General features: G+C 34.8%; 1 protein-coding gene across 6 annotated transcripts; it reads left to right on the forward strand.

Moving 5' to 3' along the window:
- The first annotated feature begins 12,112 nt into the window (after nucleotides 1-12,112).
- LOC149542758 (protein NEOXANTHIN-DEFICIENT 1) lies at nucleotides 12,113-81,400 on the forward strand. Of its 6 annotated transcripts, none has more exons than XM_089797652.1 (11): nucleotides 12,113-12,986; nucleotides 13,089-13,172; nucleotides 13,438-13,501; nucleotides 14,196-14,242; nucleotides 14,488-14,542; nucleotides 14,719-14,757; nucleotides 14,867-14,989; nucleotides 15,173-15,267; nucleotides 77,674-77,730; nucleotides 78,098-78,305; nucleotides 80,933-81,400. In XM_089797652.1, the coding sequence occupies exons 1-11, from the start codon at nucleotides 12,907-12,909 to the stop codon at nucleotides 80,951-80,953; spliced, it is 873 nt and encodes a 290-aa protein (XP_089653778.1). In that variant the 5' UTR covers nucleotides 12,113-12,906; the 3' UTR covers nucleotides 80,954-81,400. The 6 variants fall into 6 exon arrangements, with proteins under 6 accessions (XP_089653778.1, XP_089653775.1, XP_089653779.1 ...); XM_089797649.1 differs by having other exon boundaries at nucleotides 15,176-15,267; nucleotides 80,925-81,400; XM_089797653.1 differs by having other exon boundaries at nucleotides 15,176-15,267.
- Nucleotides 81,401-144,179: the final 62,779 nt, after the last annotated feature.

Here is a 144,179-nt window from a genome sequence, read left to right on the forward strand (position 1 = left end):
CTGTCTCATATATTTAAGTGTTATTTGTATTACTTATATTCTTATTATCATATATTATATCTTATTATGTTATATTCATTACATTGTATTATAATTTTATTTATTCAACATGTTATTATTTATTCAAATTGTGATTATTATTAATTCTAATATCAAATTACAATTTATTATTTTTATGTTCATTTACTAAGTTATTTTATTTTTACTATGATTTAGTATTATTTATTTTGAATAAGATAAGTGATTCAATCTTAGTTTAATGACATTTTATACTTAATTATTTATTGATCAATTGATTAATGTGTTTATTTATTTTATCATTATCATCATTATTATTATTCATTATTAAATCTTTCCTAGAAATGGGAACATTATAGTACGCCCTTCCCAAAATTGCTTGTCTTCAATTTTATGTGATTGGTTTTTGCAATTTTGATATCCATTCCAATTATCTGAAATGAAAATTTTAACTTGAGGTTAGACCAACAATCATTTTGAAAATCATAATATTTTATTTAAAGTAATAAAAATAATTCAAAAGTAGAACTTATCTTCATATCTATTGTAGTACTCCCATGCTCCTTGCTATGCATTACCTCATCCACAATGAGTGCTAAATAGTAAACCTTATAATTTCTCTGAGATACTTTATCTCTTCCAAGACCTTGTGGATACCCTTTTAGGATGTATTTATCTCTATAGTCCATGGAAGAGACTTTATTTCTTCCTTGGCCTCGATGAAGACCCTTTTAGGATGTAACCATCTTATTAAGAGAGACTTTATCTCGTCCAAGGCATCTATTGGTATCCCTTTAGAATATATCCATCTCTACAATCCTTGGGAGAGATTTTATCTTACCCTAAGGCCTCTATGGAAATCCCTCTTTATAATCTTTAGGAGAGACTGTATCTCATCTCAGGCCTCTATGGATATCCCTTTATGATTATCCATCTCTATTAAATCCTTACGTGAGACTTTAACTAATCCTAAGGCCTCTATGGATATCCCTTTAAGATTATCCATCTCTATAAATCTTGGGAGAGACTCCATCTCTTCCCAAATCTCATAGTTACTTAGTGTCATATGATTCTCTCAAATTCTTGTTCCACTTTAATATCATGTTATTGGCATTACCATTCATGCCTTTTGGTGTTTCCTTTTCTAGACTATGATGTTATCTTATATGGCTCATTAATGACTTCAAAAGTGTTACTCTTTATATGACTACTGTTATCCTCTTTAAGCTTCTGATTTGAAACTAACACTACCTTTCCTTATGTTTGCAAATACAATATATTCTTTTGCAGTAATAATTAACTTGACATAATATGCTTATTCTTTTCCATAACTATCTTACATATTTACAACTCTCATTGTGTCTTGTTCTTATAACTATTTGGTTTTTTTATTGAGATTATATTTTCTCCATCATAGATTTGCATTCATTATTTTCCACAGAATGTAAGGATTACACTCTAATACCATTGTAATGTCCCCTCCTTAATTAGTTTGAAATATCAAGACACTTTTCTCAAAATTTCAATTGCAAGATACCTCTTTCTATTTAAACTCTTTCCTCACACTAATTATCTTGATATTATGCAACAATTAGATGGCCCATAATACTTGATTTGTATAGGCCCATCACTAATGTAATGTCCTTGTCCTATCACTGACCCTCATTCCCTTGAAATCATTGTTTGCTACTATTTATTTCCAAATCAATTGATAAGGATGATCTTTATCTCCTCTTCGACTTTGGATTGTTATATGAGTTTAAGTATTCTCTCTATATAATTAGCTTATATTGATTGATCTGTCATTCTTGGTTATATTGAAAATCATATAAATAAATTCCTAGTAAATGAGTTATGACACTTGTGAGGCTTCAAGTGATCGTTATCCCTGAATCTTTGATTATACTCAAATGTAGGGAATAATTCCTCTTAAATGTACACCTTCTTGAATTGACCTACATTTTTAAATCTTAGTTGATATTGTGTATGTTCAGTCACATCAAATGACCCTAGCCAACACAATTTCCAACCTATTTTCTCAAGCTTGTATATTTTCATGAACAAGGTAATTAAGTTTTTGATTAAGTAAAATAGGTTTTAACAGGTGCTTGAAACCCAACAGTAAACAAAAGAAACTAACATTAAGTTTGGAGCATGAAGCTAATCAACAAAGAAACAACATGCCATAGAAGGCTAAGAGAACATGGCAAAATAAAATACAACCTCTAAAAGAGCAAGCAAGGCTAGAAAATGAAAAACCAAAGGAAAATCATAAAAGCCAGGGGAACCAATCATGGTATCATATTTTTTACCAGCTCAAAAGCCTTGAGCTCCAACATTTCCATTGTCTTAGCCACTTCACTAATCAACTATATGTCATCAGGAGAGTCATTTATATCCCTCTTCTTCTTGTTTGATCTTATTCTATTGCTTGAGCTCTCATCTAAAGGGTTGACATCATCTTTTGTTTCCCTTTTGTCCTCATTTTCCATGTCATCTTTGACCCTTGTGCTAACCTCCATCATAGTATGCAGTTGTTTGGTATTATCATTTAAGGCTTTGATAATATTGAAGCTTTGGTTTGTAGTGTTGTGGAGAGAGCTCTCCATTCTTTTCATTCTTTTCCCCACCTCAAAAACCCTACTATCTAGTTTGCTAATTTTGTCAATCCTATCTTCCCCATCCTTCCTTTCTAGACCTTGCAACTTGTTCTTTATCTCCTTAGTTGCCATGGATATATTGTCACTCTTTCCACAAACATATTTAATCACAAATCCTTGATCTTTGGGTTGTATACAAAAAATGACTTTAATGTATATGTATTACTTGGAAGCAACATGACATTAAGCCTCTAAACCTACCAATATTATCCTTGACCTCTAGCCAACAAGTATTGCATTAACTTATTTAACTATGATTGTAATGGTTTTAATATGATTCTTGCATATGGATATTAGTTTATATTATTACAAATAGTTACCTCCAGTAGAGAAAGTTAGTTAGAATGAAAAGTTCGGTCCTATTGTAAGAGACACTAGAACATGCTTATTTACACTTTTTCAAATCTCATGGTAATGATTTTTGGATTCTGAATGAATAAGAAAACAATGATACTCATAGTAGTCTTTGTCATTTTCATCTTCAGGCATTCATGCAATGCTTTTCCAACATACACATCCTACCATATGCATATAATACCCTTTCTTAGTTATCTTCTATTATAGGCAACACTCCTTAGAAGACATGCTCTATACTTCTATCTTTCTTTGCCCCAATTTTCTCATTCCCCATTCTTCCTTCTTATGGATGACTAGAGTCTTCGCCTTATTTGATGCTTTTGTCATGGCTTGTTCATGTTTGTTGTTATACTTATTTTCCTCCTTATTTCTGATTACTTCCAATACCAATGATTCCATCCAAGGTAATTTGTTTGCATATCCTATTAATCTTCATTCAATGTCCATCCTTCAATCTTTGCATATGACTATATACTCCACACAAATAGTCTATGGCTGTGGTCCTTAGTCTATGGTTGTGACCCTTTACTTGTCCCGTAGATTTAAGTATTATTTGTATTATATATTATTTATGTTATTATTATCATGTGTTATATCTTATTATATTATATTCATTAAATTATATTGTAATTTTATTTATTCAATATATTATTTATTCTAATTGTTATTATAATTCTAATATCAAATTACAATTTATTATATTTTGTTCATTCATTAAGTTATTTTATTTTTATTATGATTTATTTTGTATAAGATAAGTGATTCGACCTTATGTTTATATCATTTTATTATTTATTATTTATTGATCAATTAACTAATGTGTTTATTTATTTTATTAGCATTGTTATTATTATTCATTATTAAATCCTTCCTAGACATGGGGACATTACAAATGATAGTGTGAACGTTTTGAGTGGTGTGTACAATTGCTTCTAGGCCTAGTTTAACCTTAGTATGGAATTCAATACATTATATTTTTGTTGACAATGTGAATGGATATTCTATCATTAATTGTGGAGTGATAATATATCCTTTCTTTCATCATGTTGGTGTCAACCGAGGTAGATGTGTAAAGTTTTCTACTTGTGTTATTCTTAGGCCATTGTGGTTAACCTTGCACTTAATTTGTAATGTGTTATTCTATGTCACAATTATACTTACTAAAATATTATTAGTTCCTGCCTTTGGCAGGATACTATTACTTTCATTCAATTCAATTGACGAATCAACTCATAGAATTTAAAAGATTAAAATAAACTTCAAATGTTATATCTTTTTCTAATTTTTCATTATTTTATAAAACACATTTTTTATTTATTCTATTGGATCATACTATTTTTGGGAGGGAGAAAATTCAATTTTCTTCAACAAAAATACAAATATTTTCTAACAAGTCAATCATGCATTAATGAATGCATCAATTACAACTTTATCTTTTCCACATTTGTGACAAGTGGATTAACTTTTCAAAAAAAAAAATCGTTTTTATCTTCCACCTTACAAATGAATGTCTAATCAATATTAATTATTAATATCTATTTTTCTTACCAAGTTCAAATATAAAATTAAATATTTTATATTTCTTATTTTAAATATATTTATTAGTTTTACATTGATGTTTATTTTTGTTATTTGTAAAATATTATTTCTTTAAATTTACACTATATTTTACTAGCTACTATTTTACAGTCTTACTCTAATTTTTTTAATACTATTTCAACTTTTAACTAATTTGTAGAAATGACTAGTTCGTTCATATAACATAATTTCTATTGTTATTTATATTTTTCTTGAAATAATATAATTATTCATATTTTTAAAATTCTCTTCAACTCTCTATATCATTCTATCTTTATGTGTCCTTATAGTATCATTTTCTTTTTTAGCTCTCTTTTCATATCCTTCATTTCTATCTATAAATCTCCATTTTCCTTCTTTTCCAATTATTGGAAGAACTTTGATGCATCATGTCTCTTGTTTTAATTTGTAATTTTATAGGTGTATATGTGTAAATTGCCAACACAATCTAACTACGTTAAAAACTGAGTTAGTGAATGGAAGAGTTGCAATAACATATATACTAGGTTAGGAATCAAGAGTATGTCAACACCAAAATTTAACAAGTGCTACTTGTCTATAGTTAAATATAGTTAATAATAATTTTAATTTTGTATGTAAATATAATTATTAATTAGTTATATTTCTTTAAGTTTAAAATATATTAATATTGTAATTATGATTTGTGCTCAATTGATCAATCAACTCATAAAATTTAAAAGATTAAAAGGAACTCCAAACATTTTTTCCCCCCCCCAATTTTTCATTATTTTATAAAACACATTTTTCATTCATTCTATTTGACCATACTATTTTTGGTAGGGAGAAAATTCAATTTTCTTCAACAAAAATACAAATATTTTCTAACAAGCCTATCATGCATTAATGAATGCATTAATTACAACTTTATCTTTTTCACATTTGTGACAAGTGGATTAACTTTTTAGAAAAAATAATCATTTTTCTCTTCCAACTTACAAATGAATGTCTAAATATCACTATCTATTTTGATTACCAAGTTCAAATAAAGAGTTAAATGTTTTATATTTCTTATTTTACATATATTTATTAGTTTTACATTGATGTTTATTTTTGTTATTTGTAAAATATTATTTCTTTAAGTTTACACTATATTTTACTAGCTACTATTTTACAATCTTACTCTAAACTTTTTTTAATACTATTTCAACTTTTAATTGAATTGGTAGAAATTATCCTTATAATAACATACCATTCTCTTTTTTATCTCTCTCTTCATATCCTCCATTTCTATCTATAAATCTCCATTTTCCTTCTTTTCCAATTATTGGCCATTGCTCTTGTTTTCATATGTATATTGCTTATCTTGGAAAAAATATGATATTGTTCTTAAATATGATAATTAAATACAAATCAATATAATATGTATTAAGTTGGTCTACCATAATTAATAAAAAGTGAGTGGTAAATTTTGAAATTTAAAATTAAAGCATTCATATTCATACCCATAAAAGTGATGTGGTCAATCCAATCTTATGAACTTAATTCAAAATTACAAAGACTTTGGAAAATTAAAAATATCAAATTAAAAAATTAAATTATGAATGTAATAAACTAAACTAATATCATACAAACTTAACTCCACTCGAATCAAACCTGCAAAAACACAGAGACAGAGGATATTGATATGCAATTTCGAAAACTTGATCAAACCTGCTAAAACACAAAGAAAGAGAAGATGGATATGCAATTCTAACTTCATCCCACAATTTAACTGTCTTGCATTTAATTTTTGAGTATTATACGGTGAGAAAAAACAAAAGCAGTCCCATGTAAAAGCAAGCTTTCATTTCCGCGCAGTGGAACCAAGAAAGATAGATAGATAGATAAAATTTTAACGTCCATGAGGCCAAAAATAGCCTATGGGACAGCAAGACAACTCAAGCAGACTTAAGTAGCGCTGTTCGCCTCTTGTGTAGACTAATGATGAGCCCCCCCAATTGCTCAATGTACTCTTCGTTGAACAGGTTATGCCAAGAACTGTCACATATAGTATCCGCAAACTTATCCCTGCTATCCTTGTAGGCCTCACATTCTAGAATAAAGTGTTGTTCAGTTTCCACTTTCCCAGAATTGCAAAATCTGCAAATTCTCTCTTCCCAAGCCTCCTTTGGCCTCTTCCAACGCCCGGTCTCACAACGAAGTTGGTGAGAGTTGGTTCTCAGCTGAGCAATAAGAATTTTAGCTCTCCAAGAAATGTTGGCTCCTATGTACACTTTTTTGAGTTGATCACAAGTGGGGTTGAACTCATTTATATAATATAGTTTCTTCCTCCCAATCTCGCTTCCCCTATTTCTCTTGTAGAATTTCTCCATAACAAAGACCTTTATTTCTTTATTACTTGTGGGGCACATATTGAAATGAATATTCCATTTACTCATCCACTTGATGTTTTGTTGCATCCATGTCCTTTTTCGCTTACATAGTGTGTCACTAAAGACAACTTTCGGCCATCTATCCTCTTCCATTTTTTCGATTCTTTTTAGATAGCTTAAAAGGCGAACCATAGCAAGTGCCTCAATAGGCGCAGCCCCCATTTCACTTAGCATGATGTCATATGGAACAGTGCTTTTAATTTTAAACTTGCTTGTAATCAAGCGCTTTTGGATTCCTTCGATTTGTTTCCATTGTGCTATAGTAGTGCTGCTGGCCCATAATTCACACCCATAAAGAACAACTGGCAGCACAAGAAGACCAAACAAGGTTTGAATAGTTTTCCAATCCCATAACTCCGCTTCACGACACCTATTCTGAAGAGCGTAGAAAGCCTTCCATCCACCTAATGTCCTTTTATACCTGCAGCTAGACCAGCTTAGTTTTTTGTTGAAATCGATGCCAAGGTATTTATATTCCGCAACTTCTTCGAGAACACTTCCATTGTAATAAAATTCATGTTGATGCTGTTTTTTATTATTAGAGAAAATCATAACCTTGGTTTTGCTGATATTGACTTGCATCCCCACCATTCTACAAAAGCGCTCAAGAGAAGATAGATGGTCTTGCAAACCACAAGCAGATTTGGCAATTAAAATGAGGTCGTCCGCATATAGGAGTAGCTTTATAACAAATTCCCCTAGCTGAATGCCTTCACGCTCTTGCGTGTTTAACCACTCTTCCAGTTTGTCAATATATAAACCAAATAAAGTAGGGGATAAAGGGCAGCCCTGTTTGACCCCGATATCGCTCCTAAAACATTCTGAAATGCCATCTGAAGTTCTGATTTTGACTTTCACCTCTTCGTACATTCTATGAGCAGCAGCTCTGAGATGCCTAGGAATCCCCAATTCTTCCATCCTCAACCAAAGCTTGTCTCTCGGAACGGTATCAAAAGCCTTTTTGAAGTCAACAAAGCAACAAAAAACCTCTTCTTTTTTCTCCCACTCTTTTTCAATAATGTGTCTCAGAGTGACACAGTGATCCACTGTCGAGTGCTTTGGCCTAAAACCAGCTTGCCCTTTAGCACGTTTATGATTTTCTTCTGCCCATTTGCTGATCCTAGTTTCTATCATACTGCCAAAAAGTTTAGCAAAGAGGGGATTGATCATTATAGTCCTGTAGTTGGAGGGATTGTTAACATCACCACTCTTAAAAAGTGGTATTGCAAGGCTGATTGTCCAATCTTTCGGAAACCCTTCCTGGCAGATTTTGTTGAAGATTTCAGTGATGTGCGGTGCAAGAGTTTTCATACCCCACTTCAAATATTCAGCTTGAAGCGCAACAAGGTCTTTTGCTTTGCCTCCACCCAACTTCTTAATCCCTGTCTCTATCTCTTGCACAGTAAAAATATTTGTGGTATCATTGACCAAAGGTGGCTGTCCCACTCCACCCTCTTGTTCATAAAGTTTCTTAGCATAATCAAACCATTGGGTGGCAGTAATATTATTTTCAGTTTGCTTCCTCCTTGGTTGGAGTTCTTTCCAAAAACGTTTGGGGTTATTTCTGCCCAAGAAAATTAGCTCCTCTCTCCTTGTGGACATAAAATCGATTTTTTTCTTCTTTAGGATCTGTTTGTAGGTCTTAATGTCAAGGTTAGTTTTATTTGACTCCCTTAGATTTCTCCTAGCCCTCTTGCATTCCTTATCAAACCATGCATTGGCTGGAAAACAATTAGTTTCAGATTTTCTATTTTTTGCTCTCTTGCATTTTGAAAGAGCCTTGTGAATCAGATTTGATAAATCATGACTATTAACACCATGCTTATACATAGGGTGTCCCATACAAAGTTCCTCAAGAGCAGCCCTGAAAGTGTTACTATTTTCTGAAGTTAACAAAATTCTGCCCTGAGAAGGTGGGTGTTGAGGGCCTTGGATTTTTGCCCCAATCCGTCTATCCTTTGCCCAATACAAATTTACGTACAGTGGTCTATGATCTGATTTGAGATCCCAAATGTGCTCTCCAATTTCAACTTCTTCAATATTGTTATACAAATGTTGCGAACAAATTACATAGTCTACCACACTTGCCCCGTTGTATGTGTTGCAAGTGAAATTGCCCGACTTAGCCCATCTAGCCAAACCATTACAGATTATTAGATCAAATGTGCCACACAAAGTGATCAATTCTTCCCCAAAATGATTGCAGCCTTTAGCATCTTCGGATATTCTATCCCATGGATGATTTCTCTCTTCTGTGAGCCAAATAGGGTTATCATTTACTTCGGAGCTGAAAATACTTGCTTGCCAATTTGCTGTCCTAGCATTGAAATCTCCAACGAGAAGGACATCCCCACGTTGTGAAAAAACAGCAACATCTTTCTTTAACGTAGCATAAGGGTCATTGTGATCTAAACCACACTTTTTATAAATTTTAGATACTTGTGGAGCAAAGTAACAAGCTGCAATCCTGAGAAGAGTGTTATTTTCCACGATTTTGAGCCATATAAATTGTTTATTAGAATCAGTCTTTTCCAGCTGAATGACACGACCTTCTTTTTCTTTTACTAGAACCATTATACCTCCATAACCTTTACCATTTCCCGCTGCCTCATTCCACACTGCCATCTTCCAGTAGCCTTCAAACAATGGGGTCTTACATCCCTCATGCTCATGTGTCTCTATGAGACAAATAATGTCTTTGCCTTCCGCAATAGGCCCTAACCCAGGCCCACGTCTCCACGGATAACCTCTGCAATTCCAACAAACTAAACTTAAGGACGCCTGGGTTAAGCTTGATTGCTATTTATTTTGATGCGAAAGACTCAAAGTTGAGTTATTATCGCTAGGTGTGATTATGGATCGTGTTGTATCGCTGCCTGTTAAGGTGTTTGTTGTTGCACCTTTGTTGCCTTCTTGCTGCCCTTCATTGTAGCGGTGGCCAAAATGAGCAATAACTGCTTTTCCCTTGAACATCCAAGCTCTTTTGCCTTCATTTCTAGCTGTTCTGATTTTTTCCATTTCCATCATTCTTTCTACTTGCTGTCTCATAGTTAAATCCTTCTCTAAAACGAAGCGAGAACCCCACAAAAGCTGTTTTTTGTTAAGTAGATTTTGTTTGTCGCTAATGCTGAGCATGACTACCTTGATTGGCCTATTTCTCTCAGCGTGTGGTTTGCCAACCCTCCAAGCTTGGCAGATTTGTCCTTGCCACAACAGCACATCTTGTAGGAAATCCCTCGTTAGGTCAAGGGTATGTTCGCCTTCCCCATAGTCTTTTATCCCCTTGATAATTATATTGGATGCCCTAAGCTGCCTTTCCTTGACCTCTTTGTCTTGCGTGTTCACACGAATCTTTGCCTCTTCTCTTGCCATATCAGGGTGTTTGCTGTTTTTGTCCCAAGTTTTGGTGACTTCTGCAAAACTCCTTCTCTTCACCATCTGCCTTTCCTGGCAAACTAGTGTGAAGAATCGTTTTCTCCTTATTATGAGATGACTCGGTATTTTCTGTGACCTTGTTTGTTTCCAATGTCACATTCAGGTTTTTCCATTCATCCTTCATATTCTGCCATTCAAGCTTCCCGGCTAAAAGTGTTTCTTGCAACGTTGAGATTTGAGCTTTTAGAGTGTTGTTATCATCTGCAAGAGTTTTATTTGTTGCAATTAGCACCTGTATATTGCGGTAACTTTCTTGCTCCTTAGCCTCTAGGAGCTCCAACCTCCTCTTGGCCCTCAAAAGTTCTTGCACATAAAGATCTGGGCACCAAGCGAGAGGTGTGGAGGTAGGGCTGTAACTGACAAACTCATCGAAGTTATTACTACCATACAGATGACTGTCACCACTTAAGTGTGGAGGAGGGCACATTTTGACTTGTTTATGCAATCTCTGCCCGTGTTTTTGCTTGTCCTGTGACCCTTTCATACGAGCAAGTTTACGTTTTAAAATGCCCTTGAACTGTTTAACATTGACCCAGATATATTTTCCTGTCTTGCCAAGTGATGCCATTTTGACTTGCCCTAAATGGTTAGTTTCAAAGTGTACCATAATTTCTTGACCGTTTTTTATCAATGAGATGGTTTGTTTTTCCATGGTTTGCATATCCACCGTTTGTTTTCTCATTTGTGTATCCTCAATTTGTTTTTCCATTGATCAAAAGAAAGAAGGGCGAAACAAAAGCTAACAAGAGCAAATATATAAAACAAAACCAAAAAGTGCACCTTGAAACCCCTGGCTTAAGGCCTGCCACTATCTTGCTGTGGGCTGGGCCCCAGTCTTCGTTTTACCCTTGGAAACGGGCCTACCTAGGATCTGAACCCTGTCTGGTATTGTGTCTGCTGCCCTGGTCCCACTGTTTCTTACAGAAGCACCCATGCTGTTTCTTGTTATTTCCTTGTGTCTGCTGCCCTGGTCCCACTATTATGAGATCTTTCGGTCAAACCCTCAACAAAACTTGGTACACACTATTGTACTCCCCTCCGAGATTCGAAACCGCGACCTCCACATGCCCCAATACCCTTCGACTGTAATTTTTCTGTCTGCCGTCTGCCGTCCATTAAGTGTTTGAGGGATTTTTGAGAGATTTTTGAGTTTCTGCAGCCATTTTTTTAATGAGATCTGCCGGTATTGAGAATCTTTTACAGGATTGTGGGAAGTGGGGGCTACAAATCTGAGCTGTAAAGTCGAAGAAACAGGAAGGCGTAGCTACAAATCGAACAAGTCTATTGTCGGAAAATGTCTATTGCAGTTAGATTCCGTCTGCTGGATTAATGTAGGCGGGCGTACATTTTTAAGCGTGGCGTGAAAGTAAGTCGGTTAAGGAAGGTACGCAGGTGAGGTGGTGCATATAAATATCAATATGCAGAAAAACAAGTGGGTTTCAAATCGGTAACTACGCCCGTGCGTTATTCCCCATACCCACGTAAACTACACTTACAAAAAATAAATAAGTTCTCTTTGCATATCCACATGACGATTAACAACATCACATGTGAAATAATATCTCTGCTGAAAGATAAGAATAGTCAAATGAACTGGCAATAAAACAAAATTGATGGCACCTTAAATTATTTTTTATCGTATTTCTGCGTCATCGTCCCATGGCGTATGCCGGCGGCGATGAACCAATTGAATTGGAGCGTACCGCCTTCTTTTACATTAACCATCACGCGAAACTACTTTTTTATTGGCCAAGTTGGATGCCCTGGACCTTTCCACCCGCATAATTTGCGTGGAAGTTTCCCTGAATGTAATTTTTTTCAATTAAAAAGTCTTTTCCAATTAATAATGCCAATTTCAAAAAGCAGAGAATTTCCCCAATTATTAGCACAAATCTGAAAATGTCTAATTGTGTTTCTGTAAAGTAGCCGATAGTTCATATGAATCAAGGACACCAATCAAGGTGCTCCACCTGTCAACACGCCTTCTCTTGATGATTGCACGCTTTAATAAACGAAAATCCTATCTATTCCCGATTCGCTCTTGAACCCAAAAACAGTGCTGTTACATGTTGCAACAAGTTTATGAAAAAACAGTGCAGTATCTAAGCTAGATTCTGGATTAGATTGTGTTTTTAACAAATAAAGCTGTTGCAAGTTGAAAAATTACTTGGACAATCTTTAGAGTAGTATGACGGCTACTACATTTCAGGGGGTATTGCTGCCTTGGTTCCTGTGTTGCTGGTTTGTCTGCCATTACTTCTTTTAATTGGGACTTAATCTTAGCGGCTGTGCAATCCACGCTCCTATATGTTGAGGCAGGCGACATGCTATTGCACTTCTCTTAGGTGCAAAATGTGCAAAATATACAAAATAAATTTCTTAGCGAACCTCAAGAGTATATAAGAATGTGAGGCATATGCGCCAGGTAGGCACACTGGTCAAATAGAGTTACAAGAATTTTTGCAATGGGCACATGTGAGAAATCCTCACAGACAAAAGCCGCCTCAAGTTATGGCAGTGGAGCTCCTTGGATCTTCAGAGGAAGGTATGTTTTAATGCCCATCTGTTTCCTTTATATGTGCTTTAGTTGACCTTAATTTTTAGAGCAATTAGGTATTAGAAAACCCTGAAATTTTGAGATTTTCAGGGCATTTTACCAGATACACTTAGTGAAGGCAGATGCTGTTCGTCAATGCATTCCCAAGGGACTCAAATTAGTTGAGGCATTTGGGTAATATCTAACCTCTATCTTGATGGTTGGTGGTACAATTATTTGCTTTTGCCATGGAAATGAAAAAATATTGGCGCAATTTTTAACCCGGGAACTTTTAATTACTAATACGATAAGAGGTCCGGGATGTATGAACAAGATGTTGAAGTCTTATAGATGATCCTCTGCACACAAGCAAATTAAACGGATGTCAGGAAAACAGTTGATAGGTTATTCTACGGAACCTATTTTATCTTCACTTTATAATTGTAAATTCCAATTGCAGATATACACTTGGAGGAATATACTTGGCACAGTATGATGATAGTCCAGCAGGAAAATTTGATGAGGTATCTAGAGCTCCATTGGATTTTGAATGAATACGTTGAAACCCAAGCCTAGAATGTTAATATGTATTAGTTTTTGTCTTTTGAATGGAAACAAAATGTCGTTATAGTGCTCTTGCATTATAGTACTGTCGCAGCTCAAATTTGTGCATGTGATCTTCACTTCTCAGATTAGTCCCAAATACGATCTCTGGAATTCTCTTTAATTTCTTACAGAACACTTTCCTTGTCATTGGACCAAAATACTCAAGTGTTTGCACTTTGTAGCAGAAGTTCACATGTTTAAACATCACTGGATTTTTCCTTTTGACGCGTACTAAAAAAATGAGCATGACAATATTACAATCTACATAAAAAGTATGATTTTACATGTTGGACCAGTTCCTTTGGCCTGATTTCGATGCTTTAAAACTAGTTTGGCTTGATGTTGATGCTTTAAAAAATTGCTTAGTCAGTCTTGTTGCATTAGAAGGGGAATTGTTTTAGCAGTCTTCTCGATAATATATATACTTTCAGTTGCTTGATGTCAAGAAGCTAACTTGCGTGCCTTGGAATTCATATAACTAAAGTGACTGCTTCTATGTACCATCATTCATTAGATTACCATTCCAAACTAGTGTTTAGGTAAAGAATCCCGTATTTCTAGATGCCATGAAATGTATTTGGTAACTTGGATTTATGAAATGTTTTGATGCAGCTTGTGGTGATTGCTGGTACAGTCTGGAACTGGCCAACTTCTTGCGCGTATGCTTTATTTTTTACTCTCCTATTTTTCTTATCATGCTTCCAGTCCCTTCTCAGATAGTTAAAACTATTTATTGAAATAAAACTGCACTGGACTAACTTCAATGTAGATTGTCTCTGCTGAGATGATCTAACCTAGTTGCTCCCTCATTGAAATATTAATCTTCTCTCAACATTTCTTCTTTGAGATCTATTGCATGTTTTACCATGGCTAAGTTATTTTGTACCTGCAATTTGAATCACAGATGGGCCACAAGAGTACTTGTCAACAACAAGGAAGCCTGTGATCATGGTCGAAGGGTAAATCTGATGGATGTCCCGTTTATGTTTTCTTATCTGAATTTTTCTCTAATTATTTAAGTGATCTGCCACTAATTTTTACTTTGCTGACCAAAAAGATTTGAAACTCTTATTAAAACTAAAAAATTAAATTACACGCAGAAGATTTTGATCTTATTTCCTCTTTTCTATAACAGGCAATTGGTCTTCCCAGTCACTTTGCTTCTTTTTTTAAGGTAATGTGTATCAATATTCCATACCAGCCTCATTCTCACTATTGAATCTCACATCCATGTTGGAAGTCCGAAGAATCTTCCACATTGCTGATTTTATTTTTACTTGAAGGAAAACATGGCAGAAAAACAAAAACAACAAAAACACCTCTTTCCAGTGCAGTGGTCTAAACAAAAGTCACAATCAGAAAGGAGCAGCAAGTGTAAGGGCAGATTAGAGATAACAGTTTCTGAAGTAAGTTACTCTCCCAAAAGTATTTCTTAAATAAAAAATTGAATTTATTACATCTTAGTTAGTGTACAAGAAGATGCAGAAATCAAAACCAAGATATAAGGCAGTATGAAATTTCTTCATTCAAAATCTTTTGTCCTTGAAATTTTCTATTATTCTGCTGCACTAACACTTCCAATTCTCTAGCAGAGTAATGGGCTTAAGATAAAAGCTTTGATGGAATCAAATGAAGACTTCAAATGGATGAGACCCACCATAGGATTCTCGCTTCCAAGTTTCAGGTAGGTTTGCATCATCCCCACAAGTTTTTCGATTGTGTAATTATATTACAAATCTAGATCCATGCATAAGATAATTAATCTAAATGGAGATGAAAATGGATTACTAAAACCTAAAAAGGCAATGCCTACATCAGTGAAATAATGGATATTTTAGTATGTTATTTTCGCCAAGGTACTTCTTAGAATAATCTTAAAAATTGTTAGGATAACCATTATATTGGTGGTACGGTTGCTGGAGTAGGTAAGATAATTCAAACAGACCCCAAGCGGCATACATCACAGTTACACAACAGAAGCCAAAAAGAAAAAAAGAAAACTCAGACAATGAAAGTGAATGCAGAATTTTGTAAACTCTTCAGGTTTCAAATACAAAGCAAATGATATTCAGCCTCAACACGTAAGTCTCAATCTTGTTACAGACAAATAGGAAATGATAACGAACTACAATGGACTCAAATCGCACTTCTCACCTCTATCTTAGATTGGTGCTATGCCAATTAGCTTGCTTTAATGCTCAATTGTTCAGACCAAAGTGGATCAATATGCACCCGACAAAAATCCCACTTACAAACACACATGAGGTTCTTCAATTGCTATTAGATGTCCACATATGATTACATGATTATCTTCATATCTGCTTGCTTTCACCAACCCTCAACTGCTTGGAAACATCTAGAATTTGAATGAATTAAAGATCTGGTGTACACTGGAAATCATTAACATTGCATCAACCATTCAATTGCTGATCCTCAATCCAAGAAATAAAACCAATCTTGGAATTCATGAACAACATCTCTCTTTGAATTGGTGATCCTTGATTGAAAAAAGACAGCTCATCTTGGAATTGATAAAATATATCAGACACCTGCAAAATATAAACAAGTGAAACAAAAAAATATCGTTTTTATCTTGATTGCATGTTAACCTTAAGGTGTTCCTACATTGGACACCCAAGGTACAAAAACATGACTCCCTACTCATGAAGCTCCTATGAACTGAACTATCCTTTTGCTAAAACAGGCCAATTCCTTTTAAATAACAGATCATCCTCCATATATCTCATTTTTCCCTTCTCTTCCCAAATAGTCTTTATAATTTATGTTTCTGATCTTCTTCACAACTTGCCTATGGTATTTTGTCAATTTATTCCCTGCTTTGATGTGGAATTCAATCAATCCAATTACTCCTCATAGTCTATTTCAGCATAGTCCAATTTTTGTATTTCAAATTATTATATGACCCCTTAAGAAACCTCCTCTTTTGCAGATATAACCTGATTGAATCACTGATTGCAGATTACTGCACTCTCCTTTTGTGATCGGCATGTTCCTTAATTTTTTAAAAGCTTTTTTTTCTTTCTGATTTCTGTTTTCCTCATGCAATTGTCACATTTATTTATTTAAGTCATTGGCTTTTGCATATTCTCTATCAATCACCTCTATCAAAGTATGTTTGTTTTTATTTGTTATATATATAAATGGACCTACGATAATAATGTAAGAGAATCATATCGTCACAAAAAGGGATTCTTAATTGATAAAACAAAATGAAATTATCATAAAAAAGAGTGCCTTGAGTAAAGTTAAAATATAAAATAAGATTTGACAATTGAAGTCAATTATAAATAATTTCTCTCAAATCTCAGTCAAAATTAATAAAGAGAATCTAAGAAGTTATCTCTTTTAGAGGAAAGTTGTATTTAAGAATGGCCAAACAAAGAGTCATATTGATAAGCATTCTATTTTCTGCCTTTTACTCTTTGTTGGACCATTGACTTTGGTTCAATTAATTTGACGATGGATACCCTAGAGGTTTGTAAATGGAGGACAAAAACCCTCTGATTTTCATTACTGAATCAGTGGATGAAAACCCTAATTCAAACTTGGGATTGTTTTACCCAGTGATTGCAAATGAGTTTCGAAGTGACAAGTAAACTGAAATTACAATGAAATATCTGTGTTGAAAACATCTGTTGTTCAGATTAGTATCCATGTCGGAGAACAATTTCCCATTTGAATAGAATAAAATGCACTAATTTTCTAGGAACAATAGTGGTATTTTTAGTTCATTCATTGCAAGATTCATATGTGGCAGTGAAATTCATATTATTATTCCATGAGCAAAAATTAATATTTGTAATACCCCTTTTTCAAAATAGAATTCTGTATTGACTATTAATAATAAATTTTTATAATTAAAAAATAATAATAATAAAGAATAATTATAAGTTAATTAGGTTTAATGAAAAACATGAGTTTTTTCTATTGAGCGTATGCAACTAGGGCACGACCATTGAGGTACCTTTCCTTTGGCAGAAGGTTCCTCGCTAGTAATTCATTAATTACAGAGGCTATTCTAGCCTTTTATGGGCTTTATCAAAACGCATGATGGAAATTAGAAAGACGAGGGAGGGAGGACCGATGACAACGACAAATCATCCAGAGATGTTGTTGAAGGCATTTCTATGGTGTGCGCTCCTTCAAGAAGCACCAGTTAGAATCAGTTCGGCTTCAGGCGGAGGAGGGAGGTAAGGTTCCCAATACCAGCCCATTTGTTATCAAGCTAAATGCACAAATGTCAATAGCAATTGAAACTGAAAAATGTAGACTTAAGAATACGGCTATATTCTTGGTAGCACTGGATCTTAATTGTATTCCCTATAGAAAATATTTGAATGATTGGGTGCATAATGTCTAGAATAAAAGATTTGGGTTTCAAACTTCCTTGTTTCGCCTGGTTCAAAAAGGCCTTTTCATTATCTTTTTAAACAACCGTAACCACCAGCAAGAGGTGGTTAGAAGGCAATATCGAAAAATAGGCTCCGCCATGTTTCAAGCCATTCCTTGGTCTCCAGAGGCTATCCTAAATGAGGTTGTTGCACTTTCGTGCCCTAGATGGATTACTTTGGGTGACATTCCTCCTTTTTTATGGAATCCCATCCCGCAAACCCTAACCCCAATCAGCTTTGTTATTAGAGTTGATCATACAAATAATCATCTTACACAATTTTGTGCTAGGGTTTTAATAGCTATCAACATGGGTATTGAGATCCCTAAAAAAATCCTATTCGAAATAGAAGGTTGTTAGTTTGCATGCCCAGCTGCCGTCCTTGGAGGGCTAAATGTATGCTTCCTGTACAAAAACAAGGGGCGTAGAAGAAAAAATTGCCCAGATATCAAGCCCAAAAACAGTCTTGTGCCTGGCAAGAAAACCCCTAATAATTGAAATCCGGATAACCCTCACAAAATTGCTCTAACTTCTAACCAACAGCTTTAGGTGAAATTGGATGCCTTGCAAGAAAAAATTGTACATAACAGTGCTAATAAGGATGAGAAACCATAGAAACTCTCAATGCACAACAAGTGGCACTTCAAAAAATCAAGAGGATATCAGCAGTTGCAAAGAGCAAACCAAAATTCATTGTCTACGGTAGTATGAATTTGGAAAAGGAGTCACCCTATGCACTGGTTGGCACGTGGGGAGTACAGGAGAGGGAACCCACGTTGATGGGTGCCCCCCAGAAGAGGGGGAGATTGTGGACTCCATTGCTGAAGCATCCACCAATGATAAGCTTAATAGCCTAGAGGCTCTACAAGATACATATCATGGAATTGATAGACTATCAAGTTTTGAACTAATTGTTATACCAGCTAAATCCTCCTTTGATCTGTCAGAAGCACGTCCACTAGTGAATCTCACCTCTCCATCTATTGGTCTTGTACCACCCAGTGCAGAGGAAATTGTGAATCCGTTTGTGTTGACCAGGAAGATGGGAGGAATATGATTATTGATGAGCCTTCTTTAAAAGAAGGTGAGAACTTTACTTTTCAAGCCCAAAAAAGGAAGATAAGAGTTAGGAAAGACAATTGTTACAGAAAATGGAGAAGTATTGAGTGGAAATGAAAACCAAGATAAAACCTCTAAGAAAAAGGGGGGAGACTTCTTGGCTCCACTAACATCCCCAAAGATATTAAAAAGAGAAAAAGAAGTTGCCCAATTACCTTAAGAACTTCCAGTCCCCAAATGAACAAAATAATAAAATTTCATCATGATAGAGTTGAACATAGCTTCTTGGAATGTTAGAGGATTAGAATCCCCAGATAGGAAGTATATTGCTAAGAGGTTCTTAATGTTCAACAAGAATATAGATGTTTTGATGCTTCAAGAAGTTAAGGCCACAGGTTTTGGCTTGGATAAAGCACTCAAGTGCATTTGGAGGGATGCAAAAGCATTCTCTACCTCCCATGCCGAAGGCAAAGGAGGTGTAGTAATCTTAGTGGGACATCCAATTAGTGATGTAGCACTATGGATTGGGGAGTTTCTCCCTGCAATAGGGTTGTATGGGTTAAAATCTACAAGGATAGGAAATAATTCCAGCTATTTAACATTTATGCCCCCAATGATCATAGGGACCACATAGAATTATGGAAATGGATTTGTGAGCTCCCCAATTTTCCTTGGGTGATAGGAGACTTCAATATGGTTACTATTGCATGTGATAAGGTGGGGTGAAACAAATTTGAGTAGAAAGGAAATGAGAGGTTCTACAAGTACATAATGGTAAACGAGATGAGGGTTAGTGATCCTCTAGAAGGAGAAAAGGAGAGCCATGAGGGAATTTGGTTTACTTGGTCAAATTTCCAAACAGGAGGAAGGAAGATTTACTGCAGGCAAGACTAGTTCTATGCCAATAAGGAGTTCTTCAGTATTGCTCTGGGTTCTCAAAAATCACCTATAACAATTACCTCTTACTCCATGTCTAATTATCACTCAATCCTAGCATGTGTACAATGGGGGGAGACCTCAAGAGAGAAAAAGCTAGTCATGATAGACTCTATCTTAGGCTTCCCTTCAAAATAACCCGGGCCATGAGGCATTGAATGAAAGAGTGCTTTTGGCTAAAGATTCCTTGAGAAAATATCATCATCATTGAATACAAGGAGCCAAAACTAGAGCTAGAATCAACTGGGTCAGCCTAGGAGACAAGGGATCTAAATACTTTTTCTAGATTCTTAAGATGAAAGAAGCCAGGGCTAGAATTGATTATATTAGACAAGACAACACGAAGCTGAAGAATCAGGGGAAATATTCTAGGCTTTTGCAGAATTCTTACAAACATTTGTTCATATCAGAAGAATCCAAGACTAACATGGATAACGCAAGGTGTGATATAGAAAAATTGATCCCAAAGAAACTAATTCACAAGGAAATTTTAGAACTAGACAAGGCCATATCAGAAGCAAAGATTTTTAAAGCAATTCAAAACATCAACAACGATAAAGCACCTGGCCCAGATGGCCCACCTACTGAGTTCTACAAACAAAGTAGTAGTAAGTGGATTGGTAAAGACCTGTTGAAAGTATACAATGAAGCCTTTACAAAGGGTTCCCTCGGAGGCAACATTAATGCTGGTGTAATTAAATTACTCCCCAAAGAAGGAGATACAATCTTGATTAAAAATTGGAGGCTAGTTACCCTATTGAATGTATCCTATAAGATACTAGCTAAGATTTTGGCTACTAGGCTGGAAAATGTATGGCCTACAATTATTAACCAAACCTAGACCGGACTTGTGAATGGGAAATATATCTTAGAGAATCTAATAACATGTTGGGGAGCACTTGATTGGGCCAAGGAAACAAATCAACATGCATGTATGGTGCTATTAGACTTTGAGAAAGCTTATGATAGGATAGAGTGGGCATTTAATTACCATGTTAATGAAACATTGGGGCTTTCCAGAATTTTATTTTTGTATGATACAAACCTTGTTCAAGGATGCCAATCCATGTATTGAGATCAATGGATGTAGGTCTAATACCTTCTTACTCACTAGATCTATTAGGCAAGGATGTTCCCTTGCACCTACACTATTTGTAATAGAAGCTGATGCCCTTGGGTACATACTAAGAGACAACAACATTTTCACCTAGAGTGAAAGGTATATCCTTGCCCAGTGGTGAAGAAGAGCCATCGACCTGACTATGGAAGAAACAAATATTCAAAATCTTCTGGCAACAAAGGGTCTCTCCCCAAGTCCATCATGTTAGGATGGCAAGATAATCCTCCCTCTTGGTGTAAGCAACTTGGTCTGGCTTGGGGTGGTTCCAATCACATAGTCAAGTATTTAGGAATTCCCTTCTCTATATTCTCCAACATGGGAGAAATGTGGAATTGGGTAAAGGGTAAATTGGATAAAAAGTTTAATAAATGGAACAATAGGTTCTATCTCTTGCAGGTAGAATACAAGTTTGCCAGAAGATCCTATCATCCTATACTATCTACTATCCATCAGCTTGGATGTTTTACTAGAGCCAGATAAACTACTTTCAAAAGATGGTCAAAGATTTCATGTGGTTAGATAGAAAAGGTAACAAAGAACTATAGACGATGAAGTGGCAATGGTGCACTATGAGAAAAACATTGGGAGGTTTAGAGTTAAAAGATCTTAGAATCCAAGGCTTGTCAGTAGCAGTTAAATGGATTGCAAGAGCCATAGAAGGAAATGAGCCATGGAAAGTTTTGATTAGGAATATTATTTCAAGAGAACATCCAACCAAAGCCTCCTATTGGAAAAGATTAGAAATCGGCGACTTATTGTCAAGCAAATTTGCAATTAAAGTAAAAGGTTCAAATGTGTTTAAGGCAAGATGGAGATGTTGGGAACATGTTATAAGTTTCATCAGTAAAAATGGGGTGATCGTTAATGAGAAGGAAGCTTGTGGAGAAAAGTCCATTTGGTGGAATCTCAATCATAGGGAGCAACCACTAGCACTCACTCAAGGATGCTTTGCCAAAAAGTGGGATTCACTGGGCATTGACACATTTGGTAATATTATCATGGATGGGAAACTTGCTGATTGGGAATATCTAAGCACCAAATTCAGCCTTCCACCCAATTAGAAGAGAACCTAAAATTTTGTAAAGAATGCTTGTGGGCATCTGTTGTTCCCTAAAGCCCCTATGATTAGCCACAACAGACCCTCATCCTGCACATGTACACCCTCATCCTGCACATGTACATGGAGAGATGACACCCCTTTGCCCCTTACCAAAGCCAAAATTATATACAATTTGATTACCTGCCAAGGATGACATCTATTGCCACCTTAATAGCTGCTAGAACCTTACCTTCAATCATAAAGACTGGGAAACTAATCTGATTAACTTGTAGCACAAACCCATTGAGCCTAAGAGAATCTACCTCTTCTGGTGCCTCCGTTTGCATAGGTTACCAGTTCTTAAGCTAGACAAGGATTTTAACATTTGCACTTGTTGTAGAAAACCTGAAACTATTTTACATATATTCTTTGAATGTATCTTTGCTAAGGAAGTTTGGGCTATGTTTAGGTTCCACTTGCATCAGAATCTTAGCCTAATCAATATCATAACAGGGAAAATCTTCAATACCAAGAATAGCTATAATACTTTTTGGTTTGTAATTTCATTTGAAATTTTATGGCTTTTGTGGAAAAAAAAATGATAACATTTTTGCTAGTATTGATAGGAATCTTACTGAGTCTCTCAAGAGATTCATATAATTTAACATATATATGCGGGTTACTCTCATTTTAAAGGTGAACAAAAGGAGATTCAAAGAGCTACTAAACGAAGGAGCTACCATCATGTTGAAAAGGGAAGTGACCTTTAGATATTGATGCAGGAGCATCTTGGGTTTGCTCGATAACTACTTTGGAGTTCATGGGAGGAGGCTTGGTAGTTGCTTTGGAGGATGCTTGGATTGATACTCGGTCAAGGAAGAATTGGTGCTCGGCATGGTCTGTTGCACTTGGCATGCGTTGGAACTCAACAATGCTTGGTTTTACTAGTGCTCGACTTGGTCTTGGTTTCTATTGGTGCCGAGTTGTTTGTGAGCCGACTTGTGGGATTTAATTTATGTATGGGTATTTAATTTGTGTTGTGGCCAACTTGTGGCTTAGTTGGGTATAATTAGGGGGTCTTGTGGGTCTTGTGGAGTCTTTTAGGCATTCATTGGAGGGATGATTCATTCATTTTGGAGGAGTGAGTGTGGAGAATAGCTGAGGAGCGAGTTTTTCCTGAGACTGTGGATAGAGCACCGAATGTGAGGCAGTTTACAGCAGGATTGTGATTAATCATCCAGCTTGGGGAAGAGCATGGAAGATGAAGTAGCTAAGTGAGAGAAGATTTTCAGTGTGTGGATAGAGCGCCCAATGTGAGGCAGTTTACACTTGGATCTTGGATAAAGTTTGAGAACGGCTGGTAGTTGTGGCTTGAAAAACAAGGAGATTGCTTGGTGGGCTTGCGAGCACAAGTTGAGATCTTCCTTGGAGGTTTCTACCAGAGTGTGGATCTAGACTAGCTAGGTTTGGATTGGATCTTGAGGGATCTTGGGGAACTATTACTTGCCTTGTATTTGGCCGTAACTGGGAAGGCCTTACACCTCGACACATTGCATGTAATCAGTTATATTTTATAAATAAATTATTGTGATTTGATATCAGATCTTGCATTGTTATTGTGTTTCTGCTATGTGGTTATTTGGTGGGGGCTAGGACATCTCCTTTGGGGATTCTCCTGCCTTGCACTGCATCAGATATATTACTGAGGATAATCCAGCTGCCCCTCCAACATTCAAACAAACCTTAAGGAGAGCACATAAGATGATTAGAGCAAATAGTGGACCCCCTATTGCAGCTGTTCGAGTTCCTATACGTCCACCAACCATGATTATAGTTGCTAATCCAGGCGCTTAAGGCTGGACAGCCATAGTCTCTAGGGATATGGTCTTAGATTGATAGTATCTTAGAGTCTATACCTTTTGTAAAGTCATGCTTTATATATCTTTGTGTAAAATTGTGTATATGGTCTTAAGTAGAATCTTGATGCTCAAACTCAGCTGATTAAACTAATCCTAGAATTGGTACAATATAGATGATGTAATTTTGTTTATACTTTATGCTCGATAGAAAAGAAATTAGGTTTAATGAAAGGTCAAGCTGCATGCCATGAAGAATTGTGACTTCTTTAAACTTGTGATATAAAAGGGAGAATAGTTTATATGACTCACCATGACTTCCACATGGCTTTCATATTATTGATGAGTCACAATAATATTATTGAAGAGTCATGGAAACTACATCTTCATCAAAAGAAACATCCCTGCTGATTTCAATTTGCTTTGGACCTAGAATGTAGATTCTATATGCTTTTGAAGATTCACTATAACCTAGAAAGATGTGTCTATTTGATGATGGTTCTAACTATGTTCTTTTCTCTTTTGGAACATGAATATAAACAGGGCATCTAAAGATTATGAAATAAGTAATATCTGGTTTGATGTCTATAAAAGCTTCTTCTGGAGTAATGTTATCTAGAATCTGATGAGGACTACAATTCTGGATGTGTACCTGTGTCCTGCAAGTCTCAACCCATAGGAATGTTTGAAGACTATTGATCATGAATCACAACCTTTGCTGCCTGAACAATAGTTCTTTTCTTTCTTTCAGCTACAGCATTTTGTTCAAGGTTATAAGGGACACAAAACTCCCTCTTAATCCTAGCTTCAACACAAAAGTTATGAAAGATACCAGAAACATATTCTCCTCCATTACTAGACTTTAGAATCTTATATCTTCTTTTTAGATACGTTTTTAACAAGTGCTTTCAATTATAAACTTTCAGCCTGTCCTATTCCAGATTTAGCTCATGATGCTTCAAGTGAACTTTAGCACAGAAGAATTGGACATCTAAATTTGAAAAATTTATCTTCAAAAGAGAATGTTGTAGTTGGTTTTCCAAAGATGAACCAAAATCATGAAGACACTGCAAGCTAGGTAAGAACATTAAGAATATTTTTCATAGTAGTAAAAGTAGAGAAAAAAATTCTAGAGTTAATTCATTTGATTTATGTGATCCTATGTTAGTTGTTTCTCTTACTGGCTTTTAGTATTATGTTACTTTCATTGATGATTTTTCTCCCAAGTGTTGGATTTATTTTCTTAAGTCTAAAGACTCTAATGAAGTGCTGCCTCGTTTAGACTGTCATGACGGACTCCAATCTCATCAGCTCATTGAATGTTGGATTTCTTCCATGCAAGAACTTTTTCATCAGCAAAGGCAACATGATAACCTTTGTCTTCTAATGCTAATATAGAAAATTTATGATATTGCTTAAGGACAAGCAAACTTTGAGAGGGCAGGGCCAAAATACAAATTATATAATAAATAAGAATAATATAAATAATGATACAATTGTTATATAATATTTTATTATGACAAATAAATATGACATATTTTATAAATTTTATAACATATCAAATATATTTGAAATATAGAATAGTTATAGTAATTAGGTATTATAAAAAAGTAACTAATATGATTTATGTATCAAAAGTTATATATTAATTGGTGTTGTTTAAATACCAAATAAAATATTAAAGATAGATAATTTTTTTTAATAAACTGTTAATATAATATATTATTAAAATATTAATATATTATAAATTAAATATGATATATCAAGATATAAGAAAACTAATTATAAGTGAATAAATCTATATTTTAATAATGAGGAATATATATGATTAATAAACCAAAGTCACAACCCTTGCCTCTAAATGACAAACCAATTTAAAAGTATCGTCTCTTTGATTTTGAAAATAGATATGGAGAAAATATGAAATAAATCTGCAAGAAGCTTAATAGAGAAATATTTAACTAAAGTCTCAGTGGGGGACATTACAGTGGTATCAAGGCTGGTTTCTGTCAGCCTCTGGAATTTATTCAGAAACAAATTTACAGGAAAGTTTTATCAAAGTTTTTTTCTTGAAGTTGAGAATTATCTAACAGAATGCCTATTTTTATTGCAAGAGGAAAGACTATTATTGTTCTTTGGTGATTATACAAATGGTGGTGCCAATGTTACAGTTTTGAATTTGGGGCAATGTTAATGACGGATTAATATTCTAAGACTTTCTAGAGGAATTTTTATTAAAACACTGATATCTTTATTAATTTGAAATTCCATCTGGATAACATATAGTTTTGTCATAAGTTTGAAAACATTAGCAGGCCTTGCTCGAGAGCAATAAATCATTTAATCCAAAGGCTTCGTAATTAAATTTTATACTCTCGTGGATGAAAGCTTAATATTTCAAAAGGTATAAGGTTTGAGCAATAACTTTAAGAAATTTTGTGTGCCCGATTTATGACTCAGAAATTGTAAGCTGAGCATTTTTTGCGGAAGTCAGTGGGGACTTTGAAGAATTAAAATGTGTTGCAAAGCTTCAATTTAAACATTAGCAGAAGGCTTCGACATAATGTATTTGTCGTATGAACTTCATTAGTAAGACATTTTATTTAGCAGGACCTAGTTTGTATAGAGGGAAAATAATTAAAAATAGAAATTGAATGAGGAGGCTTTGATGTGGCACGTTTTTTCAGTTATTGATCAAGTGGGGAAATAAATAAAAGAATTATCATGGAGAATTATAATGGGCCCGAAATCATTAATATTTGTAGGAATAATAACAAATATGAGGATATAAACTCTTATTTCAATGAGCGCAGCGTGCAAGGATTTGATTCATTGATTCTCATAGTTTGGATGTCTGTTATTATTAGTGTACGAAATATATTAAAAGGGTGTGTGATAAATATTATCGAAAGCTCAAATACATATTTGCGAAATATCTGAAAGTTTCTAATGTCTTGTTGTATATGTGAATGTCGTGAACATCATCAACAATGATTGTATCAACTCAAGAGTTTGTGATGACTGGATTTATCGCAAGTGTTGACATCTAGCGGGCAATTCCAGTTAGCAGCATGGAGGCCAGTAAGATTTCATTGAATATCCAAAAACAAGAGTCATCAAGAAGTTTGGTAATTTGCAAAAGCTTTCTAAGAGCCATGGTTCTTTCTCCTGTGAGCAAGAAGTTGTTGTAAAACTATGTCCCATCAAAGAGGGAGAAAAGGAAAGTAAGGTTTACATTGCTAATGATTTGTAAAGCATACGATTTTCAAAAATTAAATTCCACTTTTTGGAGCGTTTCTAAGGAAAAAATGTTTCATTTCACTTTTGATTTGTACGCTTGAGGACTTGATGTAACAGGGAGAACAAATCAATGGAATATTTGAGGGCATAATTTGTACGTGTAAGACACAAGTTAGAGCCATTTCAAGTATGAAATTGGTTGCCATTACAACAAATTAGTAGACATCTACTTACCCTTTCATAGAGTAGGTGTTCGAATAAGAATTAACAAAGTTTATGACTAGAAGAAAGGAGATGGTGGCTTTCCAAGAAATGATAAGAAAAATGCAAAATTATGTTTTAAAGGTATGACTAATGAGTATTCATACTCTCTATCATTTAGAGGTTGCATTTGGCACTATATTCAATCACCCAAGCATGTAATAATATGGGATACAGAATATAAAGAGTATATATATTGAAGGGAACTATGACGATAAGTTTAACAAAGAATACAATGGGTAATGAAAGGGGAAGCAATCCCATCTGAAAACACAAATATCATTCTCATTAAATCATTTATTCCATTTGTTCTATCGGTGAGGAACAATAAGAATTTGGAACGCCAAATCAATGATTGAGGGATTTCTAACATACTGTCTGTAGCTTGAGATTGACATCATTCTAACTTGAGGAAACATAGCAGCAATTTAGCAACACCACCCAAAGAACTAAGGCTATCCATAAGATCGATCAACACTTGTTCACAAGAACTCTAGAGGTTGGCAGACTGATATTACTTCAGATCTGCCATTTTAGCATCCTTCTTATCTCAACAATGATTTGAGGTGTCAGAGGAGGATTAAGAGATGCACCTTTTGCAACGGTCACTGTGAAAAGGAAATAAATTACAATAGAATTTGCAAACTTCAAATATAAATGATATCACAGGAAGAAAAGAAAGGAATTGCAACTAAGTCTGCACTCAAATGCACAATAGTTATCATCAGGGGTGAACCCGACACCATATTCCACTGAACATCGTGTAAAGATATAAAATAAAATAAAACAATTGCATTAATCTGCAACTAATCATTGTTTCCAAGCCAAAAAGGAATTCGTCATGTTCATAGAACAAAGTTCATACATCTAGGTAACTGGTATGTACAGTATTGTTTATTTTGATTATGCACAATAATAAATTTAGGTAATGATAGTGTTACCATTATTTAAACATATATGCTCCAGATTAGTTGTTAAATTCTAAGTCTAAAAGGAAAAGCATAGATACAATAATGGAATGGCCAGTATAAATCCAGCCAACAGGTTATCTCGAGATAGTTAAGGGTCAGCGTCCCCGAACACATTGAGGGCATGTCTTAAAAAGGCTTAAGGGCTTGGATACACAAAAACCTTGAGGGAGATTGGTCTCGAAGAGACTTGTTGTATCTCATCATTCCTTCTAGGCCAGAGTTACAACCAACATAGTATGACTTTTTTCAATTCAGATATAGTTTATTACAAACTTACCTAAAGGGTAGCCATAGGGGGGAGGGAGAGAGAGAGAGAGAGAGAGGTGTATTCAGGGAGAGGCTAGTGCAAATCTAGCCAATTGGTTTTCTTTGCGTACATGTCCAAGAAAGGCTTAAGGGCTTGGATCTATAAAGCCTTGAGGGAAACCATTGAGTTTGGTCCGTAAGCAATCTATTTACATCATAAATGTTCTTCTCGAATTAGAGCAGTAATAAGAGAAAAACAAAATGTAGGCCACCTCGTGTGGATGTGTAAACACTACCACCGAGGCCAAGGAGGGCCAAATTTTCGCTCTTCGACTCAGTATGGGATTGGCTTGGAGTAATTTATCATGACTAACATTTTATTTGAAACTTACATTTACACTTGTTTACTAATGATCACTTGTGCTTGTAGTATTCTATTGAAGAAGTAAATTTTGTAAATCTTTTATTTGATTTTAGCTCATAGCAAATTGTAAGGCATTAATCAAGAATGCATGCATTATATGTCTACATCATGTCTTTATGCATTCATGTGTATACTTTGTGTCTACTTCATATTTTCATACATTAAGGTTTATACTCCATAAATCTCTTGTCTTCTTGCATCCAATTTTATGCTTTGTATATTCTCAACGAGAAAATTTATGATATTGCTTGTGGACAAGCAAAATTTGAAAGGGGAGGACTATGATATCCTGTCAAAATACAAATTATATTATAAACAAGAATAATATAATATTTTATTGTGACAAATATATATGGCATATTTTATAAATATTATAAAATATATTTGAAATATGGAAAATTATTAATATATCAAAATTTATATATCAATTGGTTGTTTAATACCAAATAAAATATTAAAGACAATAATATTTTTTATGATAAATTGTTAATGTAATATATTATTAGAATATTAATATATTATAAATTAAATATGATATATCAAGATATATGAAAACTAATTATAAATAAATAAATCTATATTTTATAAATCAAGAATATATATATAATTAATAAACCAAAAGTCACAACCCTTGCCTCTAAATGACACCAACTTGAAATAGTGATATCAAAGTATCATCTTCTGATTATGAAAACATATACGGAGAATATATGAAATAAGTCTGCAAGAAGCTTAATAGTGAAATATTAAACTAAGTCTCAAGAGAGGACATTACACACAAGACTCCCTCTAAATCCTAGCTTCAACTCAAAAGTTATGAAAGATACAAAAAACATATTCTTCTCCATTATCGGACCTTAGAATCTTATATCTTCTTGTCTGATAATTTTTTAACAAGTGCTTTGAATTCTTTAAAAGAAAGAAACACTTTATCAGAGTCTTTAGACTTAAGAAAATAAATCCAATACTTACGAGAAAAATAATCAATGAAGGTAACTTAATAATAAAAACCACTAAGAGAAACAACTGACATACGACCACATAAATAAAAATGAATTAACTTTGGGATTTTTTTGCTCTACTTTTACCACTATGAAAAACACTCAATGTTCTTACCTAAAGTGCATCACTTGTTGTGTCTTCATGGTTTTGGTTCATCATTGGAGGAGCAACTACAACATTGTCTATTGAAGATAAATTTCTCAAATTTAGATGTCCAAATCTTTTGTGCTAAAGTTCATTTGAACTTGAAGTAACATGAGCTAAATCTTGAATAGGACGGGCTGAAAGTTTATAAAGGCTGTCATGACAAACTCCAATCTCATGAGCTTATTGAATGTTGGATTTCTTTCATGCAAGAACTTTTCCATCAGAAAAGGCAGCATAATAACCTTTGTCTTCTAATGCTAATATAGAAATCAGATTCCTCCTCATGCCAGGAATAAAAAGAACATCACTCAAGTGAAGAGGGATTCCAAAATCCAATTGGAAAGAAATAGAACCAACACCCTTCATAGAATAATTTGCATCATCTCCAATAATGACTTAAAGATGAGAATCATTTTCTTTCAAATTAGGGAGATGCTCTTGGTAACCAATAATATCACAAGATACTCCACTAACAATCAACCATGTATCATTGTTCATGTTCTCCTGCATTTTGTCACCACAAATGTAGGTAACAGTACGAAACATTTTCAAACTAGTTTCGCATTTCTCTAAGTTGAATTTGTTATTCAATTGGTTAATGTTGACTGATCAATCAACTCCAATTCACGTAGCAAATTCTTTTATTGAAGGTTTTTGTCGAGTCTTTTTCTTTTGTTTGTTTGTCGAGCTTGTGCTTATTTTTAAGGCCTTCATCGTCTTTTCTTTCGTTTTTTAGTGTGTTTCTTGGTTTTTAATCCTTTGGTTTTGCTCAAATCATTGCTTTCGGTTTTCTCTTTGATTTGATCAAACTTGGGGCTTAATCGAAGTTGTCAGTCAAAAGATATAACCATTTTAGTGCCCAAAAAGTGGACCTTTTTTATGCAATTGCACGAATTAAAAATATCATGATATATTTATAATTTAACATTCACTTTTTGAAAAATATAACTTAAATTCACTTTATGTTTTGTTTTTAAGTTACTTTGTCAATTAAATTTTCACTTAAAGTAACTATAGTGCATTTTATGTTATATTTTTAATTTGAGTTGCTTTTTGATTTTTCACTTAAGTGACTATATTAACTATATAGTTCAACTTAATTTTTGACATTTTAATCAAATACTATAGTAAATATTACTAATTAAATTATATTTACACATTATATTGTTAATATGATAATGTAAATATAAATTATGTCTCACTTAAGTAATATTTTATCAAAATTAAATTGACATGTGTTTATTAAAATCACTTAAATGTGTAAAAATCACTTAAAAGTGGACCTTTTTCATGTCATTACATGTAAAAATCACTTAAAAGTGGACCTTTTTCATACCATTACATGTAAAATTTAACTTAAAGAGTAAAATCACTTAGAAATGGACATTTTTTATGCCATTGCATGTAAACTCACTTAAAATGTGCAATGACATCAAAAAAATAAGCTACATGTGTTATATGCATATACACCAAAAAGGCAAGCTTTTGCCTTGAGTTGCATATGCATGTGTCTTACACGTCTTTACACCAAAAAGGTGAGTTTTTGCACCAAAGACATGTATTTGCACTTCCCAAACCTGTTTTTGGGCAAAAAGCATGTTTTTAAAACATGCATATGCACCAAAAAGGTGCATTTTTGCCTTGGGAGAGCCCAAAAACATGTAATGGCCTCTAAAAGGTGCGTTTGAGTCTATGTTGCATATTTAAAACATGCATTCAACTACATGCATTTGCCCTTCCAAAACCTGTTTTTGAAAATTTCACGACTTTGGCCTCCAAGAACCCGTTTTTTGGTGATTTCTTTTAGATTTCTCGATGGAATGACTTGAAATCTTTCCCACAAGAGACTTTTTGCATCCTCATGCATTCCCATGCATTTGGCAACCTCATTCATGTTAAAAACATTTTATTTCAGCCTCATTTGGAGCCACATTTTGGACAAAAACACCCAGATTTAAGCCTTCAAAATTCATGTTTTGGCCAAATAAGAGGTCACTTTGGAGTTTTGATCATTGTATGTGCATTTGAGAAAGTCGTTTTTGCATTCACAAGTAAAAAAATGACTAAAAAAATGCATTTTTTGGCCATGTTTTTCAAAAAACAGCCCAAGTTTTTGCATTAAAAAGTCACATTTATGTTCAAAAAACTCAAAAGAAGGCATTTCCAGCCAATACCTTTCATCAAGAGGGGTCTTTTTTGAGTTTTCATGCATGCTATTGTCTTTGGAGACTACATTTTTGGCATTCTCATGTCAAATTCGACCATTGAATGTCCATTACATACAAGTACGAAAGAAGTCAGAAAGTTGTTTGAAAATCCGGATTTGAAGAAGAATTGGTCTTCAAAATCTATAAATCTTGCTATTTTGGCTCAAAACCTCCAGGTAAGTGGACATTTTCAAACTTGCTCATCAATACATGCTTATCTTGCTATTTTCATGCATATTATGGATTGTTATTTTTCACATTTGTCCAAATATATGCCATGAATAGTGCATTTTTCCTTTAAATATGATGAAATGGTTCATTTTCATGTTTTTGGTTTTTTCCCAAACTCCAAATTCAAATTTGCATGTTGAAGTGACTTGCTTGTTGATATGTTTGAGTCTTTTGCCAAAGGTACGTTCTTCTTTTGAAGTTTGTTTTTGGGTTTTGTGTGTTTGCTTTTCGGTTTTTCTTCATTTTTAGAGAAGTTGCAAGTTCTTTCCCAAGATCTTGGTCATGTTTCACTTCACTCCACCTTTCATTTCATGCAAGAGCATCACCACGTTCCATTTCTATCTTTCCATGCTATAACACTTCACATCTTATTCATCAAATGTGATTACATGTATTTCATCTCATCCGTCATCCGCACATACATGTCATCTCACTTTTTGTTTCTCATTACATGTTGCATATACATGTTATCCACTTTCCGTGCAATGACATATTGAAAGCCCAAAGTCACTTTTTAAAAGTCAAGAGTCTTCATTCACATGCATTCTCATGCATTCCACCTTCATGTTTTAGAGCATATCCATTTCCTTCAACTCTCACTTCACCTACCATTTTTCATCCAAATACATATGCTCTCCCGTCAAGAAGGCATGTTTTGATTCTCAAGAAGCAGTAATCCATTTGATCTTCAACCTGAGTTCGTGTGGGAATGCGCCAGACACTTTGTTTCAAAATTTTTAAAAAAAAAAGTTTAAGGTGCTGATGGAAAGTTACTCTGAGTTTACATCTGGACACCATCAAGAAGGTTTTGAAAGTGTCAGAGATTCTAGAATGTGCCACTCTACAAAAGAGATTTTACAACAACTTGAGCGAGAAAAGTTTGATCACATCAAGTTTTCAAATGATAGCGGAGCAATTCGTCAAAGAGAGTCAGAGGCTATCAAAAGACACAAGGCCATGGTTATCAAGGTGAATGCAATGACACAAAATACAGGAACTCCTGATCTTGTGATCATCCGGGATTGCATCGCCAAGTACAAGGCTCTTTAGAACAATCCCAAGGATTGTTTCAATTCTTTCTTGTCTTTCTTCTTCTTCTTTCATGTGTGTAATTGAAGAGGATGCATTGCATGAAATGATGTAATTACATGTAATGTGAGTTGCATGTGCAGTTGCATGTAACCAAATAATTTCTCTTTTAGTTAAACTAGGTCAAAGTTGGTTGAGTTGCTCCCACTTTTTCCTCCATCTTTTTATGAACTCCTTTGCCTATATAAAAGAGTACCCCTCATCGTAAAAATCATCTTTTGTTGTATGCAAGAAAGCTTTGCCACATTTGTGCAAGCATAACTTTGATTGTATAGTACAAATTTGGGAGAAAAGTGATTAAAAGAAGCAATTAAATTCAAAGCTTTGACTGGAAGTAGTTATAATAGAGAAATTAGAAGCTTTGACTATAATTTGTGCATATTGTCTTTGATTCATGTTATTATTGTGTGTTCAATAATAGAGCATAGTGATTTAAGAAGCAATCGGAGCTGAAGCTTTAACTAGGAGCGGTTGTGGCAATACTAGACTAGGAGCTTTAACTATAGCTTGTATTACCATCTCACATACACGAAAAATAGTTAGAATTCCCTACTCCTAGAAGGCTTCGTGCCCCAATGGTAGAGGTTATTTTTATAGAATAGGTTAAAACAGGACTTAGAGCCAAATTGATACGCTTTCAGCTAGCCTTTGAGTTAGTGTTGGTTTATTGGTATCACCATTTATAACTTTAGATAGAAGTGTAGTTTGAGGTTTCATCTTGCCCATTACTCGCTCCATGAGTAAGTGGATTCTTTCTTGAAAGCTAAGAGGAAAGAATATTGGTAACACCCCTTACAAAATCTCTCAAATTCTTGTTTACTTTGAGTTGATTCAAGGAACGGTGAGAAGGGGGAGCCTTCCCTTTAAGGTGGGAGAGACTCTATCTCACACACTGTCACTATTTTGCGACTAGATTTTACCCAAAACTGTTAGTTGCAAAATATCCACCCAATAGTTCATAGGAACATTACTAGAGAGTGCAAAAATAAATAAAAATCCTTCAGAGTTTTCAATTGACTTCCTTTGAGGAGAAGAAAATTCTATATTTGCAGCAGCTGCTTGAGGCTTTGGTCTAGACATACAGTCTCTAGCAAGGTGTCCAAATCTGTCACATCTGAAACGCTGAATCTTAGAAAAGTCTTTTTTCTTGGAATCAAGGCTGACTCAAAATTCTTATCTCTGAACCTTTTGAAATTGCTTTTCTTTCCTTAAGAAAATAAATCTAACACTCAAGAGAAAAATCATCAATACAGGTAACATAATACCAAAGCCACTAAGAGAAGCAATTGACATAGGACCACATAAATCAGAATGAATTAACCGTAGGATTTTTTTTGCTCTACTTTCACTACTTTGAAAAGTACTATTAATTCTCTTACCTAGAGCACATCCTTTGCAGTGTCTTCATGGTATTAGTTCAGATTTGGAAGACCAACTACAACCATCTTGATTGAAGATAAATTTCTCAAATTTAGTTGTCCATGTCTTTTGTGCTTGAGTTCACTTGAACTTGAAGTATCATGAGCTAAATCTTGAATATGATGGGTTGGAAGTTTATAAAGGCTGTCATGACAAACTCCAATCTCATGAGCTTATTGAATATTGGATTTCTTCCATGCAAGAACTTTTTCATTGGCAAGGCAACATGATAATCTTTGTCTTCCAATGCTGATGTAGAAATCGTATTCAGGGACAAAGAACATCACTCAAGTGAAGAGGGATTCCGAAATCCAATTGGAAAGAAGTAGAATCAACACCCTTCATAAAATAACTTGCATCATCTCCAATAATGACTTAAAGATGAGAATCCTTTTCTTTCTAATGAAAGAGATGCTCTCGGTAACCAGTAATATGACAATATGCTCCACTAACAATCAACCATGCATCATTGTTCCTAGGAATATTACTAGTAAGTGCAGAAATAAATAAGAATCCTTCAAAGTTTTCACTTGACTCTCTTTGAGGAGAAGAATTTTCTACATTTGCGACAACTGCTTGAGGCTTGGATGTAGATGTGCAATCTCTAGAAAAGTGTCCAAATCTTTTACATCTAAAGCATTGAATTTTAGAAAAGTCCTTTTTCTTGGAATCAAAGGCTGATGCAAAAATCTTATCTTTGAACCTTTTGAAATTCTTTTTCTTTCCTTTCCCTTTTGAGGTGTGGGCTGCAAGTACATGATCATCTTCATGATGATTTTTATGTCTATTGCCTCTAGCTTCTAATCTGCATTCTTCTTGAATGCAATCAGCTCTCAACCTTTCAAATTTAGGAAGCTCATCTCTCCTACTAACACCTTAGATGAAGGATTCCCAAGAGTGTCCCTCCATGGCAAGTATAACTAAATCCTTACCTGCAAAACACTCTCCAATTGCATCAAATTGGTTCTTTAACTCTATAATCTTCATAAAATATGAAACAAGTGATTCACTTCTAGCCATTTTCACATGCTGAAGTTGACGTCTTAGGGCTCAAGCTCTACTGATGGTGTTGAATTCATATAGTTCCTTGGGAATCTAAAACATCTCCTTATCTGAATTAAGTTTTGAAATAATGGGAATCATATGATCCTTAACTGAATCAATCAAAATCTTCTTTGCCATGATCTTGTTCTTTTTACATTGAGTTCTTTCAGCTTCTTCAGATGGCTCTATAACATCAGAACTTAGATAGTCCAAAAGATTGTTCTCTTCAAGAGTAACCAGAATCCTAGGCTTCCACGAAGAGAAGTTTGAAGAGCAACCTAATCTATCTTCAACTTTCAAACCATCTGCCATTGTTGATAGTTGCAAACAATCAAATAAAAGTAGTGCAAGTAGAAAAGGTATAACTTAATACTTCTGGTTTTGGATTGTGTCCTTGGACCCGTCTTGGAACCATGTTAAAATAGGAACCAGAAATATATATGAATACATCAACTAAAACCAAATACGCAGAAAAAAAAATAACACTAATGATTTTAATCCTGGGAAAAACCCTTCTCATTGTGGGAAACAACCCAACCTGACAGAAGATAGATCCTTTAATATTTTTACAAAACTGATTACAAAATCTCTATCTCCTTTGAAGTCTTCAAAAGACTCAAATGATTACTCTAGTATTAAAACCCATAAAATTCAACCGAGTATGACATATGAGGTCACAATACTTAACAATAAATTGAATATTCATAAAGATGATGCTCACGAATATGACATATGAGGTCACAATATTTAACAATAAACTGAATATTCATAAAGATGATGCTCACACACTAGAAATCGGCAATATCAGAGAGTACATTGAATATTGTTTTTTCATACAAAAATTATCAATCACTATATTTGATACATGAATAATCATCAGTGAAACACCAATGCGGGGGGTACCTTAGGATGGGGGCATATCAAGACGAGTTTCAGGTGCAAGAAAAAAAGGGCCTCGCTTTCAGGATGATGACAGGACAGCGACAGGGGTAGGAAGTAGGGGGCGGGGGGATGGGCTACATACTATACATATATAACTTAAAATCTTAATTATGAAAAGATGTTTCAGTATAACATGCCAAATATAGTATGCTTGAACATAACAAAATTGCAACACGAACAAGAAACATTCAACATTCAACATAGTAACATAGTGACATTTACACATACCAAGTTACTAACATAAACATACATAGTAACAAATGAATCATGTTCTAAAATTCTATCAAAGATTTGAAATTTATTGTTCAAATATGAAATTCGATAGAACATAAAGATGATTGTGATTACAATGAGTAGAGTAGCATGATATAATGAATTATGATCAATATGGAAATGAGTACAAAATGTTAAAATCTGAAATGTCAAAATGTAAGAATGGGAGGCCTCTAATCATCCCCCAAGACAAAGTTCTCATCACTAGAACAAATGGACTCAAAATCCTCATGGTCAACATTTGCCAAAGGAACACCAACTAGCCCTACATTGGTTTTTGCTGCAGTCTTGTCCTCATCAATTTGAGGTGGATCCAGTGTTGTTGAGCTCTCTTTGTACCTGCATGTCTTGTGATCTACGCTACACAAGACACTATGTACAACAATTAGCTTCTTCGTTCTCTTAGAATAGATGAAGCTATAAGGACATCAGTTCCTCTCTGCAACTAAGGAACTAGAAACTTGAGATAGCAAACAAATGGTCATTTGCAAATCTAAAATCTAAAACTGTAAGATAAATATTAAGATTTAAAATTTAAAAACTTGAATACGTTCTAAAGATGAGGAACTACAAACTAAAAACTTTACCCTCTGCGATCAATGGCATTTCCACCACAATCGCGAATGCTTCTATATCGTAGTTCTAATGTCCATCTTTGCCAAATCTGAGTAGCTTGGAACATAATAAGTTGTAACATAATGTCATGTCTAATAAACATACCCAATAGTAAAACTAAAGTCACTGATCTTTAGATAGTAAATATTAATAATTTAATAACGAATATGAATTAACAATTACATGTAAGTGGCAAATTCCATCCACTAATCTTAGCATTAAACATCTTAGGCATGCACCGAAAGAACCCAACCTTTACCTCAACATATTGAAGTGGTGTAACTCTACTAGGTCTAGGCATGTACTGCTTAGGATTCAATGCCTAGGTAGCCATGTGCAAAGGAGTGTTCAATTTCTACCACGTGGTGAATGATAGGTTGAATGTGCTCATTATAGAATGCTAGAGTGAGGTCCCTTTCATGCACAACCCTCTTTGGCCAAGCATGAAATCAATGCACTCATAAACCTCTTCAAGGGAAGGTGCATCCCCGTCATCATATCTAATGACCTCAAAAACTAGAGTAATAATAGAGTATGTATTTTGCATCAATCCAAAATGGATCACTCTTTACTTGTTGGCAAGTTGGCTAATGTAAATAGTTGAATGTTGTCTTAAATGGCAACACTACATATGGTTAAGGCCGCTTACAATGAAGATATGGTTTGGATATATTAGTATGAAGAAATTGGCTAAGTATGACAAAGGACAGCACGTAATAGTCATTGTTTCATCAGTGAGCTTCAATGGAAATAGATACAAGGCTATAATTTTGGGATATGACAGAATTAGGAGTATATATGATACACCTAAGTTTGCTAATGGTTATATGTTAGTTGGCACATGTTTTGGATGGACAATCAGATGGTAGTTTGTTATCGCAAAGACAAAGTACACGGGATATAATGGTTATTTTGGCTAAGGCATTGATTTGACTTGTCAATTTAAGGACTTGGCAATATGGGGATGACTTCCTAGATGTTAACCCTTAGCAAATTGTAAGAATACATTTTTGTAACGTGTAAGTCAATTATTCAAGCCAATTGAACAGAAAGTTAAGGACAAGGGTATAAAGGAAGAAGTTTTTTATATGCGAAATAACACATGACTATGCAATGCTATGATTATGTTATGTGAGCTTTGTTTATGTTGGTATGCGAATGTTTTGATGGTTATAACCAAGTAGAGGTATACGGACATGATTAGATTCAAGGAACAACAAAGGACTAATCAAATATTTGAAATATCAGTATAGTCAGAGCTTGGTATTTTCTCTATACTTTGTAAAGTTGTATATTGCTGTAGAGCTGTGAGCTTGTTTTGTAATACAATTCCTAATAGAGTTGAGCTCTCTAACAAGGTCAAAGTCCTCTAACAAGGACAGATACACTATATGCATGCAATAGACTCCTAACTAAGTCAAAACCTCTTTGAGGTACTTTTTGATTAGTGGATCATTTTGTGGGTATCATCCCTGTAAGGGTTTTCCCTTGGTCAAGGTTTCCCTAGTTAACAAAACATGGTGTTATGAGTTTATTTGTGGGATGTTTGTTATTGCTATTTAATTTAGATGTTTATGCATGTGTATGATTTATTTGTGATTTCCATACTTGGGAAAAGAGTGTTGGAATACTGATTCACCCCCTACAATATTCCCTATTCCTAACAATTAGTATCAGAGTTTAGTTAGAAGTCTCACAACTTGAGAGAGATCACTGTGGATTTAGAACATTTGCAAAGAAACTATGATGCATCTTTTGAGGAATTGGATCAGGCTAATGGTTAAAGAGACAGATTGAAGATCGAGCTTAAAGATGCTCAAGATCAGATTGAGAATTCAAGATGTAAGAGGAAAGAACTAATAGATCAAGTTAAAGATTCATAATCAGTTTTCAAGATAAAAAAAGAGAATGAAATACTGAAGCATGAACTTGAAATTACATCACTAAAGATGAGTGAAAAACAAAAGCAAATCTGAAGATTGAGGTCACAAATTTGAAGTCATAACTTACTAAGGTAGCATCTAAACTTGACCACACAAAATTGAAGTTCACTGAACTTGAGAAATATAACAGCATTATGAAAGGAGAACTTGTTTAGACCAGCAACATCTTGATGATACATACAAGTTCGGATAAACTTGATGAGCAGTTAATGGCACAAAAACCTAAAAGTGATATGATAGGTATTGGCTACATTAAAGGAGCATCATCTAAAGAGTCAAAGAAAACAATTGAGCATGAACATGAATAGGAACCTAATCAGTCATCATATCAGAACAACCATCCATGAGATCAGATTGAACAACCTAGAGATCAGAGAAAATTATTCAAAGACAGATGCTATGCATGCAACAAGTATCGACACGTGAAGAAAGATTGCAAAGGTAACATGGATACTAAACCCTTCACTAGATATTGTTTCAATTGCTTTGTTTTGTGGACACAAATCACATGAATGCAAGAAGCCTAATCAAAGATCTTATATGAGAACAAATAAAATACCTAACATAGCAACAAGAAGACCTTTGAGAATGAACAAAGTCATCAATAATGGAGTTATGTGCTACAAATGCAACAACTTTGGACACATTGCTACAGATTGCAGATTGCAAGTCAACCAGTTTGGACCAAGGTATGGAAATGTAGTTATTACATGTCATTTTTGCAATAATTTGGGACATACAGCTAGATCTGTAGATTCAATGGATTCATGAACACTATGAGAACACTTAATGTTTGAAGGAACAACTATGGTGGTAAAAGAAATGAAAATGGTAACAAATCACAATATGAAAGCATTGATAAGACATTTGTGAGAGAAGGAAGTGTTGCAAACACAAAAGTATGGAAGGAAAAGGTACAAGTTTGCACAGAGAACAAGGTAGACGCATTTCCTAGCACTGAACCTTCAACTTCAGCCTAAATAGCCATTACAGCTGTAAGGGGAGCACCTCACCTGTAAATTATTATACCCCAAAATTGCAGAGTTAAGGTATGTGAAGTTAGATACCGATATTTCAGACATTCTAGATGCTATATCTCAGTCCATAGATGTTACTATGAAGAATCAAAAGATCGCTATGAAATTTGGAAAATTTTAGTTTCATCAGCCTTTTGTACTTTCATGACGACCATTTATTGCTAAAGTGGTTTTGCAAGGATTCAAGGGTAAAATTAGGGTTATTCTTCATCATTCAAGGAAAGTGATAGAGCAAAGAGCCTAGAGTGAGGTTGCAAGGTGATTTGGAAGTAGCTGCAGTAATTTCTTTGGATGCCCTAGCATGAGCATAAAAGGTATTTAGCTTATTGTGAAGTGATTTTAAGTCTTCAATTGCAGTTGGTTATAAGTTTAGGAAGTCATCGACAAACCTTAGCTATATAATGTTAAAGAAAGACCCCGTTATCAGTTCAAGAAACACCCCTACATATCAATGGATGACGACCTTACTGCTGCATTTTTGAAAACCCAAGAAGGTTTCTTGCACCTAGAGGATATTAGGGCTTATATCCACTGTAAGCTAGAGTAAATTGGTGATGGAGATATAAGATCAGACTTGAACAAAATTTACAATGATGACAAAATTTTGAAACCTGAATTTGCACACTTGCAAAACCTAAACATTCTTCAGTATGTAGACTATGAGAAATTTGAAGAGAAGGAATGGATTAGGATTATCTTGTGTAGGATACATGATCATATGTTCTGGCTAGGTGATCAACCCACAATGATTATTAAATAACTCATTTACCAATTGACTAGCTTAGACAATGCTGGCACAAAACTTGTGGCCACTAAGTTAATTAAGAAGGAAGTGGAGAAGAATATAGACACTAAGTGGAATAAGAGGACCATGACCCTATTTGATATTAGGAAAACAGATGTAAGACTAGTTGCTAAGATACTTGGCCACAAAATGCACTACAACACCAAACACAATTCAGTTTCAGCAGGGGTAATTCAAACTCCATACAAAATGGTTATTGAAAGGGAGCACTTCGACGTATGTGAGATCCTAAGACAACGATTGTTTGAGAACCTAAGAAGAATTAGCATGAAAAACATCAGTCATTCAGACTTGGATCACTGATAATGTACATATTTTTCCATATAATGTAAAAATTTCCAAATATGCATCCTCATGCATAGACAAAGGATAGATGTACAATGGATCTTATCACAGAGCACTATAACATGTAGTATAGATGCAATATTACAACTGACTTGTTTGGGATGTTAAAAGGTTTTCAAATGGAAATGAAACAAAGATACAAACTTCCAAGATCCGTGGTTGAGAAATATGTAGAAACTGTATGCTTTATGGTAGAGAGAGACAACACATGCATGAAAGCAGTAGAACCCGGAGTCTTTATTCATCCTATGGGTTATGAGGTTGATGAAGCAACTCTAAAGTGATGCTTGCATCACCTAAGAACCCAACTTGTGGAAGATGGGGAACATAAGCAAAGAAATTCAATTCAGTTAGAGAACAACTCTACAGAGGCACAAGGAAAAGGAAAGTTGAGAAAATGGTAGAGAGAATCGCTATGGAAAGAGGAATAACTAAAGAAAAGCGGAAAGAAATCAAAAGGGCAAGTGAATTTCACACTAGAACTAAGGTTGAAGGAACAAGTAGTGAACAGGTTAAAGAGCCTATTCCAGAGGATGTAAGCACTCCAAATGTAGAAGAGGTTGAGATCACAAAGGTAGAGGTTATACTTGAACCTTGCAGTACTCCTAGAAGATCTACAAGATCCACACCCACAACGAAGACAAAGGAACAAGTAAAGAGTGAAACTAAGAGGATTCCAAGGCAGAAGGCAAAGGAAGAAGACCCCAACACAAAGAGATTTAAGGTTGTAGACAACAAAAAGCTACAAAAGAGCAAGAAAACAGAGAAAGATGTAGAGACACAGGCTAAACCTAATATCGCAGAGGAACCAAAAGAACTTGAAATTGATATTGAAGTTGAGAGAAAGAAATAAAAGCCAAATGTAAAGAGAATTACAACTAGAGTGGAACATGATGCGAAATTGGATCAAATTTAGAAGTTTTATTGAGATATGATGAGCAACAACAAGGCATGATAAAAAATTTAGCTATAAAGCATTTGTTGAATTTAAAAAAGAGCTTGGCAAAGCTTAAGGGCAGTATCCTTGATCACCTAATTAACAAACTAGAGTAAAAGAGATTGAGAGCTCTAGAAGAAGATAAGAAAATGAGAGAGGATAAGGTAGGTAAGATATGTACTCTTATCAGTTTTGATGACATGCATGAAATTCTTGATCAAGTGGAACCAAAGCTAAGGACAAAGATGAGACTTGTGAAGCTAATGGCAGATATGTATGATGAAGTAGGAGTTAAAACAGAAAAAACATTAATAGAAGTTTTGAACGATCCTAGTCTCAAGAAGTCATCCAAGCATGAGAAAAAGTCAGTTGGCATAACTATTAATGAGCCTACTATTAAGACTACAAATGATGATGACACGAGTCAATTCATCAGCAATGCTAAACAACCTGATCTCTTGATTTGCGGAGCACCTATTACTTTGGATGCACCTATTCATCAACAATGCTAAACAACTTGATCTCTTGATTTGCAGAGCACCTATTACTTTGGATGCAACACTAGAGGAGGAAGAGCAAAACAAGCAAGAAGACAACTTGGATAACATAGGTGACATTGGTGATACAATGAGATAGGCAGTGAGTATGGAAGGTCGGATTAGGTATAATCATAAGGAGGAAGATCAACAAGATAATCAAAAAGAGGATAGAAGATAGAAAGACATGGATATAGATCAAATTTAATTGCAATCCATTGCAAACGAAGATAAATCTTCATTTCCCATAGCCACTATGGTTGAACAGAGGATTGTTGAGGAGGACATTGCTACACCTAGTACATCACTTCAATCATTGTTGGCAAGTAGTAGTGTTGGTGAGGACATTAAAAAGTTTAGAAAAGATGATATGGATGAGGATGGATTCATGCAAACATCATTATTTGCATATGCCAAAGCCAAAGAAAAGTTAGAGAAGAAATTTGAAAAGCATAAGATGATACTCAACAAGGCATTAGACATAGGTTGCAAAAGACCTTGCTCACACCATTACAAATACAAGGTACAAATGTTGCAGATGACTTGGTTCAAGTAATTAAAGACTTTGTTACAATTCCATAAAATGTGTGCAAACATTGCTAATGACATCCTAGTCATAGATGAATGCATTAAAGATATAAGAGGATGTATTGAGCAAGGAAAGAAGATGTACATTGCTTGTACACAATCACACCATTTTGTTGAAGATGTCAGTAAGAGCATAAAAGAAGATGAAGATAAGCTAATAAGACAACTAGCCAATGAATTTGAACAGAGATACTGTGATTGAAATGGACAAAACAGTAACCAAGACCTATGGAAGCATTCACACCTTAAAGCATGAGAAGGACAAAGTTTGGGGAGATTCAGGTTATTAAGAAGTTTAGTGACCCCAAAGTTGGATATGCTACAAAAGGAGCTGGAGACTTTGCTAACATCAAAGAAATCTTATGAGTCTTTTACTCCTATGGACCTAAATGGAGCATAGATAGCAGCATATGCTATTTGTGCTATCATACAAGTAGCAAAGACAGTGCAAAAGTCATGGGATGTTCAATATGAGACCTGAAGGAGGAAGATTTTAAATCTCATGAAGTATGTAAATTAAGGAGTTTTGCACAACAATTTTGACTTGTACATATATGACTCACCTTTGCCATTGGTGTTAAAGAGGGGGTGATGAATATTGAAAAATATAGAAAGGGGGAGCAAGAGTTAGTAATTATGTACAAAGAGGAAGGAAGGATACAGGTAGGGATTAGCTAGTTACATTTGGGGAAGATATTAATTTTGTTGGCCAAAATTTTGCAATTTTTGAGTTTTTTAAACACTTGGCCAATTTTTCACTAAGTGTTGCCATCAAGCCAAAGGGGGAGATTATTGGCAATTTGGCTAAAGTAAGTAGTTGAATGTTATCATTAATAGCAACACTGCATATGGTTAAGGCCGCTTACGATGAAGATATTGTTTGGATATCTTAGTATGAAGAAATTGACTAAGTATGACAAAGGATAACAGGTAATAGTCAGACTATTTTTGTTAGTGAGCTTCATTGGAAGCAAATACAAGGCTATAATTTTGGGATATGATAAAATAAGGAATATATATCATACACATAAGTTTCCTAATGGTTATATGTAGTTGGCACATGTTTTCGATGGATAATGGAATGACAATTTGTTATCATAGAGGCAGAGTATATGAGATAAAATGGTTATTTTGGCTAATGCATTGAATTGACTTATCAATTTAAGGAGTTGGCAATATAGGGACGACATCCTAGATGATAAATCTTACTTAGCAAATTTTGATAATATGTTTTGGTAACATATAAGTCGGTTAGTCAAGCCGATTGAACAAAAAGTTAAGGAAAAGGATATAAAGGAAGAAGTTTTTGATATGCAAAATAACACGACTATGCAATGCTATAATTATGGTACATGAGCTTTGTTTATGTTGATATGTGAATGTTTTGATGGTCAGAGAAAAGCAAAGGTAAATGGGCATGATTAAATGCACGGAACAAGAAAGGACTAATCAAATATTTGAGATATCAGTATAGTTAAACTTTTGGTATTTTCTCTATACTACTTGTAAAGGTGTAGATTGTTGTAGAGTTGTGAGCTTGTTTTGTAATACAACTCCTAACAGGGTTGAGGCCTCTAACAAAGTCAAAGTTCTCCAACAAGAACAAATACACAATATATATGTAATACACTTGTAACAAGGTCAAAACCTTTTACAAGGTACATTTTAATTAGTGGATTATTTTGTGGTATCATCCCCATTAGGGTTTTCTCTTGGTTAGGGTTTTCCTAGTTAACAAAATATGGTGTTATGAGTTTGTTTGTGGGATGTTGTTATTACCATTCAATTTATTTATTTATGCATGTATATGGTTTATTACTAATATTCATATTTAAGAAAAAAGTGATGGAATACTGATTCACCTCCCCTGTCGATATTCTCTATTTCTAACAACCTTGAAAACTAGAGTACTGATGGAGAATGTATTTTGCATCAATCCAAAACTGATCACTCTTTATTGTCTCCTTTACCCTCTTCCCCTACTTTGTTTTGGACTCAACCCATTGATTCTATTCTTGTGTCATAACCAAAGTAACGTGAATCGGAATCGGATCAGAATTGGCAAGGCCGAATCGAATCGTGAATCGGCAATGAATCAGAAAATTTGAAAAAACTCTTTAAATTTAAAGATTTTAACAATTTAGAACTTATTTCATGCACCCTTTATTGAATATAACTTAAAAAAACTATAATATCATCAAATAGAAGTTAAAACTTAACATACATAAACATGGAAGTTTGGAACATAAAATCCATCACATACGTAACTATGTTATCTAAAATGTAAATTGTAGGCTAGCTGAAGTAAATAGAAATCAAATGATCATAATGATTTAAATCATAGAATGTATGTAAGATGATCCATAAGACATCAAATCATAAATTTATGTAAGAATTTAAGATGAAGATCCATGAAAGTTTGAAACATATGTCTATCAATGATTTAGTATCAATATCTGTAAACAAAATATAAAAACAAGGCCCCAACTCAAGCCTCAGGCTCATAGTCATCATCATCCTCAACATCATCCTCAAGCTTGGTTGCAGCCTCAGCCTCAGCCTCTGAGTATCCAGTCTGCCTACTAGCAAGGTGTCTAATGTAGGTCCTAGAGGACTGCTGAGCCATATCTCCCGCATGTACTCCTGCATGTAAGATGGGCTCACGAATGTCGCTAGGGCTTGTGTTTGTGTGTGCGTCTACCAATGCCTGAAGAACATGCTCTAGCTGCCTCAGCCTCTATATCCACCTGGTCAACCCATGCACGATCTTCCTCAATGAAGACTGGATCCACAAACTCTATGAGCCACTCTGATCTGGATCAATCTCCTCCAGAATGATCGGAGAGGAGTCAGTGCCCAAAATCTATCCCATCCTAAGACGGAGGTTGTAATGAACAAAGACAAGATCATTCAACCTCTGCACTGTCAACCTGTTTCTCCTCTTCGAGTGGATGTGCTCGAACATGGACCAATTGCGCTCACATCCAGAAGCGCTGCTTGGCTGACTCAGAATACGAATGGTAACTTTTTGAAGTTTTGGGGTTGTGGCCCCAAACATTTGCCACCATCTATCTGAAATAATGGAAAATAAAAACAATTAGTCTCATTTACAAATTACAAATTACAAGTTAACTATAAACTTACATAATCAACTTTAAGTTTAGAATCTAGATTCATGAACATTGAATATATTATTTAATTTTTACCTAGTTGTATTGTTTCCCGAGCATCTATGGCCATCCTACTAGAGAAAAGTGGCCCTTCTTTATTATTGAACTTCTCAAGCTCAATAATTACAACACTCCTATCCTCAACAGTACTCAACCTCTGGATCACTGTATATAATCCGGTGAGAACCTCCTCATCCGCCTTGAAGTCAGGACGGAAACGAAATGTCGGATTCAAAAAGTAAGCTACTGCATGGATGGGTCTGTGGAGCTGATTCTGCCATCTCCTATCAATGATGTCCCAAATAGGGGCATACTTCTCCTACACTCCTGCATACTGGGCTGTAATGGCCTCCTTGGCTCTATCCATGCCCTCATATATGTAGCCCATAGAGGGCTTCTCCCCATCAGCAGTTCGTAGGAGAGATACAAGGGGCTCAGTGGCATAGAGGGCTTCTCCCCATCAGCAGTTCGTAGGAGAGATACAAGGGGCTCAGTGGCCTACATATAAAGTAAAACAAAAATTTGAGTCAAAACTTAAATATAGAATAATTCAATAATATAACTTAAGGTAAAACTAAATCATTAAACAATTAGCATAATAAACTGTAAAATATTAAATGTTAAATTGCAATAAATTTACCTTAAGGATTTCTCTAGCAGGTTTCCAAAAACCATCATCATCAAATATGCAATCCACCACATCTATCCCTGTAGTGGTTGCAGCATAAGAAGATGAAATCCACTCCCACCCAACAAACATGCTCCTCAAATCATCCCTTGATGTCAACAAGGACTGCAAGGTGATGAAATTCGAGGCAAACCTCGTGATCCCTAGGCGAGCTAACTCTGTCTCCTGTGTACTTCCTCATTGTGCTAAGGACAAATGAATGATTATAAATAAATTTGCATATGTTTTTTGCCCTTTCCACACATGATTTGACCCACTCAAGTTTGCCAATTTCCTCCAACATGAGGTCAATGCAGTGTGCTGCACAAGGGGACCAAAATATGGTGGGGTGCCTCTCCATCAAAAGTTTACCTTCAACAATTTTAAGTTAATTAGAATTAGAAATTCAAATTTCAAACATGTTAGAACTTATTTTCAAAACTTGAAAAGTTAAAAGTTTACCTACAGCAACATAACTTGCTGCATTATCCGTCACCACTTGCACCACATGTTATTCCCCGACGTTTGCTATGACTTCCTCAATAGCCTCACATAAGTATGTGACATTTTTTACATGAGCAGAAGCATCAATGGATTTGAGGAACATGGTATATACTACATGTTACATCCCAATTTTTGACCTAGCTTGAAATATAGACGTTGAGGTTCACATGAAGTCAGTTGGCAGTTTAATTTGACATAATCTGGCAAAAAGGTAAGTTAGTTGGTCGTTATGATTTCAAGTGCAGATGACATGTTAGTTGATCGTTAATCACGAATTCATGGAATTAGGATGAAAGGTTAACTGTTATGATTATTTATGATTATATAATTTATAATTTAATTACGGAGAAATTCCTTGCAGAAAGCATGTCGAAGGGGTGAAAGCATTGTCAGAAAAGAATTAGGCAGGGTATCACCATCACTGGCAAACGGGTAAAGGACCTAGCGATTTGAAATAGGATACATCTGTGGAATTACATGAGTTATTTAAATAAATAATTTAAATAAAAAAATTGAGTTAAAATATAAAATGTATCTTAAAGGATTTTAATATATATTTCATCATATTATTTTAATTAATATTTATAAACGTTCATATGTGTATAATTGATTTGGCACCACTATAATTTTAATAATTAATAAAGCGATGTTACTTATACATATAAATAATGTTCGAATTTTAACAACATTTGAATTATTATTATTTTCGAGTTATAATCTTTCAATTCTTTTCCCATTCATTTATGCTTTCCTTGTTTTTAATCGATTATATAATTGGGAATTAGAATCCATTATAACCTTTTAACTTTATGTTCTTGCTTTACATCGAATTCATGAGTGGAATTCAGATAGTTTCTTTTAACAGATAGAAGCCATAAGGTCGGACTCTAGTCTATATTTTGACCCATTTATGTATCAACAATCATCCATGCTTGCTAACTGACAATCTTCAAGCACGTTGACTAGATATCTTTCAAATTCCTTAATTAGTATTTTTGGTGCTGTCTGAACCCTGTTTTTGTTCTTATTTATTATTGCATCGAATCAGATCAAAAAGCCATCCATTCTTGCTCTCGACATTCATCCTTGTCCTAGATTCTGAGATATAGTTCACAGCTGGTTTGAAAGAAAGATAATGGCAAGACCACGGTGTTGTGAGACGCCTCCACCACGAGATCATCCTTCTATTTGCATTGGAAAGCTTGAAGCCTTTCATGACTGGTTCCCCTGACGCCGCTGCCATAGACATTCTGATTATTGACGTTTTTGGTATTCTTTGCCACACCTTTGATCATTTTGTTTTGCATGTTTAATCAGCTTAGTTGCGGACGCAACCTTCTCACATGATTTGTTGTGAACTTTTGATTGAAGGTTTTTATTTTTATAACTCTCATTTACTCATGGTCTAATGCTGAATCAAGAAGCTGAAAACGATTGCTACCTAGAACTAATTCTAATTCCTTCAACATGATGTTGAGTCGGTCATAGGTTTAAACCTATGTAAGTTGACATACATTTTCCATTGTTATTGAAAGTATAAAGCTAAACGTTTTTCTATTCAGCCTTTTTAATTTATTTGTATTGGATGGAATATATAAGCAGACTGTAGTCAATCTAAATATAAATCAACTGCCATAGCATTGATCCAGTTATAGGATTGTTTTTTCACCATAATATCCGAATATGTATTATTTTGTAGATTCTTTTAATAACTTTCTTTCTTGGTAAAAGATAATATACAGTATGGAATATTGTTTAAAATTTGAATTGAATAACAAAACAAAGTACCAAGGAAAATTACTAGGCTGAGAGCCATAATAAGGTAATTAAGGTACAAGACATAACAGTTAAGGTTAATTGTTCAGGCACCAAGGAGTCACCGGCCTGAAGGCTTGATTATGGTAAGGAGGTGTAGATAAACCTATTAAAAAGAAATACAAGAATGTTGACATTTTGAGATCTCTTAAGAACATAATCATAGTTTTATGAAATGATGGTTGTATGTAATTTTCTTGAATATATGAAGGAGTTGTCTGCTCTGAGAACCTCGAATACTTGAACTCACCTGGCTGTGAAGCCAAGAAGATGGGTGATGTGGTAAGAAAGGAATCCTCAATAAAATGAATCAGTATCAGTTATGACATTCCATATTTACCATTTAAACAAATTAGTAACTCATGCATAATCCTGTTATGGTGATCTCCTGCTACCAAGTTGTATGGCATGTTTATATCTTGAAGTCCAGTGGATGGTAAGATGTTCCTTGTCAATTCCAGGTAGGGAGGGCCTTTCTCATTAGAGATCGTGTGGGGATATATATTGTGGTCTGAGGTTAGGTGGTTAAGCCCCTGACAATGTTTCATCTCTCTCAAGACGTCAGATATCCAACAGATAGAGATAAGTCATGCATTCAATTGTTTATCGGAAACAGGTAATATCATTTTTGTTTATGAGAAGGTAAGATTAAATTGAAGTATCTCATTGTTATCATCATTTTTACTTTCACATAAATGAATATTGAATATAAGAATTTATCTAATCTTGAGAAATTGTCACAGATAAGCAATTGAAAGGAAAAGAAATCCGAAACCCTAATTGATTGTGTGACAGCTGGAACTTTAATTGATACAGTGGTATTGGAAGCCCTAATTGAATCCGTGGTATTGAAAGCACAAGTTGAATTTGTGGTTGTAGAAGCCCTAAATTGAATCCGTTGTCGCGGAAACCCTAGATAAAATCCGTCTTCGCGGAAGCCCTAACTTGAATCCGTGGTCACAAAAGCCCTAAGTGGTAAAGCGGTATTAGAAGCCCTAGAGAAACCGATGGTAATTGATGCCCTAATTGGTAAGATGATATATGATGCCCTAATTTAAGCTATAGTGGTATTTAGTTGTATTCATCAAATGATTTTTGAAATAGTAGTCGATTTGAGAAATTGTTATAGTGTATTTGTGGACTGCCCTGGGTGGTTGTAGAAGCATACTTAGATGATTTTCAGTCTCAGTTTTCCGAGGTATGTGATTTCAATGTCTAAAGTAATTTCATTAAAAGGTATTTCAAGTATTTAGTTATGAAATTTTTGTTGAACTGACTTTAACGGTAAATCTTCTTCACATGAATATGAATGATGTAATTGCCTTCTTATGAAATTGAAGTTATAATTGTATTCTATGCTTATGTTAGATGTTAATTTAGACCCGAGAAAACTGGATGTTACATATGGTATCAGAGCGCTGGATTCAACACTGAAACCTTGGGTCTAGCATTGTTTTTGAAAAACTGAAAATGTATATGTTGAAAAACATTTACTTTTGCATATCCAGATATTGCAATCGAAATTGGAAAAACACAATGGAAACTCATTCAGAATAGCCTGGAAAGCTGAAATGATATAAAGTGAACAAACGTATAAACAATTATACAGATAAAAAGGATTGGCACGCTGAGTGGTGGAGATTGGGTTTGATGACTCAAATTTTGAAATCCCTGGGCAGTGTGGAATTAGGCAGATTTGCTAGAACAATTGATCTTGTTGATTGTCCTGATGCTTCACTTATTTTGTCGAATAACTAGTTGGACTTCAACCCACTTGAATACTTAGTGGCAGGACCATAATGTTACATATGTATTATCCCTGGTGGGAGGGCCATTCTTTGTCGAGAATGAGAAGATTAAAAAGGGTCTTGATGCCTAGACTTGCGCAATCCAAACACAGTTTAAAATCTTGATAAAATGATATTTAAATCCATCATGAGCGGGTTTGTCGACCCAAATTAATGAAAGAATTAAATTGTTACCAATTTGAACCTGAATTGAATGGAAACAAAACTGTGAACTGTGATTCTTTCTAATGTTGGTTAAACGAAAAGATCATTATGTGCTTCAGTAAGGAGTTGGAACTATCAATGCTTGTTGACAAAAGTAAACTTTTGATGAGATGGGCATGGAAGCCTGAATTCCATAAATGCGAAAGATGAATATTTACAAATGAATGATGAGAATCTTATGAATTGTTTCAGATGCCTATGATCTTGATTAGATTTATGATGATCTTGCATAGTATATCATGTTTTTACCCTTTGACACATTGTTATACATATGCGATGTTGACTTTATATTGAGCTGTTGTATATTGTTTGGGAGATATCCTATCATGAAATGATTATTCTACTGAAATATTGGGCTTGAAGGCCAAGGTTGCAATGGAAAAACATGAATTCACTGACCTATTAGAGGTATACTGTAAGTTTGCAATGAAGATCTATCCATTTATGAGGGCCATATGCCAGATGGTACGTATGAGTAATTTAAATTATGATCTAGAATTTGCTGGTTGAAGAATTTCAATTTTGAATACTTATCTTACTTTCAGTCATTGAACCCTGTAAATAAAGATATCAATATGGAATCAAACTAACGATATGGTGAGTGTCTACATAAGTATGACAAGAATATGAAACAGAATCAACTCAACTGATGCTAAGATAACCACCGTTATGGTAAAGTGAACTCAGGTGAGTATGTGATAAATTTTATATTACCATGCAAGTATCTTCTGGAAACTTTAAAGTAAAAATGGGTCTTGAGTTTCAATTATGATTATCATTCTGACCCAATTGAGAAAAGAAATGATATCACAATGTCATAAATATATCTTATATGTGAAATATTCTTTTAGTGTCTAAACTACAGAGGTCATCGAAGACGATGAATCACAAGGGGAATGGTACGTTACATTCCAATTTTAATATACTCCTTTATATTGTTCGTTGCAATTTCCAGTTCATCGAGGACAATGAACCACAAGGGGAATGGTACGTTACATCCCAATTTTTGACCTAGCTTGAAATATAGACGTTGAGGTTTACATGAAGTCAATTGGCAGTTTAATTTAACATAATTTGGCAAAAAGGTAAGTTGGTCGTTATGATTTCAAGTGCAGATGACATGTTAGTTGATTATTAATCGCGAATTCATGGAATTAGGATGAAAGGTTAACTGTTATGATTATTTATGATTATATAATTTATAATTTAATTACGGAGAAATTCCTTGTAGAAAGCATGTCGAAGGGGTGAAAGCATTGTCAGAAAAGAATTAGGCAGGGTATCACCATCATTGGCAAACGGGTAAAGGACCTAGCGATTTGAAATAGGATACATCTGTGGAATTACATGAGTTATTTAAATAAATAATTTAAATAAAAAAATTGAGTTAAAATATAAAATGTATCTTAAAGGATTTTAATATATATTTCATCATATTATTTTAATTAATATTCATAAACGTTCATATATGTATAATTGATTTGGCACCATTATAATTTTAATAATTAATAAAGCGATGTTACTTGTACATATAAATAATGTTCGAATTTTAACAAGATTTGAATTATTATTATTTTCGAGTTATAATCTTTCAATTCTTTTCCCATTCTTTTATGCTTTTCTTGTTTTTAATCGATTATATAATTGGGAATTAGAATCCATTATAACCTTTTAACTTTATGTTCTTGCTTTACATCGAATTCATGAGTGGAATTCAAATAGTTTCTTGTAACGGATAGAAGCCGTAAGGTCGGACTCTAGTCTATATTTTGAACCATTTATGTATCAACAATCATCCATGCTTGCTAACTGACAATCTTCAAGCACTTTGATTGGATATCTTTTGAATTCCTTTATCAGTATTTTTGGTGCTATCTGAACCCTGTTTTTGTTCTTATTTATTATTGCATCGAATCAGATCAAAAAGCCATCCATTCTTGCTCTCGGCATTCATCCTTATCCTAGATTCTGAGATATAGTTCACAGCTGGTTTGAAAGAAAGATAATGGCAAGACTGCGGTGTTGTGAGACGCCTCCACCACGAGATCATCCTTCTATTGGCACTGGAAAGCTTGAAGCCTTTCATGACTGGTTCCCCTGATGCCGCTGCCACAGACATTCTGATTATTGACGTTTTTGGTATTCTTTGCCACACCTTTGATCATTTTGTTTTGCATGTTTAATCAACTTAGTTGCGGACGCAACCTTCTCACATGATTTGTTGTGAACTTTTGATTGAAGGTTTTTATTTTTATAACTCTCGTTTACTCATGGTCTAATGCTGAATCAAGAAGCTGAAAACGATTGCAACCTAGAACTAGTTCTAATTCCTTCAACATGATGTTGAGTCGGTCATAGGTTTAAACCTATGTAAGTTGACATACGTTTTCCATTGTTATTGAAAGTATAAAGCTAAACGTTTTTCTATTCAGCCTTTTTAATTTATCTGTATTGGATGGAATATATAAGTAGACTGCAGTCAATCTAAATTTATATATATTCAAAGATTAAATCAACTGCCATAGCATTGATCCAGTTATAGGATTGTTTTTCACCATAATATCCGAATATGTATTATTCTGTAGATTCTTTTAATAACTTTCTTTCTTGGTAAAAGATAATATACAGTATGGAATATTGTTTAAAAATTGAATTGAATAACAAAACAAAGTACCAAGGAAAATTACCAGGCTGAGAGCCATAATAAGGTAATTAAGGTACAAGACATAACAGTTAAGGTTAATTGTTCAGGCACCAAGGAGTCACCGGCCTAAAGGTTTGATTATGGTAAGGAGGTGTAGATGAACCTATTACAAAGAAATACAAGAATGTTGACATTTTGAGATCTCTTAAGAACATAATCATAGTTTAATGAAATGATGGTTGTATGTAATTTTCTTGAATATACGAAGGAGCTGTCTACTCTGAGAACCTCGAATACTTGGACTCACCCGGCTGTGAAGCCAAGAAGATGGGTGATGTGGTAAGAAAGGAATCCTCAATAAAATGAATCAGTATTAGTTATGACATTCCATATTTACCATTCAATTCTGGGTAGGAAGGGCCTTTCTCGTTAGAGATCGTGTGGGGATATATATTGTGGTCTGAGGTTAGGTGGTTAAGCCCCTGACAATGTTTCATCTCTCTCAAGATATTGGATATGCGACAGACAGAGATAAGTCATGCATTCAATTGTTTATCGGAAACAGGTAATATCATTTTTGTTTATGAGAAGGTAAGATTAAATTGAAGTATCTCATTGTGGAAATTGGAAAATGAAAGCAAAGGGCTGCTGCAATAAAAAAATTCATGTAAAATATCAAAGTTTGCAACTAATAAACAAAAGCTACAAAACAACAAACCCTAGTTTGCAATTTAGTAAAAATAAAAAAATTCAAGATTTGCAAATGAAAACTAAAAAAATAAAACAAAAAATGCATAATACACTAACATGCAAAAAAAAACCCAACACTTACCTCTTGCAAATGAGTTGAGGAGTGTTGATATTGACTCTTTAATGCTCCCAATGCAATTTATGGCCTTCCCAGATGGACTTCTAATCTCTTTGGTGCTCTTCCTTCTTGCCGGTTGGAAACCTATGGATTTTCTTTTCTCTTCTTCTCTCTCACTCTTTCTCTCTTCTACTCATGCTAAGCAAATAGAAGGCTCTTTAGGGTAATAACAAAGAGAAAGGACAAATTAGAAAGAAAATGAAACATGTGTTTTTAAAAAAAAATCCAACTTTTTATGCTTGTTGTCGTGGCCGATTTCTGGTGATACCCGATGGCGATTTGGGCGATTTATGCCATGAATCACTAATATTGGCGATTCAAGTGATTCACATGAAAAAATCACCAACAACGATTTTCGATCCCAAAAAATTGGGAGTCATGAATCTTATTGCCAAATTGTCGATTTCGGCGATTTTTGGAACTATGGTCATAACCATGAGTTGCAGTGGCTCTTGCAACTCAACCATTCTCTCTAAGAGAATGTAATATGATGCATATTTGTTCTCAACTGGTTTGAGGAACTCCTCCTTTGTGAAGCCCCTAAAAAGTGCATGTGAAGTGTGGTGATTGCAAGTAAACATCCACACCTCTCTTGCATCATCAACCACTCGTTTAATCTAGTCAATTTTCCACACATCCTTAAGTGCATTGATCATAACATAGTTCAAATTATCGCAGATATATTTGTGATAAATGAACTTATCACGATATGTAACAACCAATTTTCCTGAGTCTAATTTTAACATCTATCATAAGCATAGAATACAGTTTTAACTTTGACTTCATAAGAAGGCAGTTACGTCATTCATGTTCATGTGAAGAAGATTACCGCTAAAGTCAGTTAAACAAAATTGCTTAACTAAATACTTGAAATACTTTTTAATGAAATTACTTCAGAAATTGAAATCACATACCTCAGAAAAATTGAGAGTGAAATTCATCTAAGTATGCTTTTGCAACCACCCAGGTTAGTCCACAAATATACTACAACAATTTCTCAAATCAACTACTATCTCAAAAATCATTTGATGAATAACTTAAATTAGGGCATCAAATATCATCTTACCAATTAGGGCATCAATTACCATTGGTTTATTTAGGGCTTTTGCTACTGCTTTACCACTTAGGGCTTTCGCGACCACAGATTCAATTTAGGGCTTTCGCGACAACGGATTTATCTAGGGTTTTCGCGACGACGGATTCAATTTAGGGCTTCCACAACCACGAATTCAACTAGAGTTTCCAATACCACAGATTCAGTTAGGGCTTCCAATACCACCATATCAATTAAGGTTCTAGCTGTCGCACAATCAATTAGGGCTTCAAATTTCTTTTCCTTCCAATTGCTTATCTATGACAATTTCTCAAAATTAGATAATTACTTATATTCAATATTCATTTATATGAAGTAAAATGATGATAGCAATGAAATACCTCAATTTAATCTTACCTTCTCATAAACAAAAACGATAATACCTGTTTTCGATAGACAATTGATTTCATGGCTTATCTCTGTTTGATGCATATCTGATATCTTGAGAGAGGTGCAACATTGTCAGGGGCTTTACCACCCAACCTCGGACCACAATATATATCCCCACACGATCTTTTAACGAGAAAGGCCCTCCTTACTCAAAATTGACAGGGAACATCTTACCATTCACTGGGCATCATGATATATAACACGTCATACGACTTGGCAGCAGGAGATCATCATATCAGGAATATGCATGAGCTATTATTAATGATATGTATTTAAAATGTCATAACTGATATTATTGATTCTTATTGTTGATGAATCTTTCCTCACACCCCCTCAACCTCATCAGGCCTCCAAGCCCGTGATTTCCAAGTGCTTGTTTAATAATTATCAAAGTGGAATTGCATGAGTTAAACACATTAGATTAGTTTGTGAATTTTCAATTTACTGATATCTTTCTTAATTTATTTTTTTATCAGGTTCATCTACACCTCTCACCATCAACAGGTAATCAGACCAGTGTATTCTCGGTGCCTGAACCATTACATCATATACCCATTTATTAAGACTCTACATCCTATGAAATTCCTTGGTATTCAGAATCGATTACTTTTTCTGTATATTATCTGAAACAAAGACATTTCAAGATAAAATCTACAGATTTATGGCATGTATGGTTTGATATTGAAATAATCTATATTCAAAAGAATCTCAAGTGATAGTTTTCGGTATTACTGGACAAAGGAAAACAAGATTATATAAGCACTAATACTTTCACAGTTGGCTTTCATTTTTAAACAGTAAACTGCTTCATAAGCTATCGTGCATACAAATTCTAAGGCGTTCTTGAGTAGTCAATAAAGGTAAGCAACAAGACTTAATATTGTATAAAATATTTCTTAAGGTTTGGATCAACCCTACTTAAAAAACAAAACAAATACATGAATGAAAGTTGGAAGATAAAACAAGAAACAAATCACAACCTTACTTGGCTTACGGCTATACAGAGGAGTTACTGTATCTTAGCGTGTTTGCTTCTTTAGTGTTCCGCTAGAACAAAAGACAAGAGATATGCAAAATGTGAAAGTTCAGATGTTAAATGCACAGTGATTGAGTAGGGTAATAGACGTATAGCAGGGTGATGAATGTATCGCAGGGTGGTAAACGTGTTGCAGGAAGAGTCTGAGACGGATACCCAATGTCCCCCATAAGCGACAAAGCCAACATAGTTAATCAATCAAATTTGACCTTACGGCTGAGAGACTTTCATTTATCACCAACTCGGGTTACAGAAAGACAAATATTTGAGACCATGGCGGAAGCATGAACAGGCGGGAATATTGTTACCTCCTCTCGAAAACGACAAGGCAGTATATAAAAGATAATGATTGGTTTTTCATCTTCTGCCGTTACAAGATTGAAATGCAATTGAAATTCCCATCGATTGGAAAATATGAAATGTTGGAACAAGGGGTGAAAAAGTTTTATAAATATAATTATAATTCAAAAATTTATTAAAATCTTATAAGTACTTTTTAAAACATCACTCTATTAATTTATTAACATATAAAGATGCAAAAATATTTTTATATTCAAATACACATGTATAAATTATTATTAAAAAAATAATACAACGAAAGATTCTTAAAATCTTTTAAGAATAAGTTTTATATTTAAACTTAATTAATTAAATTTAATTAATTATTAACAACTCATGTAGTTCCAGAGATGAGTCCTGTTACAAATCGCTTGGTCCTCTACCTATTTGTCTAATGATGGTGATGCCCTGCCTAATTCTTTTCTGACAATGCTTCCACCCCTTCGACAAGCTCCCTACAAGGAATTTCTCTGTAACTAAATTATAAATTATAAATAATCATATTAGTTAACCTTTTGTCTTAATTCCATGAATTCACGATTAACGAATAACTAGCATGTCATCTTCACTTGAAATCATAACGACTAACTATCTTACCATTTCGCCAGATTATATCAAATTAAACTACCAACTGACTTCATGTGAACTTCAACGTCTATATTTCAAGCTAGGTCAAAAATTGGGATGTAACACGATAAGTTATGCTTGGTGATAAAACACATCAACTTATCACAAAGAAATGTGTAATTTGTCGGCTATAAGTCATGGACATATCACGATAAATGAAAAACTTATCATGCGAGCCCAAGTATTTGATTGTTATGGCACAACAAAAGGGCAAAAGTCTTTTTTTATAAAGAGCATTTTTCGAGAGGAGAGAATGGGATTGGAAGAAAAAGCTGGTCAATTGTAGCCTTCTAGAGGGATGATATATGCATGCAATGATTTGAACTATTTTGATATTATAGATTTTTATTTTAGAAAAGAGGTATCATTTGTCCAATTCACATAGAAGGGGAAGACAAAGATATAGACTATTTTGATATTGTACTTGACACTCTTATTTGATTATAGTTTTACAAAGATAATTTGCTAGCTTTAGTTTGCTTTCAAGTTCAAACTATGATACTGTGGCTACGAGCCATCAACATTCCACATGAGGATGCAATTTTTCATCCTATTCGCATTTATATATATCTAGATCAGCATGTTTGGTTTTTACACTCATTAGATGCATCTCCTTATTAAATTTTGCAAAAAAACGCATATCTAGTTAAATTTAAGCAATTTTTTAAGTTCCCAATAGTTTCTCGAGAAGTTCCCAACTTATCTCCACTATTTGTTGATATCGTTCTTTTGTCCTCGGTGATAATTTGTCAATAATGATAATTTGAACTATGGTACATGGCATGCACACAACATGGAGCCCACCAAATATGCCTGTAGGTTGCCTCAATAAGCTTTTCTACAACTTTGCAGACATGTGTTGCATTTGTCACTGCTTGGACCACATTTTGTGGCCCAACCTCCTCAATGGCCTCCCTAAGGATGTGAAATTGAAAATCAGCATCTTTACAATTGAACAATCAACTATCCTTAGAAAGTATGGGCTCTCAATGCATTAGACATGATGTTGATGAGTGGATGATGTCTAATGTCCGTCCACCCATCCATAATAATTTTGCAACCCAATTCTATACAGTGCGCCTTCATCTGCTCCAGCAAAACCCTAACCTTGTTATATTGCCTATCCAAGATCGTGTCCTCATTTTGTGCTCACTTAGTGGCACAAATGATAGCCCTCCCTCTTTTTCCACCATGGACATCATGTTTCTATAGTAAGGAGATCAATCTACATACAATGGGATGCCATTGGCAAAGAAGAATTCACCAATGGCATCATCTAACTAATCCTTCACATGCATGTTAAATAAATCAGCAATGGGTTAGTAGTAGTAGAACTTCCTGCCTTCCATTTCCCCCTACTAAACTCTCATTGGATGAAGGAATGGAAGCTGAATCTGACAAAGTCCCTTCTTTCTGATGCAAGATATGCATAAAAGTATCTTGTTGCCCCTATAATTGCTAAATAGCCTAGACTTGTTGCTTACTAGTCAAAGATTTAGGCATTACAATTGCACTCTCATCAGGAATGCCCCACAGTTTAGTTATTTTGATTCTATGCTTCACATTTTCAATATTTGCAAGGAATTTGCATGAACTCACATCATATCCAATACAAAAGAGGTGTGTAATGCTGCAATACCTTTCTATGCCGCAAAAATTACGTTTCCATTTCTATGTGCCACCACCTATAGCTGTGGGGAGGGAAACTCAGATTGCAAATTGTTTTAGAGGGGACTTTGAATCATTAGGACCCCTAGAAAACTGTGGCAACATCTTAGAGGGGAAATCAATAGAAGGTGCTCCTGGTGAACATAGGTTTAGATTGGGCTTCTGGATCAGCCCCATGCTCACTTTGGTGACTCTTATGCTTAGGCTCATACTTAGATAAACTTGCACTTTGACTTCTCTCGTACAATTCAAAGTCTTCCCCAATTTGAATAGAGGCCATTTAAACACTGCATTTCACAAAATGATAGATTTCTGCCTAATTAGTAATTTAAAAAAATAAAATAAAAATTATAACTAGTTTCAGCCTAGTTTAGAAATTGAAATAAGTTTTTAGCCGAAATAACAAACAATTTAACATTATTCAAAATTTCATTCGAATATTTAGATTTATTGATCATGAATTATCATTTTTAATTTTTTTAAAAATAAGAGTGCAATCAAAGAATAAGAAACAAAGTTCAAACAAGCTACAATTTAAAAAAAAAACTATCAACAAGAGTCTTTATTTTTTATTGGTAATGGGTCGAAGCCTAGATTAATTATTATTATTTGTTTTTAATAAATTATTATGTGTTTAGTTTGAGTAGACTTGAACCTAAGACCTCTCACATGAGAGGCTAACAAGTTATCATTGTGTTGTAGGCTCTTGCCTCTATCAACAAGAATTTTTAACTCAAAAAAATGCATTCAAATTTTCAACAATTAGTTTTAGAAAAAAAATAAAATGAAGATCTGACAATAAAACAAAGAAATGGCAAAATTTCTACCTCGTGCTTGATGAATCACTCGTAAAATAGAATCTTCTTTCTCCTCTTCATCCTCTTGATCTTGCAATCACTTTCAAAATCGCTCTCCAAGCTCTTTTAGACTCTTTTTCTCATCTTGCTCTGAGTTGTTGCGAAAATGCGAATGCCAAATGAAGTATATGGGTCTTATGGAGGCTTAGAGGACCCTATATGGGGCCTACATCCTTTTAGGGTCCCCTAGGAACCAATTAGAAAAGAAATTTTTTTAAAAATTAAAAAGATTGGCTTATCCCAAATTGTTGTTGGCAATACCCTATCGCGTCCTAGGTGCAGGCAAGGCACGCTTGGGAAGTCCCCAAGTATCATCCCATGGTGACCATGTCTCGGAGCACCTAGGCGGTACAAGGACGCGTGCAACAGAGGTGCAATCGCGTTTTGGCTGAGTGCGCATCCCTAGGTTTCATTGATAATCATAGATATCTAAAAAACTCAATATGATAACTTAGAAAATCATTGACCTCAGAGAAACGATACAATTAACTATACATCATGGCATATACAAGATATGAAGAGACACCACAAACATAGATGCGACAATCACATGAAGGATACACATTGTCAAATAAAGAAAATAAACCGACCACGGAGTGAACTGATGGCTTCATCAAGGAGGACAATAATAAGAATGTCGTGGTGCCAAAATGGCTCCTCAAAACAAAAAGGACATGTTTGAAGTTCTTACATAATGCCAAAACATGAAGGCAACACACGTGGCTGCCAAGTCAGCATGACATATAGAAATCTCCAGCCACAAAGAGGTCACATGAGGCCATTAGAAGAAACAGACGACAAACATACAAGTCTCCAAAATAATATGAGGCTTTTCAAAAACTGCGAACACAAGAGGAGAAAAAGAGATATAGAACAAAATAAACATACGAAGTTGGTAGAGAGTAACAAAAGGCATAGCACAATGCCTTTGCAACAATCAATAAGTACTGAAGCAAGCAAAGACGAACAACATAGGTAACAGATCTATCTCAAAGCTACTATATTCAACAAGATTGAGGTCCTATTGATTATGTGATTGAACTTCTCCTGTCACCCTTAAGTATCTCATTCTCTTTTGTGCGATGCATCAAAAGGCCTATGAAAAAGGGTCTGGAACCTTTGCTGGCATGTGACACATTGATTATAAAACAAAGTTTTTATATCACGTCTCTAGAATACATCGAATAGGGCAATTTTTTAATTTTTGATTTTCCTTTCTATCTTCTTCATCTTCTTGATTTGGTACTCTAGAACTGACAATAGCTGGAGAGTGAATTTAAGTATAGTTACACTTTCCTGACTGACATATTGCTACAAAAACATTGCTTCTGCCTCCATCGGGAACACCCGATACATTTCTCTCACACCATGTTCATTTCATCCTCCGGAAAATTGGGGTGGGCAACTATATATAGAATTCATCTCATATCCTTTCGCTTCTATAAACAATTTCTATTGCCGAACTCAACTAATGATAACATATATCATGCTCTATTCTTATCTTGTCGTTATTCACTTCTATGTCATTGTATCTTGCTTCGTAAACTTCCATTTGTTGCTTGCACTCTCTCCACGTTACCAAACTGCTGCTATTCTTAATTGGTTACAGACAAGTATTGATTTGTCAACTTCAATAATTTGACATCATGAAGAAATGAACTTGGCTCTGATACCGTGTTCTTTTCAAGATCATTGCAAGTGTAATGGCACTGCCATTTTTTGGTGTGTGTTTCCCAAATAACAGTGATCTCTTATTAGTCCCTACCTTACAGGCAGGAGACTATAGTTTTGGCCCAGTTTATACTATTAATATTTTTTTGAGAAAATTTTGAAAACATTAGATAATCTTAAATGTTTCTCAATATTATTATTAAAATAGGCATTTTTCATATTCTAATATTATTTTGTGATTAGTTGTCATAGTTTTTCTAGTGGTTTTAAATATATATTTTTTAAAAGAAAAAATGTTAAATTCATTGATAACGAGTAGTTAAAGTGTCCGCCATATATGGATCTTATGGAGGTCTAATGAATTAAATATAAGTTTAATAAATGACTTCCTTATCTGCTTGTATCATGTTTCCACTTATGTTGCTAATAAAAACAAATATATATACATGTTTATATTTTTGTTATGTATTGGTTGAGGATGGTATAAAACTTCATTTCCAGGTGTGCCGATTGGTAAACATTCTTCCATTTCAGCTGTTTCTTTTCTTAAGTTGGATTTGGGGATATTGAAATTATTGTTTGCGGCTGTCCGTATTAGCCATTGTATTCTATGGCTCTCTAATTTGTCCATTTTTTTGTGTTTTGAAGGGTTTCTATTGTTGCAGGTTTCTCATTCCCAAGTTTAGGATTCAGTTACATTATTGCATCTCAGCTTCTTGTTCTCTTATATTGGGTTTCCGGATAATGAAAATCAGTGTTTGTCGCTGTCCATTTTAGCCATTCTATTGTATGGCTATGTAATTTCTCCATTTTATATTTTGTTTTCAAGGGCTTGTATTTGTTGTAGGTTTTTCATTATGTGACGACAAGAAAAGCGGGTTATGTTGCATGTCAAAACGCTTTACAAAAAGAGTGTATATATATAGTTTTTTTTTTAATTGAATGTTATTTGTGTGCATAACTAGTCTTTAGCCATTGTATTTTATGACTTTGTAATTTCTTCATTTTATATTTTGTTTTCAAGGGTTTATTGGCCTCTAGTGCTAAGCACATTGAGGAACTTATTATAAAAAAATGGCGTACATATATAGTTGAAGAAACATAACATTAATGACTTTGCTTTGCTTTACTAGCAACTAACATTTGTCTGGTCCACATTACTTTGCATATCCTATGGTTAAAAATGAAGGTTTTTTCTATATATACCCTAGCCACTCTATTTTTGTAGTAATATATTGGGGTTTAAAGGTTTCAAGCCTCGACTATCTTTTCCATTCCTTTCTCTACTACTTTGTCATGTAGATGGGTATTTGAAAAAATGAGTCTCAATACATTATACATTGCATGCAAGACAATTTTCTTTCATATATTTAGGAACTTTCATTCTAATTTCCTACGGATTGATTCCATAAGGTGTGACTGTTTACTGTAATATTCTCAAATGTTTACATCACCAAATGGGCATAATGATCTTCATACTGATTTGTATTATAATCCCACAGTACTCTCATCTTGTATTCCTCTACCAAACTGTTTGACTTGGATAGCTGACAACTTTAACTCATTGGGAAATAAAACGAGTTTCTCTTTTATATCAAGATTTCACAGTCGTTGAGAAACGTATAGTCTCAAATACAGATGAATCTTGTTTTTATTGTTACCATTATATATATAACCAAGATGGTGTGGTGCAGTTTGATTATAGATACACTCTCAATTTCTCACATTCTTTCTTAATTGTATTTAGTTTGGTACTCGTTTGAAAAATTCCATTGAAACCTTCCAATGATTACTATTAGTTTGTTATAAGTCTTGTGGATATTTTACTGCTAGGCTGTTTTTTAACTGGTTTTGTATAGTTTTCTTGTAAAACTCTGTTAGGTCTTCGTCTTTAATTTTTGTTGAGGGTCGAGTCTTTGGCTCATTATTTATCTCTTGAAAGGTCACCCATCAATTTTATTCACCAGTCAAGTCTTTTTTTAGTTAAACAATTGTAGATTTACAATTGAAAAGACAGTCAATAGGTTGTGATATTGCTATCAGGATTTAACTATGTGATTTTGAATCAAACTCATTGACCCATATTTCATGAGTAGTGATTCAACATGAATCTATCTCTCATGAGAATAAATGGAACACTTAGCACTCATTGGATCTAGGTGATGCTCACAAGGGTGAAGCATCGGGACTTCCCGGGAGGTCACCCATCCCAGTACTACTCCAGCCTGAGCACGCTTAACTTCAGAGTTTCCTCCATGGTTAAACCCAAAGCTTGCAACCTCATTTGCAAAACTTACACCAAGTGTTGTGCCTTATGAACCATTCATTAGAAAGCCCCTTAAGCTCATCAATTGAACCAGTCAATAGGTTGTTTGGAGAGCAACACAGTCTTATATACACTTTTAGTTCTAGCAATACCAACACTCAATTTGTTTCCACCCATAAGTATGAAAACAAACGCAAAAGAAAAAAAGAAAAGCCAATGTTTTTTCTTTTTTAATAGTATTTGAACTGTTTTCAAAAGTTGTACATATATGGTTGTGTATTATTACTATTTTTCTTAAGACAACCACTTTTCCTATAGTTGTAGCTTAATGTTTAGGGGGCTAAGCATGTACATTCAGATTAACTTATCTTGCTTTCTTATTAAATTTATATGAAATTATTTAGACTTAGAATTTGATGGATAAAAAAATAGAAAAGTTACAAAATAGTCTTTTGAAAATAGATTTAAATATAACAAGTCAAAGGCTTGATTACATCTTTCTTTATCTTTTATTACATTGCCTCTATTTTGTATTAGTTACTTTATATTAACAAAATGCCCAATTATGTAATTGAAAGGTATTAAAGACTTAATGATTTTATATATGTAATCTAAAACCATTAAAGACTTAATGACTTATATATGAAAGGGACAAATTTGAAAAAAAAAAAGGTCAATATATATAATTGATCTCTGTTAAAGATTGTTAAAGATTTAATTATTTATCTATGCTTTCATGTTGCCAATGAAGATTCTATGTTATCACATCATCAATATTTTTTTTAACTACTTTATTTGTAATGAAATACTCAAGTTAATGAATGCAAGAGCATAATACAAAAAGGTGAGCACTACGACAATGATGAATTATGATTTCTAAATTTGACTATTATTAAATAATAAAATTATGTTATACTACTTTGATTGTCATGCATGAATTTGATATTCATGCTACCCAATGCACCACAAACAATCTGCAATGATTCATAATATTCTTTATTTATATGGTTTCGAAAAATACTCAACTCTAAACTCCAAATGCTACAAATCTAAATAGGATCAAAGGTAGAAATTTATTTCCCTCTCTTCTTTATTAATGTGAAAGCATTTTTGAACTCATAATTTTTCAGACAATCAATAAAATATTCATTTTTCTTCTCTACCCTGAAATAGATTTATTAAACTAATTACAACTAATTAATAAGTTACTAAAACAATCATCTATTTGTTTACCAAAAGGCAGGGACTCTAGCTCTTGTAGAGCACTTGTTTATATTGAAAATAAACCATGAAGAGACTTGTCCCTTTATGGGACATGTCTATTTGTTAATCAGATAATTAATATAGTAATAAATAAATCATATATATACATATATGTATATATATTATGATATTAATCTCTCATATAACAATATACTTATATCTCATATAATTATATATAGGTTTATCCTACAGAAGCTATCAAACATCAATAAGATCTACCTTAAAGCTATTAGGCTTTATAGAAGGAACTTGCTTTGATACCAATTGAAAACCACACGATTATAGTGAGAGATGGGGGGTTGAATCAATATAACAACTTTTCCAATTTAAAACTTTTATCCAAACAATAACTTCAAATACTAAAAATAAACAATTTTGCACATCAACACAATGACACAATGATTCTATGCGGAAACCAAAGATCGAGACAATGTAATTATTTTTTAAATAAGCTATTCTTTTACAATTGTAGGTTCCTACCTCTATGTTTATGAGCACCACCTCATTAGAAGCTCCGATTCCCACACTTCGTAGCCACCAACTTACTGGAAGTACCAACCCCCACTGCTGTCTTTGTGAGCACCGACCCATAGGACTTAAATTTGATTTTCCACCTCTATCTTTGTTGCTTACACAACTAGTGATGGATACTTTTATTCTATTCTTTTCTCCTCTTATCTAAATGAATGTATGCACTCCTCTCCTTTACTGAAGCCAGTTTTAATAAAAATATATATAATTTTTTATGATTTACACACATACTCATATATTTATAAATCAGATTTCTAATCTGATTATATATATATTTCCTTTCTACTTCATTTATACTTTACTTAAATCTGACTTCTTCATTCATTCCACTCTTCTTTCTTACATTTTCTTTTTATTCCACACACTTATCTGTTTTATTGGTTCATATATATACCTACATATCTTCAAACATAAATTCCTATATATATACAACTTTTACTCTATCCAAAACGACATCTCTTTTGAATGTTCACACCTTTTCATTGAAATAAATTCGTTCTATTGTATAACCTTAATCTTAACTGGCTTGTCTAAAGTTATCAATATTACTGTCTTAACCTTTTAAAATCTCTCTTTCCTTAAATGCCCCTTCAATGGTTTGTATCAAACTCCTTATTCTCATCTCACTGACGCAAGTACAAATATCTGCAATATATATAGATTATATTATATAATCTGGTCCCTGCCTCATCAGCATTGCTTACTTGTCCCTTTGATTGTCGAAGATGCTTGCTTATTTTAAGGTTCCTTTAAATACATCATCACTCCTTAATTTTCTTTACCATAAAAACTCCGACTCTTTTACTCAGTAAAAACTGGCAATCTTATTCAACGTTGTATTCCATTCGAATTGGTAGACTCATACACTGTGCAATTCCATCGTTACTTGTTAGAATTTGTCGCCGTCTCATTCATCTGTTGTTAATCACACATGCACCACTCTTTCTTTCAAAATATAAGTCACTTAAATAATGTCAAACACATTAAAAATCAATTTTACTAATTTGATTCTTCTTCAAGGAAGTGGACGTCGGTTTGTATCTTATGTGGATTGAATATATTCATCATGGCTCCTTCACTTTAATTGCTATGACACTCATATCTCTGTTTAATGCTTGTCACTTATGTTGTAAATCTATTACTATCACTGAAGATAATATTTTGACTGTTTCCTTGACATTTGATATGACTTTTATAAAAGAATTCGTGATTTGTCATGGATGTGTTCAGGGTTTACGAAGTTCATTCAACCTGCGTCGCTTTCCATATAAACTCCACCTTTTATTTTCAAATATGCTCCTTGTCTTATATTATATATGAATAGTTCTTACAAAATCTGTGATAACATCCTCCTTGACAATGCTACTCCAGATTTCTCGTGTAAAGCTATCATTGTTTGGTTGTTGTAATCAAATACACAATGATGTTAATGCTTATACCTCTTTTTCTTATTGGGCCTTCCATATATATTTTTCATTTTGTTCAAATGGCAATAACCTTTAACAATTTAATACGTCTTCATGCAATACAATAACATGTCTCTGCACTGACATAGTTGCTTCTATCATCATGACTACCGTTCCTGTTTATAGTTTCTTTGAAGTCGCTGCATATTGTAGGCTTACTCTGACTGCTACCATCGCTGCCTCGAACTTGCTCATAGGTTGATCTCTTGGATATGTATTCAAATTTCAAACCACTATGCACACTGCGTATTTTAGTTGTTTTCACTGTCGATGTTTTTGATTTCAATTCATGATGATTTGGATATTATTTTTGAACTGTCCAAATATCATTGTCAGAGTCAGTATAGCCTCCATCTTTCATCTAACTTCTATCGGGCTTCCTCAAATAAACTATCGTAGTTTATTAATGATTCATATCCATATTCTCTTCTATCGCTGCCTATACTAGAGACTTCAGTTTCTATAAACATCGCATCTTCATTGGCCACTATATAGTCTTCATGCTGTTGATTAATTCTTCATTACTTGCTCTATGTATTTGTTGTCTTTGTTATTACTGTAATTGCTCTCAAATATTCTTTTGAATCAACAAATAAAGCTGTTTGCTGTAGTTATTACTTGCTCCATCATTATTGCAATTTCATATTTCCATCTTATTATTATTTGATTGTTCTTCTTTATAATACTTTAATCTCCGTAATACCTTTGATGTTGATGATGTTATTGTTGGCCATTTTTGCCCCCCATTCAGCCCATCATTGATAACTGATCAGAGAGATCTTCAATGGGCTGGATTCTCTTGATGTGGGTTAACATGCTTCTCAGTCGGGTTAACATCTTCTAGACATTATAGGCCCAATGCCCATATGCTTTGGGGCTATAGAAATTACCATTGAGCCCTCTATCACATCCTTGTGATCCAAATCCTTGTCCTCTTGATGGTTGAAATTCTCCTTTCTATTAATTAGAAACCACTCCCACCTCCAACCTCCCTTAGATCCAACAGCTTGCTTTCAACAACCCCTATGTTTGCCACGACTTAGTTGTTTATTAGCTATCTTATCTTCAATCTTTAATGCATAGCTATATGCCTCCTCTACTGATTGTAATACCCCTAGTAAGGATATACCTGATTTTTGCCCCAAGTAAAATGACACCATATAATTTGTTGACAATTAGTATTTTATAATTAAATCATCATATAATAGCTACTGAACCTTTTTAAAGTAAATAAGAAATTAGGTTAACTAACATCACATACTTTAATTTATAGCTTCATTTATAATAACCCAAGGCTGCCCAGAGCATTTTTAGCAATAAAGCCCAAGGGTGTAATATGACACCCGTTGGCCAACAAGTGGCAAGAGCCCTTGTCCATTCAACATGGGGTGGCCTACACAAATGGGGAACCTGTCTTTGCACTCCCAACTGTGTCTCATTACTAATCCATACATGATTGCTTCTATTCTTTAGTTTCACTTCCAAAAACCAACCATTATATGGATTGGGGAGGAATGCACAATAGGGAGCCTAGAACATTTGCCGCAGCTAAGCCCAAGCGCGTGATATGCCTCTTGGCCCACAAGTGGCAGAAACTCTCATTTATCCAACATGGGTGGCTACATATACATGGGGAACTCATGTCTACCCTACCAATCATGTTTTATTACTAGCCCTGGCATGATTGTTCAGAGGAGAATGACTAAATAAATAAGTACTAATGTTTTTTAATTAATTGACAATTTAATTCAATAGATAAACTAAAGCTTCCTAACATATTTATAAACAAATAAATAATACCAATCACATTTTTCAAAATATTATAGATGGTCGTACTTTTTCTGAATTAAACTCAGAATCAGACCACTTTTTCCATTTCATTTTCTTGATCCTTTTTTGGATGTCTTCCTTGGATCAAGTATTCCTCCTTCTATATCTTCCATTGGGATGGAGTTGCATCTTTTCGCCCCACCATTTCCTTTTTTAGAGACACCTTTTCAGGATCTCTCCCTTTTGGAGAATAATTTAATGAATTATAAACAAATTCCTTAACTCACTGCCCTAGGCCAACCCTTAATAGCCTTTTTTGTCATTTTTGGCCCTAATTTATGTCTTATTTTTGCCCTAATTTTAGTTATTAATGTGGTGACCTATTCTGTATTTATTCCTTGTCTTTGCCTATAGATAAGCTAGTGATCTGAGACCTTTTTGTGCCGTTTCAAAAATTTATTTTCTTCTGCAACTTATTAGTGATGTTTCTATTCAAGGCATGTGAATGTGATTGATAAAATCAAGCACACCAATCTCATCTTGAACCATTAATCTTGGCCCATTAATATATCTTGAAACATTCCTTCAATTTTTTCAAAATTGCAAGCTTGATTTGTCAATCTATAGAATTAATTTGCATATTTTTTCACACTCAAACAACTTCTGATGGAGATTATATAAATTCTTAAAAAAATAAATAGAACAATTGGAGTGACATATTTTGCACTTTGACTTAACATTCAATCCCATATTCTGGTTCTTTCTCTCCTTCCATCAACTCCTTGCACCCTTGCACATCACAATGATGTACAACCCTTAAATTTAGTAACAACAATTTTATTATTACCTACTCAGATGAAATCTTTAGTTTGCTCCAAATGAAATTCTTTTGCACTTTTGATATCCGATCAATAGCTCTTTTGGATCCAAACTACCATTATAATTGGTTAAAGCTGTTAAAGTCGTCCTTTGCTTGCAACCGATTTTGGAATAATTCCCGATTCAGGTTCATCCCTTTCCTCTTGTTCATCATTCTATTCATTTTATTCTGAATCACTCATACTGAATCTCTTCTTCTTTGGTTAGTTTCCATAGCTTCCATTCAAGCCTATAAACATCTAATGGCTTTCAATGAGTCTATGCTTCTAGCAGTTCTAAGGCCTCTTCCACCCCAAATAGTTACACCTCTTCCTTTAATTGATGGGACATCCTTCAACTCGTAGGTACTTCAACGAGCTCCGATACCATTGGGTGCAGTAGCTGGAGTAAGCCAATCCAACAAACACCAAGCAACATAGCTTTAAAATTAAAAAATCTGAAATATGAGAAGTGAAGATAGATTTTAAACACACAAAATAGATTTAGTGTCAACACAAAAGACAGCCCCAGTCTTGTTACACCCAAATAGAAAATGATGAAAGTCACAATGGACTCTGTTAAAATATGATTGTTTCATCTTTTATGTGACTTGTAATAGCACTTATGTATTTTTTTGTGTGTTTCAAGTTACTTTGTCAATGCATATGTACACATGATATTAAGAGGCATGTCTCCGTAGAGACATGTCTCTTTAATTCTCATTAGTTATCAATAATATTTTCTTATTATCGTGATTAACCATATGATAAGAAATCTTATATATATATATATATATATATATATATATATATATATATATATAAGTGAGTTTTATCCGACTGAAACTACACTAGCATTAATACTCCCTTTTAGTGAATAAGGATAAACACATGGGTAAATATTACACCATTGGTAATATTATGAATGATACATCAAAGAAATATTTGATCAGAAGATTTCCATTATGTGATATCATAAGAGTATTGTCCTATCAGAATATCAACACATGATATTCACCAAATACTATTTTGATATTATATTAGATAACATGAGTTATTGGCCTATCAAAATATCCACAAATGATATCCACCAATTACTCTGAGTAATGGCCTATCAGAACATCAGTTAAATGATATTCACCAAGTACTCAATACGGTAATGGCCTATTAGAATATCAAGGCAAGATATTCATCAAATACCTATCATATATCTATACAAACAACTTATAGACTATCAATTTAATAACATCTAACACTTAGTTGTTGATTAATAAGATAAAGCCTTTCACGAACTATTTCAACATTTACACAAAATGTATATCATGATTTAAGTTATTGTAAGATCGCCACCTTCCAATAACTTCTACAAATACAAGTGATAATCATTTGGAAGTCGTCACTTCCTCATGATGCACACTAGGGGTAGAATCATACACACATGAAATCAAAAGTTCACATGAAGTCACCACAAACACTATAATGTGGTGTTTTCATGACATCGACCATGAATCATATCAAAGAATCAAGTTTTCACCTCAAACTTATCTCTCATAGGGAAGAACATATTATGAGGGATTTCTTTTGGAACGTCTTCTTCATGAAAAAACACTAACCTTTTAACCTCCTTATCGAGGTTATTTCCAATAAGGTGTCAAAACTCCCTTTGATTCTTAAATATATCCTCTATTTTCTCTCGCTCTTTGTCCAAGGTATTAACTATCATGCTTCCTGGTTCAAGAAGTATCCATCTATTTATAGTCTAGATATCCTTGGATCACATGGAACTTCATCCCATGAATCTTAGTCCCTTTAACTATTATAATTCTCTGATTAGTAGAGAAACTATCTCAGCATAGTCTACTCCTTCTGAACCAATATGACCAAGATTTTCAAAAGCAAACTAAAACATCTCATATATTTGCTCATTGTCTGATGGATGTGCCAAACTCCCTCTTGTTTATAAGGGTACTCATAATCTCAATCATCAAATATATTTGCTTCAAGAGCCTCACTTTATCCAACATAATCATCAGATGACTAATGAATTCTAGATCAAAACTTATTTGGAGCTACTGTCATAAGATGAGTCCTACACAATATTTGCTAGCATGCTTTATGTATCATTCTTCTTTTTAGACAAGAACACTCTCGAAGACAAAAGAAAAAAATCAAGCCAAATGACTCTTATAGTACATATAGAAATAAGATTAAGAGAGAGGATAAACCGAGTAGATAGATGTAATACTCAAAGCTAATGAATACTTATCTGTGCATCTTTGATACAAGTCACTTTAATGAAGGTCCATATCCATCGAAATGTCTTCTTAGATTATATGAGAGACATCTCCTCTTTTGAATCATCTCCTCACTAAGGATGGTTCAAATTTGAACTCTAATAGTATGTCTTCTCTCACATATCTCCTCTAAAGATGGTTCGATTTAAGAATCCCCCCCACAATGTGAAATTCCCACTTATTTCATTTTGTAGAAGTTAAGACCCTCATGAAATGATCGGTTCATTTCTCAATGATGCAAAGCCTCTAAGCTCAATTATTATTTCCTTGCTTGTAAGAGTTTGTATAGACTCATATTACCAAGTCAACATTTAGAAATAATAATATGCCATGTATGACGGAGTTCTTTGCTTCCATCTCTCGTCGCTATTATACTGATTTTGAATATTTGCTTGCTTTCTAGAATGTCTACTAGTTGGAGACAAAAAAAAGAAAAGTTATGTAATTGTTCATCCCTGCCAGCCAAGTGAAACATGGTTGTGGCCTAAGACACTTAAGGAGAACATCTATCATTGGTGTATAGATGCAACATTAAAGGCTATCAAGAAACTTTTGTATGTCTATTCTCTCCACAGTCTTCTTTTCCAAGTCATCTTCTCGTATTTATCATCGCCATCTTGTAGATAATCACTAATGCATTTTACATGGTGATATATCCTCTTGGCTGATCTTCATTCAGGTTTTGGTGGCATCTACATGTGATCGGGGCATCTCATCCATTGATACATTGAGATTTGATACTTGTGATTTTGATGACTTCATCAATCGATGCATGCTTTGTATATACTATCATAAGATCGATAAGAGAATCACATCCCATGATCAATATCATAGTGTGTCTTTTACACATCCATGACACCTATACATCGACACAATTTAAGAATATACAGGTAGTGGCACTACTCGCCACTGTCATTTTCTCATATCACAAAATGTATTAATCGATCACATCTCCAATCGTGTGTACACATTTACCGATCCAAATCAGTCTGATGGGTATTGTACTTCAAGAATATATATGCAGTGAACAAACATATCGTGTGTACACATTTACCGATCCAAATCAGTCTGATGGGTATCGTACTTCAAGAATATATACACAGTGCGCAAACATTTATCAGTGTCATCTACACACAGATAAGAGTCATAGCATTTATAATGGAGCTCATCACATATCACAATATCTGTGACAAACATATTTCAATATAAAGCGGGCTGAGCCATGTGATTATATCTGTAATGACTTGATGATATCCAATGGAATATGGAGGATCTCTTCTCATCATGTCGACTGCTGGGTGTATTATTGTTTATATATCCCACACATATATATTTCAGTGATGTTCCCAAAGTTACAACAAATAATATTGGGCCACATATCCATAGTATTGTTGATTGTATAATCGTATCCAAGAAATGCGGCATGAGAGTGTAGAAATATAAATGATGCAGATATCAGGAAAATAGAATATTAATATTTTGGCACTTGGAGATGGTCGACTATTTGTCCATTCATAGCCACTTGTTCAGCAAGACTCCCATGTTCCTGCCGTCTGTAACTTTGTGTGATTAAGCCACAACACGCTGTTTCTGAATTGTTGTTGCCCAAATAACAATACATTCAGTCAAGTATTTCTGATCTATGTGACTAAAACCCACTACACACTACTGTAGGTCTTCACAAAGTTTGATGGGCCAATATAGATCCATTGACAAGAATAAATAATGCAGGTGGCAATATGAAGAGTTGACAAAGTGAACCACGACCATCAATTTGATATTTCTCACCAATATTAATCTCTCAAAATTCGATCATTTTTTTTCTGGTAGTGGTGCAATAATACTAGAGTATTTTGTGTGTCTACAACATTGACTGATTGGAGTTCAATTCAATTTTGTTTTTCAGTACTCTGCATATTATCTGTGCATTACACAAGGGTTCTTCGCCAGAGTTTATATTGATCATGACATCCATTGATAACTTATACAACATTGACTGATTGAAGGTCAATTAAATTTTGCTTTTCAGTACTCTGCATATGATCTGTGCATTACACAAGGGTTCTTTGCCAGACTTTATATTGATCATGACATTCATTGATAACTTATTCTGGGGGAGGATTTGTTTGCAACCAACTCTCGTGTATGCATTCACTCATGCATTCAGATGTGAATGCGAGAGAATAAACTTGGTGACCAATTTGGCATAACCATTGGTAGTCTAAGCGTTGCTAGTGTCCACGTACAGACCTGGCTTATTAATTTATTTATTGGGCCGATAGCCTTAAGTGCTGCTAGTCTTAAGCATTGCTAGTGTCCATGTACCAGTCTGCAAAGTAATATTCTCACTGTGGGAAACTGGCAGCTTGAATAGATGGATGAGTCATCATATGTGAATCACCTAACACTTTTGATACCGTTGAATGCGTATTGAAGCCCATGAACTTGGACAAAGATGCAATGCCAAACATCATGATAATCTGCTATCAAATCTTCCTTAACCTGGCTCTGATGTCATGTTAAAATATGATTGTTTTATCTTTTATGTAACTTGTAATAGCACTTATGTATCTCTCTGTGTGTTTCAAGTTACCTTCTCAATGCATATGTACACATGATATTAGGGGCATGTCTCCGTAGAGACATATCCCTTTAATTCTTATTAATTAGCATTAACATTTGCTTATTATCATGATTAACCAAATGAAAATAAATTATCTATATATGTCTCTTCAGTGAGGTTTATCTGACTGAAACTACACTAACATTAACAGACTCAAAACAAAAGCTGCAAACAAATTCCAGTTAGAGCAATCTAAGGCCCACAACACATATATACATTTGTCACTTCTATCTCACATTGTCAATACCATAAATACTCTATTCTAATGTTTTTTTAGCTCAGACCCAAGCAGATCAATATGGAGACAACTATAGACCCTGTTTGCAAACACATGAAAGTAGCTCTTTGATTACCTCAAGAAGATGTCCTCATATAGGCCTATCTGAATTATATGGTTATTTTTCATATAGGACTACTTTCACCAACTCTCAACCACTTGGAAACTTATAGAACTTGTGTGGATAACGTTTGATGTACATTGGAAAACACTAACACCACATCAGCCACCCAATTGATGAGCCTCAATCCAGCAGAGACAGCCCATCTTGGAATAGGTTAACTGCATCAGTGTTGCAAAAATTGAACAAGTAAAACAAAACCAGACAGTTATTTGTGTTTGATGCTACTTGCCTGTGAATCTTAAGTTGCTTCTGTATCAATTGGTAGATTTAGCAGCTGCAACAAAATACAGTACATATTATAATAAGGCCCTTGTAATCTGAAGTGTCATTCAAATTGTGATATGTTTTAGTCCAACCAACACCCCTCAATAGAAAAGATTATGTCTGCTGATTGCTAAAATATCCAAGCACTTTTTTCATAATATTTATTATTTTCAATAACTGTTCAACTTCAGATTACATTCTGATGTTAGGCTTTCATTTAAGATAATTTTGGTAATAATGATCTTTTTACTTTGGTTTCCAATGTCAACAGTGGCTGCACAAACTTCCAGCCTGACCTTCTCAAGTACTCTTGCTCAATGGACTGCAGGTTGGCTCAAATGCAATGTTCTTTTGACTTCTTATGACAGTCAGGGAAACTTTCAGGCATTTGTTTACTTGATTTGTCTTAAAATGTTGTCAGCAATATGTTTACAGTCTATGGTAGTCTAGGTCATTTGCATGGAAAGAATTTACTTTACTGTTTCCAAGCATTTGTGAACTTAACTGGGTATTGAAGACATATAACTGTAAATTTCAGTATAGATATTTGCAAATAGTTCATCTTCCATATAGTGTGCCTTGTTCTGTCACTTCAACCTATTTTGTTGCATAAACTCCTTTAAAGAAATTGTGTAAAGATAAATGTCTGCCATAAATGAAGTGTCTGACTTCTATTTATTTATTTGTTTCTGTAGAGTGCAATTTGTGAAGACGGCAATAATTTCAGCATGCAATCCAAACCTGGGTAACAATGATTATAGAATATCAGGAATTGGATATGGAACAGCGCTGGAAATAAAACAAAAGGAAGAATCTGCTGAGAGGGATGCCCAAATTTTGACAATCTCTGTGCTTTCATCAAGGCCAATCATTGCTTTAGCCTTTGATGACATGAAAATGCTTGTGAGAGCTCCCATTAATAGCATTAGATAATCATAAATCGTCAAAAACTTACTGATTTTCTGTAAATTAGAATGTAAAGGTCAAGTCACTGTATATACAATACTCATTATTGGCATCTTATTATTCATAGAATGTCAACTTTGTTTTTTCAAAATTAGGAACAGATTAGTTTATGGATTCGGGTCCTATTTTTCACTACTCGCTTGATGCTTCAATTTCTTAGAAGTATACAGAGTAGAGATGTGGAATAAATGTATTTATCTTACAAGCAAAAGATCAGTGAATCTCAGCCCAGGTATTAGCTTACATTAATTTCCTTGGAAGCATAATTTGCAGCATTGACCTTTGTTAAAAGGTTATAAAAGGAAAGTTTTGTCTTTAAGAAGTTGCAGCTCCTTTGAATGCTTTCTTAAATGGAGTGTGATTTTGTGCAATTATGATTATTATTATCCTACTGAAAAGAGTTGCATGTATAACCCTTATGATGTAAGTAAATACTAAATATTAGTGATGGACCTAACTCGCATTAATGATTCTTAATTTCATCTTGTTTGTGTCTTGAAAAGTATAGAAAAATATAGAATTTCAACTTAGTTATAAAAATGTCATAGATTCTCTAGAAACGAACTTTGAAGTTTGAAGATAAAAGTCACAAAAGTTAAAATATCACTTCTTGTAATAAAGAGTGGCAGGCAAACTTAAATGTCTCTCTACAAATTATCTTTTATTTGAAATTTTGTGACATGTATTCACTTAAAAGTTAAAATGTCTCTACATCAAAATTTTAAGCAATGCATCATGTGCATATGCTCTGCAAGTCCAGAAACAAACCAAAACACAACTTCAAAAGAAATTCAGCTCAAGGGCAACTGAGAGTAACAAGTTTTTCAAAATTATAGAAGTTTACAGAGTAGCATACTCCGACACCGAGTCTTGACTGAAATGGGAAAAGTAGAGTACCCAACGAATCACCACATATGGCATCATCAATTTACAAGGACAAGTGCTTCTTTTGTTAATAATGTTGAAGGATACAAGATGACCAAATTCACCAGATATGGACTTCCTCAAGACCCACAAAAGTGAAACTTCAACATTCACTGAATAGAAACAAAGCATCCATAGTAGATGGCAGCGATATCTTTTGTAGGAACAGTAGTATCGATCCAAGTGGCTTATAGTCCGCTTTTCATGTCTATAAGACTATAAATAAATTGAATAATAATACTGCAGATCCAAATGGATGTTATTTTTCACGAGGCATTTGTGGCAGCATGTCAATGTTTCCACTCCATAGAAATACAAGAGAGGTTATTCCAGTGTTGAACATAAAAATCAAAACAAATTAACGATGACAACTAGTGATAAAGATAAGGATTGTTTTGCACAATCATGGACTTTGAATTTCTGGTGAAAAGAATGGTACAGTGAAAGCATAGTTTTCAGGAAAATGCACATTGAGAATCTAATCGACCTACAATCTAGGTATTGCTTCCCATGTGAGAGATATAACAAAGTTAGTTTTAATCAATAACATAAGTGCATTTATACCATCAATCCGGATAACTGGCAACTCAAATTTAACTCTGTGTTGGGTAAGAAGGGAGGTTGAAATCAGACCCTCACAACACTAAACTAAAAAGGCTCTCTACTAAGATGTTTTAGATGCAATTGGTTAAAGCATTCTTGTAAATATCACTAGGAGCAAAATAATAGATCTTACACCCACTTTGAATGTGTCAACCAATGTTTGAATGGCTACCAGATCTCCTTGTTTAAGAAATTACCAATACTAATGTGCTTGGTAATAAATTGATTCCAGGGATGGGGGCTTAGCTCAATTGGCAAGAGCTCATGAGATCTACTCTTCCCCCAGCCCAGGTGGTACTAGAAGACGTACTGTGCCAGCATCACTGATTACGTTAAAAAGTTTACCTGGAACACTACAGTTTATAGGGGAACGCACGCACACACACACACGCACGCACACACAACACACACAACACATTGCACATCGATGGATAAGTAAACTATAGAAGAAAAAACTATAGTTGAACCTGATTGTATCAAAGAAAATGTGTCTTAAAAGTAATCATAATTCCACAAACAAAATATAGTTCTTCCTCACATAGCTACTACTTCAAGGATAGAAAAACCTTAAACAAAAGTGCAAATTGAAAGAAGCTTCTTTGAGCAGCCAATTGGGAAAAGTTATAAAGATTGATCATATAGATCATTATAATAATGTTGAGATGAGAAAGTTCGAAAGAAGTATCTTTCCATGTTAACCCCAAAAAATGGTCAACACATGTCTCCATTTTGTATCTCCTAAACCATAAAGTTAGAGCCGACTTTTAATCCTCATGAAGGATTTTTGACAAGGCTAAGAAAATTCTTAGAAAATAACATATATTGGGGGACAGCCCCCAAGTAAAAGCAGGATATTCAGACAGATTTATATAACCCCATTCTAATTTGTTCACGCTATGCAGATCGATATTGGGCAATAATAATTATATTGTTGTAAAGGTCTTGCTTGATGAACTTTGCTGCTTCTTGGGAGATGTTATACTTTTTTCTTGTTACAGTTATCTTATGACCTTATGTGGCATGTGGTAGTTTTGCAGACGACGAGCTACAAATCTTGAGAAAGAGGAGATAGTGAAAGAAATAAAGATACCAGGGACTGCTGCTGGAGTACTGCAAAAGTCTGGGTAACAGGTGGGACAAGCATGACAACCATGGGAGCCTCCTCCTGAATGTCAGTCAACCTCGCTGCACTTCAATTTTTGGGAGCCAAAGGTTCCGACTGTCACAGAATAGTCTGAAATGAACTAATTGAATATAGCATATGCAAGTAGGAACTAATATTCTGTAAAATATAAGGAGATATGGCCAAGCTACATTTTGGAAAGAACGGTATACAAACACGAAGTACAATGCAGTTAGTGTAACATTCAATTTTTTTACATTGACAATTATTGTGTATACATGTTAACTGATAAAAGCTATGAGAGAGACCTAACTCTAAGACGGCAAACACATTATTGAATTTTTTCACAAAGATGCAAAAATTATTATTTTGTTTTTGTTGATTTTCTGTGTTAAAGGGAGCTATGATTATTCTGTTACATCCCAAGTTTTGTCCTAGTTTTAAAATTGCTCATAGCCGTTGGATTTAACGGATTTTTCTTTCATGATCATGTGAAGTAGGTAGTTATTTGTATCCATTGTATTAACTGTTAATGAACATGGTCATTAACCATTATTTATTATATGATGTTTAGCAATTGCTTGATTTTGGAATTATGGTTAATAACTTAAAAGTCTTTTAAATGTTTATATGAAAATTATTATGGAATTGTTAAACTTCTTTGGTAAAGACCTAACGACTTGAACTCAGGATGCATCTATAGGACCTGCATGAGCTATTAAATAAATACTTCAAGAAATATAAAATAATTTAATTAAAATACAATACGTACTTCAAATGATCTTTCACCTTATTATTATAATATATATTTATGTACGTACACAGATATAAAAATGAAGTGACATCATTATATTATTTTCTTATAATAAAATGATGCCTCCTCACCAATATATTTACATGTACGTATATAAATAAAAACCATAATACTTTTTGAATTATAACCTTCAAACTTCTTCCATCTTTTTAAGTTTTCTTTCTTGTTTGAAACCGATTGAACACTTGGCTTGTTTAATTGGCAAATATTCTTTAAGTTATGGAAGCCAAAGAGTCTTTGTAAGACCTTTTTATATCTTGACTCGGGTGAGACAAAGACGCAAGAACTCCCATTCCCGATTTCTTTTTAATATCGCATTCTTCCTTGCTTAATGTGGCGTCCTTCGCCATCGATACTCTATTGAATATGTACAAGTCCATTGAAATCCTCTTCCATTTCAGTGCCATCTTATTATACAGTTTGTCGTATATGCTCTCTCCTTATTGAAGATTAACTATTTCCACACTGTGGTTATGTCTACAAGCAACCAAAGAAGAGCTGATTACAAATTGATTTGCAAGACTTCAAACAGTTCCAAATTTATATCAAGTCACATGATAATCATTTCCAAATTGATGTTATTCCAATGTTTTTACAAATTGATTTCCATAGCTGTAGCTGTAGATTTTTTTTCATTTATAACTAGATAAGTTAATAACTCTAAGTAGTTGCTTACCAATAAGCATAGTGAATATCTATAACATGGAATCATAAGTTATCTTTGCCAATAGACCTTGGAATTGGATGATAGTTATTTCTGCCATTATTTTCTTAAGAACATAATCATGTAATCACAGATTGTGAAATGTTGGAAGTATATAATCTTCATGAATCATTAAGAGCCGGTTGCTATGAAATTCCAAACACTTAGGACTCACCGGCTATTTAGCCATGGAAAAGGTGAAGATGTGAGATGAAATTTGCAAGGATAAAGAAAGTGAAATCAAACTTGATACATTAATTAAATAACTCTTACTTAATAGCTCATGCTCGTCCCTGATTATGTTTCCTGTTGTCAAGTCAAGCGGTGGTGATCGGATCGTTGAACCCATTAGAAAACCTTAGCCAAGGTAGTTTAAAGGCATGTTTGTTATCTTTTGATCACTTGATGTCAGTGGTGTCAGTTATGTAGACATGTTTGTCCATAACTGTGCGAACATTCTAAACACCGGGATGCTCAGGTGGTTGAACTAAGAATATCCCAAGCCCAATCCTGATGTAGGGAGGGTCTTTTTAATTCAATAAATTGTGTGAGGATAAGTATGGTCTAAGGTTGGGAGGTTAAGCCTAAGTCAATGCTTTTCTTCTTACCGAAAACTGAGGCTTGCACAACCAACTAAAGATCCACCAAATGATACTTGCATGTTTCTTTTTTTTATTTCCGTGATAAGTATTTACTTACTTGTATGTAGAAAAGATAGTTAATTGTTAATCTAGTTATTTTTAGTTGATCATAGATCTAGTTATTTTCAGTTAATCGCTAATCTAGTTATTTTCAATTGATCATAGATACAGTTATTTTCAATTAAATGTTGATCTAGTTATTTCAGTTAAACGTTAATCTGATTATTTCAATTGATCATTGATATGGTTATCTCTGTTGAACATGGTTATTTCAATTAATTATTGATAGTTAAAATAGTTAATGTCATATGAAAAGGAATTCAATTATCTATTCAATGAATCTCTTTATAAGTTGTCTTTATTTTTGTTATGAAAAACCATTTGTTACATATTCTCTTATTGTTGTTTTGTAATTAAATAAAAAACAGGCTCTGAAGGGACCTAAAACCCTTTACAACTCTAGAGCATAAAGATATTCAATGAAAGCCCCAAGATAAAATGCTACCAACAAACACTGAGTGACAGCCCAAGACAACCCAAAGTAATAGTGCAAAGGACAACACTATTCAAGACCAAAAGAAACCAGCAAAATAGAAAAATAAACAAAAAGCCCAAATTACCCAGTGGGTTTAAAAACCAAGAACCCACAAATTGCATGAAACAAGAAAAAACTAGGATTTTCCTTTGCCTCCTTCTTAGAGTGCAATGTTATGTCAAATTGAGGGGATTTCTTATGGTGTTTTCCAATAATTGTGATCCACCCCTCCATCACAGAAGCCTCAACCTGCCAATCTGGAGAAACCAAAGCTTGAAACCATAAGATAGAAACAAGACAAGAACGAACCACAACAGAACCATCAAAAGAGTTTTGGACAGAACTAGAAATGAAGCTCTCTGCTAGAGTAATGACATTGTTATTTTGTTGGATAGAACCAATGACAATAGTTGCAACATCACGCTTTATAGTGCCAGCAATAGCAGTTTTCTTAGCACAACCAACACTTGCCTCCTTCAACAAAGGAAAAACACCAAGCCCAATTTCACAATCTAAAGTAGAGAATCCAACAAGTTTAGTACCCCTAGCTTGCGAAGAAGAACTTGAAGATGCATTGACCAATGCAAATCTAGTTGGAGCAATAGCAGTAGAACTATTAGGAGCTTTACCAATAGACACAAGAACAATTCCAACGAAAGACACACCTGCAAAATCATCTCTGTAAGACACAATATTAACATAAATAGCAGGCATAATACCAACAAAAATGCCCAGAAGCAGTGGGGATCACTTCAATCGGTAACTCCTACACAACAATTTGGGAAAAGATCTTAACAACAGTGTAATGTTCAGAAGAGGCACTCTTCCACCAAGAAGAAAATTTCTCTATCTTAGCCCTCTCTAGTCCACATCGGGCCGCCAAATGACAAGTTTTAAAGCACTTCCTACATTTGAAGTCGAGCCCTTCATAGTCCAAAGTTTGAACCCAAAAACTCTTAGAATGTTATAACTTAATCTTTTTTGGTAACCCCTTGAGATGTCCATCTCTATCAGGATTCGTGCATAATGTTAGATTACTCATCATCCACCATCAAGAAATTTCCAAGAGCTTCCAAAAGAGAGTTAACCCAAAGACGAAAAGGAAGATAGGGGAGCCTCACCCATATCAGAAACTTGTTAAAGGTTTCTGAACAGGGGGGAAGTTAACACAAAATTAACTTTCTATCATCAACATTATCAAACTTCGCAATACAAAATCTCTTGGTTGTAGGGAATATGTGAACAATACCAGATGTAATAGGTTCCCAATGAGAAGAGATCCGCCTATGCAAATAAGGAAGACTCTCTCACAAACCCTTAAAACAATGGATCACACCATAATCAGATAAATCGAAGGAGGCAATCTTAATGTCTTTCACCACAACCTCATCCAAAGAGATATGAATAGGATTTGAAATAGGGAAAGACCCCTTCACTTTCAAGCCCAATCCGCCACCATTCCTAGTCCCACGAGAAAGAGGGTCATATACTCAATCAAAACCTTACTAGCAAACAAAAAGGTCCCTGCAGATAGAGATGCACCAACAAACGGGACCCAATTAACAATGAAGCTTTAGCAAGCAAAACCCTATTCGAAGCCCAACTAGCTAACAATAAGGATGCAAAAGTCATGAACAACGATCATGATCCAATAGACAACAAAACTCTTGCAAATGGAAAAACCCCACTCAAAGGTCCATTAGACTGAAACACTCCAGCTAAAAGTCATAGCGACCTAGTGGCGACGAAGCACCAACAGATGACAAAACCCTATTTGCAGAAGATAATATCCCAACTGAAGCCAACAATGTCCCAGCAAACAACAAAGCTCCAATGGATGACACAACCCTAGCCTAAGTTCCAGTAGATGACAAAACCCTAGCCTAAGTTCCAAGATCCCAACCAAAGCTCCAATAAACACGATTATTCTCTTAGTGTTATGACTCCATCATAACATAATAAAATTGTACTCTATTACAAGTCCTTGGTTAAAATTGTCAATGAGTTGAGAATATAGATGAATTTCATCCTTTTAGTTAACGAAAGTAATTTCATAATGCCTAAAATTGTACAAATGTTAATGGTGTCTGAGATGACAATATTGCTTGGACTATGGTCTATAGGAGGAAAGATTCTTGTTCTTCTCATCTTTCTCTTTTGTTTAATGTGAAAGAGAATTTTAAGGCCAAGGCCCTTGTTTCTCACTGGTTGCTTGCTTCACTCGAAAACTTTCTAGTTTCTAGTTCATTGTTTTCCCAGATTCACTTCTCGTGAGATTTGCTTCATTTTCCTTAATGCTGATATGTAATGAGTCCAGGGCCTTCTTGTGCTTATTAAAACAAAACAAAAGAGGTTACAACTCCTCTACAAGTTATTCTAAACCTAGGAAGGTGTTCCATAATATTCACACATTATGATTAAATGGAAATATTTTAAATAAAATGTGGACAAAGACAAAATCGATTTAGTGTCTAGGTAATCCTATATTCGTCACTAATTAACTTTGTGTCCATACAAGGAAGAATGACCCAAAACCTATGGGATCCCATTATTAAGATATTTCGTAAAACTCTTATTTGTGATGTTCTTTGTGAGAGCCTTGCAGGCTTGGTAAAGATTAACTTAATGCTTCTATCTAGAAACATGTTTAATAAATTGTTTGGAGAGATTGCACTTGAAGACCGATATCTTCATCCAATTAACAACAAAGTCAAACCTTAAGTAAGGTGCCAATGAAATTAAAAGTCCCTTACCAAATTTGGTCTGATGATAAAGTATATAACAATGAAACAAATTATATTAAAATATGTATTAGTGAACCCCAATTCAAAATGAGAAGGCATGCATAACAAAGATATTTTTAATTGTCTCTATGCGATCTTCAAATATCCCATATATTATGTTTGAAATTTCTTTTCATCCAACTATAATTAATTCAAAGACTAATCAAACTAAATAATAAGCCAATAAAAGTAGCCCTAGAAACATTGTTCCCTTCTAAGATACTACACTACCTATGGAGAATATTCTACTAATAAGAGGTTTTACTTTGACACATTTCACAAAAATTCTTAGACTCTATTGACATTAAGCTTTAAGACAAGACATGCAACTTTTACATCACCCTAAACCCAAAAACATTGAAGGTATAGATGATAAAAGAGTCCTTGCCTAAACAACATGAGCTCACTTCATAACAAGAAGGCATAAATCACATATTTGGAGATGATCAACACTTGTCATTTTTCCATTACATCTCAAGTGTGGTGATTATTTTCTTGTAACAACATCTGCCTCAAAAACTTTAATTTAATAGAAAGGGACTATTCATTAAAAAAAAGTTTAAAAACAAGAGTAAGATACATGGACCATTCCTTTCCACCATATGATGTCAAAGAGGTGGTAGATAGGGTACATCCATCTTTTACATAGTTGCCTAATATACTATGGATACTCTTTGCATAATAGTAAATCTCATTCGTTATGACTACCAAGATTGCACATTCTTCCCAACTTGTTTCTTGCTCCATAAGTCTTCTCTCAAGTTTTAAATAAATGACATTTTCTCTCAAAATAGCACAATCGATAACAGCTCCCCTTTTGATTTCTCCAATGCATTTGAGGATTCAATATCCATGTTTGATATCAATCTTTTTTTCTAAGTTGAGATTGAACAAGTTCCTTGCAAGATCCCTTGGTAATTTATATTCATGCTAAAATTTCTTGACTTCAACTAATTAATTGTTACATGAAACCAATGCAATTGCATCTTTTTCTGTTCAAGATTGCATCTAGAAATCTCCAATTGTTCAATCCACTCATAACATTCATATATGGATTAGGGCCCAAAATTGGACTCACAAAGGATTGTTCTTCTTGATTGAACAATTAGGAAACTCATTGGTACATATGTGATAGGGGATTGTGTTGATTGTTTCAGCCTCTTTGTTTGTGATGATTGTTTTGATTGTATTGATTGGTTGCATTGTTTTGATGAACCTAATCTAATTTAAAAACAATATAATGATGTCGTTGGGTTTTCTTGGCATTTAATCATATAAATAGATAAATTAAATAATAATATTGAAATAACTACTAATCAAATGAAATATGTGATTCTATCTACTTCAATGAGGTTAATTAAACAATTTAGTTTTATTATATTATGTTAAGTAATAACTGAAAGTTTGCCAAAATAAAGTAATCAATGCATGCAAGGCTTTCAATTAAAGAATTAAAGTACACTAAATAGTTTACTTTTTTAAAAGGAAATGAAATGATGAACATATCCATACTATAAATAACCATAGAATTAAGTAATTAAATCAAATATTATTATGGAATCTACTAGGAAGGAAATCTTTCAAGAAAAAGGCAGCATTATGTAAGAACCCATGTTAATTCTTCCTTGTTTTCTCAATTTTGGATGTTTGACATTTTGTTTAACACTTGGAAGTACACTTGAATATGAATGGTTCTAAATATTATTATCTTTTGGATATTTTTAATGCTTTCATAATATTTTCTCCTTCATATAATTCATCTTGACTTTCATATAATCAACAAAACATTGTGACAAATAGTTTCCAAACATACCATATGACCAAATTTCTAAAGTTTAAACATTATGGACTATTCTATAAAACTCAAAAAATCAGAATGATGCACAAATAATGCTCTGACCTTAGTGAACAACATAAATAAAGAACTCAAAAATTGTAACAACTGAAACAATGAATTTCAGTATAAATACCTTCTCGATATATAGGAATTGTGATGTGTTGATTGACCATTCAGATTACAACATCAAATAGACTTCATTAACAATTCTTCATTTAGCATACAACTTCAAATTACAATAACACACCGAAAATGGCATCCCAATATTTGTCTAGTGATTGTAAAATAAATTCAAGCAACAATTTAATCTTGCATATCATATCTCAATCTCTATTGTCCAACTATGTAAATTCATATGCAAAGATACCCAAAACAATATAGGCAATGCCCTAGGAGATTTAAACAAACGTGAGGACTTTGTTTTGCCTGCAGGCTTCATAAATTTGCATTTCAAACCCTCTAGAGAAACTTCTAGTTGAGGTCTCCAACAATTTGATAATGAAGCACACATGTGAATTTTGGATGAATCCACACCTAAGATGAAATTAGGGTTTTGTCCAAACCACCCAAAAGCTCCAAGGGTTTTCGTCCCTGGACTTCATATAAATGAAAACCAGAGCTCTCCAAAAAAGGTTTTATAAAAATCAAATGTCAAGAATGAAATCTATTCTCCTTTCCCTTGTTTTATAACCTTCTTTTCTAATGATGAGAGGAAAACTTTATTTCTTCTATTTCATTTTCCCTCCAAAAGCAACTTTATGTTATTTTATTAATTTAAACTCCCTTGTTACATGAGAAAACCTCTTCATTAATATAATGATATTTTGATACACAAGATTCTTGTTTTATGTGCTCCAGATTTAAAACTTCTCATCCCAATTCAAATGAGCTATAACACTAAAGTTCTCGTTAGACAATGTTCATTAGAATAGCAACCATGGTAAATTTATTTTAATTATACTCAATAGTACTCTCAACTTATGAAAGTGACTAAAAAGTATCAAAATCAAGAGTTGACAACATGAGAGTAGTCCCATGATAAAAGATGATGAGTGATCCTAACAAGGTGACTAACTAAAAATAGACCCTTCCTCGAGGAATCTTGAAGCCCAAGCTAGAAGCTGAAAATAGCATCCTTAAAGAATCATTTAACTCCTCTAAACCATTTGAACTCATTGGAAATCTCAAAACACCCCTTGAATCATGTTGACATAAACTCATAATGTCAGTGACAATTACATGGCTAGACGACCCAAAAATGGGGACATTATAGGTGAATAACTTTCCCTTTCTTTTTCATAATACTTTTATTTAGTGAAAAGCATGAAGAGGCCAATAGGAAAGAAGTTAAAAAGTGAGAACAATTAACTCATCTTTTAATTACAAATAACAAATTGCAAGAAAATGACAATTGCCTCTTTTCTTAATTCCTCCTACTTGCATTTGTGGAAAAAAACATATAAAGGAAAAAAAAAATTGTTATTTTCTATTAACCAGATATTTCAAAAAAATGAAAGTATCCTCCTTCCTTCCTAGTGTATTTACATATTTTGGTGTGGAGATTTTATGCTCTATGTGAATCATTAATACGCTAAAAGAGTTCTTAGTTCTAGATCTTTCTTAACAAATTAGAGGATTCCAAAGAAGCGCTTTTGGGAGTCTTGGAATTTTTAATTTTGTTAGTAATAAAATTATTTTAGGATGAACAATTGCAAGATTCTTTGAAACTCAAAAACACTAATAAGAAACAAGAAACTTTTATCTATCAATTCTAATTGAAATATTTAAGAGTACAAATAAAGAACAAGAAACATGTCCATTCAATTTTGTGCAAAAGCTTTAAAGCTTTGAATTTCAACAAATAAGAATCTTTCCAAAAGAATACTAAAATAAAATCTAAATGCTTCCTACTCAAACTAAACACACTCTACACCTACACCACCTCTTTCATAGGAGAATAATCTAACCAACCGAAATGTATATTAAATTAAACGATATAAATAATCTAAAACATCCACACCTAAGATCTAATTTATCCATGATATGGAATAGTTTTAGTGGATGGCAAAAATGCCCTCAACTACCTAGTTGAGACTTTGCTTCCTCATCTAGCAACGTATATAGCTCTCTACTTCTCCAAAAAATGAAGTAGAACTAGTGGTTTGATTATTTTTGGGGTCCTTACCCAAAAAAGTCATACTTCTCCTATGTTAGGACATTTTTCATACTTGGGGAAATGTCCTCCCATAGTACCAACCCCACTGCCATCTTACTAGGGGTGTCACCGAGTCGCTATATGGCACATGCCATTACATATTGATTACAACTATTTAACTCTATGAAAACTAATCACTTGCAATATGACACATGCCATACATATTGATAACCTTTAACTTCGTGAAAACTAGTATGCCTTTCATGAGGCACTCACATACATATTATATTGTAGATTTTTCCTTGGAGATGCAAATCCATCTCATGTTGTATATCAACACCACTACCTTGTTGTCATCACACCCTCATCCCCTCGCAACCTCCAAATTTAGGTCCTTGGTTCCCCCCCCCTCATTTCTCAAAACACATCACTGCACCCCTATTCCCCCTCATCAAGAAACTTTGCAGAATTATGAAAAATAGAGATCATATAGTACATGTATGACAGCACCACACAATGACTAACTATAAGGAAGCCACTTCACACTATATCTCAGTTACACACACACACAATAAGTGTATAACACTCAACTAACTATGGCTACCTTTTAACCACACATGGGAGTTGGGATAAACACTTACTCTAACTACTTAGAGACATAAGTTACAAAGCATATGCAACCCTTTTTTATTTATTACTACCTAATATGTTAGAAATTCACATCTTGCAAAACATTACAATGACTTTTAACCCCATTGTGCTTTTCTTGGTTTCTTCCTTGCCTTCAACAAATGTCTATGCAATTTGGAACATGAGTACTAGATGAATAATCATTTGCATAGGGGCTCATAATTGTTCTTTGAGTTATCATGTACTCCTGTCAAATTGAGTGGCTCGCTCCTCCATGCTCATATTTTCTCCTTCAAATATCTAATTATCCTTTGCCAATTTCTACAATTATTTCCTAGTTAGATTGCATAATATATATTGCCATTTAAGAAACTCTAATTGTTTATACATCCCTCACTCTCTTAACCATGAGTTGTCAAACAAGTCTCTAAGGGATGCATTTATGAATAGTTTGTTGTTAGAATGAGTTATTGCCCATATAACCAAGATTTATATATCTAGGTTAAAGGAAAGCCCAAAAAAGAACTTGACTACTTCCATTAGTCTTTAGATTTGATATTAATGTCATTTTTCGTCATCATTGTGTACAACACCATGGCTTGAACAATATCCCATCCTAGAACCAATAAGTAATGTACCAATGGGCAATTCCACCATACGACACCTATACCCCATGATACTAAATCATTGTATGACCTTCCTAGTAATGTCCTTGACAAAAATATGACACATATAACTAGTTTACTCTTTCTTTGCACATGTACGATGCTCCTTGACACTTGTATTATGCATTTAGCCCACCTATATGGTGTTGCCACTCCACACTGTCCATCTTCTCTACTAAGGTCCCCTTCGCTCCCTCTAAAACCCTTCAACACCCTTTCCCCTTCGGCACTTGGAACCCTTTGGTACTCGACACCCCTTTATTTGATATGAGTCAACTATGTGGTTGTATGCTAAATGTACTATTGATGAATGAATTCTAGCATAGTCACTCACCAAAAACCAAAAAGAATTGCAAAGAATAGAGAATTTGCATTTTCAAATTATGTGTCTTGGATTATATCAAATTTGTGTTCATGCAAAGACTTCACAAATTTGAACAATTACGCACAAGTGAAAATATGGAACAATATCTCTAACAATAAACTAGGATGGTTGCACCATCAAAACTGTAAATATAAACTAGGGAGGATCTTGCGCTCCAAAACAACAATAAGGACTCAATTCCAATTGGAATAAAAAACACATAAGAAAAGATAACTCCACGATGATTTTCTACAATGCCAATGATGGCCTTGTAAAGAGCTCTAGAAAGTTTATAGGAGGGCTACATATTGGCCGACATACTTTATTAGTTTATTACTTGGGCCCAGTTTATTTATTAATTAATTAAATAGATCCTTATGATATTATTTAAATAATATAATCGCCTAACTAATTAATTTAATTAATCCAATCTCCATTAATTAGGGGACTTTACACAATCAGGACCCACTAGTTCTAACCATGTGGTTGTTTCCTCCTGTAAAGTCATATCGTCAACATATTTTTTTGTTGAGAGAGAAGCTATTCCTATTTTTTGGTATGCCTTCTATTTCAATAAAAATCAATATATTTTCCTTAATTGCCAACTATACTTGTGTTTCCTTGCTTTTCTAAACCCAAGCAAAGTTCTTGGACTCATAAGAACTCATGGCATATTGTGTCTCTAATGTCATCATTTTCTTCAATGCTTAAGAGGATTCATCAATGATAATTCCACTTTTGGAGAGATTGTTTCATGTTCATTTGAATGTTTCATAGATTTGATAAAATGGTATTGGTGTCCTTGCTATCCTACATTCTCCCTTGTCATATCATTAATAGGATAATCTAAAGTGGCATTAGGATCCCTTCCCTTGGTATTACTTGAGTTACACTTCTCTAAGGTGTTATTTGGTAATTGATTGTGTGGTAGTTTTAGTTCTTGATTGCCCATTCTCACTTAAGATCTAGATAGACTCACCCGTAGCAAGTTCTTCCTACATACACTCTTATGTTATGTAGGTATGAATATGTATATATGCATATGATCCAAAAGCTTTTGTATTTTATTTTCTAGACATCAAAGAATACCCTTTGAATACTAGACTATATCTTTTGCCTCTTAGTTTATGACAAACTAAAAGGCAACAATTTCTCCTTTCATTAGGCATTTTATTTACATCTTGACAACTCCTAAAATGTCGTTTTGCTTCATCAAAGTTGTGTTGTGGCCTTAGTATACCTTAGGATCTTCTTTTAAAATTAATGAGTCCCTCAAGGTCACGAGCCCTCCAAGTCGCATGCTTCACAATGGAGCTTGAACTATAAAGGGAAAATTTCTAGCCTTGCTAGCATCTCCATAATGTACTTTTTATGTTGATAACACTTTCTTGATTGCCTCCATTAGAGCTACTTTGAGAGGTACTACTTGAAGTAGTATGCATGGGAATCTTTAGATCCATAGTTTCTTATGATAGTGTATCCATCATGTATGAATTAGTTTGCCCAATTGTGACCCCATGAGCCTTGAGATTTCATCAACAAACTTCACCTCTTCAGTATTCTTACTATAACACTTGGAAGATCATTCCACCATTTTTGGGATAAGTAAACAATAGAGCACAACCACATTGCTTAGGCCCAAGGTCCATGAGTTAGGTACTAGCATGCATGCCCCTCCCTTATATCATGATTTAAGAGATCCATCTTAGAGATTGTGATCATTATACAATCTTTGATTTTCCTTTGGATAACGTCAAATAAACTTTAGAGACAACTCTTGCTTGCTATTTTCTATATATATATATATATATATATATTCGATTTCAAAGGGGTGGAACAAATTGTATCAAGGCTCAAGGCTTTCCATGACATACACATTGGTGTTTAGAAACAAAATGGGTTTTCTAGAGTTTATATGAAAAATACTTCAACACCACCCTAATAGTAGAACCAATTGCACGTAGGAAAACAAGACTAAATTCACATTTTTTTCTTACCAATTTGTAATGTGCTGCACCCTTTTTTTGTCAAATATAATCATGTCCCCTTGTTTAATACAATTTCGTAATAAGATATTATATAGAGAAACTAATAATATTAACCAAAAATATATATGCTCAATATGTAGGAAATTGAATTTGGCTACAAAATCTTCCAATCTCCTTACATGTCTATATTTAATAATTTGCAAAGAATAAACTTAGTTTTCCTTTCAATAATTTTCTCTTAGGGATTCACAAGAACCTCCATATTAATTGCATTCTTTCAACAATGTATAGCTACCTATTGTTTTCGGATTTAAAAATACAAACATTGATCTCACCACTTAATGATTTTGAAAGTTATCCATCATCAACAAGTAAGGTCTCTTATTTGAAAAGATCAACACCTTTGAGATATTTATAAACCATTAAGTGCTTTGCATTTGAATCTATAGATTCATAGAATCTCATCAATGAGTGCCACATAGCGATCTTCACTTACACCAATCACAACTATATATTGCTCTCAATATTAACAATCGAGATCCACTTCGAAGAAAATCAATGACTTCGGCATATCTATGGATCAAAAGATGTGCACTCAAATGATCTATAGCTCCACTAAAATCAATTAAGATATACCCACGACGAGATTTGGTGGAGCTTTATAGATTTCTCAATGGTTGTTAGGTTATCTACAATCCTTCTTCAAAACCCACACCAAGCATATATATATATATATATATATATATATATATATATATATATATATATATATAAAGTTATTTAAATTGTACTATGTGGCCTTTGATTCTTCAACTAACAAGAGCCCACCACATATTGGGAATATCACTTATGTGGGTGTTATTGATTCCACAAATATCCAATGAAAACAAAACATATCATAAAAACGAGTGTTGGAATACTCCACATTGGATGCACTTCCTCAAATGACATGGACAAATTTGGAAGATTAAAATGTGAGAGTTACTAAAGCCAGTCAACAAAAGTATAGAAGCCACTCACTAGTTAATACAAGAAAAAGAAAACCTAAAATTTAAACATTAGGTAACCTCTTCAACCAACAATAAATTTCATGCAAATAATAAGTTAACAAGTTAAAAAGATCCATTCTTTAGATTATGAGGGTCTTTTGTTTAGATGCAAAACTTGCTTCAATACAGCGCATGTTGTGGCAAAGTGTGAGGCTGGCAAATTCAAATCTAAGAAACCCTCCTCGTGGTGGAAGGGTTTTTTGTTGCAGCATTTTTATGGTGGTCAAGCAACCTTCATCTGAAGGGGAAGCTCCCTCAGAGGCTGTTGTTGTTGTTCCACATCAAGAAGGTGACATTGTCCCTTCTCCTGATCATTATTGGTAGTTGATCTCGGTCAAAAGGATGCTATTGTTGTAGTTCCTCCTATGGTTGGCTCTATTCATGTAGACTCTGGTGTTACTTTAGTTGTTGTTGTTGATCAGAATAATGTTGTTGGCTTAGTCCAACATGGTGTTGTTGAGCCTATAGTTGCTAGAAGTGAATAGTGTAATGGTCTTGTGGTTTTTGTGGGAAAGTCTAATGTTGTTCGCCTTGTCCTAAATTGTTGTGTGAAAGGTGGATCTATTGTTGTTGGCTTTGCTACTGATGGTCCTCCCATTAATGGTGTAGGGTCTGTTGATCATGACAATTTTGCTAATTCATTGGTCTAGCACTCTATGGCAACCAAGATTGAGGAAAGATGGATTGCAGTTAAAGGCAAACATTCAAGGAAGTTCCCATCTCATTTTGCTCCTAATGCCCCAAAGTTGGGGGTTAAGGGGAATTCCTAATTATGTAGTCTTTCTCTTTTTGTAGGGTGGTCATTTTATTAAGGGCTTATTCTATCCTTGACCACCAATTCATATTGTAGCGGGTTGCTAGATGTTTGGCACCCCATTCTTTTTCTATGTGATGTTGTGTCTTTGCCCGATTTTTCTTTGAAGAGTGCATTGTATATCTTTCGGTTTGGTTTGCAGGTTGTCTTGCTTTGCATCTGCTTTGTTTTTGGGTTTGAGGGCCCCTTCAAAACCTATTTTACTTAATAAAAAACAAGTTAAAAAGATTACCATCGTAGTACAATAAGACCAATATATAGTTCTACATGAAGAAATATTTTTAAAGTGGAATATTAATTGTAGAATGGAGTATGAGGCATGAAAAAAAAATCTAGACTACATGAATAAGACCCAACAACAAAATCATCATGAACTAAACCAAAAGTTTTCTTAGTCATGTGATATGTGTACAAGATCACATGTTAGTCATGAACAACATGATCCTCAAAAGATGAAGAACCATAAGAGTTATATAATGTCTCAAAGTGGAACCACAATTATCATCTTAAAATATTGTATCATGAGGGATCATAGATAGTTTTATAAGGTATCATAAGGAATGGCCACTAGATATTGGAAGATTAGAATCACCATGAAGAATTTTTTTACAGAAAGAAGTAAAAAAGTCAACAAATGCAAAAGAAAGATCATGGAATCATAAACTCATCTCTTATTGCAAAAAGTGTGAGGAAGAGTTTTGGGGGACTGCAATGCGAACATTAGATGCCTAGATATTTCGCTCAATCACAAAAAGGGACTCTTAATGGGAAGACTATTCTTGTTGTTGAAGCAAAGGAAAGAGATGCAAAAGCTCCAATATGAATATCAACCAAAAACAAAGTACATTCAACCTCTACAAGACAACCAAAACCTAAATATGTAGATAAATGACAACAATGCAATCCTTCTTACACTTGTATACAACCAATGTAAAATATTGCAGATCAAAATACGTAATGAAATGTCAATATTCTTGAAGTGGAGACAAATTATTGATAAATTCTATAACTGAAGAGAAAGTAAGGTCCTCTTGATACACACTAGTAAACAAGTTGGCCCTTCAACTTACACAAAATGAAGTCAAGTGGTATGGTGTCCCCATGCATAGGGTTGTTGACAGAGTAACTAAATTAGTCTCTTGTATCTTTTGGTTATGAAATCAATTGGGTAATATTTTTGCATTCTCCTTAATTTATAAATGAAAAGATTGAGAGAAATTTTTATTGATACATTGTAATGGAAATTATTTGAGTAATGGAAAGTGCAAAGTGGCCACGTATAGCAACATGTTGTCCTTGATGCAAGAGAGGCATAACATGCAACAAGAGAGAAGTAGGTGTCAACAAAATTGACATGGGCCAAGCAAAATGCCTAAAAATCAATGTAAGAGGACTAAAGAAGAGGGAGGACAACAATTGTTGCATCAACAAAAGGAGAAATAAGCAATTTAAGAGGAAAAAATATGATAAGAAAAGCTGCGCACAACAATTGTGGTTCTCATGGTTGGGGATAGACCATGGACTCAAACATTGGACCATGAGGGCCTCACCTTCTAATTTCGGCAATGCTTCTTTATTGTTCATTTGGCACTATAAAGAAACTACCACTTGGTAGAAGGACATTAGTGATAATCATTAGACCATCTTGGCCTTCGATTCTTTGTTTGATGACTCTTCACATGCTGATGATGACTCCCCTCAAGTTGATGCTCTTGTTGATTTGGCCATCTCTATTTTAGTAGACCCATCTTCACCTCTTGATGTTAGTGTTGCTTCCTCTAGCCACATAGACCCTCCTCTGGTTGCTACTCTTGATCTACTCCAACCTTTGGCATATGTTCTGGAGGATTTGCTAAAATCTACTCCTTGTGATGATAGTCACTCAAAGAGGTACCCACCACCTCCCTCTTAAGGTGGGGGGCCTAGTGATAGTATCACCTTGACACTTGAAGAAAAAATTGCTCTAAAGTCACTCATCCCCGTGTTGTGGGTGATCTAACCTACTATTGATGTTAGTAGTTGTGCTCCCCGGGTATTGTTAATGGTTTGTTCTTCACCTTGTTGTAAATGGTCATTTTGTTGTGGATTTTATGCCCTTAGGCTGTAGTTTTCTAAGGGGCAACATGCTTGTTTTGTTGTTGATTAATATAAAAAAACAATTGCAGCTCCATTGAAAAATCCAAAGGCATAATCCAAAAAGAAAAAGCAATCGTCTTTGGTCAACATCACATGATAGAAGTTGGGCACAACAATTGTGGCTCTATTGAAAAATCCAAAGGCATAAACCAAAGAGAAAAAGAAGCCATGTGTTTGGTCAGCATCACATGAGTGTTTGTATGGCATTCTATAGATTTGCATAATCCCAAGTCCGTTATAAAAAACACAAAAGGAAACATAAAACTAGACGAGGAAAGTGATGAAAAGGAAACAAATGATCACAATTAGGTGTTTATATAAACATGCCCCAACATTTGTGCCATCCACATACTAGCTAAGAACATGGAAAAACATTATAAGAATGCAAAGAAGAAGAAAATGAAGCAAAAACATGTAAACAAACAGATATCAATCTGAAAACCAAAAATATCTTGACCATTCACTTTCCCTATAAAATAATCATCTAAATCATCACAACGAATATATTTCTTTAGTAACCATGTGAGATTGGGATGGACCCAATTTCCTATGTAAAGTGGACCCATTTACAAGAAAAGTTTGGGAGATATCGATGATATCCAATTCTGGTCTAGGCTTCCAAACTTGCTTTTGTTAATCATCATCTTGTGTCATCTTATTTGCTTGATGTTTAGTGTCATCTAAAAATATTTTTGTCATATATTATGCATATGTCAATGTTGGTATGTTATATTATAAGCATTTATAAATCCATTCTCTCATTCAACAATCGCTTTACCATTTAGAGAGCATTACATCAGCCTCTGAGATCATAGGGAGAAACATGCAGATTTGCATTTCTTGGGGCTTATCTTCAAACTTGTGGAAAGCAGTTAAATTGATGTAAAGGCTTGACTGAGCCAAAAAATGCAAACTTAGTCACATTCCTCTTCTAGTACAAGTTTCTGCTTGGAAACACCACTATTTTTATACAGGAAAGGTGCACAATATTCTAAGGACCTGAGTACAAAGACTGAGGTTGCATTGTTATTATTAATACTCATCATATATACACACATTTTGCAGCTCCATCATAACAAAAGCATCTAGGAAAAAGAAACCTATGGGGAATCTAAGCATAAAACATGATACACGAGACTGCCTAAACGTAAACAGGGAATAAGTGCAGTGTTTGAGATCCACAGAATTATTGACATTCTTGTTAAAATAATCAGAACTCTTTGGATATGATTTGTTAAAAAAAATTACATTTAATATTTTAAGATCTCTGCATCTGCTTGATCTATTTACACAGTGGCAATATGTATCTATAGTTCAATCTATATTTTCATCCACAAATTCACATACAGTAATTGAAAAAGTATGCTCAGCAGACTAGTTTATGTTATATGACATTGTCAATAGAAAATTTCACAGAAATCAAAGCACAAATTTTAATATAATGTCTAGATATGTTTAAGTGAGCAACTACAACCTTTAATATAATATAATAAGTCACAAGCTAGAAATTTGAATAGAGAAATACGAGAGACCTCATATATATTTGGGACAAAGTGAAATCATGGTAATATCTCAGCATGCTCCCATAAACTATTGTTTCGCTTCTTGCTTGACAAAACGTTATAACATTTCTTGATTTATCAAGGATTCAAGATTCACATTGAACAGTAACATTTTCTTTAAGGTTTTGAAACCTTCCTGATTAAACTGTAAGTTCTTTTCTAAAAAAACCTCATTACATTCCTGGGTTTGGCCTGATGATGATTGAGGAAAGTGAAACCAAGCACAGAGCCACGGGTGAAGAAGGGCTTGTTCTGCAGTGGGTCATCATTGAGTACAAAGCCTAAGAGGAGGAGAGGACAAGAATATCTCTAAAATAATTTGTATCTTTTTCACCAAAGCCAGATTTCTCTTAAAGCACATTGATAAATGGCTGAGATGGTAACTTCTAACTTCCTTTAAGATGACTATCTCTGTCAGGAATTTGTGTAAAGCTTGTCACCCATAGGAATGGTCTTGGGAATCATAACAAGAAGCTCTATCATCTAAGATTGCATGATCTTCAGCTATGCCCTAACTGCACCTACTCTGAGGATTGAACAAGAAAGCATCTGTGGCAAGTTCAATGGCAGCAACACACCATATGTCTGCTGGAAAAAAGTATCACTTATGCTCAGTAAGTCTAGTTGATTTGCAGCATGGGAACATGAAATCATATTTTCTAAATTTTCTTTAGTTGTGTTCTGTTTTAGTGCATTTTCTATGTAGATATAGTATAAAAAACAAATCAAACTAATGTGGTTATAGATGTCAAGGATGCACTAGCTGGTTAAGTCTACCATCACAGTCAGAATCAATGCTGGCACCTAAAGAACTTAAACAATGCAGTCAGATGTTATAACATTGAACAAATGAAAAATAATGACGCTTGTCAATAGTGCTCTAAAATTTTCAATGTAAAGTGGGGTGGTCCCTAGGAGTCATGTCAAAAATGGTTTTATAGGCTGGATCATTTCCTTCGCCCTGCCATTGGAATTAGCCTTGTTAGATTAAAAGGAGGATTGCTATATCAGTTTTCATGCTAATGTCTGACCTTTTAGTCTCTTGATGCAGATAACTAACTTGAGTGCACTAGAACTTGCATGGTAAAAGTGGCTATTTCTAAATAGTTCCATTGACTGGATTAATCATCCCCGTCATCTCCACTTTGTAGGCATAGGCCAGCAAAGACCACTTTGCCCATCTTTAATCTCTCTGTAGGCTATTGAGATGCTTTAAAGAGAAAGAATAAATTTAAATCATCTAATATGATAACAGGAGATCTATGTTTGATATTTATCAACTTAAAAATTGTGGGCTGCTATGGCAGCATTGGATGTATGAGCTCAGCCCGAAATAAATATCAATTTAATCTCCTTCAATGATACATATTAAACCCTTTTCTGATAGCAATTCTTCTCCACTGAAGTGCCCTCTAGAAATTGCTTAACTCAGCCAACAATAAGCAACAATGACCTTACACAATTGCATCCATGTTATGAAGAAAAACATTAGCAACTTCCACACTGAACCCTTCTCAAAACTGGAGTGAAACTGGCATTTAGGAACAAAAGAAAATATTCAAACATCAATCTTGAGCTCAAATGTCACCTCTCTTAGAAAGGATTCGGGGGTTTTCATCCTCAATCCAAAGCTTGAGGGGCTTTGTCCTCAAGAGGAAAGATGAACATTGTTCAATACTGGCAGAAGAATTTTGTTTTCAAAATGGATGCCTTTCTCATATCCCAAACTCCTCTTATATCTTATTTGTCGATTTAAGTATTATTTTCCCTTATCACCTTTTCCCTCCCAATGTCCCTTATGACAAGTGGACATGATTTGCCCTAGAATTTTTAAATGAGGTATGGATTAACACCTTAGTTTGGAGCTTTTTTTACGGTTGTTGCCAGAAGGTGGATGCTAAAAAATTTCAAGGGCCTTCTTTGGCTGCTGGCTGTTTTTTATTTTTTGAAGTGTTGGGGTTTCTCAGGCTCTTGGTGGAGTCTTGTGTTCTTTCTGTTGATCTAGAGAACTATAATGATGTTCCTTTCCATGGCTTGCTGGAGGCCTAAGCGCCTCTTGTTTTTGTCTTTTTTGTCCTGTCATGCCCCCTCTTTAGCTCTATCTAGCAGTGACATGAGAGTTAGCCTATTATGGAGTCTTGTAGGTTAGCAGTGGTGATCAAGGACTCAGTCAAGGTTTTCAGCATCCGGATTTGGTACTACAGGTAGTAGTAGATCAGTTGAGAGAAGTTCCTTGATTTAAGGAGGCAGTTCCTTGATTGTAGGAGGAGATTCCTACCTTCTAGGAGGTGGTGATGTTTTCCAAAGTTGAGGTTCTATGAGATCACCCCCTAGTCTCAATTTCAGCAGATTTAAGTGTATTCCCTATTTTTTAGGAGTATCCCTAGATTTGAGGGTGAGATTGCCAATTGGCCCAAGTTGTTCGGCATCAATCACAAGCAAGTGACAAACTCAGTTTCTTGTTTTTTAGGTGTTTGGGTTGTTCCTTGGGTGCTTGGGAAATATTTTAATATATTTAAATATTCTCCTAAGTTAGCATTTTAATAATTTAAATAAGGCTAAGTGTTTAGCCATTCTGGAGTAATAAGGAGTTTTCTAGCTCCATCTGGATCGATTTTCCTATGTGTGATAGCTCATTGGAAAGAGCTTAGTCTCTACTATTTGATTATCACTTACTGGGACCTATTTGATGCTTGGAGCTATTTGTCATTTATAAAGTAATGATTTCTTTCTATTTGGACACCTTTATTGGGGAAAATAATGTTATATTATAAAGTTCAAATGAATTCCACTTTAGGGTTCTTTTAGGGTTCGAATTGCCTTGGAGAGGGGATATAAGGAGAGGGCAAACTAAAGGTGAGCATCTTTATCATTTTGTCAGCCTATTTTGGAAACCATTGCTCTGGAAGAGCATTCCTCACATAGGACACAAACCCTAGTGCTAAGGGCAGATTTGTTGGGACATAGCCCTCAACAAGATCAGATTCAAAGGCTCTTATGCATACGGTTTGATCAAGGGAGATGATCGATTTCTAGTATTACAATCACATTTTACATTCAGTGGATTTTTAGGGAAGGCAGCCACTTTGGTTCAGCTTGGCATTTCCTTGCAATAGCTCACGTGAGGAGCTCTGGGGTGTTTTATTGCAGTGGACTAGAGGGTTTTATTGCAGTAGATTGGAGTTGTTTTATTGCAGCAGCCTGGGCTTTATCATTTGAACTTGTTTGGCTATAGTTGGTTCCCATCTTCAACTGGTGTCAACCTTCTTTGAAGTACATCTGTATTGGGACTATTCTGAAATAAATCAGACTCTGCTAGTACAGTTTAGAATCATTTCCAAATTAGTATGTATTGCTGCATATGATTTCTATCACTTCTATTTTATCAATTACTGTTATTTATTCATTGTAATACCTATATTCTAGAAAATACAAAAAGAAACAACATTCTTCTGCAACTTCTGTCTAGTTCTATAAGATCACAAAAAATCTACAAGGAAATATAATTTATATAATTAAAAATTATAGCAGCAGCAAAGAAAATATCCATTTGGGATATTTCATGCCCTCATTTCCTATTGAAGTGGACATGTCATATATAGAGGTGGTGATGAGCTTGGAGGGTGAAGTTGATTGTGGTATAGGTGCTCTCTTGTTGTTGTCTACTGGAAGGAGGGAGGGTGCCGGATGTGGGTTTTGCAGAGGAAAGCTTTCTCTCTCATTGATCCTATTGATGTGGGATCCCTTTCTATGGAGGTGGAGGGGAGTTCTGTTGGGAGACTAGTTTTTCCCTTGTAGGAAATCTATGATACCTACATTGCAATGGTTTGGGGTTTCATGGTTAAACCATCTCTTATTGTTTTGGGAGTTATCTAAAAGCCCAATTTATAGTTTCAGCTAGCTTTGCAATCTACATTTTTTTGAGGCTGTTTGATTCTATAGTTTTGGGAGCCATTCGAAAACCCAAAGATATGGTTTGGGTTGTTATTCAAAACCCCAAGGATCTCCTCGATTGGGAGACTGTCTCTATGATTTAAGGTGTAGGCCTTTTGTTAGGAATGGGGCAGCTTTTAAACTGAATGTTCAAAATTGTAATGTCGTCGTCAATCTACTGGCATAGGGCTGTTGTCATGTAATGTGCTATATATTGCAGCTAATCATCTTGTTGGAGTTCCAAATCCCAATCAAAATCTAATTTGTACTGGGTTTCGAGGCCCCATCAAAACCTACTTTTCTCCTAATCAAAAACAGCTTATGTTTGAGCCATGATATTTGATTAATATATAATTGTTGTTTATTTATATCTTCTCAGTCTGCAACTCTTATTCGATTGAATTCTTATCCTTGACTTTGATGCTTTTTCACTTGATTGGATTTATTTATCCTTCTTGGATAAATAACCTAATTTCTTGATTTAGAACAACATTATACAAAGATACCAAAGCTGCTTGTTAATATATTTATGTTTGAAATTGATGGCTCTTCTGAATGCTTATACCTCTCCTTTAATATGATCATTTATCTTCATATCCTTGTGTCTCTTTAAGAGAGATGACTCTTGGTGGTTGATATCCCAACAAGAGGATCACACCCTTTCTCAATAATGTCTCTTCATAATTCGGGCAAATCAACGCTTAACATGCCTTCATCATTATCATCGATTGCTATGGTGGTCTCCTTAAACATTAGTCAATTCTCCTCCCAAAGAGGGGAATCACTACCATTCTACCATTCCTCTTATTGGTCACCGATCTAAGAAGTTTCTTTTGTTCACTGTGGTGGAGATATCAATCATTTGCTACCTAAATTTCTTTCTTATTCACAAACAAATCACTGCCTCTCTCTCTCTCTCTCTCTCTCTCTCTCTCTCTCTATCTATCTATCTATCTATCTATCTATATATATATATATATAATTCTAATATGCTCTTGAATAGCTTAGTAGGTTACTCGTAAAAACTCCTTGTTATGGATGGAGGGTCTTGTCTTTTCCCCAACAGGTATCTTTTTACCAAGAGTGACAACTCTTCAAAGAGCCATGACCCTTTTCAAATCAGCTGTCTTATAACTGCTGCATTTGGTTAATAATTGTCTGTTATTGCTGTCCCTTGTTTGGTCATCCCTACTCATTAGAGCCTTGTAATGTCCTTTTCGTCCCCAAATTATTCACCCATACTTAATATGTATACGAAATCATTGCCTTTAACCAAGTTGGCCATGCTACTCATTATGTCAGCTGTATTGGACATAAGGATATATGGTGAAGTTGACCCTTAAATAACATTATTGAACATTAATTTTACTCATACAAAATATAAAGGGTGCAATGCAAATTCAGCACTGCATTCACATCACAATGTAGTTGTTATGCTAAAATTCAATTTATTTTGATCTTTACCGTTTATCATTTAAACCCTCAGATGGTTTTGTATTAATTCCCACGTGGGGCGTTTAAATAATTCAAGTGTATTCTTTAAAAAATGAAAATACTTAATACCTTAATAATTACTATTTATGTCATCCCTATTTTTAATAAACATAAAGCTACCTTTTGGACGATTTTACTTTGAATCAGTGTTCCAAGGAGACTCGTTTCCTCCCCTAGGAAGCACGTCTTAGAGACATTTTGCATCTCTAGAGAGCTCAAAAAAGGTTGGAGACTTCACGATGAAGTTTTCTGGAATCCCCGAGTCTCTGAATACAAATGGTGAAATCTTCTGATTTTTAAAAAAAAATGTAGAATATAATATTAAATTATTATATGTGTATTTTGGCCGTCATTTTTATGTTTTTAATGCAAAAATTAAAACCAATGACCCTACATTTAGAAAGGGTAGTTCAACAAAATAAGATCAAATTTCACATAGAGTTGTTGCAACCATGGTGGAAGAAGTAGTTGAACCAAATGGCCTTAATGAATTGCCCCTAGTTGTACTACCATCAGAGGAGCCTGAGTTGGAGAATGATGATTTCTTGGAGAGCATGACGGTTGAAGACCTTGAGATGGTTGTGTAGGTTCCCAAAACCACAGACTGGAAATCCAAGAGCTTTCCGAGTTCTCCAATAGAATTGCCCAATCAATCTTGGCCAACAAACGGGAATGATCTCTTGATTCATTTCCCCTGCACTTCAGGCTTCACTAAACCTAGGCTGGTGAACCTTCCTTGAACCTTCATTGCTTAGTTCAAAAGCTTTTCTATAGAGAGTTTAAACTTTATAAATTCTTTAGGTTGGCAAAATCTTAGAACTTGATCATAGTAAAATTAAATGAATGCTTTGATATGATTGAATGTTTATATAATAATTGAGTTGATGCTTGTAAGGATATACAGAAAAGAATCATTAACTTCAACTACAAATCCAATAATTGTTTCAATGATTTGAAAAATCAGTGCCTTGTTTATTCAGGCAATAGAGTCAACCACAATGAAGATTATTAAGTACAACTTTATGAGACAATATATATTAAAATATCATCAATTACTCATGTACTCCAATTCTAGAAGATAAATCACCTATGCAATTCAATGCTAGTCCAAAGCAATTCTAGCTTCTTCGGTGGGAAGCCCAATCAAACAGAGATGAGGAAACAAAGTATATTTCACACTATCCTGATTATCAAACAAAGAATGCCAGGAAAAATGTAAGCATTTGCTGGGGAATAATCCAATAGTCGCCTTATTGATCACTAAGGACAAATCCAAATTGTATTTTATTATCTTTGCCTTAAATAAATATAAATGAAGATCTTTTATTTATCATTAAAATATAATATCTCAATTCATAATATACGTCATACTTTATAACTCATATTCCTCCTTACGAGCTTTTTAATATATCTTAGTAATTTTATTTCACCTCCAAAAATGACTTCTTGTGTTATGTATTTTCAAATAACTTCTCCCCCAATTTATATATGAATAAAAAGACATGAGACCATTTCCAACTAACATATCGGTTTGAAAACAATTAACCAATTGATAAGGTAAAACTAAGACTTATTGTGTTTGACTAATGTTAATTTTCCCTGGGTTTGCTCCAATCGTAGAACTTGTCCTCTTGGAAAAACTAAATGGAACCATTTCCGAAGGCATGGATGTTCCTCTCATTCCGCTAAAGGTTCCTTGTTATATTTGACTTTGGTGATTGGCTCTTCATCATATCAACATTCTTCATCTTTGTGTTCACACTGTCTGTTATATTTTTGCGGGGAAGATTTCTTAAATATAATATAAGCATCTTTATTGCCGGGTTGTCATTCTGTATAAAATTCATCCTCCTACGCAAGCTTCAAGAGATTGATTCATGATTTACGTCCTATGAAAAATCTTTCCTACTCATTCTTGTTTGTTTCTTGGTTTATTTGTCTGAGAATCTCTATATTCTGGAATGTTCATATCAGGCTGTAAAAACTTTTCACCATATACATCCATTCCAAAATTACTGTACCAGAAAATTTTGTACTTGCTCTTCCCGTTGCCATGAACAAATACAACATTATCTATTCGATCATGTGGTCTTTTGAAAATCCATTCATCATAGTTGACTAATGTATGGAACTGTGTGAGGGTATACAAGTAGACGACGATGAGAACACATCCTCCTAATATGACTCAATAATTATGGACATGATATATGAGCTTTGTGAGGGTTCAAAGAAGGCATTATACACATCAACAATGGAGGACTTTGAAAATATTTCCAATCTGCGTGAAATAACCAGCACAAAGTTTTCAGCTTCAGCGTGTAGCATAGTCATGATCAGGTCATAAACCTCTGATTTGTTGTTGGTAGCATGTACATGATATGCTTCATTTTAATTAAAAATTGATCCCTCCAATCTAACAGCTCCACAGGCATATGAAAGACACACTATTTGTTGTGTATGTAAATTCAATATTCTTTGTATAATGTCTCTATAATTGTATGTCTAAAATGAGAGTCTATCTCATCGCTGCTGTCACAATTTCTTTGCCACCTAAGACTCATAGTGACTAAGCATACCAAATGGCATTCTAACATGCTTTTGGTGCCCTTTATCTCTATTTAATACTTGGTATCACTATCAACTGATGACATCCCAGCATATTTTTAAATATCTATTTCAAGTCTTTGTATTATTTCCAGCCAATGGTTTTATCATTATCTTTTCTTGAATTTTCTTTTATTGACTTTGATATGAAAGCAATATTATCATGCTAATGCTTATTTCCTCGCTATTGAAACTATCAATTTTCATTGGTTTGCCCATTAAATGCTGATTGTTGGAAATCATCTACTGCTCCTCCATCAATGATCCCTTGTTATAAAATCCTTTGCAATTTATATTGATTGTTTTTGTGTCTCCAAAATTTGTTATTGATGTCTCATATTTTAGGACATATTGCTCATGTGACCTTTTTCTGAGCATAGTATAATTACTTAATTACTGCTTTCAAGCTTCATTTCATGTTTTGAAAAATAGGTCTTTGATAGCAGTGATCACCTGTTGATCTCTAAGCCTATGTTGTCTATTAGTGTCCAAACACTTAGTCACTTACTAGGCAAGGATGAATGGTCATCACTACGACCGAGCCATCTAGTGAAGGCTGAGCATATATATGGACTTGTTTATTTTGCATTACATGTTGAACAAGTCTATGATTGCCGAGCACCCCAATTGAGACCGAGCGCATATGTAAGCTGAGCTATTATAATAGAGACCGAGTAAATAGAAGAGAGAGTTTTGTCAAGCAAACAAAGACGAATATGTATATAGAAGCCGAGTGCTAGTATGAAAGTTAGCGATGACCAAGTGTCTGCACATTCAGATGTCGAGCGGTTCAGTTGTGGCATATGAGTTTGAAATTGCACAAAAAACTATGTAAATCATTTTGGCCGAGTTCCATATAATATTTAATGTTTCTAGAGGCAGTGAAGATGGAGATTATGTGTCATTACAGAAGGTAATGATCTCGAGGAATGCGGACCAACCAATCAGAACATCAAAAAGAAACGACAAAAGGAGATGAATTGTAAACCATTGATTATGATCTAGAACTTTTGAAGAACATCTATTTAAGGAGGATTCTAAACCTAGAATCAATGTGTGATAAGAAGATAAGGATGAAAACAAGGAGATGATATGCATGCGTGAACAAATGTGCAAGTGAAGAAAGCAATCAACGATAGAACAGAGAGAGAAAGGCTAAGTCTGAAAGGAGATCAGACAAAGCAATCAAAGCAATGAAGGACTGAAAGGAGATATCAGATTGAGAGATCAGATCAGACATTGTATAGAGGAGATCCAAAATTAGCTTACAGAACAAACCGAGGGTCAGGTACTGAATTAGTTTTTAGCAAGATTGAATCAGGGAAAATCTCTTAACCAAGTGATCCTGACAAGGCTATGTAAACCTCCTAATAGAGTCTTTAATTGTAAGTGTGAAATCCTTTAACAGGGTAGGGCTTAACAGTCTTGAAGTTTTTAACAGGGTAGATCATATATTATGATAAAACATTGTAACCCTAACAGGTTAACTTTATTGTTACAACAAGGAAGATTTGTGGGTTTCATTCCCACCCCAGTTTTACCTTCGTATTGAAGTGTCTCTGGATTACCAAATCATTTGTGTTATTTGTTGAATCTTTCATAGATGTGATGTAGTCATTTACTATTCAGCATTACAGTTTTAATGTTAGATCTAAGATATGAGATGAATTAGGTGTGAATTCAGTAATTTGGTTCTGTAAGTAAAAGTTTAAGCTTCTAATTCACCCCCCTCCCCCTCTTAGTATCTTGTTTCCCAATTAATCCTTCCAACATCACCATCATTAGTGATGTGTTCTATGCAAACAAGTAAAATGCACTATTAATCAATAAGTTAAAACTTTAGAGGCTACACAAATGGAGGCCCTGAATTTGTGAAAATTAGGACTCCATCAATGGCTCTTGTTGGGGACATATGCTCCTTGTGGGCATGATGAGATTCTAGCCATCTCTGGGGAAGCAAATCAAGTATCTATGCTTAACCTGATGCAAAGTGAAATAGTGTGGCCCTAGGCACGTCAAAAGTGAACATTGACTCTTTCCTCTATTAAACACCCGATTTTGATCTTGCAATAGCTTATTCCTTCTTATCTTAGTATGACTTCCCTTCATCATTTCAGTATGCTGCCCATATTTCAAACTTGTATGAGGTGCACCATCCTCATGGAGAATATTTATTGGTTTGATTTGATAGATGTGGTCTTTGTTGTCTAACCTTTGTCTTGCCTTTGAGAAATCATCAGGTTCACTGTGGTCCTTGCTGAATGGAAGACTTTTATGGTTATGCATTTGATCAGTCATACAAACAACTAGATCAAGGTTTTGAATATCTCCTTGCACACAATCTGCTCCATTTTTATACTCCTGATGTTGCTTCTCACAAAAAGGCTCTTCGTCACATAAGAGACCATCAAAACAAATACCTTCACTAAATGCAATCTCATGATATTCGTCAGCTATTTTATTAATGGTCAAATAACAATGCTATCCCCCAAAATTTCCTTCTGTCCATATATTGTATGCAATTCCATTATGTCTTCGCGTTTTGAACTATCAATATTTGTCTCATAGAATGGATTGAAAAATACTTCAGATTTAGAAAGCATATACTCACATTGTACACATTCTTATGATGTATCATCCTCTTGGAGATTATCATCATACTCAAAAAACATATTCACATATTTCGGTGGAGCTTCATTGTTCAAAAAGTTCTCAAAATCATTACAAAGTGGTTTATCCTCCTGAGATTCCTGAATGTATATTGATCCATTAATCTATTTACCTTGATGGATTGAGAAAATTTTTGGACCATCTTTCTCAACATGTTTTTGATATTCCATATCTAAAAAGGCTGAAATTTCCTCCATGCTAAGAATCATCTTCCTCATTTTTACATTCAGTGATATTTGTTGTCGTACAAGTATCATCGTGGGCGGATTCTTCTTCAACCTGTCCAAACATTTTTTCTCCATTCAAATCTGAAACATCATTATGTTCTTGTACTTAGGTATGTTTTCTTCGTCTCCATCATCTTCTTCTAATATCTGAAAAAAAAGTTTCAAATCAAGGTCATCTAGCGAGATTCCCAACTCAAAGAATTTTTTAGAAATTCCACGTATGGAGGCATAAGATCTAATGGTATCTCATGGTAAATGTTTGTCATCCTTATGAACAAATGTGTTGAATACTCCCCTTTAGATCTCTCCATGTTGAAAAAGGCATCAAGTAGAGACATGTTAGGATCTTCTTCCATGTTGTAGCTTTGATCTTCATATTGTTCATAACACATGTTATCTTCCTCACTTGCATCATGAAATTCATATAGGAACCATTGTTCAATTTTTTTCCAAGATGAGATACTATGAGTAGGTAGAGATTCATAAGCTTGCCTCACTTTGTCCTTTAATGTCCTATCAAATAGCTTCATCACCTAATCTTCTACACAAATCTCATAATCTTCCACGAATGTATAAACGCATCCAAGTGTTGAAGTGCCAATTCATCCCATTATCCATGGAACTTTGGTACTAGTTGTGAAAGCTTTGGGAACAACTTGGTAGGTTTATGTTGGTAAACAGTTTGTCCCTCACCTTGAATTGGCTTTACCTTGACTCCTTATGCCCAAGATTGTGAGAAAAAAGCTATCTACAACAGATTGGATTAGTGCACTCCTATGTCACTAATCCCTGAATTGAAGAGTATAGCTCCCCTATATGAATATGATATTCAATGAATGATGTTTTTACTTAATCAAAGGTTGACTATGGGGTATGCCCTTAACCTAAGAGCAGAAGAGGCTAACCAGATTGCTCATAGACATAAGCAACCTAGGCAAGGTTTTAGGTCTAATACTAACTCTACTTGTAAATGTATCCAAGACTATGGGATGCAAGGAGATGTAATGGAAGAAGAACATCCATAGCCCGAGGTGGCTCTCTAACTAGTCAAGGTTACCCAATGGTAAACTCCCAGCACACTTCAATCCTAACTTCACATCACAAATGCAGGATGTTATGCAACTCTGGAAAAGAGTAGAAATACCTATGAAAGATAGCACTCTGACTACCCATACTACTAGCACTGCACTAACACTAATTAGTCCAAATGCTAGTAGCTTCACAAGTACTTGTCCTACCATTCTAGAAAGACTAATCTACATGCATGTTAGCTCAATTAAAGGAGACAATGAAAGAAACCTAGACATACTAGTTCTAAGTGGAATTAAAACATCACATTACCTAGTTGCAGACATCAATCTAATCCTTCATTCCATCCACCTCGATTCTCACTTAATAGTCTTTGCTACAAGGGGAGAAAATGCATTAAACTTGTCAATCCCTTCTATTAACTTAGAAAATTACATGTATAGGCCCCCTCTTAGGATTCTTGGTCAGTTACAGATTCATCAGTTACATTAACAGAGCACTTGAATCGCTCAGAAATCCAACAGTCATCAGTAACAATTCACTACATCAGAGAAAGAAAAATAAAGAAGATTAGAAAACCTCAAAATGGTTCATATTCCTCTATGATCTGTAACAGTCACCTTGGGGCCAAAACTTGTATTTCATATCTCAACGGTCACTGCAAGTTTGAATTCTCGTTGTTGATCTCAAATCAAAGATCATGATTAAAACCTAGCAACCTTTTCATCTTAATCCTTATTGCTTCTTCACAACTATCATTCATACAATACCTTTACCTGATGTGATGATGCAATTCACTAATTATTATTTCATTTCGCAACTTCACGACCTAACATCTTCATTCATGGCTTAATAGTGTGACAGTGCGAAAACTTATTTCTTTAATTGTCAAACGCTTTTCGCCTTTTCGCAGCTTGGAATGTCTTGAATGTTTTTTAGCTTGCACCTTGTGATTCCTATTATTCGCCACTTCGCAATTGCTCACTGCCTCCTTTTACTAACCGCAGCGAAGTAGCAATGACTATATACTTGTTGTCCTGCATTTTGTCGCCACAAAATGTTGGTAACAGCACAAAACTTTTTCAAGCTAGTTTCGTGTTTCTCTAAGCTTGAATTTGATATTCAATTGCTTAATGTTGATCAATCAATCCATTTCAATTTGTATATCAAATCATTTTATTGAAGGCCTTCGTCAAGCCTTTTTCGTTTTGCTTTCTTTCGAGCCTTTGCTTGATTTTTGAAGCCTTCATCGTCCTTTCTTTGCTTTTGAGTTTGTGTTTGTTAGTTTTTAGTACTTTGATTTTTCTCATGCCATGCCTTTCACTTTTCCCTTCGATTCAGTGTAACCTAGAGCTCAATTGGTGTTGTCAGTCAAAAGATATGCCTGTTTTAGTGCCTCAAAAGTGGACCTTTTTGGTGCAACAACACGAATTAAAAATATGATATATTTTTAATTTGACTTTCACTTTTTCATAGATATAACTTAAATTCACTTTTTGTTATGTTTTTAAGTTACTTTAACTTTAAATTTTTAACTTAAAGTGACTATAGTGCACTTTACATTATAATTTTAAGTTGAGTTACTTTTTAATTTTTCACTTAAAGTAACTATATAACTATATAGTTCCAGTTTAATTTTTTATTTTAAAATCAAATGCTTATTTAAATGTTACTTTTTAAATGATGTTTATATGTTATATTTTTAAATATGACATATAAATATTGTTTATGACCCATCTAGTAACATTTCTATAAATTTAAGTGAATTAAATGACTTTAAGTTATCAAAAGTAGACATTTTATATGCAATTACATGTAAAATCCATCAAAAGTGGACATTTTACATGTCACTGCATATAAAGTTCAACTTTGGGACCTTTTTGGTGTCATTACATCAAAAGGTTATCAAAAGTGGACCTTTTTGATGTCACTGCATCAAAAGTTAAATTTTTATGTCTTTGCATCTAAAATGTGAGATGTAACTTAAAATGTGCAATTGACCTCAAAAGGTCTGATTTTGATTGCTTACGCATTTTAAAATATGTTATTGACCCAAAAAGGTCTGATTTGCCTTGTTTGCACATTTTAAAATATGCTATTGACCTCAAAAAGTCCGATTTTGGCTTGAGACATGTTTTAATATGTGTATTGGCCTCTAAAAGTCCGATTTTGAAGAAATACATGTCTTTGCCCTCCAAGAACCCGATATTGATCATAAATGGAGATTTCTTTGATGGATTTGCATGAAATCTTTTCCATTTGAGGCATTTTTGATGGGCAATGAGTTTTCTTGCATTCAAAATGGATCTAACAAGCTCAAAAACATTTTTGGAACCTCCAATCTAGGGCATGTTTTTGAAGAAATCAGCTAATAACTCTATTTTTATCCATATTTTTGCTCCAATACAAATCGATTTGGCTTTATTTGGGGATTGCATTGCATGTTGATGCATATTTGGGTGTTTAAATACCAAATCGATTTGGTCTTGCATGTTGTAATGTTCCGAACAGTTTCGGTAATATTCCCGAAAGTTTCAGAGATGCTCCTGAACGGTTTCGGTAATGTTCCTGAAAATTTCGAAGATGCTCCCAAACGGTTTCGATAATGTTCCTGAAAGTTACGTAGATGTTCTCGAAAGGTTTTTGCTCTGATACCACTGTAATGTTCTGTTCTAGAATTTCCTTATGAAGTCCCGTAGTATGATCTAGGTAGTCTTGTCGTGTGCTTCAAGTAGTCTAGTTGTGTGCTCCAAGTAGTATACCTCAGTGCTTCGGGTGATCAGTGCTTCAGGTCAGTCCTTTAGGTAGTTCTCCCTTAGTGCTTCGATTGGCCAATGCTTTCAGTCAGTGCTTCAGGTCAGTGCTTCGGGCCAATGCTTCGGGTCAGTGCTTTGGGTAGCCAGTGCTTCAGGTCAGTGCTTTGGGTCAGTGCTTTGGTTAGTGCTTCGGGTCAGTGCTTCGAATGGCCAGTGCTTCAGGTAGTTCTCCTTCAGTACTTTGGGTGGCCAGTGCTTCGGGTTAGTGCTTACCAGTGTAGTCATATGGTAGGAACTATGAGGTCCGTACGATGAGCAGGTGGAGGCCATACGGTTGGGTATATGGGGGTTGTACGGTTGGTTGGGAGGAGGTACAACTTAGCTTGGAGGCCGTACAGTAATTGCACAAAGTGTTGTGAGAGACGGAGGAGGTGCGGAAAATAATGATTTCAAATATACACTTTAAACTATTAATTCTGAATTCATTAGACAATGCCAAACAAGACTAGAGATTCAAACACAAACAACCTTCAATTAGTAATTGCCAAAAGAGGGTGCTCCGACTTGCCAGATCCAAGCGAAGTATTACATGCAACGGAATAAGGTGAGGGTTGAATCCCACCAAAACCGAATAAGCCAAGTAGGGAAGATCTTTCACTTCCAAAATGGCGAACAATAGAGAATCCCAATGGGAACTTGCAGTACAAAATAAATAATCAGAATGCTTATCTACGACTACCTACAAGCCGTGCTTAAATATCCGTCGGGAAAAACCTTTCCACGGGTATACAAAGATAGCCGACGGCAACACTTACCAAGGGAAAGTAAAATAAAAATAGTTCCAAGATATATTAAATCAATCGGAACCACAAATACAAATATTAACTTGGGCCACATATTAATTAATTAAAGTAACTAATTAAAGGTCCTTATATTATTTAAATTTTGGGACCAATTAATTAATTAATTAAATTAAAAAATTACATTAAAATTTCAGGACATGACAAATCCTCGCTGCCCAAAGATTGCTTGCCCTCAAGCAATCCGTCATTTGACGAAACACCAATAGCTCCAGGGTCCCAAATCAAACGCACAAGCAAGACAAGTGAAATGACATCAATCCTCTATAGCACCACATTGCTATCAAACTTTCTTTGTGCCACTCTGATATAAATATTATCGTATCTCGAGTCATTAGGATCCCAAACCAAACACACAAGCGAAATGAATGAATTATCATCAAACCTCCCTTGCACCCCACTGTAATTAAGCATCTGTTGTGCCACTCTGATATAAACATTGTCGTCGCCTTCACCAAGATCCCAATGACACAAATTGATGAAATCTTTCATGTCATTATGTTCAAAAATCTCTTTGGGTATGGTCATGCACACAGATGCTGATGCTGGCACAAACTTACCCACTGACACAATCACAACGATCACTATTATATTCTTGACGGATGAAACCTTGACGAAGAGAGCTTCAGTAGTGAGAATGTCGACGAAGGGGAGGTCGACTATGAGAACCTCAGCGACATGAGCTTTAGTGAAGGGTGTCACGATGATGGGAGCCTCAGCAAAGAGTACCTCAGTAAAGGAAACCTTGGCAAAAAAAACCTCAATGGAAAGTACCTCGGCGGCAAACAAAATTTTAGCTGCAAATAAAACCTCAATGGCACGCAGAACCTCTGTTGAAGCCTTGATGATGGATAGAGCCTCAATAGCGAGCAATGTCTCAATGGCAACAAACATAGCTATTGTGACCAATGCATCCACAATGACAGACACAATGATGACGGAGATAACCATGATGTCGTCAATGGATACAACTACAGTGGCGGATACACCCTTGACGATGGATACAAACTTGACGTCAATGACAGACACAACGATGTTGACAGACGCAACGACGGTGACGAACATGATGATGGACTTGGCAATAGACACAGCTGCAATGATGACAATGGACACAATGAAGATGACATATGTGGTGACGACGACGGTGTCAGACATGGCAATGGACAAGGTGCTGGTGATGACAACGGACACAATGAAGATGACATACGTGATGACGACGATGGTGTCAGACATGGCAATGGACAAGGCGATGGTGATGACAATGAACTCAATGACGATGACAGGTATGGCGACAGTGACAACAACAAACACAACGACGGTGACGGACACGAACTTGACGATGGACACGGACTTGGTGTCGGTGACGGACACAACAATAATGGATATGAACTCGACGAGGTATACAAACTCAGCATCAATGATGGACATGACGGTAAAGGACACAAACTCGATGACGAACACGAACTCGACATCGGTGATGGACACGATGGTGATAGACACAACGGTGACTGACATGAACTCGACGATGGACTTGGCATCAGTGACAGACACAATGACAATGACGGACATGAACTCGATGATGGACACAGACTTGGTGTCGGTGGACATGACAGTGACAAACACAACGGTGACAGATACGACGACGATTACGGACACAACCTCGACAACGGACAAAGACTTGGCATCAGTGACGAACATGACGATGATGGACACAACAGTGACGGACACGAACTCGACTACGGATACAGACTTGATGTCGATGACGGACACGATAGTGACAGATACGATGATGGTGACAGACACGAACTCAATGACACACATGGAGTCAGTGTCAGTGACGGACATGACAGTGACAGACATACAACCTCAATGATGGACAAGACCACAATGATGGACATAGCTTCGACGACAACCACAGAGCCTCCGCAACAGACACAACTTCTATGATGGACACAACTTTGGCAATTGATGGAACTTCCTCAACGGATAGTACCTTGGTGACAGGCACAACTTTGGTGATGGGCACAACTTGATCCTTCCATGTCTTCACAAGATCCGTGCAAGCAACCTCTTCATTTTTTTCGTGTTCTCCCCATGTTGGTGTAGTAGAAAGATTTAGCAAATTCTCTTGGAGGGGCCCTGTAATCATGCCTTCATTCTCCTCAAGTAAAGCATCACCCTCATCGTTTTCATTCTTTCCCATTTGTGAAAATGAGATATTAGTTTTTCTTCACAATGCTTGAAAACATTACTAACCAATCTATATGCTGCTATAGAGGGAATACATTCTAGATTACGAACAACCCATAACATAGATGTGATGGGTTGGAATATTTCATCCATCTCTTCAATGCACGAAATCATAAGACTCTCCATAGCAACTGAAATCTTAATATCATGATCTTCCTTGATGGTGACCAAGAAGTGATAAAACATATCATGGACCAAATTTTGCAATTTGAGATCTAAGAGAAGGTTACTTACTTTGACATTTGCACAATTCTCCAATATTGTAAATCTCCCACCAAAAGGGTCACTACTGAAGTCATTGACTCTAAAAGTTGTCAACTATCAATTGCAATATCTCTATCATGGTGTTATCATCATATGGTGCTTTAAGAGCCGAAATTCTCAAGACCTCACTGAGACATGCTACAACTGCAAATCTTTTATCGTTGTCATGGTGTCTCAAAAGCCTGGGTTGACTTAAGGCCTCCTTAATCGGTGAGAGGATTCTCTCTTTCAATCTTGAAGGTAATTTGTTCACCTGACACAAACAAACTTCCAATATATCTAATGGAAGATCAACACCCTCACTGAGCTCGTTGCCAATCCTTTGTAGTGTCTTCAACCACCACTCTCCATTGCTGTTCAAGGCCATCGTGTGATCCAATTACCAAAATCTCTAAATCATCCCAGCAGATTGGCAAGATCACCAACTCTGATACCACTGTAATGTTCCGAACGGTTTCAGTAATGTTCCTGAGAGTTTCGAAGATGCTCCCGAATGGTTTCAGTAATGTTCCTGAAAGTTTCAGAGATATTCCGAAAAGGTTTCTGCTCTGATACCACTGTAATGTTCTGTTCTAGATTTTCTTTATGAAGTCTCGTAGTATACTCTAGGTAGTCTTGTCGTGTGCTTCAGGTAGTCTAGTTGTGTGCTCCAAGTAGTATCCCTCAGTGCTTCGGGTGGCCAGTGCTTCAGGTAGTTCTCCCTTAGTGCTTCAGGTCAGTGCTTCGGGCCAATACTTCGGGTGGCCAGTGCTTCAGGCCAGTGCTTCAAGTCAGTGCTTTGGGTGGCCAATGCTTCAGGTAATTCTCCTTCAGTGCTTCGGGTGGCCAGTGCTTAGCAGTGTAGACGTATGGTAGGGACTATGGGGTCCATACGGTGAGCAGGTGGAGGCTATATGGTTGGGTATATGGGGGTCGTATGATTGGTTGGGAGAAGGTACGACTTGGCTTGGAGGCCGTACGGTAATTGCACAGAGTGTTGTGAGAGATGGAGGAGGTACGGAAAAGAATGATTTCAAATCTGCACTTTAAACTATTAATTTTGAATTCATCAGACAATGCCAAACAAGAATAGAGATTCGAACACAAACAACCTTCAATTAATAATTGCCAAAAGAGGGTGCTCTCACTTGCTAGATCCAAGCGAAGTATTACATGCAACGGAATAGAGTGAGGGTTGAATCCCACTAGAACCGAATAAGCCAAGTGGGGAAGATCTTTCACTTCTGAAATGGCGAACAACAAAGAATCCGAACAGGAATTCGCAATACAAAATAAATAATCAGAATGCTTCTCTACGACTACCTACAAGTCGTGCTTAAATACTCGTCTGGGAAAACCTTTCCAAGGGTATACAAAGATAGCCGACGGCAACACTTACCAAGGGAAAGTAAAATAAAAATAGGTTCGAGATATATTAAATCAAGTGGAACCACAGATACATATATTAACTTGGGCCGCATATTAATTAATTAAAGTAACTAATTAAAGGTCCTTATATTATTTAAATTTTGGGACCAGTTAATTAATTAATTAAATTTAAAAATTACATTAAAATTTTAGGACATGACACATCTTGGTGAAAAACATTTTTCACCAAAAACGTCCCAAGCATGAACATTTCAAAAAATGTTGGATATTGGAGCAATTTTAGGGCACGTTTTGGCATCTTTTAACAACTATTCCTTATTTTCTGCCCTCTCCCGTTCAAACGTTTTTGGATAATTTCTCAACATTGGAGCATCTTTCTCCTTCATTTTTGACACTTAATCTTCATGTAAGTGGACTTCTTCTTTCTTGCTATTTAATTTGTGCTTATCTTACTAATTTTATGCACATAATTGCTTGATGATTACAACTTGTTGAAATCTATGCCATGGAAAGTGCATTTTGCTTTTTAAAATGAAGATTTTGTTCATTTTCATGTTTTTGGTTCTTTCCCCAGTTCCAATTTCAAATTTGAGTGTTTAAGTGTTATGCATCTTGGCATGTTTGAGTCACTTTCCAAAGGTACGTTTTTCTTTGTATTTTTTGTGTTTTGTGTTTGCTTGCTAGTTTTCTCCACTTTGGAGAAGTCGCAAGTTCTTTCCCAGGGAAAGAACTTGTTGTTGCTTCATTTCATGCAAAAGCATCATTACGTTCCACATTTCGTTTCCATGTCACAACACCTCACCTCTCATTCAACGAATGTGATTACATGTTTTCCATCTCATTCACCATCCATACATGCATGTAATCTCATCTTCCTCTCCCATTTTCACTCATCTCACTTTTTGCATCCATTCGCATGACACGGTTACACAAAATGCCTTACGTGTAATTGCATCCAAAAGGTCTGATTTTGATTTAAAGTTACTTTTCGAAAAGTGAAAAAGCTGTCATTTTCATCTCCTATGTACTTTAACTTCCTCTTTTTACCAAAAGTGACTATAAAACTCATTATCCCTCTTCCATTTTCCATTTCCATCCCTCCATATGCATTTGCACCTCCATGAGAAAATACATGTTTTCACTTCTTTCCATGCTTTCCATCTCATCCTCCATCCACGCTAACATGTGAAGTGCATCCTCCACTCACATTCGCATCTCATCTCACCTTTTATCTCCCGTTACATGTTGCATTTACATGTACTCATTTTTCATGCAATAATACTTTGAAAACCCTATTTCACGTTTGGAATCAGCAATCTCCATTTGCACGCATTCCCATGCATTCCACCTTCACACATTCTCATTTCATTCCGTTTCATTCCATCTTCCATATTTTCACTTTCATAACACTTCATTCCATGTTCCGTTCATTTCATTTTCATCCATTACATATGCATATGATTTCTTTGAGATCATTTCATTGGATCTACCAAGTCTCCAATTTGTTGATCACATATCAACTTGTATGGCTGATTTTTTGCAAAGAGTTGAAGCTCTAGCTGAAGTGTATCAAGAGAAGTAACATTCACCTGGTGTCTACATTTCCTATGGTGGTCATAGAACCTGATTTCATTCTCGGATGTGCACGGTGGTTTACTCCAAAGACGAAGACTATCAAAGACGTTGATGGCAAGGTTATCATTAGCCTTGATCCTGAGGTCATTGAACAAATCTTCAAGGTTCCACATAAAGAAAAATGTGCAGATTTGACCAAAGAATCATCTTTGGCATATTGGAATGGGCAAAAGAGTGATTATTAGAAGTATGTCAATCTTTACTAATTAGAGAATAAAAGAAGCAACTTCTCCAAATGGCCAAAGACTGTTCATCGGTCTAACTTTAAACAAGAATATAAGGATCTCATCATCCTTTTCAGCAGAATTTGTGGCCTTAAAGATTCTATTGATTTCGAGCCATGGATGTATAAGTTCATGTTTCAAATCATGGAGAATATAGAACACATCGTTTGGGGAGAGCTCATCAACGTTGCACTTTGCCAGCAAATGGCAACGTAGGAACATCAGCACCCTTCTATATGAATTCTTATCTTGTTTACATTTTTGCTGCCATGGGATCTTTCTCTGGTCTTTCAACCAAGGGAGATCGTCTTCAGGTTCCTATTTGGGATTACTATGACCAAATCACTTTGGCAAATAGTAAATTTCATTATAGAAGAGTCCAAGATGCCTTCTTTGGGCATTTTTGATGCTTGTTAAATAAACAGTTATCTGTCAAAAGAGTATATAATGCGGCATGGGAGAAGGTGAACCAATACGACTGTATTTTCATTCAATTTCTCACTTTCACATATTTGAGAGTTGGATATTTCAAAGGTGAGTCGTATACCTTACCTAGGTGTGCTAAAGATCGAATTATCTTGATGGAGCTAGCTAGACAGCTCATGGATGTGCAGAGTGATCAGCATGGTATGTATAGGCCTGGTTTCAACATTACCTTAGCTAAACCTTTGGCTATTGGCAGTTATTCGACCATTTTGGTACCTAAAGTAAAGAACATGGAAGCAGAGCTGCTGTTGATCACCTTGAAGAAGTTCAAGGCCAGATTTGACTTTGATTACCAAAAGACGAATTCTCAAATGAAAAGATTTTACACTCATGTTCATCGCATCCAGGACATCTGGATTGATATGAGGACAGAGCTTGACATCATGAAGATGGACTACTCCAGATTAACCCTGCAATAGATAATTAATCTTAGCATGTTGGAGATCCCTTTAGATTTCCAAGTTGAAGATGATGGCAACATCCTTGATCCGGAGTTTCATCAAGCTGACATTGATAAGAAGTGCCCTTTTCCTATCCAGTGGCAACAAATGGAAGGTACGTTTATCATGGACAGATTTCAATCCATCTTGGTAAACACCAATAAATGGTTGAAAAATAAAGGCCTTAAAAAAGTAAATCTTAAGATGGGCTTGGATTGTGGAAGTTTTGGTCCTCTTGGCAAGAAGTCACAACTGGAAATCACAAGGAAAGATGGTGCCTCACCTTCTGATGCTAAGGGTTCCCTCAAATTCAAATTGAAAGGCGGAAAAGGAGCTAAATCATCTCAAATCTCTGAACCAATTCAAGAATCAGAGGAAGAATCGAAAAAAGAATTGGAAACAGAATCTGATAAAGAATATTCAGATGAAGAAGGGGGAATCATGATCATATCTCCTCCAAAGCCTGCACAAGCTTGTGCACCGTCTATACATCAAGATCCTTTTCTGCATGAACTAGATGATGATGTGGATTCATTCTCCACTATTTTTACTCCTTACATTCCAGTCTCGGAAGTTAATACAATGGCTCTTCCAAATTCCTATGTTGCTCCTCGCATCCCTGCAATGAACAATATGAGCATTTAGCAAATGCGTTTGAGGATTTTCCAACTCTTACAAGTGGTCAAGTTTCCCAAAATGATACATCTTTGACAAGGTTTGAGCTTTTCATGACGGAGTCTTCTCAGCATGTTCCTATGCTTTCAGCTGTGCAGGTTGAATCTTGTTCTGTTACAGTGGAAATATAATCAGGATCAATGCCAATGGTGTCCACTGTATCTATTTCTACAGATGAAGGTTTCAGCCTGCTTGCATAGTTGAGCAAAATAACAATGAAGAGGAGAAAAGTGGTTGTTCCTCCAAACAATCTCCCTGTTAAGAAGACCAAATCCAAATCTTTGAGAGACAAGATTGTTTCAAGGATTTTGGTTTATTCAGATAAAACCAAATTTGTTGAAGTTGTTGAGCCCTCGATGGACAAACCCGTTGAGGAACTTACTCGTTCTGATTACAAGTTTACTAAAATTGAAATCGGAAAGCAATCACATTTGAGTTGTTTGCAAGATGCTCAAAATGCATTGGCTAATGTATCAAAGGGCAATCATGAGATGTGGGAAAAGAAAAATCAACTAAAATAGGAGGTCTTGTGTCTAGACGAGGTCATTCAGAAACATTCTTCTCAGACTGTTGTTATGTCTCAAACATCTAAGGAGAGAAAGTTGATCGAAGCTGCCAACTCTTGGATACAAGAAATCATTTCTGAAGGAGTTCGAGCCTTCATGGAGACATTTGCAATTCTTAGGCACGTCAAAGAGATGAATGAAATGGAGCAAAACTAATTTCTTCTTTGACTCAAGAAGTGGATAACTTGAAGGAAATCCTCGATGATTGGGATGAAATGGTAAGATTTGATCTGGATGCCTTGGTCTCATGTGACATTCTTTCGTCGTGTGAAATGTTCTTCAAATATCAAGGACTCATTGGTTACAAAGAGGAAACATCGAGGAAGCTAATTACAAAGTTGCAAGCGGCCTTTGGAGATTGTCAAGCAGTTGAAGCAAGTGTTTCTTGTGATTTGACATAGATGGGATGCCATGTTATTGATGAATCTAGTAATCTCATTGTAGTAGAAAGAGTAAACTCAGAATATACAATCAGGATCAATGCTGATGTAAATTTTGAGGACTTTGGTTCGCATACAATGAACAAATTTGTCTTATATAAATCCTTGACGAAACACTTGTTGGATACTATGGCAGCAAATTCCAAAGTTGTACAAACAACATGTGCAAATGCAGTGAGAGTAGAAGCCATATCAAAGACCATGGAAATTGCTGATCTTCCCACAATGTGTGACATCATTGTCAAATTCAAGGAACTGAGAAACAATCTTAGGCAATGAGAAACAATCTTTAGAATTGTTGTTTGTGTTTATATTTTATGTTAGTAGTTGTAAAGGATGCATTACATGAAAAAGTGTAATTACATGTAATGCGAGTTACATGTATGTAAAAAGATGTAATGAAAGTTGCATGTAACCCTTTATTTTCTCCCGTAGTTAAACTAAGTCAAAGTGGGTTGAATTGCTCCCACTTTTTCCTCCACCTTTTTCTCAACTCCTGTGCCTATATAAAGGAGTGCCCCCTCATTGTAAAATCATCATTATCTTTATGCAAGAGAGCTCTAGAGAAATTGTGCCAGCAGAACTTTGTTTGTGTAAGCACTATTTTGAGAGAAAGTGAATACAAAGGAGCATTTGAGACTTAACTTTGATTAAGTGAGCTTGTTGCTTGCATTCATTTAAGTTATCTTTGATTCGTGTTATTTTGTGTTTTTGATAATTGTATCTCGTGAATTAAATAGAAAAGAGTTAAGAAGCAATTGGAGCCAGAGCTTTGACTAGGAGCAATTGTGGAAGTGTATTGCTAGAAGCTTTGTCTGTAGCTTATATTTTCTTTCTTAATTTGTAAAATAGTTAAATTACTTTTACTTTTAGGAGTCTTTGTGCCCTAATTGTAAAGCTTTTCCATATAGAAGTACGACCAGACTTAGAACCAAACTAGTATATTTTCAACTAGCCTTTGAGTTAGTGAAGGTTTATCGATATCACTGTTTCCAGCTCTTGATAGAAATATAGTTAGAGATTCACCCTACTCATTACTCGCTCCACGAGTAAATAGATTCTTTCTTGAAAGATAAGATGAAAGGATATTGATAACACCCATTTTATAAAATCTCTCGACTTCTTACTTACTTTGAGTTGATCCAAGGAACGGTGAGAAGGGGGAGCCTTCCCTTTAAGGTAAGAGAGACTCTATCTCACACGCTGTGGCTGGTTATCTCATTTTGTGACTGGATTTTTACCCAAAACTGTCGTTTGCAAAATATCCACCCAACAATACTAACCATGTTCACACCTTCGCAACGTTAAAACTAATTGTTATTTCAAACCTGCAAAGTAGCGAAATCTCTTGAATCTGACCGCATCGCTTCTTCACAATTGTTAATCACTTAACATCTTTATCTCTTGCGATGTTGCGATCATTGTTTTGATTGACAATTTCTTCACTTTGCACCTTCTCAACTTGAAGTCCCTTAACTGCATTACCATCTGCAATGATGCAATCTTCAACTTTCGTTGCTTCGCAGCCTTAACTCATGATTATCTTACACTGTTGACGATGGTGTGATTGTTCAAACTTCACTGTTTTGTCTCTTTATCGCCACTTCGCAACTTGAAATCTTAACTCATCAACTAACCTTGTGAATCTTCGAACACAAGATTTTCGCTATTTCGCTAATTTAATCATAGGTTATTCTTAACTCTTTGCGAAGATGCGAACACATGCTTTCGTTGCTTCACCATTTGAACTCTACGTTACCTTTAATCACCAGAAAACATGCGATAAACGTTGATATGCTAAGATCTGACGGCTGGGAAGATGCATCTCTAAGGGCCATTATAATTCCATTTTAAAACACCATCCGTCAATCCGGTCTTCATCTGACGATGTGGTCTTCATCTGACGATCTGGACTTAATCTCTAAGCCACTTGACTTGTCAACTTTGCAATGTAGACACACAAATTAAATATGATCCATTGATTGGATTTCAAAGAGAGTCATACCACCTTTGACCAGGTTCTTTCACCATTTATGAGAATTTATCTACTTCTCCTGCATGCAATTTGACTTCTCTAATTTCCATGATGTTCCTGTGATCTACATCTTGGTCCTAAGCTTTGATCCAAATGCTTTTAGTCGCCATCTTCTATGAATATAGTGTGATCTCTCTTTTGAATGCATCCTATCTTCACCATGAACACTTGATGAGATTATTAGGGTTTCACAACAACTTCCCTCTCATCTAAGAAATGCATAGACTTACCCTCCCTTTCCTAATCACCTAATATGAATGAATGCATTAGATTGCTTTTGAATGCCCACCTAGGTGCACACAAAGGGATAGATGAGAAGAGAAGTTCCTTAAGGGCAATCTAGACACAGACATGACATCACATTGACTCAAACCTAATTTTAGAAGTTTGAAAAATATAGGGGACTTGAAATCATGGCAACAATTTACAATCAAATCTTCTAAGATCCAATAGCCCAATGCCATTTGGAACAAAAGGTTTTCTTTGAAATGATTGATACATTTGAAATAAAACTATCTACCATTTCCTTCTAAGTCTTCTCTGTTAGTAGAGTTACCAACTGAAATCTTGTTGAATAGAGTTTCCACCTCTTTCGATGAATATATTGATTTGTTGATCTTCTGTGTTCTTGCTTCTAGAAGTGTATGCTTTCAAACAAATCGATACAACTATTTTTTGATTCTGATATGCGAAGTTTGAAATTCTACGTAATTTCACAACATATATTGTGAGCAACACTCCCCACCAGAGTCGTCAATTTGTTGATTTCCAAAACCACAAATTGGAAATCCAAGAGCTTTGTCAGTTCTCCAATAGGATTGCCCAATCAGTCTTCGCCAACAAACCGGAATGATCTCTTGATTACTTCCCTTGCACTTTAGGCTTCGCTAAAGCTAGGCGCATGAACCTTGAACCCTAATTGCTTGGTTTAAAAGCTTTTCTATAGCGAATTTAGACTTTATCAATTCTTTAGGTCGGCAAAATCTTAGGACTTGATCAACATAAAATTAAATGAATGCTTTGATATGACTGAATGCTTATATAATAATTGAGTAGATGCTTGTAAGGAGATATGGAAAAGAATCATTGACTTCAACTATGAATCCAATAATCATTTCAATGATTTGAAAGACCAATACCTTGTTTATTTGGGCAACAGAGTCAACCACAATGAAGATTATTATGTACAACTTTATGAGACAATATATATTAAAATATCATCAATGACTCATGTACTCCAAATGCAAAAGATAAATCACCTATGCAATTTGATGCTAGTCCAAAATGATTCTAACTTCTTCGGAGGCAAGCCCAATTAGACAGAGATGAGGAAACACATGTATGTTTCATACTAATCCAATAGTCGCCTTATTGATCACAAAGGACAAATCCAAATTGTATTTTATTATCTTTGCCTTGAATAAACATAAATGAAGATCTTTTATTTATCATTAAAATATAATAGCTCAATTCATAATATAAGTCATACTTTATAACTTATATTCCTCCTTATGAGCTTTTTAATATATTTTAGTAATTTTTATTTCTCCTCCAAAAATATCTTGTTGTGTTCTATATTTTCAAATAACTTCTCCCGCTATTTTATATATGAATAAAAAGACACAAGACCATTTCCAAATAACATATCGATTGAAAAGAATTAACCAATTGATATGGTAAAACTAAGACTTATTGTGTTTGGCCAATTTTTATTTTTCCTAGGTTCGCTCAAACCGTAGAACTTGTCCTCTTGCTAAAACCGAATAGAACCATTTTCAAAAGGCGTGGGTGTTCCTCCCATATCACTAAGGTTCCTTTCTATTTTTAACTTTGGTGATTGGCTCTTCATTGTATAAAGAATTTTCATCTATGTGTTCACATCGTTTGTTATATCTTTGTGGGAGAGATTACTTAAATATAATATATGCATCTTAATTGCCAGGTGGTCGTTCTATATAATATTAATCCTCCTACGTGGGCTTCAAGAGATTGATTCATGATTTGCGTCCTATGAAAAACCCTTGCTACTCGTTCCTATTTGTTTCTTGGTTTATTTGTTTGAAACTATATATTTTGGAATGTTCATATCAAGCTATAGAAACTCTTCACCATATACATCCCTTCCAGAATTGTTGTGCCAGAAAATCTTGTCCTTGCTCTCCCCGTTGCCATGAACAAATACAACGTTATCGATTCGATCATGTGGTCTTTCGCAAATCCATTCATCATAGTTGATTGAAGTATGCAACTATCTGAGGGGATACAAGAAGACGACGATGAGGATGCATTCTCCTTATATGACTCAATAATTCTAGACATGATATATGAGCTTTGTGAGGATTCGGAGAAGACACTATACACATCGACAATGGAGGACTTTGAGAATATTTCCGATCTGCATGAAATGACCGGCACAAATTTTTCAGCTTCAGAGCATAGTATAGTCATGATCGGGTTATCCGAAAACAATGATCGATTTGTATTTGTTCAATCCATTTCTCTCCCATCATATATCTCATAAATCTCTGATTTGTCGCTGGTAGCATGTACATGATATACCTCATTTTTATTAAAATTTGATCCCTTCAATCTGACAGCTCCATAGGCATATCAAAGATGCATGTTTGTTGTATATGTAAATTCAATATTCTTTGTATAATGTCTCTGTAATTGTATGTCTAAAATGGGAGTCAATCTCATCATTGTTGTCACAATTTCTTTGTCGCGTAAGACTCATAGTGACTAAGCATACCAAATGGCATTATGCCCTGCTTTTGGTGCCCTTTATCTCTATTTAATACTTGGTATCAATATCAACTGATGACATCTCAATGTATTTTTAAATATCTATTTCACATCTCTGTATTATTTCCAACCAATGGTTCTATCGTTGTCTTTGCTTGAATTTTCTTTTATTGATATGAAAGCAATATTATCGTTTTGATGCTTATTTCCTTGTATTAGAAACTATCAGTCTTCATTGGTTTGCCTGTTAAATGCTGATTGCTGGAAATCATCTACTGCTCCTCCATCTATGGTCCCTTAATTGTAATAAAATCCTTTGAAATTTATAGAGATTGTTTTTGTGTCTCCAAAATTTGTTATTGATGTCTCAAATTTCAGGACATTTTGCTCATGTGACCCTCTTCTGAGCATTACTAATTACTTAATTACTGCCTTCAAGCTTCATTTCATGCTGAAGAAAACAGGTCTTTGATAACAGTGATCACCATCATTAGTGCTGTGTTATATGCAAACAAGTAAAATGCATTATTAATCAATAGGGTAAAACTTTAGAGGCTGTTCAAATGGAGGCCCTGAATTTGTGAAAATTAGGACTCCACCAAGATGATCACGACCTTGTGGAGTTGATGATAGTATCATCATCATACTAGATACTAGACACACTAATTTTTTAAATTTTTGTTTGCATATCAGCGATTTGGCATCAAAGTATATATTTTTAAATTTAAAATTTGAATATGTAATGATAATCTCAGCAATTAATAATATGATATGATGATGATCATATGTGATATTTAGAAATCAGATATGACTGAGACATAGTAATGTGATTATGTGAGTTTTGAACTATTTGAATCTATATTAATGTGACATTACTATTAGTATTTACTGTAGTCCTTTAGTTTTACAGTTCTACTATTTTGTATTAGTATTAGACTCTTTATACTATTTATAAAAAAATTGCTGTCTCCAAGTGCCCCCTATCTCTTATTTTTGAAAAATAGCCATACCAGTACCAGTATCAGAGACCTCCAAGTCTCCTCATCTCTTGGTAACCTTGCTTGAAATTATTAAATACTCTCTCTTTACAACATCTCAACAGCCTATAGAAAAATTAAAGATTGGCTAAGGGTCTTTGGGTGTATCAATTGGTAATTAGCAGTTATGGAGATTAAGGAACCCATGTTTGTATATGATTATACACATCTTGTATTTGATATTTATTAACTTGGAATTATGAACTGTTTTGGTACAGCTTGTGATCATTGCCAGTACTACATGGAATTGGCCAACACCTACATTATTGAATCCTTCCCTTGAAGACTAGGTGTGAGTGTGGGTGCATCCCTATGTTCGTCCAGGACACCACTTGAATGCCTAGCTAACCTATGGGTTCATTGAAGCTGAGCACACAAGGCACCCAAGCACTCAAGCAATACCCTAGGCAAACTTGAGATATACATGCGAAAACCCGGGGGTACCCACAACAGCAATGAGCCCAAAAATAAAATTTTCAACAAAATAAAGTTATTCTTTCACACCCTACAATGATGGATTTCATCCTAAATTACCTCTATTGGTGTTTGCAACTCATTTCATAAACACAAAACACCAAACATGTTTTTTCCTCCAAACTGCCTGTAATATCCCACTTGGATATTTTCCCTAATTTTCTCACAAACAAATATTTTCAGAAAACTACCAACAGCCAAATCATGCAATAACTTTCAGTTAAGCTAACAAAGTACCATAATTTTCCAGATTTTAATGGACCCAAATATGTTATTGCATTTCAATTTTTTCAGCAGGACAATTAATTAACCAGAAGCAATAAGATTATCATCAAATTCTTCAGTAGAATAACAGTTCCAATCGTACATACAGAAAACAAAAGTCAAATTGGAGAATAAGAAATAGAGTTTAAGCACAAGTGAGACACCCGGTATGACATCTCCAAAGTCAATGGGTTCTCGTCCACCATCTTCTGGCTAGAGGGTTTTTGTCCTCAAAGCTGGTTGAAGCTGAACTTCCAATTCTTCAAGAGAAAAAATATGAAAATCCAATCCAATATGCAAGCATAGCTGCAAATGAGCTCATCTCCCACCTTTAAGCTCAACCTAGTGACTCTTCACATTCCCCCTTTTGTCCATCATTTTAATATCCCTAATTGGATATTTTCCCCATTTTTTTCTCAAAAACACTATAAAAATTTAACAACAGATTTGCATGCAAAAAATTCCAATTCATTCAGAAAATACCAATATCCAGTTGAAAAAAAATGTATTCTGAAAATAATATTGCTTTACAATCCCTCAGCAAAACAATGCAATAACCAATTTTAAGCACAACAATATAGTCAGATTGGTAATAAGAAAAGAAGTATTAAAGCATAAGTGAGATAACTGTGTGACTATAGCAAGACAATGGGTTTTTGTCTATTGTCTTCGAGATCGAGGGTTTCCATCCTCAAACTGGCCGAAAGTTGAAGCTTTCCAAAACTCTCCAACAGAGAAGAAATCCAAAATCATAAAACCAAGTGTAGAGAGAATGAGCCTCTAAAGGTCCTTTTCTAGCCATCCCTTTGTCTCTTTGTTTTTCCTTTGCTTGACTCATCATATTTCTTTCATGTCTTATTCCACTTTCAATTAATGTCTCCTCTTAGTAATAAAGTGGCATAATAAATAAAATATTAAATCTTTTGGCATTAAAATAGATATCATATCGAACTCAAAAAGCCATGTGTAATAGCTTACTGGAAACCAGAAATATCGACCCCCTGCTTACTTATTATAAATGGTAAGTACATAGAAACCCCTATTGTATCAACTCCAATTGCCTTGAATATGAAAAAGCTTAGGCCAAACCTTGGACTGATCCCAGTAAAATCTTAGTTAGCCCACGAGACCATGGTGTGAAAGGCTAATAGCACATCAGAAAATAGTGGCTAAAAAAGGGGACATTAAAATCCTCCCTTCCTAAAGATTGTTTTCCCTCAAGCAATTTGTATCTGCGTGCTATGACCAAAATGCCTAGATCCCATATCAACCTCAAGGGAGATGCACCACCATGTCATTGTGCTATTCTGATACAAACAACATATCTAAAATTGTGAAATTTATCATCAATTCCCCACAACAACAATGCACCAATCATACTAATATCAAGCCCCCTAGTCACTCCATGTGCATAATCTATCAAATCAACTTGCCATGTGCTTCTATCACACAAGGGAAGATTCTTAATCCAACTAAGAACCTCATTCCAACTGATATCACAAGCACTACTAAGGTCAAATAAAAGAGGGAGCTCAATTTTATGGCAACCAGCTTCCTGAAACATTACTAACCATGTGATTGATCCTCTAGGGTCCCACACACAAAAAGGCACCATCCACCTTCCTAGTTGTCTTTAATATCCTGTCGGTCTGTACTCATAATAGGTAGAATATTCAAAATGTCCAACTGACACAGCCCTACCCCTCTAACATGTATCCCAAATGGTAATTGTCCCGAAGAAGCAAACTAGCAACATTAATGGACATGGCTTCCTCCTTTATGAAGGAAAATGTATCAAACCGACCATCCATCCCACACCTATGCAATTATCGGAAAATAAAGTCCTCTACGACTAGGGTAAATGGAGAACCAAATGCATCCCATACAATGTGGTTGTAATGTGATGCACTAACCGACTCCTCTGGGAATCTACAATCAACACTCAAATTATGTAACTATCTTTCTATACTAGGAGTCATACAATGTACATCCTTGTGCAAAAAATTCACACCATCAAGTATACCAAGCTCAACTATCCCATATCGAGTAGACTCTACCCAAGTGCTATCATCATGCTCAACATTTGTGATGCTAGAGCAACCATAGGCATTGGATAAATGTGGTTGAGTCCTAGTTGTAGGATAGGAAACTCCAATCAATGGATACTCATCTACACTATCCTTCCTCCTTACATGCTCCTTGGCCATATTGTTAGCTAAGTCTCGATCCAAGGCTGATTTATAACCAGCATTATGTCCCTTTGTCAAATGTAACAAAGCAATCACCTCCTAGCTACAATCAATATCAATTTGGGCCTCTTGATCAATTCCAAGAAGTGTTCCAACTTCCGTCATCCAACTCAAATAATGGATTTTCAAATACCCTATCAACATCCATCTCAAAAAGTAAGTTACTATAATTCATCCAATCAACATTATGCTGGCTCAAAGCATTACCATCATAAAGATAAATATCCTCATGTCTACTCTCAATTGTTGCTACACAATTAGCTGATCCAAAAGATGTCTTATCAATCCTGAAGTTCAACCAATGGACATGATGCCATAATGCTAGGAGACTCCTTCAAATTCCTAGGTAGTTGATCCATAATTGTGTCTATTTCAGCCTTGTCATCCCTCATAATACCATTAGCTTCATCCCTACTAAGCTGTCCATATGACTGATTTTTGTCTTTCTTTCCATTCCCCTCTATAGGTCGAAACAAATCTTCTTCCATTCCTCAATCTTGCCCCTTGTTAAGAATGGTTTCAATTTCCGCTTGCATTGTTTGATAACATTGCTAACCAAACTTCAAGCATCGGGAGAAGTAACATGTGTTTGTTTTGAATCAGCCAATATGGTAGATAAGAAGTGTTGTAAATCACCGTCTCTCCTTAATGAGCAAGGACATAATAGACTGCATAAAATATAAACCATTTTTCTTGTGGTCCCTTTTAATAGCAATCAAAAACTAATGGAACATATCAAGAATTAGACCTTTAGAACCAAGATCTATGATAACCACACAAGCTCTAAATTTTGCAACTATTTGCAAATTTTGACTGTCTTACCAGAGGATGGATTATGGATATTGCTCGATCCTTTAAAACTTTCCATGATCAATTGGAATACCTCCTTCATAACTTCCTTGTTTTAGGGATCATGTGGTGTTGTTATCCTCATAACATGAACAATATAATGAGTAATTGCAAGTCTCGCCTCTCTATCAAGATGTCTCAACAATACTGGTTTAACCAAGAGAATCACAACAAGAATGATGTTCACTTATTTTTAGAACCTAGTTGTTGTATTGTAGATAAACAATTCTTGATTGCATCCAAATTGTAGGCCAATCCATACATTGATTAAGACAAACATGCAAGTTTTCTTTCTATATCGCAGAGCTTTTCTTCAAAAATTTGTTCCTTGCCCTTAGCAATAAATTTTGGTAGCTTCCTAAACATGTTTGTGGAATTTTGATGCACACTTAAGAAAACTCATACTACTGAAATGACCACCCCTGTTCTAACGGTTATGATGTTTATATTCTGCAATTGCTTGTTTCAAAGAATATCATATTCTCTTTTTTTTCCTCTCTTGCCAAGCACTGGTGTTACCTAACAATTCCCAACTGTAGCTGTATGCATACAACAACTTCTAGAATTTCACCAACACGCAATGGTCTTGCAACACGCTAAAATTCAGCCTTTGACCTCTAAGACTGGTAAAGTCTGAAGTAATAACTCTGAAATGCAATATAACTGCTTTGCATTATCTATAGGCTTAATAAAAACCCTCTTTTTCAGACTCTTTGTAGCAAAATGCTTAATCAAAATACAGATGGCACTCACATCCAGAAGCACTACATGGATGACTCAAAATATGGATGGCAATTTTTTGAAGGTTTGGGTTTGTAGGCCCACACATTTGCCACCATCTATCTAAAATAAGGAAAAGATAAAAATCAGTCACATTTCCAGCTTTAAGGATAGATAGATTGTAAAATCAAAATGCATAAGCCATAAACATAAGAATCCTAAGTTTAACATATATTTCTACCTAGCTACAATTATGCCTGAGTGTCTTTGCACATCTCGCTTGCGAAAACCACCCCTTGTTCATTATTATATACATCTACTGAAGCAATGTAGATGTGTCATTTGGTAACATCTTTTACATCATTGTATATCGGCAACTAAGAACCTCCTCATCCGCCTTGAAGTTATTGAGGAAACAAAACGTTGGATTGAGGAAATAAATTGTTGCGTGAATGGGCTTGTAAAGCTAGTTTTGCCATCTCCCATCAATTATCTCCCAACTAGGGCCATACTTATCCTCAAATCCTGCATACGTGGCCTTAATGGCCTCCCTCATATATGTATCCCATAGAGGGATTCTCCCCATTAACAACTCATAGGAGAACTACTACGGGCTCGGTAACCTGTGAATAAGTTTTAAAAAAAAGGAAGTCATTAAGTGTGCAGCGAAATAAGAAAAATTGCAAACAAAACAAAAATATATTTACATGCATGATCTCTACACAAAGGGTCCAAAAACCTAGCTCATAAAAAATACAATCAACCACATCTATCCTTGTTGTGGTCACAACACAGGATAAGACAAACCACTTATCATCGAGAAACATGTGTCTCAAAGTTGTCTTTTGATTTCATTGAGGATTTTAGTGCAAGGAAATTTGAGGCAAATCATGTAAGACCAGGACAAGCCAACTCTTCTTGCCCTGTGTATTGCTTCATAATGCTAAGGACTAATGCATGATTGTATATAACTTTGTTGATATTTTTTTGCCCTTTCAATGCATGATTTCAGCCGTTCAAGCTTACCAATATCCTCCAACCTAAGGTTAAGGCAATGGGCCATACATGGAGACCAAAAACTTTTCGAGTGCATTTCCATCAAAGTTTGCCTATAGTAATTTAAAATTAATTAGAAATTTAGACGTGTTAAGAAAATTTTAAATAAATTCATAGATGTCTCCACATTAAAAGTTAAAAAGTTAAAAATTTGCCTACAACGACATAACTTATTGCATTATCTCTCACCATCTGCACCATATTTTCTTACTTCACCTCATGTATGACTTCCTCAATAGCCTCACATGTGAGGAAGCATCAATAGACTTCAAGAACATGGTGGATCCTAAAAAATAAAGAAAAATAATTATTAATTATCATGGATCAATCAACACATCAAAATATAAATTATTCAATGCATTTAGGTAAGTAAAATGATGAATCACCTCCACAAGAAACAAGAAAATTTAGGAGTAACCTATTCCTCCTATCTGTCCAACCATTTGTCATGATGGTGCAACCCTTTTGGCTCAAAGAATCTCTATGGTCTTCTAGCACAAGGTTCATATCATTAACCATTTCTTACAAGAGGGGGCAACTTAACTCAGCATCAGTAGGGGCTTTAAATCTCGCCCCACAAATGGCTACAACACCTATCATGCCTTGCCAAGAAGGAGACCTATCATAAACGGATTATGATTAACCATTGGACAAACCAGCATTTAACTTCAAACTATAAATTTTAAAATATTTTTAAGCTCAAAGCAGTCAAATAAAAAAGAATTACCTAGCAGCAACAAATGGAAAGTTGCAAAGGTACCAAAACTTGGAAATTTGTTTTCGTGCAGCATCATCCACCTCCTTGTTCTAACCTGTGCTCTCAAATGAGGGTTGTGCACCAGAAGTAGTGCATAACACAAAATACCTGTCCAGCTTCAATTTTTGGACTCTAGGGCCAAGGGTAATAGTGCCACTAGGAGAAAAATTAGAAGCACTAGCACTACGACAAAAGGGAGGCACAAAAGAACCTTCTCCAACACAGTTTGCAGATGTGGATACGGTTGTAGTTGAGGTTGTGGATGAATGGGAGCCAATAGCATTTGAATCTTCTTGTTGCCTCTTCTTAGTTTTCTTTTCTTGTCCATATGTTTCTAACTGGACATTTAAAAAATGAATTGCCTCAGGAGTCACTTTATCACATGGGGTCAACATCATTGCCAGGAATGTCGATAATATGGTATTTAAATATATTGATGCCACCATTATTAATTACTTTACAAAACAAAAGCTTAAGTAAATTTCCAAAGTTCATCCTTTGGAGGCATTGGGAAAAATTAATGTTTTCAAACCTTGAAGGTTGCTACCATAAGACAATATCATGAACAAATTACCACTTGTGCATTGTATTTTAGAAAAATCAGCAAACCCTACATTTTGGGGGGGAAATTGTAAACAATTTACATTGTTTTCCTTAAAAAAATCTAGGGTTTTTTTATTGTTCTACTTCTCTGATTGAAGCATTCAATTTAGATTTTAATAGAAAACATTCAAGATTTGGAAACTTTTTTTTGAAAGGAGATGCCCAATGACACAGGCCCATGGGAGTGCAAGAGCACCCCTACTGTGGGTCGTGATGCAGCCGAAGAGAGATATGCACCGCATCTAGAGTTGATTTTGAATTAGAGGCGTTCAGTCATAATCTGAAGATTTGGAAACTTTAAAAAATTAACAAAAAAAATAGAAAATCAATAAACATTTAAAAAAATCTAATTTACCATATTCGCTGGTCGAGCATGGAATTCAGAAGTCAATTCGCTAGACATGCGAATTCGATTTGAATTCGTATCAAATTCTGTATTTACCTAGAAAATTTGTTGAAAAATGCCATGCGGAACCCTAGTCGAATGAGAGGCGAATTTTGACTGACTTTTAAACTTACGCGTCGAGTTGGAACGAATTTGTCTGAACTTTGGATGAAAGTTGGTTTTGTTTTTTATTTTATTTTTTTAATATTGTTTTTCTTTTGTCTTACACGGCATCCCAAGTTAAAACAATGGCCATCTACAACAAAACACAGGCTCATCCACAGAAAAATGCAGGCTCACATAGCTAACATACACTCACACCACACAATCCAAGTATTGAAGCCCACTTTGACTGGTTAGAATAAATCTATGCAAAGCTTGGGAGAGATTAGTAAAGTTTAATGAAACCCAAATAAATTCAAAGAAGAAGAGTTGGCATTGTTTTTATCTGCCTAGAAGCTCCACTACCATACACAGCAATACGAATACTGCTCGCAATTTCTGATATAAAATATAAGTTCAACTACTATTTTTAGTTTTGTTTACAAAGATTATGTTTAATAAATTTCTCTATTAATAAAATTTACAAAGAAATTTGGGATTGAATTCTACTACTATTTTATTTTTGCTAATATATATTATGTTTTTTAATTAAAAATAATAATATTTAGACATATTTAAAATAAAATCAGCCTAAAAATTATACATAAAATATAAATTATAGTTAACAAAAATGCCATTAAAGGCATGGTGTGATGGTTAAAATATAGAGTTGTTGTCACCACCAACATTCAAATGCACTCTCGAGCATTTTCCTCAATGCATTATGCCTCTACTAGACCATTAAACTCACAGAGAGCCTAAGTTTTTCAATTGAATTATTGATATGGTGGTGTATTTTGACATTTTGTTGTCACTTGAGCTAAATCATTAATATATATATGGGAGGGTATTTGCTAAGTTGCTTTAATATTAACATAGTGGTGTATGAACTTATTTGCCACAGCATACTTTTACACACATATATTTATATATTTTTAAAAAGAAATCCTGTATAGACGAACCCAAAATGAACCTGAACCTAGCACAAAAAAATTTGAGCAAACGTCGAACCCGAATGTCAAACCTGCATCAGAATCAAAATCCGAACCGGCAACTTAGAAAAAAATCAACAAAATCTACAAAATTTAACACTTACCTCTTTCAAATGAGTTGAGAAGACTCGAAACAACTCTGGACTCCTTAATGCTCTCAATACAAACCTATGGCCTCCCTAATGTGATTTGTGGACTCCTTAATGTTTGACTTCCTCGTTGGTTGCAAACCTATGGTCTCTTGTTTTCTTCCTCTCACTTTTCCTCTATTCTTCTCACAACAAGCAAATAGAATGTCTTTTAGGGCAAAATGGAAAACATGTATTTTTTTAAAATGGCAATCGCTTTTTTTTTTGGAAAGTCCAAATCGGACTATAGCAGTGTTGCTCATTGGTCATGGACCCAATCGGCCATGGCATGACGCATTGGGTTGACAAGCCATGTGAGTCATGGCATCAGGTCGTGTGGACTCGGTAAGCACTTCATGACCCACAACTCACCACTACTCATACAACCCATTGCAAGTTATGAATCACTGAGATAAACACAAGATATACCCCCCAAAAACTCACAAGTGGGAAAAATCCAACATATAAAAGCTTCCATACTCTATTGTATTAAGCAACCCTAAAGCAATATAGGCACTTACAAATTTACAATGAATATTTCAAAAACATCAAGCCCTTTAATGCATCCTTCATGCGTTCAAGCATGAATCTACACATCCCATGCCATGCTTCTCATACGCACTCATCAAAGAGACTCAACAAACTGATAGTCCACTCAATCAAACAACCTTAACCACTAAACCAAATGGGAATGAGATTGATCATCTTGCTCCTTACCAATTCTCGCTGGATGCTCTTGCTCACCTTCTTCCATCATGTCAGGAGTTGAATGAGCATGTCAAACAGGATATCTATAGACAGTGCATTATCACTACCTAGCGTAATCCTCCTGGTGGATTACTTCTGAAGATGGCCTTTAATGCTGAGCATTTTCTTGAGATTCAAAATGGTATTATTGTCTGCCCTGCTTATCTTTATCGACACTGGAGTCATGCTTTGAGATTCTCTTTGGGCTCCTTCAGAGTTGGCTCTCACCATCTTCAGGTCCAGACTGATCACCATATGGTTAGAGAGGACCGTATCTGTCGACTGTGTACTTTAGCAGAGGTGGAGACTGAGACTCATTTTATATTTCGCTGTCCTATCTACTATGAGATCAAAGGGAGATTTTACTACCTATTCAGAGATTGCTTTTGTCTTGTTTTGTTTCTTCTCAGACAATGTTTGGTGCACCTGCTTTGGTCGGCTCTTTTATTTGTATGCTTAGTCTCATAAACCCTTGTGGTTTTTTGTCGGACATTAATATTATTATCTTATCTTATCTTATCTTATCTTATCTTATCTTATAGACATAAATTTCCAAAAAACCACTAGTGATACAAGAAAACAATTTGCCACAAAACCATTAAGACCCAATGTTACAATACAACATTACAAATGATTTTTTCAAATAATCACCTAGTGTGGTCTAACCACATCTCCAAAATGAATCATTTCTAAATAACTATTTGATTGCATCAATATAATATATCAATATTTGCAATAGTGTACAACACTAAATCCTAACAATCTCCCACTTCTATACATTGCATAAGGGTCGATTGATAAAATACATCATCATGGCCATACATGAATCTCCAATATGCTCTTGTGCTCCACCAAGATACCTTCAATAAAACCAAAGTGACTATCATGTCAAGCAAGAACCTTGTTTTCCTCCAACATGTCACCTATGGAAGAAAATGAATAAACCATGGTGAAGATCCACCAATTCAAGAGCACATGCACCAAATCAAATGTGATAGCAAAGGCTCAAGTTCATAACGCAAAAACCACATGATCAGAAATGACATTTGGAACCATCCATACCTCTAAGGTATCAACAACATAAGTAGACTCACCCAACAATGTGAATCCAACCGACAAAACCACTTTTAAGCTCCCTTTATTAATCTTGTTGATAAACATACATCCAAGAGCTCCCACCACATGGGTAATATCAATGCTGAAAAATAGAACCAAGGCATAGTAAGCCTACCAACCAACAATTATATCAAGGAGTGACAAGCAATGTAGTACCAAAAACATCACAATGCTCCACGAATTTAACACAAAAGTTGCATATACTCTCACAATATGCCACCACATTCCTCCCAAATCATATGAATATAAAACTCTTGGAAGCAATCATAGAATGTAGAGAGGAAACTTATAAATCATAAGTTGTCCTTCAACCAACACTTTGAAGAACAATGTTGTGTCAATTATGATCTCCATTCGACTCCAATTGGAAGGCCACAACAAAACCTAATTGTTCAATCTAATAGATCAAATATAACATATGTAGCTAGTAAAATGCCAACATCAATGTAAGCATCTCAAATCAATGAAACCAAACTCAAATGTGACTATTCCTATAACAAGAAATCATCTTGATAAACCATCTCCTATGATCCTCATAGTCAACATCCTAGTAACATATATGCATAAGGAGATAATCATGTCATAACATTTCTCAAAATGAATCCTCCATAACCTTATGTCTATAGCTCAAGCCCCATTTTGTGAAAGATAAAGCACAAAAGACTTCTGAAACAAAAATTGGCAAATACCTTTTTAAGAGATAAAATGTCGCACAGATCAAGGGTGGGAATCAGATTGTTCCTCCAGGATAACCAATTCATTTTGACTCACTCCAAGGACAATCTCACTCAAGTCCATACCAGGTGAAAGCTACTCAATATTCCCACTAAAACAATTGTCTCAACAAATGTCTCGCATGCCTACAAAATCAGAAACATAACCATGACAACGTGATCTCATCATGTCCTCCTAGGCGATCATGTGCAACTATGCAAACATCTTGGTCATGAGAGAAACAATAGCCTATCAATACTTAAAATTGATATCCATAATAAAACTAGACAACATACCAAATACACTGTAAACTAAAAAACATCTCTAAATAGTGATCTAGCAAACAGGAAAGAACCCTTCTAAAGCAATTGGATCTAAGAGCACCTCCTAACATTTACAAATAGAGAATATCATCAAGCATTAGGTGATGAATATACATCACTGCCAATAACTACCACTAAATTGTGATAAAGTCACACATGGCATCATGATGAGGGCACCTCCAAATTTGAAGATTATCCAGGTCTACACACATATAATTGACATGTCAATAATACCAAAGTAAGACCAAGATCTCCAAGTTAAGAAGATAAAACCATCATTTTCAGAAAGCTCCCACTAAAATATGCAATCAATGAAAAGAAACCAACTAACATGACATCGTGTGAAACATGCTCCAAATCCCACAAGGCAACTATCCAAGTACCCAATTACCATCCTTTTATCTCAAAGAAAACATACCAATGCACAAATGACTACTGACAAGGTCAACTAACAAAATCTATATCAACATTGAACTCATCACATGGATATAGAGACAATCCCCATTCGAGTCGTCACTACAAGAAAATGGGTAGCTAATCCACAACTTGCGTAAATCGTAGATCCAAGAAAGAATCATACAAAATCATCATCACATTAGTAACTTACAAACTGATATATCAAAGAAGATAATCCTATAGACCACATAGCTCAAACAATAAATCAATATCAAGTCATATTTGCCAAAACATGTCCACATAGAGTAAACATAGTTGAGAAACCAAATAAGTATCCTGGAAATAAGAACTTCCTAACATCAAACCATATCACTTCCCAACCCACCACAAACCAAATTATGTCATGCCGAAGTGTACCTACTATGAGCTAGTGGAATGGGATTTGCTAGTCTAAACTAGGAATCAAGCCCATCCACACCAACCTAAATTGAATTGGAAAGAGCTAGTCGCAATGATTAAACTATCCTTCTATTTTGTTGCCTTGTGATTTGATCAAGTGATTGACTTGAATATAGATGTGAGAACTAGGTTAGATAATGAGGAATTGACAACAGTTAGCATAAACAATAAGCTATAGTTCAAATATGTAAATTTAAAGTATAGATATGGAAAAGGGAATTAGAGAGAACCATGTCATCGAATTTCAAGCCTGAAAATGTGGGAGTATGTGGTTAGACAACCTAGTCTCATTGATAGTTGAAATGGATTTTGACTCGAAACGTTGCTCGGATCATCTTCCTAAAGTTTCATGAAAAAAGTGTATAACTATGTGGTTAGCACACAATGTCTAGACTTTTATGCTCCTTTACAGTTCGAATCTTTGTGTATTAGCCTACTCTTTCTGAATATGCAATCATTTCCTCTTTTATCTGAACTCCTACACACAAAAAGAGGAAAAAATGTGTTGGGTTGTGTAGGGGCTTGCCTTAGTCAAACCCTGAGAGGAATCAACCTTCTCTATAGTGATGATGATTATAAAGAAAGCTTAATCTGAAATACAATTCTGAAAATGACAAGATTATACCTCAACCTTGATAATGTTGATGAATGTAATGCTCTTTGGATAGGACCCTCAAGTGTCGATGCAACATGACACCACAAAACAAGATTGATCATAAAAGCTTCTTTGCATTAAGATTGTTGTGACTTTTTGCTCCTTAATGCTTCAATATGAAGAATTTGTGCATAGCTCTTGGATTATGCTTGATGATATAGGATGTGAAAAGAATTAGAAATGATGCTCTTATATAGGATTCCTAAGGTACTTCATAAACTAGGCCAACCTCCAACAATCATATGCAAATATCAAAATCAAATATATAGCAAGAACCAACACTCTAGCATATTCAAATTTGGACCAAATTTGGGGGGGCTATGGCACCCAGCACCATAGTCCATACTAGCATATGATGTAGGGGGGCGGAAATAGTCTTGGAAAGAGCTCAAAGGAGACACACTAAAGGAAGGGCCCAAAACATGGGGTTATGATTTACAACACTACACCTCCATATCCATGATGTCATTAATATCATCGTCAATGTACTTGTACTTAAACTCTTGCTAGACCAAGACTACAAGTCCTCATGAATTTCAAACCAAGTCCTCAAAATAGAAGATAATCACTATACCTGTCGTCAGAGTCCAACTCTGCAAAATACCAGTAAATCTATACTGAGAAGCACCAACTTGCAAATCAGTTGTATCAAAATGAATATCATATAAAAATGTATACTCCCTCAAGACTTTGCCTCTTGACTTGTCAAAATGCTCATTAAACTATATCTTAAATCTCAAGCACCTACAAGTATCAAACTCATTTTGCACTACAAACCTAAAGCCTAATGATTCACTATGTAGTACTCTTCAAACCTAATCAAATTTGAAAAACTGATTCTTTATGCAAAATTTACAAACATGAATATTTCCAATAGAAATATTAGGCAGACCCAAACATTGATCAAAACAACAAATCAAGAGACCAGAGTTGTATCATTGCATAGTGGTCAAAAAGAGCTTTCCATCAACTATAAAAATAGTTGAAAACCAATATCACGGAGCAAGGTTATGCGTTGTAGAAGAAAATTGCTTTGTTATGCTTGCAATAAGAAATTGGGAACCTATCTGTATAGTCTTTACAACTAGCTGACATCAACAATGTTGATGTGGTTGGGTGGAAGACAAGCTGGGAAAAATTGCAGACTTCAAACTGCATGTAAAATAAATTTAGTTTTTCATTCAAAAATCTAATCCTATCAATGGGCCCTTGGTCCACTGGTGAAGTTGAATGGCTCACAAAGAGCCCACCAGGGATCAAGTCTTGTTGAGTGCAAGGCTCCGACATCATAAGGGATGAGGTCGAGATCATGTTCCAGGTGATTTTGACTGTGTGGATGCCCCTCAGTCCTCGGCTCTAACCTGAAGAGGTTTCAAGCATGAGTGGGCCTGTATGGGTTCCTAAATCGTCTATGTAGTGGCCTTCACTGGTTGGTAGCGCGCAAGCTTCGTGCCTCACAGGTTTGAACCCTCCAAAAAACAAAAAAATTCAACCCTCCTGACTTGTGCACCCGACAAACATTTTAAGGCACAATTTAAAGATTTTTTTAAGTCCAAATTAAGAAGAGCCTACCACCATTGGGGGCACTTTTGTCTGGCTCTTTGTGAAAATGCATGCCAACCTACTGACCAAATGACCGCCAAACCAGGCCAATGCCGACTATGGAACAAACTATATTCTCTATCACTTCAATATTGACAGCAACTAGATGAAGAGTATGGGATCAACCCTCCAACATGGAAAAAAATTGCTTTTAGA

The sequence above is a fragment of the Cupressus sempervirens genome, chromosome 8 (assembly GCF_028749045.1).
Source record: "Cupressus sempervirens isolate cs-2001-9-10 chromosome 8, ASM2874904v1, whole genome shotgun sequence".
In the NCBI taxonomy this organism is placed as follows: domain Eukaryota; kingdom Viridiplantae; phylum Streptophyta; class Pinopsida; order Cupressales; family Cupressaceae; genus Cupressus; species Cupressus sempervirens.

Excerpts from the sequence above, each read along its gene's own strand:
- LOC149542758 (XM_089797648.1), top strand. The coding sequence starts at position 12,907 with ATGGGCACATGTGAGAAATCCTCACAGACAAAAGCCGCCTCAAGTTAT. Across the intron at positions 14,758-14,866 it reads ACTTTGCTTCTTTTTTTAAG|GAAAACATGGCAGAAAAACA; the intron begins GTAATGTGTATC and ends TTTTACTTGAAG. Across the intron at positions 77,731-78,097 it reads TCTTGCTCAATGGACTGCAG|AGTGCAATTTGTGAAGACGG; the intron begins GTTGGCTCAAAT and ends TTGTTTCTGTAG.